The sequence below is a fragment of the Crassostrea angulata genome, chromosome 5, assembly GCF_025612915.1.
Source record: "Crassostrea angulata isolate pt1a10 chromosome 5, ASM2561291v2, whole genome shotgun sequence".
NCBI classification, from domain to species: domain Eukaryota; kingdom Metazoa; phylum Mollusca; class Bivalvia; order Ostreida; family Ostreidae; genus Magallana; species Magallana angulata.
Genome location: NC_069115.1, coordinates 42673455 through 42816289, shown reverse-complemented (window position 1 = coordinate 42816289; position 142835 = coordinate 42673455). Strand labels below are relative to the sequence as shown.

At 31.9% G+C, this 142835-nt stretch overlaps 6 protein-coding genes and 2 pseudogenes across 9 annotated transcripts; 4 read left to right on the top strand and 4 right to left on the bottom strand.

The window, feature by feature from the left end:
• Window positions 1-14539: 14539 nt before the first annotated feature.
• Window positions 14540-15277, bottom strand: LOC128185441 (riboflavin biosynthesis protein VVA0006-like). Its single transcript, XM_052855033.1, has one exon. It carries the CDS (start codon window positions 15275-15277, stop codon window positions 14540-14542), a length of 738 nt encoding a protein of 245 aa, XP_052710993.1.
• A 6005-nt stretch (window positions 15278-21282) lies between these two features.
• LOC128185440 (uncharacterized) lies at window positions 21283-31029 on the top strand. Its single transcript, XM_052855032.1, has 7 exons — window positions 21283-21312; window positions 21735-21770; window positions 22003-22056; window positions 25085-25181; window positions 26780-26933; window positions 28995-29088; window positions 30283-31029. The coding sequence occupies exons 1-7, from the start codon at window positions 21283-21285 to the stop codon at window positions 30286-30288; spliced, it is 471 nt and encodes a 156-aa protein (XP_052710992.1). The 3' UTR covers window positions 30289-31029.
• Window positions 30442-38254, top strand: LOC128185439 (high mobility group nucleosome-binding domain-containing protein 5-like; annotated as a pseudogene).
• Window positions 38255-38322: 68 nt separating this feature from the next.
• On the top strand, window positions 38323-48545 carry LOC128185438 (uncharacterized). The gene is made up of 5 exons (XM_052855030.1): window positions 38323-39346; window positions 39461-39514; window positions 39647-39700; window positions 47156-47262; window positions 48426-48545. The coding sequence occupies exons 1-5, from the start codon at window positions 38323-38325 to the stop codon at window positions 48543-48545; spliced, it is 1359 nt and encodes a 452-aa protein (XP_052710990.1).
• Window positions 48546-50459: 1914 nt separating this feature from the next.
• Window positions 50460-52465, top strand: LOC128185437 (uncharacterized; annotated as a pseudogene).
• Window positions 52466-57730: 5265 nt separating this feature from the next.
• On the bottom strand, window positions 57731-114394 carry LOC128183353 (uncharacterized). Of its 4 annotated transcripts, XM_052852332.1 has the most exons (14): window positions 100254-100466; window positions 94092-94307; window positions 92927-93140; window positions 92120-92335; window positions 89993-90208; window positions 89196-89396; window positions 76588-76803; window positions 76197-76257; window positions 75056-75268; window positions 72425-72640; window positions 63476-63512; window positions 62983-63388; window positions 62705-62883; window positions 57732-62046 (listed from the first exon to the last, which is right to left on the bottom strand). In XM_052852332.1, the coding sequence occupies exons 9-14, from the start codon at window positions 75073-75075 to the stop codon at window positions 60652-60654; spliced, it is 2253 nt and encodes a 750-aa protein (XP_052708292.1). In that variant the 5' UTR covers window positions 75076-75268; window positions 76197-76257; window positions 76588-76803; window positions 89196-89396; window positions 89993-90208; window positions 92120-92335; window positions 92927-93140; window positions 94092-94307; window positions 100254-100466; the 3' UTR covers window positions 57732-60651. The 4 variants fall into 4 exon arrangements, 3 of the variants coding, with proteins under 3 accessions (XP_052708293.1, XP_052708292.1, XP_052708291.1); XM_052852331.1 differs by lacking the exon at window positions 76197-76257; XR_008243580.1 differs by lacking the exons at window positions 57732-62046; window positions 62705-62883; window positions 62983-63388; ... (5 more) ...; window positions 89196-89396; window positions 100254-100466 and adding exons at window positions 105594-105685; window positions 106226-106387; window positions 106697-106766; window positions 106881-106965; window positions 114348-114394.
• Window positions 114395-121625: 7231 nt separating this feature from the next.
• LOC128183354 (uncharacterized) lies at window positions 121626-125358 on the bottom strand. Its single transcript, XM_052852334.1, has 3 exons — window positions 124955-125358; window positions 123838-124016; window positions 121626-123673 (listed from the first exon to the last, which is right to left on the bottom strand). Exons 1-3 carry the CDS (start codon window positions 125178-125180, stop codon window positions 122285-122287), a joined length of 1794 nt encoding a protein of 597 aa, XP_052708294.1. The 5' UTR covers window positions 125181-125358; the 3' UTR covers window positions 121626-122284.
• A 3863-nt stretch (window positions 125359-129221) lies between these two features.
• LOC128185436 (uncharacterized) lies at window positions 129222-132882 on the bottom strand. Its single transcript, XM_052855029.1, has 4 exons — window positions 132865-132882; window positions 132363-132718; window positions 132198-132264; window positions 129222-130163 (listed from the first exon to the last, which is right to left on the bottom strand). Exons 1-4 carry the CDS (start codon window positions 132880-132882, stop codon window positions 129222-129224), a joined length of 1383 nt encoding a protein of 460 aa, XP_052710989.1.
• Between the last annotated feature and the right edge of the window lie 9953 nt (window positions 132883-142835).

The following is a 142835-nucleotide window of genomic DNA, read 5'->3' as shown; positions in this document are numbered from 1 at the left end:
TTGCACCGCATATCGAATTTATGAACCAGTATGCTTTTATTTTACTATTTTATTCTAATGCAATAGTTAATATCAAAATTAAGATTTTATGCAAATTGCATGAACCTTTTGTGACACAAGTTTCATCTCCCTGTGTCTTCGATTAATAGAATAACGCCACTTGTATACGCTATTTTGTGACAACCGTCACACGTTTGAAAAAGGCAAACTGTTCAAAATTATTGAAATGACCATGTTTTCAAATGTTTATAAAAATACAGCCTTTAAGCGATAAGCGTGTGCGATCATCATTTTGACGTCATGGAAAGGTCACTTCAAAAATAAACAGCAATGTTAAAAAGTTCAGCAGGATAAAAACTTGTTTGGTCACGCGATCATATCCTGTAAAGCCTTAAAGTCTTCTTGGAAGATTTGATCACGTACCAACCAAGTTCATTTATGCATCCTGGTAAACCTGTTAACCTGCTGTTTATTACTTATATTTAATTTTACGTTTGATAATGGGAAAATACTTTATATGATTTGAAACTAAAATGACCCCCTTGAAAAGACATCGTCATTATACTGTAATTATGCTTCTTCTTTGTACAGATACATGTACACATTTGAAGTTTTTTCATAACCTTCATTTTGACCTAAGTGCCAACAATTTAGAAATATGACATCATTAATTTAACCTTTTCCCGCCATTTTTGCATAGTTAGCATGAAACGTTTTCAAGCCGTTTTTCAAAAAAAAATAAATGAGCGATTGCTTGAGCAAACAAATTATTTTCACCAAAGATGTATCTATCCAGAACTAATAATTGACAAAACGTTTTTGTTTAAAACGTCCCTCTAATTTCCCATTCAAAAAAAAAAAAATGAAAATAATTGACTAATTTTGATTGAATTCTAACACAAGTACAGCCAGTGAGTGCAAACAAATCAAAAATTTAGGTGAACGATATATTTTATTAATGTATCAACTCTTTTAAAAAATTAACACAACAATTTAGTTTTCCTGAGCAATTAAAAAAATTGCAAATATTGGGACCAAATTTGACTTATATCATATATAAGTCTTGTTCAAAATCAATGAAGGGGCATGTCACGATTATGGTCAGATTCTATTTTCATACTTTTATTGTTTATTTTGCTTTGATATGGCATTTATAGTGATCGACTAACATTTCAATGTCAGTCATGTAGTTATAAGCAAGACATAAAGTTCACAACTCTGTGTTATGTAAACATAAATGTATCTTCATACATTGGTTCAATATACAGGTGAAAGTTTTTTTTCAAGCTGATTATTCCTATCTAATTATTCTTTTTGAACACAAATATTTATTTTTAAGCTTATGTGCCATTTATGTTATGCATAAACCTGGAATTTAAAAAAAGAAATAAACAAAACGAAGACCTGAACTTTCTTTACATGACAAAGAATTGCGAGATCTGTCCCTTCTAACTCGACGACTGAAACTCAAATTTATGTTGACCATTTGAAATACCCTTCTTAAGCATTGTCAACAATTAACATGTTAGAAAAAAACATTAAACATATGATGACCAGTATTTGTTAAAATGAGCTCCAGGTAATTCTGATTATTCCCATATCAAGAATAATGAAAATACGACGATTATTATTGCATTACCTTTTTTTTCTTCTGTATTTGTAATTTAGTTAAGGTCTGTAGGGAAAACTCAAAACACCGTTCGTTGTTGACTCCTTGCAACTGTGGGCTTTTAAATAACACTACTTTGAAGTATTCACTGCTTTATGCCTTTAAATGATGTCACGTTCTTTAATGGTCCTATCACTAGTGTCTTCTTTGTAAAATTTTAAATGCGCATGACAAAAAATAAAAATAAGATTACCAAGTAGAAACAAACAGCATTTGATGTTATTTATAGATCACAAGTCATTTTGAGGTACAATGAATACTTTTGTCGATAAATAAAACAAACCATACTGTGATACATTTACAATATACGTCTATTCAATGATACTACATATCTCTTAACAACATTGTTACATAGAAAAGATAATTGCAATATTCTTAGTATTTTAAAGGGGCATGGTCACGACTTTTGTAAAAAAAAAAAAAAAAAAAAAAAAAAAAAAAGAAAGGAATATATGTTTCCGATCTTAATGTTTAGAATGCTTCACTTGGGCATTTTTAATAGACAACCACAATTTCAGTGTCAATCGTTGAGTTATAAGCAAAAAACAGAGCTTATAATTTTTTGCTACAAATTTTTTACATTTTGAATTGTGAAGTAAAAAATCCAGTTTGAACATTTAAATAAGTGTGTTAAACGTTAGGATCTGTTTATTATGCTTAAAATGAATAAGGAGATAGATAAATCAGTTTGAAAAAAGTGTTGTTGTTTTTTTTACCGGTAAATAGAATTTAGCTAAACAAAAACAAAGCACGAGCCTTGTTTACATGAGAAAGAATTTTGAGCACTGTATCTTGCTTATAACTTCTACAACTGGCTCACAAATTTCATTTGATCACTAGAAATGCATTCTTAAAGCATTGTAAATAATAAAACAGTAAAAAAGAATTCTACCAAATTCGTGAACATGCTCCCTTAAGGGATGAAATCGCTCCCAAGAAATAAATCATTTATATAGAGTTTGAAGTGCATTTGTACACGAAAAAATCATAAATTTTCATGAATCTGATAATTTGGAAACGAGCTGTTAATTTTGAAACGAGCTGATTTTCGATTACACTGTATAGAATCAACTTGCATAGATAGTTTTGATTGTAACGTGCACGCTGGTAGATTAAGGCAACTCCGAGTTAAATGACCTTTGAAATTATGATCAAGTAAAAAAATGTTTATTTTTTTGAAAATGGTGCTTAATATTAATACCAAGTGAATGCGTTCACCTAGACATTATTCTCTACTTCGGAATCGACTCGATCTGTGAAGCTTCTGTGCCATGGTATCAAGTGACAGTTAAAAATAGATTACTTTTTTACCATAACAAAAAATCAAAAAGTGTAACACTACCCCGAAGTTCATTTGTATGTATGATAATTCCATCGGCAATTAGTTCATGTTTATTAGTATTACTGATAGATTCATATTGTTAATCGCACAAAATAAATATTGACATTATTTATCGGAAACACACTCTACTTATTCACTTTCATTGAAATTACTACGTATTTTTCCTTTACAACAACAATTCACAGGATTCTAGCAGCACTTTCCAAGTTGTTAAGGTCACACACTTTCGATATTTATCAAATTCAGCTTTCATGATATTCAGGGTAGTGTTACACTTTTGCCTTTTTAGTACACACAGAAAGAGGAAAGGCCGGTCAAGCCATATAAATGTCTATCTGCTTACCTTATCACACTCGCTGATAAAACAAAATATCCATGCCTGTATTATCCAAACTGACATTCATCTAAATTGTTGGTATCTGTTTTAAACGATTGAATCAATGATACATATATAAAGGATTAAGTTTGTTCCTTTTTCACTGGAAGGGGAGAGGGGGTAGTAAAAAAATAAGCATTAGGGGCTAGTTTCAAAAATTGAAAGCAAAATGAGCGGCAATTTTCATGTTAAATTTGTTTGTTTTTTTACACAAATGGTATTTTCTACAAAAATTACAAAAAAATAGCATGGTTTTTAATTTCTAAAAGCAATATTTTTGTGGGAAAAGCCCTCAATAAGCCTTAATTGGAGCAAAATGGAATTATTGTCGTCCTGTTAAAAAAATGATCTGCTATTTATTCCTTACAATAGAATGTTTTCTTTTGACAAAAGATGATGTTTTCAAATCATATTTATCATAAAAGTTTAAGTTACATGCATACTTATGTATCGTACTAGCAGGTTTTTGCAGCAAAATAGAATTCTAAATAATACAGTTTATATAGCTCTAACTAAATAACAATCTTTCATGTCGATAGAATGAATTATAACATACTTAAACGTCAATTAAATTTGAAAACAAAAAACAGGCAAGCATGTATTCTCAACATGAACTTATTTCAGCACTGTCAAAATTTGGCAACGCAACATCCCTACCATTGATAGTTTATAATATATATTCATATTAAAGACAATTCCAACCAAGACTCATAAGGAGTTTTCTTGAAAAAAAAGTCAGTCTTAAATTGTTTGTATATTAAATAACTTAAATTCGCAATGATTGGTTTATGCATGCCCCTCTTCTCCACAATGTCGTGATCAATACACATAAATTCATTTTTGAAACAGGCTGTTAATTTTTATATACCATAAAACATTGTTAACTAATAAAGCTTTTTAACCGTATTTTTTTTTCCACAACGTTGTCGAATACATCACGAGTTTAAACAGGTATATCTAGAATAAAAATACCACAAGTTAAAATCTACCAGGGGGAAATCCACACAATTCGAGTAAAATCACAAAGATCTTCGAACCACAAACTATTTCTTTTAATCAAATTAGATATATTTATTCTGTGTGAAATAATTCATAAAAATTATTATTTAACCAGGTATAAAAAAAACCATGCGCGCTGACCCTTTGTGTAGGAAAGAGCATGCACTGATGAACCTAATTACAGTTTGATGTCACCAGGATACAAGTGCTTTATAAATATATGTATGTATAATGTGATTGCTTAAGTTAAATATTGAATCTGGAGTCTCGTATTTTGAATTGCGTTATCTCTGATCTCGAATAAGCTATCTGGGTTTTTAGATTGTCAGACAAATGCCAATATATTGAAATGAAAAATTATGAGACATACTTGTATTTCAAAATGACCTTCATCTCACACCCAGTTCCTATGAGGAGATCTTTTCTTAAATTAGAACGAATAAATAATAGTTTTTAATGTCCTTACTGAGGTTATTTAACATTTTTGCCGGTTATTGTAAACCGTATATTCATTTTTATGGTCTTTTGAAGTGGAGATGTAAACACAAGCAAACTCAAATAGCAAGCCATAAAGTAGTTTTTCCTTATCCTTAAAACCATAAAATACATCGTATAAAAGTAATAAATTTATAAATCATGAACAAAAAGCTGATAACGCATACTTTGATTAATTTTCCTTCCTTGTATATCAGATTATATCAAATCGAGTGTAATGATTCAAATTTTACATTGTCAATATGACTTCAATTCATGTAATATAGAAATACAAATATCCCCGAGTACCCAAACTCCGTCACCATAAGCAGAAAACCTCCCGCGTTTCTCTGTAAATTATTTTTTGTTGTTTTTATCATTTGCAATCACTAAATATAATCTGAAACAATATAATTTATAAAATAATTAACAAAAATATTTTTATTTTTATTCAAATAAGCCCTCTGATTACGACGTTTATCACGCGTGCTTATTATATCTTATGAACCTAACTACGTCACCAACATGCTCTATGATATGGCAGGGAATGAAGACACATTACCAATTTAGCTAAAACTCCAGTATCTTGTTATAATAAGTAAAAATGGTGCATACAATTTAAATTGTATTTAATTTCATCGAAATGAAATAATCGCCAGAATAAAAAATGAGTCCATGTAACAACAATCACAATGGCCTTTTCAGAATGTATGGATACCGTTTGATTTATGTCCTTACATATTTCAAATATTTTATATCATTAATTAATATATTACTTATCATATTATTTATTTATTACATTTTTAGAAATGTAGCATACTCTAAATAGCGATATACCGGATATATATATACCCTGTATAAGGCAAAAGTATCGGCATGAGCGATTTGACGTTATCATCAAGAGTAGTGCATAAAGGCTATTGCGGATTGAAAAAAATGTAATATGTTTTACGGTGCTACCGTTCTGGCGAGCACAGCAAAAACACAGAGAGAGAGAGAGAGAGAGAGAGAGAGAGAGAGAGAGAGAGAGAGAGAGAGAGAGAGAGAAAGAGAGAGAGAGCAGAGTTCCTGTTTGTAGGTAATTTCCCACTTTCAAATTTAATGGTTTGACTATATGCAATATCTACATCAATTGTTTAACTGTTATTTTTTTCTCTTTATTCCTTTTTATTTAGTTCAAATTGTCCTATGGTTTATTTTCTCCCTATCAAACATGTATACTTACCTGCCTATTGTACATGCATGCACAATTAGCTTAAAAATGGATCAGTATAGCAGTAAAATATGGCTCTTTCTAGTATATATTTATATAATCTATATATAAAAAAAACCCTAAAAACAAATTATATGTCAATGAGGCAGGTATCGCAGTCTATACTGAAATAACTAGTACACGCATTACAGATGTTTGATCCACCTCTAAATTTATCGCGGGACATATAGCGCGAGAGCACTGTGTGATGTCATCCATGACTTTGTTCGTCTTTGTTTACGTCTCTCAATACGAAGGTATGGAAGCATGTAACAAATCCCTTGAGTCTCGCCAAAGCATATGCGGTATTCATAACGTGTCTTCAAACCTTACGACACCGTAAATTACGAGTTAAAAGTCGGCAATTTTTGGCATAGCACCACGGGTGAAAACATTAGAGAGCATTATGGGTCGTAGACAAAAAAATTTGTTTGATGTACTGTAGGTTTAACTCGTTCTTTTTCCCGCGCACACTGGTTCTTAGAGCTCGCTATTAAATACCTTAATCAAAAATGTATTACAAGTGAAATATTTCATCTTGACCTCTCTACAAATGGCTGACCACCGTAAATGATCGAATGGGCCCGCATGTCAGAAATATCGATATTTTAGTGCACCCGTGAAAAAGTTTCAGCTGATTTCACGCTGTTGATGTTGCATAAAATGAACGAGGTTTAATTTTGTTAACTTTTGTCACATTCTTAAATTTAACCGTTGCAAATTGTTGACATTTGATTTAAGATTTTTGAAATGCAAAAAATAACGTCACATTCGTACTTGATTTCAAACGGCGAGGAGTTTCCCGAAAGTGACGGAGTTAGGGTAGTGACAGAGTTACGGGGCTATGCGATACATTCTCGGGGTTCCCTTCTTTAGTTACTATGAGCGTAAAATTGTTCTTGCATTTATATGACTTAATCAGCTTTTTCTAAGGAATGGGAAAATGTATATCTGCTGAGTTTTGTGGATACATATTATTTCTATCAGGCACGTAGTATCTTTTTTTGAAAGAGGTCTGGGAGGGAGACAAATTCATCCCAAAAAATTTCACAATCAAAACATAACAAAACTCCCCACAGAGCCCGGGGGTGGGGGGGGGGGTGGGTGGGTAGTGTACATGTACCTAAATAAAAATGATATGGTATCATTAAGTCTTAAACTGTCATACGGGTTGGTGCGTTATCACATCAACCAAAACTACCGTATTTCCATAATGGTGAAGGAATGATTTTTTTTTATTTGTACCTTATATATATATATATATATATATATATATATATATATATATATATATATATATATATATATATATATATATATATATATATATATATTAAATATTAAAAGATGATGATACAGTATGCTGTCAAAGGGAGATCACATTTAGAAAGTGAAAGTAGAACTTATGTATGCTGGCATCTCATTATATTGTGCTACTGCTACTACATGTATTATGCTTACCTATATTGGTCAACATCATAATGATAATCCAATTAAAACACAATAATGAATTCCTTTAGCTGATCTTAACTAATCCTTTTCTGCATATGGAAAACACGTACTGCGAGACATGTATGTATACAATCGAAGAGCTGGGTGAAACTAGTACCCGCTAATGAGACCTGCAGACCGGTGTTGTGTACGTAACTTCAGACAAGATCAGTCATTTGTAACATGCATGTATTTTTATGACCTATTCTTCAAATCCATTTGCACCATTTTATTAGGTAAATAACAGCTTTAAGGTGGTGCAGGACACCTGCATATTGTGATGTATACTTCCTATTGAGATAAACAATAAAGTATATTAAATATTGATCAAACATTTACCCCCCCCCCCAAATAATGTTACCTAACATTGAAGCGTTTAGAGCATTAGAGCGTTTACATGTCTGTATGAGCATTGGGGTCCAAGGTGTATTTTTTGTAATTTTACAATTGATATAAATGAATTTTCATTGGGGGGGGGGAGGGGGGTCGGGACCCCTCACTCCCACCCCTTCTCTAAATCTGTGCACACGATTATGTACATGTAGGCACACAGAAGCAAATCTAAAATCGGCAACCGCCACGAGGAGAGGGCATAATTTAATTTTTAATTTTGTTTGTAATAATTATATAGACCATTATACTTTCTATGACATGAAATGTTAAGATTATTGATTAACTGAAAATTCACTGCAAACAGTTCTACCCAAAATTGCACATAAAGTGCTGCTCATGTGTATTATCATATTGGCAGGGATCTCATCGTTCAGTTATGAAAATAATTTTTAAATGTATTACCGGAGCTTGCATGTGGCCTTCGTTTTTAATTAAACTGGTACAAAACAGTGTTATTTTGCACTTGGTGCGGGTATTACTGTATAATGACAGCATCTAGTTTCAGATTGCTGAATATCATAAATGTATGTTTTTGGGGGAAAAGTTGAGGGGTAGGAGACATTCTTTCCGTAATCGATTAAATGAAGAATTCGCCATTGACCTGTATAATTGGTAAACCCCAACACCAACCCAGGTTCCCAAAGACGAAAAATCAGATTCACTAGTGTTATCAAATTAACGTACAATCAAAACTAAGAAATTCATTTTCAGATTTTGTGATTTATACATATATAATTCTTATAATGCACTTACATGTATGACGTTGCTTACTAAGGGGTTTGAGTTCTCACATTATAATTATTTTTAATTAAGTTGAATGTCAAGAGTTAAATTTGTTATAAACACATAAACTAGTATCGAAATGAATAACTGACTTCACATTTGATATTTCTACTGCATTATGGAATTAGGCTCAAACAGAATTTTACTGTTAGCACAACAGAGAAAATTCGGACTAAATTTGTCAAATTTATTTTTCGCTGAAATATTTTTTGCAATATTGGGAATTGGGAATAGATAACCGTTTGGCATATATTACAAAAATGTTGAAATATGATTTAAAAAATTATAAAAGATACACTATCCCAAACTTTTGATCTTTGACCTCATACAAATATAAATTGTATGTCCGCAGAAAAGGTCAATATAATTATTCTAATACTGTAAATGCTCTTTTCAACTTTTTGTTAAACTAAATCAAAAATTGGTAGGGATTTGAAAACAAATAGAGGAAATTTGGACTTAGATATTTATAAAAATTTTCAATTGAAACTTACTGCATTGTATCTGTCTACTGCAACTGCCATTTCATTATTAAAAGAGTATCGCCATTTGTCATATTTTTACAATGAAGGAAATGTCAATCACAGTGTAAATTATTTTACGGATTTTACTTCAATCTTAAAAAATATTTAATGGTTAATGACTCAAAAAGTAGGTTAATGACTCAAAAAGTAGGTAATTGACTTATTTTATTGAAAGTAAATATAAACACTACAATGAAAGGTCTATAGCTCAAAATAGGTAGTTTTACATTATCATCAGTGTTTTTTTTTTCATTATGAGTTAACGAATTCTTAAGTGTCCCAATCATTGAAAAAAATGTACAGGTATCTTCATAACCCACTTTGAAAAAATATATTCAAAGTGTCGATTTAGTCCAAAATTTAACTTGTTTTGATTTTTTTCAAAGTGCATTGCCACATTCTCACCTCCGATTTGGTTGATTCTTAATTGTTGGTTTATGCATACACCTTTTGGCTAAGCATGATAAATAATAATACTCAGTTTCATTAAATTAATTCATGCAGGTATTCACATTTTTTGAAAAAAAGCTTAACGTGTTTAGTGCATCTAGGATACAGAAGTTTCATACAAATTTATCAGATTTCTTGATTGAATATTGAATTTCAAACATCATCCCTCGTATTTCGTACTTTGAACATCTAATTTTGGATGAGCGATCTTGTCATTTGTATTGTTAGGCATTTAAGGGTGTAATGCGATGTAAAACAAGTATATATATATAATATATATATATATATATATATATATATATATATATATATATATATATATATATATATATATATATATATATATATATATATATATATATATATATATATTCAATAAATCCTTTTTCTTGGTTGGTACCGGGGATGAATAAACACAAAGAATAAGTCCAATGCTTAAACAAAATGTTTCAGCATTGGACTTATTCTTTATGTGTGTATATATATAGATAGATAGATAGATAGATAGATAGATAGATAGATAGATAGATAGATAGATAGATAGATAGATAGATAGATAGATAGATATATTAATGATATCCATTTATTTCATTTTATCTTATGTTTTGATTGTGAAATTTTTTTGGATGAAATTGACCCCCTCCCAGACATCTTTCAAAAAAAGATACTACGTGCCTGAAAGAAATAATATATATCCACAAGGGCTCAGCAAATAAACATTGTTCCAAGCTGATTAAGTCATATAAATGCAATAACAATTTTACGCTCATAGTAACTAAAGAAGGGAACCCCGTGAAGGTATTAGTATTTCTATCTTGCATAAATTCAAGTAATATACAATAAATCAGTTTTCGTTAAGGATTTATTTAACTTAGGTTTTATATATATATAGGGGATATGTATGGATATGACAATCAGATTTTTGTTATAATCAGTTGAAAAAGAGATTCAACTTAAAAACAAATTTTGTTCAATATCTCGGTTTAACACAAGCATTACAAAATTATGTGAAAGTATTAAATATACCGTTAACTAAGAATTGTAATATTGGTTACCCAAATACAGTAGAAATATTTTGTAGATCTAAGAAGGGTTGTAGTGACATGTACAATCTCTTGATATCAAAGAAAAGAACTTATCCAAAATCAGGGAAAAAATGGATGTCAGAAATTTAATTAACTCAAAAACAATGGAGGAAAATTTATACTCTGCCCTTTAAGTGCACAAAGGATTCAAAATTACTGTGGCTTCAATACCAAATATTACATAGGATCTTGCCAATCAATTATCATTTACATAGAGTAGGGATAGTAAATTCTCCACTGTGTTACTTTTGTCAACAGACCCCTGAGACTATAGAACATATTTTTGTTGACTGTTATTTAGTGAAAGAAATTTGGATTGATTTGGAGAAATGGATGACAGATATCTTTGGTTTACAAACAAATTTTGACAAATATTCAATCCTTTTTGGAAAATTTGATAGTAGAGATATTCATAGGTTGGAAAATTTAATCATTCTTTTCACAAAACAATGTATTCTGCAAACTAAAATGAAAACATCAAGGCTAAATGTAGAAAACATTAAGAAATCTATAACCAGAAGACTGTTTATTGAAAAACTTTTGCTTCTGAAAAACTGTAATTATCATTTGTTTGATATTTATTGAAAAGATATATTTCAACGTTTGGAACATTCATCACCATCTTTATTCTCTCCTTAATGTCCCTGTTTCTTATTATTTTTTTGGCTCTGTATCTTTGAATTTTTCCTTTTCCTTTTTGTTTTCTATAAAGAAAACCATTTTTCACATATATATTTATACCACAACTTGTTCAAGTTATATCGTTACTATTCTGAGAAGTAATACATATATGTACATATATACTTTATATCAAAATATTGATTATATCTATCAAACAAATACTATAAATTCAATGTATATGTATACATTGCAACATATATTTATATACATGTTCATGCTATGGTATGTGAATATGTGAAAATTCAATAAAAAAAAAAAAGAAAAAAAAGAATGGAAGTAATATTTACAATGTAAAAAGTTTGAATCATTACTCTCGATTTGATATAATCTGATATACAAGGAAGGAAAATTAATCAAAGTATGCATTATCAGCTTTTTGTTCATGATTTATAAATTTATTACCTTTTTACGGTGTATTTTATGGTTTGAAGGATAAGGAAAAACTACTTTATGGCTTGCTATTTGAGTTTGATTGTGTTTACATCTCCACTTCAAAAGACCACAAAGATAGATATATGGTTCCAAATAACCGGCAAAAATAATAAATTACCTCAGCAACGACATACAGAACTATTATTTATTCGTTGTAATTTAAGAAAAGATCTCCTCATAGGAACTGGGTGTGGGATAAAGAACATTTTGAAATACAAATATGTCTCATAATTTTTCATCTCAATATATTGGCATTTGCCTGACGATCTAAAAACTCATGATCAGATAGCTTATTCGATATCAGAGATAACGCAATTCAAAATACGAGACTCCAGATTTAAAACTCAAGATTTATTATCTAACTTAGATTAATCACATTATACATACATGTATGTGTTAACCACTTGTATCCTTGTACATCAAACTGTACTTAGGTTCATCAGTGTATGCTCTTTCCTACACAAAGGGTCAGCGCGTATGGTGTTTTTTATCCCTAGTTAAAGAACAATTTGCATGAATTATTTCACACAGAATAAATATATCTAATTTGATTAGTAAAACTAGTTTGTTGTTCGAAAATCTTTGTGAATTGCTCGCCCTGTGTAGATTTCCCCCTCGTACATTTTTAACTTGTGGTGTATTTTTTAATCTAAATTTTGGTTCGTTATAGAGTATGAATATCCAGCTGAGGAAGTTATCACCAAAGTTAAATCTGTTGAGAGTTTCAAAAATAAAATTCCATTCAACAGAATCAAATGCTTTTTTAAAATCAAGAAAAAGAAGAATTTCGTTATAATTTTCATTTTCGCAAAAGTCAAATATATCATGTATGGTTCGAGCATTTATCCCGATGTATCTCCCTTTGATATAAGCAGATTGATGTTTACTTATAAGACTTTTTGAAGCCTATTTGCTAAGACAATAGCAATTATTTTATAATCCGTGTTTGTGAGACTAATAGGTCGATAATTTGCAAGATTTGATTTGTCCCCCTTTTTAAATATAAGCGTGATTAAGGAGAGTTTTTGTGAAGAAGTCATATTTTTATCATTAAAAGTTTGGAGTAGACAATTATAAAAGCGAGTTCTAAGTTCTGGCCAAAAGGTTTGATAAAATTCCCCCGGTAAACCATCAAGTCCAGGGGATTTATTCAACTTTAACATTGTAACTGCTATATCACATTCATTTATTGTAGGGAATTGTTCCAAAGATTGTTTTTCTTCATCGTAAAGAATATTTACAAAGTGTACTTTATCGAGATAGGTCTTGATATTATTTTCATGAATGCCTATAGATTGATAGAGTTCTGTATAGAAATTACATAGTTCCCCTAAAATGTCATTACTATTAGTTATGAATTCTTGTCCTTTTTTATGGATTTGATATTGTTGCTATTCTGATGTGTTGCCTCTAGCTTTAGAAAATAAGAAGAGTTAATCTCTCCTTCCTCGATCCACTTTGCGCGTGAGCACCTTTTGCTTTATTATCGATAAGATCTTTTAGTTCCTTTTCTAATTGCCGTTTTTTGTTTATATCTACTGAATTTGTGTTTGATCCATCTATTTCACTCAGTTTATTTTCAATTTCCTTAATCTTAATTTTGCAGGATTTATTTATCATTTTACTTTGATTATTGAGTATTCTTTAATTTTGCTTTTTAGAGTATCCCAGTCTGCGTGAGCATTGTTACTTGTATCAAAATTTCGTATAAGTTGTTTCATCCCATTTACAAACTGATTTTCTTTTAAAAGGGAGGTGTTCAATTTCCAATACCCGGGTCCTCTTTGGTTAGAATTGATATCAAAAGTTACTTTAATACATTTATGATCAGACATTCTCGTTCCCCCAGAGTGCGTACCAGGTATCTCCCGGAGTACAATGTTTTTTACTTGATATGCATAGGAATCTGAGACAAGAGCATAGTCGATGCGGCTTTTGGGTATGTTTTCCCCATTACACCAGGTGTATCCCATATCCCCTGGTCTCAGGTTTGACCATGTATCAATTAAACTGTTACCTGTAAGTACTTTTTTAAACGTCTTTATACTTTGATCATCATTAATTTTTTCTAGGTTGCAATTAAAATCCCCTGCTATAAAGATATTTTCACTATTTATAGAGAATTTTCGAATCCATGAATTTATTTTTTCAAAAAACGTTTTTCGATCATTTTGATTATTTGGGGCGTAAACATTTATTATTGAAAAAGTTTTGTCATCAAAAATATAGTGCAAAAAAAGTATCCTTCCATCATTTGATTTGTGAGTATCAAGAATTTCTATTTCAATATTTTTCTTAAACAAAATCGAAGTGCCTCTGCTAAATGGCGAATCAGAAAAATTGTGTATCGAGTTTCCAAACCACCTTGTATTATACTTATATTCATGTTTTTCGATAAAAAGCGTTTCCTGTAATAATATTATATCAGCATCAATGTCATTTACCCATGTGTATAATTTTGGTCTTTTTTCTAAGGAGTCTAGCCCTCTACAATTAAGTGACAAAATATTTAAAAACTCCATTGATTACATGTCTGCATTTCTGACATTTAACGTACAATATAATTACACAATAATGCAGTATTATAATTAGGATCTGTTCTTCTGGTTTCTTACCGACTGTTTCCGCTGCGGTGCATTCGGACGTCGTGATCGGCCAATGTCGGTAAGTATTTGGCCCATGATGTTTTTGCCTGGCCACGCCTTCATCTCGGTGTACATTGTGCCTTTTTTGTCGAGCCCGGATCCCCAGTAGTCGTCAAAAGCGGCTTCCACGAGTAAAGTGGATGACACAGTTGCAGATATCTTGTCTCTGAATTCAATCACTTGATCGAATTTGGCCTCTAACACCTTGCGCATAATGTCTTTGCGTTGTTGTATCCAGTGATCCGGAACGGTGACTTGGGCGCCTATGCGTTTAGCTTCGAGTGCGGTGGCGGCGTTACGGACAGACGACGCCCTTATGAGATCCCCAGATCGCATGGCCTTGCTGTACTGGAAGGCATGCTCAGCGGAGGCATGCGAAATACCAAAAATCTTGATATCACATGGGTAGAAGTTGGACATCACATCATCCTTACCACTGAAGGCAATTATATCCTTAGGGGAAGTGTCATACTTGGAACATGCTTTGTCCCCTGGGGAATGGCCTGGATTTTTGCAAACTTTGCAACATGTCTCATATTCACAATTAAACCTCAAGTGGTCATCTCCCCAGCAATTGGTACACAAAATGCTTCTCTTGGTAGTAGGTTGCCCCTTATGGAAGATTGAGCATTTAAGCCCTGCGCATTCGCTGCTTTTCGGTAGAAATTTGCCTTGTTCCATTGGTTTTATATATACAAAACGATTTCCATTTAATATTTTTGTCATTTTGAAAGTGTTAGGGTTACGGATTTTTTCATATTGAATGTCTGATGTAAGTATTGCACCTAACTTTTCCAGCATGTTTTTGATACACGTGTCATCCACATATAGCGGTATCCCACGGACCGTTATCCTCACAACATCCTCGCTGGGTTTCTCGGTCCCTGCGGAGAATGGATTGTTATCAAAAACAGCCACTCGAATAAACACTTCCGGTAGATGACGTCACCAAAGTGCGGGAAACTCCACGGATTGTTTTGGGGGGTCTTCGTCGGCCTATACTTTCTCGTCTGGAATTCCGTCCTTGCACGGGAATGGGCGTGCGGGGAACGTCCACCAGATTGCCGTTGATCCTAAACCACGTTGGGCGCCATTTTTGTAACCGTTCTTGGACGAATAAAACAAAACACCAAGGATGGATTACAAAAACATGCTCTATGAATAGAGGCATTAGGCAGGGATGTCCTGTCTCCGCTATAATATTTCTTTTTGTGACGGAAATACTATCTTTAACCATTATGGAAAACAAAGAAATTGCTGGTTTCAAAACCCAATATATGACAAAAGAAATAAAATTGATTCAACATGCAGACGACGCAACATTACCGCTTAGAGACAAACAATCACTAAAGGCTGCGCTAAAATGTATAAATAGTTTTGGTACGATATCTGGCATGTCGCTAAATATAGATAAAACAGAATGTATGCTTCTTGGTGATTTGAGAGGAACAGAAAACACAATACATGGAATTAAGATCAACTTTGATTGTACAAAAGTACTAGGTACATATATTGGACACAACAAAGAAAAAAACATTGAAAAAAATTGGGGAGATAAACTGAAAGAACTAGAGAGACTTTTTGAATCGTGGAAAAAAAGAAAATTAACTATATTATAAATATTAATGCTATTTCCAGATTGATCTACAATATATCAATATTACCATCCCCAAGTTCTGATATTATTAAGAGGGAATGCCACGAACCATCAAGCTTCATCCTTAAAATTAATTGAAACTACATTTTTTGAAAAACCAATTTTTACTCCAGTTGTGGGTCAAGTAAAACAATGCTAATATTTCAGACCATTTTTTTTGCAATATTGCGCTCCATTCCCATGGTAACCAATAGGGAAAAAAAGGGGGGTTGAAATTTGGTGAAATGTGAAATTTTCTCAAATTTAAGATGTTGCATAATGAAAAGTATGAACAAATCAATAGATATACAACTGTTTGCCTCGATTCATTAATTTTCACCATTTTCCCCATATTTTTTTCATTGACTATCAGTTTCAAACGCTATAATAACGAATTTTTTTATCTCAATTTCCCCCAATTTCAATGCTATTTTTCTTAAAGCTGCAACAACATAATTGATCAAACAGAATATATCCAGAAAGTGCCACACCTAAACAATATAAAACAAAAGAAATATTGAGAAGCCTTTGGACAGAGGCCACGGTGACAGTGATTCTCTGCATGAACTTTCTCAATTTTCTTCAAAATTGTGCCATAGAATTATCTCCCTTGAATGAGCTCTTTAATAGTAAGTGCACAAAAGATAGTACATGTTAACTTCCAGTAGCAGAAGACACTTGTCAACAAATCAATGATATGCAGTATCTTCTTTGATGTTGTTTTAGTGTTTTCATGATGTTAAAGATGGAGTGCTCTTTTTCCCAGTATTCAAGGATTATTTGTAAGTTGTCTCATTGGCACTAACACCACATCTTCCTATATCTAATAACCAAATAAACTTGTGACAAGCCTGCATCTATTGGTAACACATTGCTTGTACATAATCAAACCACAATTGGTCCAAATGGCCCCACAATATTTTGTAAAAATGTAGTTTAATTTGTGTGAAATATATAGAGAAAATCTCAAGTGACAAATACTTATAATGGCATGACAATATATGTATGTCAGTATGCATCTATAAATGATATTATAAGAAAACACTGAAAATACAACACAGTTCAATGAAAGAATAGATAGTAAACACAGGGGTTCAAAAAGGGGGGCTGGGGTTCTGGGTCCCCCCTTTGAAGGGAAGAAATTTGGTTAATTATATGAAGAATCACTGAAGCATGACTGGAGCAGCCCCCCTTATGAAAAGTTCTGCATCCCCCACTGGTAAAGAACTATTTTCATGGAAACAGTCCCTAATCAGCTCAAGTTGCAGTATATTAGGTTCAAGTTTGGAATTTGAAATTTTGCAAGTCTTCGTTTGGAATTGGTCTTTTCAGAATCTAAAGGACTCATTGTTCGTACACCAAAATAAAAATAATGTCATGAATGTTACGTCATTGGTTGCATTTTTGTTGTTTAACACGTTTTAAACCAATCACAGCGTTTGGGGTACACTTTTCGAAATATTACCTAGAATGAACTAGATTCTAAAACCATGAAGTAAAAAAAATCAACATGCATGCATGTCAAATTAATATTTGGTCAGTTTGGCATCCATAGTTAAAGTCAAATCGAAATATACACGTATTTGCATTTTTTACTTTCGAAACATAATGATAATTATGGTGCTAAATGACTGATGAGTGCTGTCCCCTGTCTTAATACCCACGCTCTACATGTACATTGACCAGATTTGAGATATATTTATCAGTCTACCAAAATAAGTATCCCTGGGGCGGGCTTTAAACCAGGTCTACCAAGTGCCGAATTGACTATTCCTTTTTAATATGGTTGTTAAGGAACTGATTTGGTTGCTTAGGCATACAACTGTATATATGGTTGCTAGGGAGAAATTATTTTTCAATTAAATCATTTGTCATTGTAAAAAGTTTGAATGCAACAAAAAACAATTTTTTGCATTTTTATTGAAAAAGGGGGGGGGGGTTGCTATGGTGTAAAACTGGTTGCTCAGGACTTTTTCAGCTATATTGTCTTTTTTTTATGCAAGTTAATTTCTTTCTATTATGACTAATCCTCTAAAAAGATCATTCTGCAAATGAATCTAGCTCTTTTATTCAAAATTTGAAAAATGAAAATTAAGCAAAAATGTGATTTTTAAACACAATTTTCCCGATATTTTTATAAAAAGGCTTCTCTATTTTATTTATGATTTTGATAAAGATGCTCTTGGTCATTTGTATGCAACATACATTTTTTGCCTATTTTGTTGCAGAGTTGAAATATTCAATTTTATGTTAGAGGGCTATTTTAGAATTTGGTTATTTTCAAAAATGTCTCAAATATTGGTTACCATAGCAACCCAATAACCAAAACTATTTTTTCTAAAGTATGTTAGTTTAGAAACTTTGTTTATGTAACATTAATCTACCTATAAATTGAAATGTGTTTAACAGTAGAAAATGCCAATAAAATATACATGAAAATCATAAAAAATGAGTTTATTTTGGTATTATAAGCCGTTTCCATGGAAACTTCTGAAATCATTAATAAAGGTGACTTTAAATTATTCATATCCAAAAAAAACGATTAGTACAATTAAGATGGTCAATTTAGAATACAAAAACGGGGGAATTTTTTTTTCAAGTTTCATAGCCAAGTTTGATGATTCGTGACATTCCCTCTTAAATCTATAAATAAATTGATTTTCAATTTTATCTGGAATAAAAAGGATCGAATAAAACGAAAAACACTTATCGGAGATGTAAAATATGGCGGAATAGGAATAGTAGATATAAAATCAAAAATCAAAGCTATTAAATCATCTTGGATATCTTATATATTAAACGGTAAAAATAACTTGCTCTATTTTCTAGAAAATTTCAAACTGAAAGATGATGACATACTTTATATATTACATACAAATAAAATAGATCTGCAAAACCACTTTCTCCTAAAAAAGCTACCGATATTTTACAGAGAGATATTTGAAGCATTTTGCTATTCCAAAACCACTAAAGAGGCAAATGCTATGTAAACCCTTGAATTTTTACAACAGCATATTTGGGGCAATAAAATGTTCATGTTTAAAAACAAAACATTTTATTTTCAAATCTGGTTTAATAAAGGTTTTAAATATGTCAAAGATATTGTTGACGAAAATGGGCTAAAACCACTGGAATTCTTTTCGAATATATTAGCCCAAAAGAACAATTTAATCTGTGAATATTTTATAATGAAAAACGTATTTCATAAACAGTTTGACCTAGGTCTGGCTAAACATACGACTGTTATTCACAGACCGCTGTTTCTATTTCATGGTAACATATATGAATCGATAGGTGATAAAAAATGTAACTTTTACTATAAGATTTTTAGAGATCACAAATTTGAAAAGCCATACTATATCAAGAAAATACTTAAGGACCTTAATATTGAAGGATCAGAATGGATAAAAAACATTTATATAAACAAAGTCGTTGACATGTTTGACAAACAAATCGCAGAATTTAACTATAAACTATTAAACAACATACTTATAAGTAGAGACTATCTCAGTAAATGGAAAAACGATTCTAGTACATGCTTGTATTGTAAGCACTCTAATGAAACAATTAAACATTTACTATATGATTGTACAAATGTCAAAAAAATATGGAATATTGTTAGCATTATCTTACATTTTGTTGTTTCATGGAAACATGTAATTGTTGGACTATATAAAGAAATCAATAACAAAGTTATCGTTTATAATAATGTTATATCGTTTGTAGCACTTAGAATTTATAAATACAAGATGTGGTGTAGAATAAATGATGATATTGAAAAACCAGAAGACATAATTTCGCACGTGAAAACGTCCACAAAAACGTTTTACTTAGCCCTGAAAAAATCAAAATATAGTAATTTTAACATAGATATGCTTAGGCTTTTATTTGAGAAGCTGTAATGTTATTTTTGAACTATGATTAACAATGTATCACAAAACTGATATGGGCTTATGTTTAATATGAGTACATGTATACATCTTCTGGATGTCTAGTCTTCATGTATCTTCTTTTTTTTCCCCTTATGCATGTATTTATTTTCCAATTATAAATTAATTTCATATTCCACGCTACTGGAGGGTTTCTGTCTCTCCAGTGGAGCTGCTATAGGGAAAAACGAAGACTCTGTAAGATGTGTGATGATATCCCCTGTGGCAGCAAACATATATACATGTATTTCATTATATGAACGTCATTATTTAATTCAAGGACGAAAATCATCCATCATATTATATTTATTTAAATGAGATAGTCTTTTCGTTATATACGTATACTTTTATATTTTCTATAAAATGTCAAACATTACATTATATGTTTTTCTTTCTGTTCTATTGTTACTATTATAAATACTTAAATGGGTCATCCTGCGAGATGATTTAGAAAAACTACTATTTCTGTGTATTATTAATATTTTTCTTTATATGCTTGTATTAATGACATAATTCAAACTGAATATATATATATATATATATATATATATATATATATATATATATATATATATATATATATATATATATATATATATATATACATATATGTTATACAGATTATGTGGACATCAAGTATTTTAGAATAACCTTTAGGCAGACCTTAAATTAAGGCAGACAAAAACGGGTCTGCCTGATTTTAAAAGCAATAATTAACGTTGGGATAATTATTAATTAACTTTGTTTATCATTTTTTTGCAATAACTAAACACAATTATTTCATGGAAATACTTTTTGTGTTTATTGTTTATTTAAGGTCACAATAAAACAACATTAAAAATGTTGAATGTATGTTTTTACAAATACGCAGCATACCCTTTAAGTGGACGATGTTCAACTTGATAAAAACCATACTTTTTAAGAGTATGTTTCATGTTTTTAAACATTTTTTATCATTTACGATAATGTTTTATCAGATCCCATGCTTTTTTCCGAAAAAAAAGTTACGATAAAAAAATCGATATATTTGCCACCGTGCCAAGTCTTCATTTGAAATATATTTTTTGTCCGAAAATGAGCCTCGGTCTTTTTCTATGGGTTGCGAAGGCTTCCGAACAAACATGGCTGCTTTGAGTTACGGCAAGAGATGCGTAAGTAGGATCAAGCTTATATAGACTAGCTTATTAAGTTTCTATGTTGATATTTTACTTTTAATCATTAAAATTCTTTTGTTGTCACACTCTGTTCATGAAATATGACGACAAAAAAAATGTTGAACGAAGGAAAACATTTCAAGGACTTGTCAAAGTTAAACAATAAAACACCAAAATGATTACTAAAAAATTGAATTAAAACAAAATATTTGCAGTTTTAAGTAAAGAGAGAACTAATTCTATGAGATGCATGCATTTCAAGACAGTAGGTTTTACATGATACATAATATGACGTCATGGTTGATTTTTGCGTCACAACAAAATAGATTTATTGTGAAATTAGCTAATCTATAGTGTTACGTTTAGGAGTTAACATCGTATTCATATTAATTTAATGCATAATATGTATACCTTTTCAGCTAAAAGCAGTCCTAGAAAACGATATAAAGAAAAAGGTAGGAACATTTATAATTCAATTCATGTAAACATGCATGCCCTAGCCTACTGTATAACTGTTGACTCATTACTGTAATATCGCAAGAGGTTGCTTGTTAAATTATAGATTATAACCGAAATCATGTAAAAAATAATTCAGTGATAATTTGGATAATTATTAAGTTTTCCTAGCAAACATATTGTTCATATGAAGGGGGGGGGGGGGGGGTAGGAACTCTTCTGTTTCTTGAGGTAAACATTTCCGGTTTACATGTTTACTCTCGTGACTCGTCTGCCACGGTCTGGGTAAATATCCTGTAATTTCTAGCATTTTATCTTGAATTTCAATAACATAACATGAAAATTTGTATATAGGTATTAATCTGTTTTACGGTGCTACCGTTCTGGCGAGGGCAGCAAGTATGTACACATACCTTGCATCATTGTCAACCTAGTGTTATTTAGGTATCAACGAACGTTAAAGAATTTTTGAGAGAGTATTGCTCTACAATAAGTATGGTTAAGGTATTAATTTTACAATAAGTATGCCAAATGTATCAATTTTAATGGTTATGGTACATACAAAGCAATCCCTTACCCCTCTCCAGAGAGGGAGAGAGACTCGGAGAGAGAGAGAGAGAGAGAGAGAGAGAGAAAGTCTGGTCCCTGTTTGTAGTTGTGTATTTTCCCACTTTTAAATTTAATGGTTTGACTTTATGCAATATCTACATAGATTTTTTAACTTTATTTTTTCTCTTTATTCCTTTTTATTTAGTTCAAAATGTCCTATTGTTTATTTCCTCCCCACTCATATAGGCCCTACTTTAATACCTGCCTACTGTACATGCATGCACAATTAGGCCTAGCTTAAAAATGGATCGATATGACAGTAAAGTATGGCTCTTGCTAGTATATATTTATATAATCTCTATATTAAAAACAAAATTAAAAACAAGTCATACAATGTCAATGAGGCAGGTATCGCAGTCTATACTGAAATACTGAAATAGCTAGTACACGCATTACAGATGTTTGAGCCACCTCTAAATTTATCATGGGAAATAGAGCGCGAGAGCACTGTGACGACATCCATGACTTTGTTCGTCTTTGTTTATGTATCTCGAAGCATGTAACAAATCTCTTGAGTCTCGCCAAACAATATGCGGTACTCAAAACGTGTCCTCAAACCTTAACACACTGTAAATTACGAGTTAAAAGTCGTCCATTTTTGGCATAGCACCACGGATGAAAACATTAGAGAGCATTAAGGGACGTAGACAAAAAATTTTGTTTGATGAGCTGTAGGTTAAGCTCGTTCTTTTTCCCGCGCACACTGGTTCTGAGAGCTCGCTTCGCTCGCCGGCCGACGAGCTGCGCTCGCTATAATAATATTATATGTATTATGTCATGGGAATTTTGAAGATTTTTGGTGGTTCGGTGTGTAGTGAATAAACAAGGCCAGTAACGTTATGTGGTCAGTAATAATATCTGGCATCACTAAGTCTTGTATCACTTCTAACAAATAAGTTCTGTAGAATAGTGTCAAGTAATGTGTGTACATTTTTTGTATTATTACAATCGGGTTCGTTATCGGGTTCGGGCTGTTCAATATTATATAGCTCTTTGGTTTGATTCGGGATACAGAAGATGGTAAGAAATGATATTGTGCATAACAGGGCATTATTTTCACAAATTTCTACCAGCGAATACTTAATGGACTTGGCGAAATTGCACAAGATAAATCAGAGACATAAATGTTACTTATGTCTCTGGATAAATTAAAGAGTATTATTTTTCTCCACTTTGTATATTTCAAGAGGCCTGGTATAACATGTCAAATATTATCATTAACCTTAAAAAATCCCAAAGAATATATGTTACATTTAAATACAGTAAAATGAAGTCTGTTTTCAATCTAGAGTAGAATATATAATTTGAATTTCCTCTGTTCTTTATCTCTTATTTTTAAAAAGAGTAAAGCTTTCATAAAATATTACAAACCGGTCAGGGATCATGTGTATTGCTTGAGCTGCAGTACTCTCAGAATGCTTTTCAACTAAATTAGATGCATATGGGCTTGTATAACTAATCACACACCAGTTCCCCAGTGAAATGTTGACAATCTTTAACCCAAGATATTTACATGAACTGACAAGACTGACTTGAAAATATGAGCCGGTCCTATGATATTGTGGTAGTTAAATCATTTTGTCAAAAAATCAATATGGAGATATTTCCAGAAATTAATGTTATTGTGAGTTTCCTCTAATTAATATATACCCCAGTGATGTTCAGCGTGTCTTTGTTTACTATGCCTAAAAATATCCCGATGTCAAAATTCAATTTCAGCACGTGCTACTGTACGTAAACAGAAATACTGCCTACCATAGAACCTGTGGTATCATATGTATTATAATTATAATAAACAATACAATTTAATAATGTATATTTACATTTGCAAATACATTTCCTTATGTGAACCTATAGAATAGCGAAAACTTTCAATTCTGTATGAACTTTTTTGTGATGTCACAATGTTCATAGCACGCGCTTATCGCTTGTTGCTTGGATTTCGGCTTCACAGGATTTGATCACGTGACAAACCAACTTCATATCCCGGTGAACTTTTATTTGTTTATTTCTTAAATATTAGTTTTAAAACTCACTAATAGTATAGATATATATTGCTTAAAGTAAATTTTTCCCTATGTTTTGATAATATTAATGAAAAACAGTGACTTGTGAACCCAGCTGTTATCTCTAGAGATTTCAGACATGCACAAAATCAAAACAAAGTTTGACAGTTTGATAAAATATGTTTTCTACTCTGTTAATTGGATGCAAGAACCATTAAAAAGCAATATTAGTGAGTAGCAGTATCGTCATTTCATTAGTTAGATAGGTCTGGAGTGAAACATTTGAATTCGAAACGAGAATCCTGCCTTCAGGTGGAAGGGATGAATATTCTGTTTTCATAATGGTGCCGGTTCTGATGTTTTTCTTGCAAATAAAATATCAAATTGTCGAAAGAGCCATGAAACAACGGCTATTTCGGACTAACTGACTACATGTAACTACAGATAACTATAACCACCCATCAAGCTTTATTGTTACCATTCTCACCATCATGATATTTTTTTAGCCCCTCTTTCAGGAATGATGCTATTAATTAAGTTCTTGAATTATTTATCATATTATAAGGAGATGAATTTGAGCAAACCTTGATATGTTATATATATATATATATATCTTCTGATTTTTCATAAAATGTACAATTTACAGTATTATTGATTGATCTTGCAATAATCTTAGTCATATAATACATACTTTTTAGAAAAAACGTTTGTCGCCTGATGCTGAGGCACAGCATTATTGTGAGGCAGGTCTTGACAAGGACGGCTTTGAAGTCAAATATATATCAGACTATAAAGGTAGTATTTTTTTTTCTTTAATACATATTTTCTTATTTATATTTGAGTAATTTATTTAATTATGTTAAGATATCGCTGATGGATATTATCATTAACAGAAAACCACTCAACTTAATATTGTACTAATTCTAAATTAAGATACTGTAGACATATTTTTTTCCACGGGGTCATAATTCCGCGGAATCAAAATATCAATTTAATGCGCGGGTAAATACTTACGCGGATTCTTTGAATGAAAAAAAAATCATTTGAATAATTATTATTAAATTTAGTTCTGAGCGATTTTCATTACCTAGAATTTGTCCAACTTCGGACTTAAATTGTAAGAACTGTTCACAGTGAACAGTAATGATCGGTTGTGCACTGGTCGGTAGTCATTAGTTAGCCGTCAAGATGTTACAACAAATATTTTAATCTTTATTAACTGTCAATTTATAGGTTCACATGTCGTTTAAATTATGAGTTGATCAGTTTTATCAATTAAAAATCAGAGCACAAAGGGATCTAAAAATTGCAGTAAAAACACAGGTCTTAGCGTGTAGTTAATTGGGTCATTGAAAGACAGACCCGCTTTGGGTTATTTGTCTTCTGACACATGCCGTTATTTCAAGCTGGGAGAAGTTTAAATTTCATGCAAGTAAATTTACAGAAAATTCAAATCTTTAGGAGATAAAATTATTTATTATGTGAATTCTCAAAACAAATTTGTTTGAGTTTGCATATATAAAAACGATAACACATCGGGTACACGTATAGGCAAGTGTTATATAATGTATTAACTTCCAGTTATCCTTATTCATGTAATGCAATTTCAAAATTTCGTTCCAAACTGCACTTTAAGTAGCCTGGGAAAAAATTCTGCGGAAAATTTGTGCCCGCATTCATAGTGTAAATTAATACCAAGCGGACAAAAGTACGTCTACAGTAATCTTAATGACACTTTCAGAATATTTCTATGATTTCCCTATGCATATAATAGCATCAATGTGAATTTCTTTTTTTAATATCTCTTACTAGTAAGGTTGTATTGGACACCTCCAAATTGTGACATACTTCGAATTTAAGTAAACAATCATATCAAGTAAAATTTTATGATTAAAATGTTAATATAGACAGGTGTCCCATACCACCTAGATTCCAGGATTCTCTCAAACACTGGTGTTTAAAATCAGAAGCATTTAATGATATATATAATATATATTATCCTCTTTTTAAAACATTTTACTGACCTTATATTGTGACATTATTCCCTATGCACAATGATTTTAACGAAAGTTCATTCTTTTTTTTAACCAAATCTTTATGTGGTTTTGAAAAATACCGTATTAATTTGATTAATAAAGAAATTTTGCATTTCATTTCAAAATTTTTAGTAATATAATGGCGTGTGACCAGTTCTCGCCACCTACCATTTTTCGCCAGTGCATTCTTACATCATTTTAATTATCAACACATAAAATTATATATGAAAAATTACGTAACAATACACTGGCGAGAAATGGTACTCGGCGATAACTATTTGTATGAAAATGTTAAACGTGACCCGTACTTGTAATGTTTTGTTGCCAATCAGGAGTTTCATTTCATCCATAAAACAGGGTTTGGCGTATTTAGTGTGGCTGAGCATGCGAAAGGGGATTTTCTATTACAATATGCTGGGGAGAAAATAACGAAGAACGAAGCAACTGAAAGGATGAAAAAGTCAACAGAAAACAAATTCTTCTTCTATTGCTACAAAGGACAGGACTTATGGTAAGAATAGTTTTGAATACTTTATTGAATCTTATGTATACTTTTGTGATGTTAATGAGATATTACATGTGCATAAATATGGGTACATGTACCAACCGATGACAAGACTTGCTGTTTATATATAATAATGTTGTGTTTACATGTACTATGCCTAAATAGTAGTCAGGGTTTGAGACAATATTAGTGCACAAGCCTATTGTTATTATTATGCCGACTGTTGAATATACGGACATGCTTTGCTATAAGTACATGTAGCTGTGACGTTCGAGTGTTGACAAGTCCCTAAAAATAATCACTGGAAAAGCAAGTGTTTGTTTCTTTTTCAAATTAATCAATTGATTTGATAGTTTATTTAATCAACAATTTGTTGTACATTAAAAAGTCAACAAAGGTTTATGTTCTTTTCAAGAAATGAGAGACGTTTGGCCTTGCCGAGAAAACTCGAAATGTTTAGCAGACGAAATCTCATTGAATTTTTTTCTTGTACATTCGTTATCAAGCGTCATTTAAAAAAGCGTTTTTGTGATTCTCATGTAGAACAATGTAGAATTTCTTTGAAAAATGTTCAATCAATTTGTTCAAAAGTTCATTAGAAACTTTAACTTTAAAATTACCGTCAATAATGAAGTGTTTTTGGAAAAACGAATAATTTTAATTGCTTGATGTCAGCCGTACATATCTAAATTTTATATAGATAAATACCGTTATTTATAATAACGGCTAATTTAGTGTAGCGGTAACGCGTTGGGCTTCAAGCTGGAATGATTTTAGCGTTGTGAGTTCGAATCCTGCTGTCGGCGCTTGAAAGATTTTTGTTGAAAACATTTGCCGTGCTCTATTACGGCATAGTATGCTTACGCTATATAAATCCTTTAATACTATGCGAAAATAGATGAGTACTGAATATATAGTGACAAACAGACAGAAGGCATAAAAATTTCTCTTAGACTATGTAATGTTTGTGAATTTGTTTTATTTGCTTCCGATTTTTGATTACGCTTTCGTGTGTGAAATCATTAAAGATGAGTGTGATATGCTTATTATACAGTCCCCTGTAAATTAATTCAACAAATAAAATGCATATTTTATTATAAAAAAACCCCATAATTACAAGCATAGGGTAATTTTATTGATAGAAGGCATACATGTTAACTCTATCGCTTTATGTTGAAGTCTACAGCTTTTTACATCTGAGTCTGTTTCCCGCTTACTGCTTTGATTTGGAGATCTACTGCTTTTCTTCAAAATACATTCGTTGTTTTGTTAGATAGCCATTTGGTCCAAAAACCCTGTCAGGTTTGAATTATTAAACTCTGGTGTAGGAATACATGAGACTATAAAAATATCTTAGTTGTTCATATTATATAAAATCTGATTATTTTCAAAGTGTTTATTGATAAGTTTCCTTGAAAAACAATGCCTCAGCATACATTACATTGAATTTTTCTATTATTTTCAAGAACTAAGTCTTGTCAGCGGTGAAGATTTGTGCTTAGGTCCAAACACTGTTTCACTTTGGGTTTGCCAGAGTAACTGCATAGGAGAGTTGATTAAAATCAACTCCCAAAAATGATAATGTGTCAAAGAAGATATCTTGATATTTTCCCTTTCATCAATTTCAATTGTATTTCTTTCACAGGTATGTGTATTTTAAGTAAAAATCATCAAAAACAGATTGAAGCAATAACTTGGGATAGAGTAAAGTTCTTTATAAATAATATTATTTGTAAAATTTCGATAACTTGGCCTATTTTTTACTGAACAAAGGCAATTGTTAAAGTCTCCAAAAAATAAAATAGCTTTAACAGTTGGATGGTAAATACATGCAAACTTTTTGGGGGGCAGGAGTTGATATTGCTAAATATGTCAAGTTTTCTATATTATAGTTGATATCCTTCTCTCTCTCTCTCTCTCTCTCTCTCTCTCTCTCTCTCTCTCTCTCTCTCTCTCTCTCTCTCAATGTCATGAACATGAACAAAAGTTGTCATTAAAAAATTCTGATGAAAATGAATTACACAAAATTATTTTACATTTTCCTGAAACTGTGTTTGCATGTTTGAGGACTTTCTGTGATGGTTTGGGGCTAACAATGTTTTCTACCTTATACATACCGGGCCGGTACATGTACATGCTAACCTACAGTGGTGAAAAAGAGGTAAATTTAGAGCCCCAAAGAGATGGCATTGTGTGTGGCCTTTTTTGTGTATATTTTAAAGCACATAGTTTTATATACTATTTATGTAAATAGAGATTCTTATTAGTTATTCTTACTGGGGCTGTAAATTTACTTTGAGATAAGCAGGGCATTTGAGTTATCCGTGTTGACATACCCGGGTTTTTTATAATCACTTATATAGTAAAAATGGGTGGGACCACAGACGTACCTCGAGATATCTGCGGTATTCTAGATATTGGTGCTTGAGATACCGAAGTTTAACTGTATCCAGAAAGTCTCTCCTTATTTCAATTTTGAAAAAAGGTTCACAATTGATAGAAAAATTTGCAAAGTATATACAAAGCAATATGTACAAAAATACAAAGCCCATTAATGTGAAGAGTGTTATTTCATGTATATAGTATAAATTACTTAAACTTAAGGTACCTTACTACAGCTAGACTTTACTTTTCAAGACACTATATTACAAGATGGCAGTTAAAGGAATATGAGCTGCAATTTTCATGATGAAAATTTTTTTAACGAAAATGTCAAAAATATCATGGTATTTAAATTTCTTTTCGCCAAATTTTTGTGAAAAGGGCCGTTACGGAGCCTTAATTGGAGCGAAATTGAATTATTGTTATCCTGTACAAAAATTGATTTGCCATATGTTCCTTAGAAGAGATATCTTTTCTCTGACAAAAATTAATGATTTTTTTTCAACCTTATTTATCATAAAAAATTAAGTTACATGCAGACTTAGCATCCTAGCAGGATTTACAGCAAAATGAAATTCTAAAAAAATACAGCTCATATTGCTTTAAATGTATTGTTATGGTATATTGTTGTTAAATATCATTTATTTATCATAATTGCTCAGCAGTTAAAACATTGGGCTTGTGAACTGCAGATCATGAGTTGGAATCTGCCTATGACTTTTGTTCATGAATACTAGTGTACTGAATTGAATTTTTAAAAATACAGTTTTTTATCCAAAATTTACCTCCTATTTGATTTCTACACTTCTTATTCATCATGCAATCTATCATAATCAAATTTACATAATCAAGTAGTGTTGTGCTGATTTGAGAAATTATTTCAAGGTGTAGTGAGCCACATTATTAATAAAGGTAAAATACAGATTTTTTTTTCTTCATTTGTTATTTATAATTGTTTATTTTTTTGTTTTAGCATTGATGCAGAGGGTGTCAGTAACAGCATTTGTCATTTTGTGAATGATGCAGACAAAACAGCCAATTCAGTAATGAAGCTTAAAGTTTTTCATGAAAAGGAGTACCTCTGTCTGTATGCTATGAAGGATATACAGCCAGGGGAAGAAATTCAATATAATTATGGGGACAAAGAGAACCTTTGGTGGAGGAGCAAGGTAAAGTATATTAACTAACATCATGGAGAAACTGAAATTATATACATGTAATTGATAAATAATAAAAATGAAAAAAAAAAAACATTAAAATTTTTTGAAGATGTTATTTAATGTTAATTGTTTTAACTTCATACCCAATGTTTAAGGTTCACATTTTTTGTATGTTTGTTGCCCTCATGTCTGTCTATCTGTCTGTAGATTCAATTTATTTTAAATATCCTGCATGGATAAATTAATTTAAATATGTGTGGATATGTTAAACAATATCACAACATGTTTGAACTAAATTAAATGTTCTGTGTTGGTTGGCATGGATGAGGGTTGAGGTATTAATTAAGGAATGAAAATTCTATGTTTTATCATCTGTATATAACTAGCAGGTTGATTTATTTCAAATGGACACCAGTTTTGTTAAAAAAACCCAGAATGATGTCAAATCTGAAAATTAGAAAAATTAATGTTATAGTGCCTAGAATATAATTTTATTTTCAATTGATTTACTCAACAGTAATTACTAAGATGGCACATAATTTTTTTTCAAAACTTTTCAGGATGTCTGCAAGTTTGGTAAATGTCATTTATAATTGCTGAAATAGTTCAAATAAATTTCATCTGATTTATTTTATTTATATATTTTCTTTTTAATGTTTTTATAGTTATTATTACCCTTGTGTATATATCAATTTAACATATTGTCTAATTTTTTGGTTTCAAATTGCATATGTGCCTTATTTAACAGTCTTTGATTGTCCTTATGTTAGTTAATAGAATAAAAACTGATAATAAGTAATGAAATAATAATGACCATATTCCTGAGTATAGGATACTTTTGGAAATTATGTTACACACCCATTCTGGCATTTAGAACTGGATTTTGTTTGAAACTTGCTGTTTCAATTAAAAGTATTTAATGTAATTGACAGAATTTGAGGATGATGACTGTGATGATATTGATGATGATCCATTTGATATCAGGAAGATTTCGGGTAAATAATATTTTAATGACAATTTTTTAGACGGATATGATCATGGTGAAGCTTCAGTGTAAATAAATTAGTCATAATCAAGTGGTGTAAGCCAGCTAGTGCACATATTGTACATGTACCTCAAATGCTACATGTTATTGGTTATTGAGAAGACAGCATTTTTTATGGTGGGCTTTATTTGAAAGATATTATTATTCTATCAAACAATGCTGCTAATGTTACACTGCATTGTTATTGCTTACATTAAATGGGATCAGTGATACATGCATGTGGTCAAATAACCATAATAATCTATCAAGAGAAACTGATTGTATTTTAGTAGAAAGTCATCGGGCTGACTGTTTAAAATAAATTCTATGTTCAATATCTCATTTGTTTGCATAAATTAAGGAAAAATTGTCATAAAAAAATTTATTTATTTTTTCCAGTTACATTTTACTTAATGCAACAAAAATACTGCATTTGTACAAATAGGAAATGCTTGGGGCACATCATGAATTATACATCGGATATTTAATGGGATGGTCTTTTAAACTGACAGGAAAGATCATTAAACAGCTAGTCTACATGCAGCTAGAATACTCACTATATATGTATATATGTGACTGAAAATCACTCGTTTGAAAACTTTTTGTTTCTTTTCATTTTGTTGCCCTCCCTTATAGTTTGGTATTTCAAAGTTAACGCCTAAGATTCAATGAGAATATTTTTGAATATGAAGCAAATTAAAAAGTTACTGCTATAATTATTGGTATACTTTTCCTTATTTTCTTTTACTTTTGTGTTAGATGTCAGCTCAGAGGAAGATTACATTTCAGATAGCTGTTCTGATTCTCTACAATCAGAGATCATACAACAATTATGCTTTAAGACAAAGAACTTCAAGGTAATAGTAAACATATAATATTACATGTACATTGCTGAGCAAATCATTCAAAATGAGTATCATATTACCTTCAAAAGTTTGATGAATGGTTTTAAGTTAAGTGTCCAGTCTTATTTAAGGACTAATCAACAATTATACCCTCCTTAGTACGGAAAATACTTAGCATAGAAAAGTACCAAGATACTCAAGAAAGAACAAAAGAATTCTTTGATGTAATAGTTCATGTTCAGATATGAATTTGTGACTTATTTAAACAGAGGAGTATTGTTTGCCAGCCCCAGTGATAGTATATATAATACTGTAAAGACGTTTGCTTAATATCTAGAATAAATATTGCAATTCAAAGGGGTGAAAATTATGCAAGTGTAAAATGGTGAAAATTATCCTATATTCATTATAATTACCTAAGCTTTAAAATTCACTTACTAGTAATTATTAAATCTCATGTGATGTTTTTTTAGCCAGCGGATTTGGGGCAACGAGAAGAGAATACTGGAGAAGTGTTCAATGAAGATGATGGGGTAAGTTAAGAAAGAATGTCTCTCGTATTCTGTCTCAGATATTTTAATATGAACTATATATATGTAAACAGTATTTGGAGGACACAAGTTAAGGTGTCTGCTTAAGAGGGGTAAAAGGAATTATTAATTATACACCTATAATCTATAATAAAAATATGTAATTAATCCTGTATCTCATACATAGTCAGAAAATGGAAGTGTAGAATGGTGAAGATTACCCTGTATTCATTATAACTACAGTACCAATCAGACCCAACCTAACACCAGAGTAAACCTCCAACTAAACACCTGGTATACATTCGAGGTTAACTTGGGGTTTACTCTGGGTTTACTTTTGAAAATTTGTGTCCAGTTTGGGTTTACCATGGATCCACTCAGTATTTACTTTGGGTTTACTCGTGTTTACTTTTATAGTCCTCTTTAAACATTGAAATGTGAAGCAGACCCATCTTTTATCTATTTATCTTACTGCCTGTAATGCCCACCTCTCGTATATTCGAAATACACATGTAGCGTCTGCCTTAGTGGTCTTTTTACAGGGGTTACTCTCTAGTTTACTCTGGGTTTACTCTAATTAACCTGGAGTTAAACCCGAAAGTAAACCGAGGGTTTAGTCTGGGTTCACTTTCTGTAAGATTGGTACTGTACCCAAGTTTGGTATATCCAACCTTTTTTTTAACTTAATGGGGTGTTTTTTGTAGCAAATGGATTTAGAGCAACGAGAAGAGAATACTGGAGAAGTGTTCAATGAAGATGATGGGGTAAGTTAAGAAAGAATGTCTCTCGTATTCTGTCTCAGATATTTTAATATGAACTATATATATGTAAACAGTATTTGGAGGACACAAGTTAAGGTGTCTGCTTAAGAGGGGTAAAAGGAATGATTAATTATACACCTATAATCTATAATAAAAATATGTAATTAATCCTGTATCTCATACATATTTAGAAAATGGAAGTGTAGAATGGTGAAGATTAACCTGTATTCATTATAACTACAGTACCAATCAGACCCAACCTAACACCAGAGTAAACCTCCAACTAAACACCTGGTATACATTCGAGGTTAACTTGGGGTTTACCCTGGATTTACTTTTGGAAATTTATGTCCAGTTTGGGTTTACCATGGATCCACTCAGTATTTACTTTGGGTTTACTCGTGTTTACTTTTATAGTCCTCTTTAAACATTGAAATGTGAAGCAGACCCATCTTTTATCTAATTATCTTACTGCCTGTAATGCCCACCTCTCGTATATTAGAAATACACATGTAGCGTCTGCCTAAGGGGTCTTTTTACAGGGGTTACTCTAGTTTACCCTGGGTTTACTCTAATTAACTTGGAGTTAAACCCGAAAGTAAACCGAGGGTTTAGTCTGGGTTCACTTTCTGTAAGATTGGTACTGTACCCAAGTTTGGTATATCCAACCTTTTTTTTAACTTAATGGGGTGTTTTTTGTAGCAAATGGATTTAGAGCAACGAGAAGAGAATACTGGAGAAGTGTTCAATGAAGATGATGGGGTAAGTTAAGAAAGAATGTCTCTCGTATTCTGTCTCAGATATTTTAATATGAACTATATATATGTAAACAGTATTTGGAGGACACAAGTTAAGGTGTCTGCTTAAGAGGGGTAAAAGGAATGATTAATTATACACCTATGATCTATAATAAAAATATGTAATTAATCCTGTATCTCATACATAGTCAGAAAATGGAAGTGTAGAATGGTGAAGATTACCCTGTATTCATTATAACTACAGTACCAATCAGACCCAACCTAACACCAGAGTAAACCTCCAACTAAACACCTGGTATACATTCGAGGTTAACTTGGGGTTTACTCTGGGTTTACTTTTGAAAATTTGTGTCCAGTTTGGGTTTACCATGGATCCACTCAGTATTTACTTTGGGTTTACTCGTGTTTACTTTTATAGTCCTCTTTAAACATTGAAATGTGAAGCAGACCCATCTTTTATCTATTTATCTTACTGCCTGTAATGCCCACCTCTCGTATATTCGAAATACACATGTAGCGTCTGCCTAAGGGGTCTTTTTACAGGGGTTACTCTCTAGTTTACTCTGGGTTTACTCTAATTAACCTGGAGTTAAACCCGAACGTAAACCGAGGGTTTAGTCTGGGTTCACTTTCTGTAAGATTGGTACTGTACCCAAGTTTGGTATATCCAACCTTTTTTTTAAATCAATGGGGTGTTTTTTGTAGCAAATGGATTTAGAGCAACGAGAAGAGAATACTGGAGAAGTGTTCAATGAAGATGATGGGGTAAGTTAAGAAAGAATGTCTCTCGTATTCTGTCTCAGATACTTTAATATGAACTATATATATGTAAACAGTATTTGGAGGACACAAGTTAAGGTGTCTGCTTAAGAGGGGTAAAAGAAATTATTAATTATACACTTTTGGAAATTTGTGTCCAGTTTGGGTTTACCATGGATCCACTCAGTATTTATTTTGGGTTTACTCGTGTTTACTTTTAAAGTCCTCTTTAAACATTAAAATGTGAAGCAGACCCATCTTTTATCTAATTATCTTACTGCCTGTAATGCCCACCTCTCGTATATTCGAAATACACATGTAGCGTCTGCCTGAGGGGTCTTTTTACAGGGGTTACTCTAGTTTTCTCTGGGTTTACTCTAATTAACCTGGAGTTAAACCCGAAAGTAAACCAAGTGTTTAGTCTGGGTTCACTTTCTGTAAGATTGGTACTGTACCCAAGTTTGGTATATCCAACCTTTTTTTTAACTTAATGGGGTGTTTTTTGTAGCAAATGGATTTAGAGCAACGAGAAGAGAATACTGGAGAAGTGTTCAATGAAGATGATGGGGTAAGTTAAGAAAGAATGTCTCTCGTATTCTGTCTCAGATATTTTAATATGAACTATATATATGTAAACAGTATTTGGAGGACACAAGTTAAGGTGTCTGCTTAAGAGGGGTAAAAGGAATGATTAATTATACACCTATAATCTATAATAAAAATATGTAATTAATCCTGTATCTCATACATAGTCAGAAAATGGAAGTGTAGAATGGTGAAGATTACCCTGTATTCATTATAACTACAGTACCAATCAGACCCAACCTAACACCAGAGTAAACCTCCAACTAAACACCTGGTATACATTCGAGGTTAACTTGGGGTTTACTCTGGGTTTACTTTTGGAAATTTGTGTCCAGTTTGGGTTTACCATGGATCCACTCAGTATTTACTTTGGGTTTACTCGTGTTTACTTTTATAGTCCTCTTTAAACATTGAAATGTGAAGCAGACCCATCTTTTATCTAATTATCTTACTGCCTGTAATGCCCACCTCTCGTATATTCGAAATACACATGTAGCGTCTGCCTAAGGGGTCTTTTTACAGGGGTTACTCTCTAGTTTACTCTGGGTTTACTCTAATTAACCTGGAGTTAAACCCGAAAGTAAACCGAGGGTTTAGTCTGGGTTCACTTTCTGTAAGATTGGTACTGTACCCAAGTTTGGTATATCCAACCTTTTTTTTAAATCAATGGGGTGTTTTTTGTAGCAAATGGATTTAGAGCAACGAGAAGAGAATACTGGAGAAGTGTTCAATGAAGATGATGGGGTAAGTTAAGAAAGAATGTCTCTCGTATTCTGTCTCAGATATTTTAATATGAACTATATATATGTAAACAGTATTTGGAGGACACAAGTTAAGGTGTCTGCTTAAGAGGGGTAAAAATAAGTTAATATCAATTTGACTGCATAAGCTGGATATTAATTTTAAAGAACACTCTATAAAACGTTTTTGTTACCATGCATTATATCAAAGTTTTTGAGGTTTTACAATGAATTTAAAATCTAAACACTTCATGACCTAAAGATGGATTTGAGGTCAAAGGTCAATGCCAGCAATTTTTACTTTTTTTAATAGGTTGTAACACTTTTGTTTCCTGTTGATATCTCAGAAAGCATTTTGTGCTTTTGCAATTAATTAAGATATCATAACTACTTCATTTTAATTTAAAGTCATATACATGTAGATTAATTTCAACTTTAAAATCACTTTCGTTATCCTAATCTTTATGTATAGCATGAATATTTTTGAATTAGTTGTAAAAAATCAGTGCTTAAAGTTAAAAGGACTATATATGATAAGGGCCTAAAATGGCCCCCTAAAATGAACATCATCCTTTTACTATCATTCTTTGTTTTCTTAATACAGATATGTATGTGATGTGTTTACATAATATTCATTTTGGTTCAAGTGCCCACAATTTAGAAATATGACATTGTAAAGACAACCTTTTCCCGCCTTTTTTGCATTTTTAGCGTAAAACAGCTTGTTTTCAAGCAGTTTTTCCTTCCGAAAACATAGAGCGCATTCATGAACAAATAAAATATTTTAATCAGAGATGTATCTAGCCAAGACTAATAAATGACAAAAAAAATTTACTTGTTCAAGCATGCGCTCTATATTTCCCATTCGTAAATATATAAGAAAAATGTCAATTGTTGGCCAATTTTGATTGAATTATAGAAATCGCGTCACTTCTGACGTCATATACTGCCAGTGAGTGCAAATAAATCACATAAATAGATGAAAAATATATTTTATATCAACTCTTCTAAAAAATTAGTTAACATTTTATTGTACCCGAAACACTTAAAAAATGGCGAATTCTGGGGGCCAAATTTAAGTCTTATCATATATAGTTCTTTATAGATTTATAAATTTTCTTTGTTTTAGAGATTTGAAGATTCAGCGTTAAAAAGTACCCGAGCTAAACCGAAAAAGGAAGTATGTAGTAGAATGTTGATGTAACAATTTTATGAAGAAAAAGACCATTAGATTAACAAATATTCTTACAGTGAAGGATCTTTTATAAAATTTAGAGAGATATTCATCTTTAAGTTTGCTTGCATTAATCATATCTATTCTATTCTTTCAGTCGAATGTGTGTGTTTTGCAGTAAAATAATTGAAGGAGGAAAGTTGAAAAGGCATATAACAAGTCACAAAAAAACACATGAGGAAGTTGCAGCCATCCTTAAAAAACCAGTTGAAGAGCAAAACAAATGGTTTGAAGAAAAACGTCATGAAGGAATATACAAATACAACATGCATCATTTGGACGATAATGATACCAAATTGATGAGGGAGAGGAAACCAAAAACGCCGGATGAGCTTCGGATGTGCTTGGCATGTAAAAAGTTTTTTTCCAACAGAACGTTTTACAAACACAAAGAAACTTGTAGCAGTCAAGCTCAGCCAGTTAAAACTAAAACACTAAGGCCTCTCGACCTTCACTATAGTGAAGAGTTTGTTTTGAATATCCTGAATAAATTTCGAGATGGTTCTATTGGAAACTTCATAAGAGAGTCCAAGATTGTTCAAACAATTGGATATAAACATTATCTTGCTAGACGATCAGAATCGAGTAAAACTACAGAGGTGAGAAGAGAAGTCATGATGGAAATGAGAGAACTCAGCAGACTGTTCTTTTGTTTCAAGTCTATTGCAGAAGAGGAGCTTTCGTTTGAAGAAATGTATGAAAGAAACCATCTGTCAACTCTAAAGGAAGCTTTCTCAAATTTATGCACAGGAGAAGAAGGAGAGAAGTATGGTTTGAAAATGAACTTAAACAGCATTTTCCAAAGAAGCATAAAGATTCTTTTGGGATATTACTCAGAAACACAGCTTGACTCCAAAGTTAAGGAATTGGAGAGGTTCAGAAAAGCGTACAATTTCAACCTTCCTGATATTGTTGGTAAAGCCAGATATCACACAGAGAAGAACTCTTTAAAGAAGGCAAGACTCCCCAAGAGCCTTCCACTTGAAGATGAAATGAGGAAATTGAAACAATTTCTCATTCAAGAAATAGATGACACCGTGGAAAACTTTTCACTTAATCGGTACACATGGCTTCGTTCATTAGTAGTCGCCCGATTAACTCTATATAATGCCAGACGAGGAGAAGAGGGTTCAAGGCTACTGCTTGAGGAATGGTATGATGCCATAAATTCAACCTGGATACCTCAGGAAGCAGTTGAAAGTGTTAAAGATGATGCAGAAAAGTACCTCATTGGCCAATATAAACTAGCATACATGGCTGGGAAAGGGAGAAAGTGTGTTCCAGTTCTGATTCCGAATGATTTGGTAGGGCCAATTGAACTGCTAATATCACACAGGCAGAAGTTTGGGATTGCAGAGACTAATAATTTTTTGTTTGCAACAAAAAGTTCAAGTTCACATTGCTCTGGATGGCATGCAGTATTCACTGTGTGTGAAGCAGTTGGCATATCCTCAGTCACAGCAACAAAAAATAGGCACAGAGTGTCAACAGTTTATGCTACCCTAGATATGTCGGAAAATGACAGAAAAATATTTTATGACCATCTAGGTCATAATGAGGCAATAAATAAGGACAACTATCAGTGTCCTCCAGGAGTGACCGAGGTCTTGCATATGGGGAAGTTTTTGAGCTCGCTAGAAGGTAAAAACATACTTCATACGAAAGTCAGTTTTTTGCATCTTACTTTTAAGTAGCATTACTATGTTAGGTATATCAATTTCGATAAATGTAAATGGAATTGCTTTTCTTTCTCAGATGGCTTACCAGTAGCGGCACCAGAAAGCCATGAGAAGAAGACAAAGACAAAAGGTAAGAATAGTCAGGATTTTAAAAATATTTTACATGCTTATTATTTGTTAATTTTAAAATTGGTAAACAATATGTGACTTTGCATGTTAAGAAATATATTGATACTAATTCTCTTGATTTTAAACTTAACAGATACTAGAACACAAAGTGCAGAAATTGTTAGTGAAGGAAAGAAGCAAAGAAAAGGTTAGTCTGTAATATACACTTTGCATGAATCCCACTACCAGAGAGAACCTCTTTCGTAGCTCACAGAGATGAAGTCTGGGGGAGCTTATGCTATACCCCCAGTTTTTTTTTTGCTTCGGCGTTCGGATCTGGTTTAAGTTATTGTTGCAGGTCCCGTATTTTAATTATTATTGATTGTGCATCTTGACATACTTACGGACATAAGACTTGTATTCTAAATTTGGGCCATGAATTTCAGATGGTGGAGGAGGTTTTTGGAGCAGGTTAAAGGTTTTGGAGCAGGTGCCCTTTGATTACTATATCCTTGTTATTGCTTGTCTTAATTTCACTAAACTTGTATGAATGGTGCATCAAATGATACTCATGCACTGGACAGGCTTGAATGCAAAAGTTTTGGATGCCAAATGAGGTTAATGTTTTTCGAGATAGTTAAAGGTTTTGGAGCAGGTTCCCTTATACCTTGTATCAAACAAAATAATACTGTATCGTATCATATTGTATTATACGATATACTATCATATTTCATACAACAATATCATATGATACATTATAAAGAGGTGTTGGCGTATTTGATAGCTTCGACTGATTTGGACACGTTAGCTCCGGGTTTGAGTCCGGTCTGTCGCTATTACTGTAACATTGTAACCTTGGGCAAGTTACTTAACTCTACTAGTGCACTCTCTCTACCCAGGGGTTAAATTGGGTACCTGGCTCATGAGACAACCTGGCTATGTGGATAAAAAGCATTAGCGCCGTAGTTTGGCAGCTCTGCTTGTAAGCTCCAAGTTGAGGATCCAGCAGTTGCATTACTTGATACAACAAATGATTACATGTTTGTGCATATTTTCTGGTCTAGATTTAATATGCTTGTAATATCCTTTATTTCTACAAATAAACCAATATGCTGATCTAATATTCTGCAAGTCTCATCAAAATTAAACTCTGTACAAATTTTTTTTATGAGTTTTATGTATAACTTGTGCATATCAATCATTACTATTAAAGTAAAAACAAAGAAAAAGCTTTGAGTTTTTAATACACTTTTTTTTAAAATTTCTATTTCCAAAGACTATCCAGCATTTGAATTTATCTTTTCAGACTCATTTCGCTGGACAGAAGCGAACACGAAAGCTGTAATAACAGATTTTAAGGAGTGGGTAAACACCGAAAAGGGAAACAGTCTACCAAGTTCGTATTTTTTTTCTTTCCATGCTTCAGTGAAAAAATTCTTTGACAAAAGCAATTTTTCTGTAAGTTTATGTTATCTACAACGTTCAGTTGAGACCTTTATTTGAGCATGTAATATGCATACAGTTATGCAAACAGGAAACTTTGCATAGTGACAGTAACTTATGGTTTTTAGCTCACCTGAGCTGAAAGCTCAAGTTAGCTTTTCTGATCAAAATTTGTCCGTTGTCTGTCGTCGGCGTTGTTGTTGTCGTTGGCGGCGTTGTCGTTGTAAACTTTCCACATTTTTTTCTTCTTCTCCCGAACCACTGGGCAGATTTCAACCAAATTTGGCACAAAGCATTACTATGTGAAGGGGATTCAAGTTTGTTCAAATGAAGGGCCACGCCCTATTTAAAGGGGAGATAATTGAGAATTATTGAAAATTTGTTGGTATTTTTCAAAAATCTTCTTCTCAAAAACTATTCGGCCAGAAAAGCTTAAACTTGTGTGGAGGCATCCTCAGGTAATATACATTCAAGTTTGTTCAAATCATGGTCCTCGGGGGTAGGGTGGGGCCACAATAGGGGGATCAATTTTTACATAGGAATATATAGAGGAAATCTTTAAAAATCTTCTTCTCAAAAACTATTAGGCCAGAAAAGCTCAAATTAAAATGGAAGCATCCTCAGGTAGTGTAGATTCAAGTTTGTAGAAATCATGGTCCCCGGGGGTAGGGCGGGGTCACAATAGGGGGATGAAGTTTTACATCGGAATATATAGAGAAAATCTTTAAAAAATCTTCTTCTCAAAAACTATTAAGCCAGAAAAATTCAAATTAAAATGGAAGCATCTTCAGGTAGTGTAGATTCAAGTTATTCAAATCATGGTCCCTAGTGGTATGGTGGGGCCACAATGGGGGGATAGATTTTTACATAGGATTATATAGAGAAAATCTTATTCTCAAAAACTATCAGTCCAGGAAAGCTCAAATTTGAGCAGAAGCATCCTCAGAGAGTGTAGATTTAAGTTTGTTCAAATCATGGTCCTCGGGGGTAGGGTGGGGCCACAATTGGGGGATAAATTTTTATACAGGAATATATAGAGAAAATCTTTTTAAAAAATCTTTTAAAAACTTTTAGGCCAGGAAAGCTCAAATTGGCGTGTAACCATCCTCAGATAATGTACATGTAGAATCAAGTTTGTTCAAATCATGGTACATTGTACCTAGGGGTAGGGCGGGGCCACGATGGGGGATCATTTTTTATATATAGAGAAAATCTATAAAAATCTTCTTTTCAAAAACTATTAGGCCAGGAAAGCCCAAATTTGAGTGGAAGTATCCCCAGATCGTATAGATTTAAGTTTGTTTAAATAGTCCAGGGGTAGGGTGAGGGCACAATGGGGGTGAATTTTTACATAGGAATATTTAGAAAAAATCTTTAAAAATATTCTGGGAAAGTTTTTGGTCCAAAACTCAGTACTTTGTTTGAAAGCACAGGCTATGCAGATTTAAGTTTGATGAAACCATGATTCCCTAGAGAAAAGTGGGGCCACGAAATAGGGGGGGGGGTATATAGGAATAGAGAAAATCTTCTTACAGGTACAACAACAAAAGGGGCTTGGTATTTACCAAAAAAAAAGATGTGGATAAAACTTAGCAGACTTTGAATTTTTTTTTGCAATATCTACTGTACTTAGTTGTCAAGATATTCTGATACTGAACTGCTAATTTGATCAGAGTTAAGGCAATTGTTGCTCAGGTGAGCGATGTGGTCCGTGGGCCTCTTGTTTTACATTACACACACTTTACATATATTATAGAATTAAATATTACATGTAGATATACTAGTATTCTTATATGACGCAATGCACTTTAAATTTCATAAAGTTATGTTTTCTTTCAGGTAAAACATGTCTGGAGGAGTACTTAAGCAGATCGACATCCCTTGCTTGCACAGTTCTGCAACTCAGAACAAAAATTATGAATGAGCAGAACAAAAGAAAAAAGAATCATTCCAATCGATTAAAAAAACTTTCTTTTTAGATTTTTTATAACAAAACTTTCAATCAAATACCTTTGTTTACTCCTTTTTAGCTAACCTGAGCTGAAGCTCATGTGAGCTTTTCAGATCACTTTTTGTATGACGTCTGTCAACTTTCACATTTTCAACTTCTTCTCTAGAACCACTGGGCTAATTTCAACCAAACTTTGCACAAAGAAACCTTTAAATGGCTTTCAAATATGCTCAAATGAAGGACTAAGTCCCATTTAAAAGGGAAATGATTTTTATTTTACATATCATATTTTAAACAAATCTTCTCGAAAACCATTTGGTTGGAAAAGCTGAAACTTGTGTCGAAGCATCCTCAGTCATGTAGATTCAAGTTTGTTTAAATCATGTTCCAAGGGGGTAGGGTTGAGCCACAATGGGATAATATATAAGTATTTACATAAGTAATATATAAAGACAACTCTTCCAAAACCTTTTTCTCAAAAACCAAAAGGTCAGACAAGCTGTAATTTGTGTTGAATTTTGATTAAATCAGGATGCTCAAGGTTAGGGAGGGGTCAAGATGGGGGGGGGGGGGGTCAAATTTTTACATAAGATTATATCGAGAAAAAATCTTTAAAAATCTTTTTCTTTTAAATTTTTTTTCTCAAAAGCCATGCTGTGACTTATGTTGAAGAATTATCAGGTAGTGCAAATTTCATCATGTTCAAATCATGATAATGATCTTGAGGGTATAATTAGGTCACAATAGGGGGGGGGGGGGGTGGTATAATTACCTAGGAAATAATTCTGATTCTCCAAAACTCAAATGTTATTTGTATTTGTTATTTGTTATTCATATGGTATTGCTTATAACCAATCATCTTGACCTTTATGATTCTCAGTTGTTCTCAACTGTGGCCCCTGAGCTACACAATGTGTTCAAAGTTTGATGTTATGAACTGTTCTTCTTGATCTTCTTGAGAAATGAAATGCTCAACATGTAGTTAATTGATGATAAAATCATCAACTTTCGAAAGAAGCTCAATGTATAGCACAATAAAATGTGTTTTAAAAATCTATTTTCCTACATTGTTCAGATATTTTCTAAATGGCCGTATAAAGCTGATTTCATCATTGATGTCGTTGCTCAAGTGAGCGATGTGGCCTATGGACCTCTTGTTTGGAAATTATCTTGGTCACTTTTCAAACCAAATTTAAATTCTGCCTGTTATTCTAACAAACATTGAAGATAGCTACATGTTTGATGTTTAAATGTTTCTTCACATAGATTTTACAAGCAAATTATTCCCCATCAAATCCCATTTCAATTTTTTGCACAACTGATGGCAATTAATAAAGTTTGCTTGATTATCATATACAATGTAGAGATCTAGAAGTTGCATTATGTCTTTGTATTACATATTGTTTTTAAATTAATTTAACTATAGGAAACAAAAATTAAACACACTTCCTTGATTGTGTTTCAGAAATATTACATAGTTGTTTTGAGGCAAAGAAGTAAAAAACCAGGCCCGTGGAGTGCATTGGTTTTTTTGTTGACATAATCTTTTAAGGAAAAACTACTGTGGTGTTAAACATCTATTAATTATTATGAGAATGTTGTGCATGTACCTGGGTTTAATTTATTCATATACCAACGATTAGAACTAATGTTTATGAATATGCATAGTTGAGTTAATATAAATGTTTTCATGTTTACATGAAATACATGTAGTTAAGTATTTACTGTTAATTAGAATATAGTGACTCCTAAAATTAATTTAAACTTACTAAACTATTAAAATGGATTAGTACAACCGTACAAAGTTTTTGGTTTTTTTAAACTCTGTAGTCCGTTAGAGTTTAAGCTGTATCTTTAAAATTTTAATACATTTAATTAAAAAAATAATTCTTATATTTTATACAATAATGGAGGTAATAATGAATTAGATTTATTTTAGTTATTGAGCATGTTATCAATATGTGTATAATTATGATACATGTACTTATATCATTGCTTCAGTTGTTTCGGTAACTGTGTTGATCTGTTTACAACATAAGTGCATATCAAATCAAAATACAATATCATGCAGTAATTTTCATGTCCAGAACAAATTAAAATGAGATATCATGTTAGTTTCATTTGTAATACTAGTTCATTTTTAATGTTCTCATCTGTTATATATATATTTCTGATCATCGGTGTTTTAATATTAAAAATATTAAAACTTGGAATCGCTTTTCTTGTCATTCATAAGAGGTTTGTTATTACATGTACCAGTGTACAATTTAAATAAAATTATTATTTTAAGTTAGAAATTATAAAGTTATTTCCTTTAAAAAATAGTAATGATGTTGTGACTTCTTCATCAAGTTTTAATGATTCTAATATTAATCAGTTAATTTAGATTTGAATAAATTTTTTACCTATGACTATATAAAATATAAATTTTTAAACAGATTTGCTGGCACAACCGCACAATATACACTTAAAAATGTGTTAAGAGATGAATACGACATTGCTTTAAAATAAATACTATACAATTAAGGTAGGAGTTAGGTTACCAAAAAATAATGTTTGTAGAATGCAATTGCTTTTGCATTTTAATTAACACTATTGAATGTATATTGAAATTACTACTATTTATATTATTGTCTGCCTGATAGGCATTTCAAATATTAATATATGTCTACCTTATATTGTATTTATATAATGTCAGCTTAAAGTCTACTACATGGTTTTGAAAAATTAGGCAGACCTCTTAAAATGTATATCTCTTTGGATGCAATATATCTTAACAACAGTCTACCAATGAACATACTTTTGTGTTTTAATAGCTTGTTGAGATGGACAATGAATAATATTGAGATTTAAAAAAAACTATATATGTCTGCCTAAGTATGGTTTTTTAGCCATGTCCGCCTATTGGTGAAAGCAGGTATATATATATATATATATATATATTATTGATATTAATTATAACTTATCGGATCCAGGGGGCCCCTGGCACCCCAGGTGACGATATACCTGAGGGTCTCTGCGGAGATGTTGCCTCGCTTGTAATGTAATTTATTGAATAAAATATATATATGTCCAAAAAAAAAAAAAAAAAAAAAAACTTGTGGTGTATTTACTATAGATATTCTTGTTTTAACTCGTGATGTATTCGGCAACGTTGTGTAAAAATAAAATACGGTTAAAAAGTTTCATTAGTTAACAATGTTTTATTGTATATAAAAATTAATATCCTGTTTCAACAATGAATTTACGTGTATTGTTTATCATACTGTGGACAAGAGGAGCATGCATAAACCAATCATTGCAAATTTAAGTTATTTAATATACAAACAATTTAAGACTCGTTTTTCCAAGAAATGACTTATGACTCTAGGTTGGAATTGTCTTCAATATGAATATATATTATGAATGATCAATGGTAGGGATGTTGCGTTGCCAGATTTTGACAGTGCTGAAATAAGTTCATGTTGAGAATACATGATTGCACGTTTTTCAAATTTGATTTAGGTTTTAGTATGTTATAATTCATTCAATCGACATGAAAGACAGTTATTTAGTTAAAGCTATATAAACTGTATTTTTTTTTAAATTCTATTTTGCTGCAAAAACTAGTACGATATATAAGTATGCATGTAACTTTTATGATAAATATGATTTGAAAACGTCATGAATTTTAGTCAAAAGAAAGATTTCTCCCCTTAAGAGTAAATAGCAGATAATTTTTTTACAGGACGACAATAATTCAGTTAAGGCTTCTAGACGGCTTTTTAGACAAAAATATGGCGTCTTAAAATTTAATTGCTTGTATACTCTGTTTATGTTTCTATGTGGTTAATAACTTCTGATTTTAATGCCATTAGTTTGTAAAAAAAAATCATTACAATTTGGTTACTTGTAATAGTTTTAAAACTTCTACATGTAGGTATTTAGAATGCTTTTGAAAATTTTGAATATATATATATATATATATATATATATATATATATATATATATATATATATATATATATATATATATATATATATATATGGAGTCAGAGAGTATGAACCTGCCATGCCGTAGTTCGCAAGCAGACGGTAAAACAGAGGTCAGAGAAAAGCGAGGCGATTGCAGCAGTTAAGGAGCAAATCAGATTGGAATGATGATGATCTTAGTTTTTTTTATTATCAATGAAAATGATTTTTATTATAGAAAATATACCTAATTAGAATATTTGAGTTGCTGTATGGAATAAATCTACAATGCCTATAAAAACCATGTGATACTTTTAGGTGAGCATGAAGAGGAGGTTGAAATAGAGAACAGAACAAGGACGTCTGATCATCAGGGGATCGAGGTTGCAATCTCTGATGAGGAGGAGGGGGGGGGGGTGGTCAAAGTCAGGCGTCATTGCTGAAACCATAACAGATTATGTGTTAATTCTTCACTTCCTCACTTTTTATATAAGTAATGAAAATATCTCTTTAGTTTATCAGTAGATTATATCTACTACTTCATGTAAGGTTTGTTTGAAAAAGTTACATGTACAATGATAAGAACTGATGAATTCCTGTCCTAAATTAAATACTGTATACACTCACCTATAAGTCGGATATTTGGGAGTAGAAAATTGAGTGAAAATCTGGGGTCCGACTTAAAGGGGAGACAAGGTTAAAATAATAATTCACAACAGATAATTAATAAATAGTCATCATAAATGCATTGAGACTGTACTCTTTAAAGAAAACAAATTTAATTTGATTGTTATTCCTAGACATAATTTAAGCAGTCAATCATTTATATCTGAAGTGATAGTAGCTATAGGTTTCATATTTCACAAAACAATACAAGCCAACACCTTAGTTTAAGGGGCTAATTATCGACCTAATCAGTCAGTTGGGGATTAAATCACTATCATCAAATTTTCAAAAGCATTTTCAATACCCAGAAGTTTTGAAACTATTACGAACTTGTGATGAGTTTTTTTTTTAATAAACTAATGGCATTAAAATCAGAAGTTATAACCACATGGCATAGAAACATAAACAGAGCAATTATGGAGTTAAATAAAGACTTTTTGAAACACAATACAGTTTTTTTATGATTAAATGTGGTAATATTATTGAGTGTTTCTGTATATCAGCTGTCCTAAAAAAAGCGACCCGACTTATAATTAAGAAAGTCAACAGCAAAACCGTCATAATAAAGCTGTAAAATGACTTGTATGCGAATAATGCTTACAGGCGAGTACATGTATATACGGTAATCAAAACTATTATGTATGCATTAGGCATAGAAACATATTTACCCTCTAACTGTACAGATGCATACTCTTTTTTTGACTCTCCAAACTTTTCAAGATTAAAGCATTTTTTGTGATGCTATATGACTGCTAGCTAAATATATACCATACATCTATGTATAGCAGGGAAACCCGTGAATTTTAATTGTGTCCATGAATGCACATTTACAGACTATCGTAACTCATTATTAAAGCATTGCATAAAAAAACGTATACGTAATGACTGCTTGTCATATAGCTATACTTATGTATAAATGTAGCAGGGAGACCATAGAGAGACTATCCGACTCCAGGAACTGTACAAGAAACGCCAGAAGGAGCGAGAGAATGAGGAGATAGAAACGAGGAGTATACACCAACCTCTCAACAAGATCAAGTGAAAGGTCAAGGTCACAGCAATGGAGTAGGCCACACTTTTCAGCTCTCCCCTATATTAGGCTGATTATGTGATATATACCATTCCAATTAACTATAAATGGATTGTGTGATGAGTATAAGGGTGACTGGTATGTGCTGTATAGTCTTGAATTAAAATTTAGTGATAAATTGGTGAAATTCTTGGAAAAACAATGAACTCTGAACATTCAGGTATGTGAATACTTTTCACCAACCTAACTGTTAATGTAAACAAAGAGATACCAGTGTGATCTGTCAGAGTCTATATCTGTGCTAATACTCAATAACTTGTTACCAAACCAGCTACAACTACTTATCTAATGATGTCAAACAATAAACCCACCACTAAAAACATCAATAAAGCTGCAGTCAAATCATCTGTAACAAATAGACCCACTGAAAGTGCTAAACTTGGTGAGGGAGCCGCAAGACCAGCGACTACACCAAACAAACCTCCATTAAAGAGGGGAAGAGTTGAGAGCTCAACCTCCGACTCCACCAACAATGATTCAACAACATCATTTGATGACCCCCAACTCAACCAACTAAGTTCCTTGCTTGATGACCTCACCAAGGATCAACGGGGCACCAAACAGGTTATCGATTTGATAATGCAGAAACCCTTCATCAAAAACTGTATGAGTGAACTCTTCATGCCCCAAATTAAATCACTTCAAAATGAGACAAAATTATTAAATGACCGGATTGACGAGATGGAACAGTATTCCCGCAGAACTTGCCTAAAATTCTCAGGAATCCCTGAAGAGGGAACCAGTGAAAATACTGACAAACTAGCAATGAATGTCATCAATCTGATACTATCCAAGGAAACATCCAAAATTGGGTTGGACCGAATAGAGAGAACCCATCGAGTCGGCCCGCGCAAGGGGAATGGGAAACCAAGAGATATCATTGTACGGTTTCTCAGTTACAGAGATCGCGCCACAGTTTTTCATCATAAGCGCAATTTTAAAAACTACAACCATAATCCGAGTACTTCATCGAGAGTCTTTATTAACGAAGCACTGACTAAACAAAGATCCAACATCCTGTTTGAAGCTCGCAAGCTTGCTCGTAGCAGACTTGTCGATAGTGTGTGGACGTATGATGGTCGCATCATTGTAAAAATGGATGAAAATCGTATAACACTTACCACAGAGGACGACCTCGAAAAGCTAAAAACGCGTTTGGAGCATCATTATGATGAACGTATCCTGACCACTTCTACCCCTGTGACTGAAAGGGACTAAGTCGTTCTTCGTGATTAACTTTGGCTACTAGAGCTGTTGCTCTGTAGCCACCCACGTGCCTTAGTCCATTTTCAGACTGGTCAAATTATTATTTAATTCGTAAAATCCTAGAAACGCTATGTACTTTCACTTAACCCACACATGTGTATTATTGATCAACGTCGTTAAGAAGGGTATCGGGTGCGTTCGCCCTATCTACATGTTCGCCTTAGTCCGTTCGCCCTACGTCCGTTCGCTCTAATTACCGTTCGCCCAAATTCTCGTTCGCCTTAAACCTCGTTCGCTCCTTGTTTATAAATAAAGTATATTATAAGTTATTTTATTAACCTTTAACTTAAAACTTGTTAACTTTTATTAATTATTCGTATATTCTATGTTTTTCATTCATCAAAAAAAGACGTAATTGGTATAATTGTTAGATTTTATTGCCGTAAATTGTCGATAACCGTCTTCTTGTTTTTATAATGATTCGCTTGGTGTTTTTTTAAACAATTAAAGAATTTGAGACTTTAATTGGGTCATTCAGAAGCTCAGCAGATGATTATCACCTATTCTATCTTTGAAGAATTTACATAACACAATCCTTTGATCTCTAAATGAGATATATACGGAGATGGAACATGAAACTGTATCAAACTACTGTCAACCATGGCAGAGGTCAACCCCCCGTGCATCTCATGTGGCAGAGAAGTAAGACCTAAACAACATGCTGTGATGCTTGTGAAGGTTGGCAGCACCGCCTATGCAATACTGGTATGTAAGAAATATAAAAGTAAATCAAAATTATTTGTGTAGGATTTATTACTTACCCCCCCCCCCCCACCAAAAAAAAAAATAGAAATAAAAAAAATAAGTGAAAAATCAATAAATAGTGAGAGGAATTATTAAGTTTTGTTAATCATAAGATACTAGTACAAGTATAAACTTATAAAGTGTTAAATCCACAATAAATCCACTGTCTTATGTTATGTTCTAATTAAATACAGTTACATATTAATAATATACTATATTTATATTTGACTAAAATTCCTTGATAAATCGATAGGATAGGTATAAAAAAAATTAACATAGAGAACTTTAATTGTAGGAAAAGTTGTATTAAAAAAATTCACTTATTTATTCTATCCATTTATCTAGCCTATTTATTGATTACATCAAATGCATAATTTGTTCACACAATTGTATTTGTTTCTTTGAACAGGTAGTGAAGGACCCTTTCAAGCGATCCGGTCAACTACTCAGCATCCACTCCTTCATCCTTCATCCTACAGGACGGACGGAGAAAACAGCTGCCATTGGCATTTGTCCTGATGTCGAGGAAGACGGAAGAGGACTACGTGGCTGTGTTACAAGCCCTTGTCGACCGTCTAGAGGAGACAAGTGTTGAGGAGTTCATGGTGGACTATGAAGTTGGTAAGTTAAATCAATGGGAAAATTTATTATAATCCAAGTTAGTATAATAAAAAATATCAATGGATGTAAAGCATTAATTTTTTCATGTTTTAAGCAAAAAACCTAATAACTAAATATATTTTTCAGGTGCTTGGTTGGCCATTCGTCGGGTTTTCCCTACCGTTGCGATCAAAGGGTGCATCTTCCACTGGACACAGGCAGTTTGGAGGCATGTCCAGTCCTTAGGCTTGGCCAGGGCGTACAAGGATCAACAGGCAGTGCACAACTACATTCGCCAACTACTCTCCTTGCCTTTCCTGCCAGCACAACAAATCCCGGAGACGTTCCACCATTTGAGAGGAAGAGCCACCACACCACAGCTTCGGGACCTGGTGGACTATATTGACCGACAGTGGTTTCGCCATCGTGTATTCAGGGTCCAGGACTGGTCAGTGTTTCGGCGGACAGTGCGGACCAACAACGACGTCGAAGGTATGTTAACAAGTCAATTATGTTTTCAAATGATAGAAATAAAGTGATGTAATTTTGATTTAAATTAAGAATCATATAATAAAATTTTAAAATAAAATAAATATTAATAAATTTAATTATTAATTAATAAATAAATTAATAATGAAAAAAACTAATGCAATTAACTAATGCACCATTATTAATAATCCCTTTTTTTTTCAGGCTGGCACAACCGACTGAATACGATGGCCAGGCACGGGGGTGTGCCATTCTACAAGTTGGTGCTGCAACTGCGACAAGAAGCTGAAGTGGTCGATGTTGCTGTACGATCTGCAGACTTGGAGAGGGAGAGTAACCGCGTATACACCGCCCTAGAGAAGAGGATCCAGAAAGCCTGGGATGAATACATGGAAGGAGCTTGGACCACCAGTCACTTTCTGCGAGCGATTTCATCGTGTTACAGCCCGTCCGTCAACACCGAGTGATTGAACTTGTGATGACTGACTGAACAGTGTTGATCAGTGTGTTGAACAGTGACTCACAGTATTAAATTATGTGTGTCATGTGTTTCATGTAGTGATTATAATTGTTGTTTTTGTGTGCTAGTTATATCTGTATTCTGTAGTGCTTGTTGTATTTATTATTTATGTATTTATTTTATGTTTATCTTGTAGTGCTTGACATATTAGATATTTGTAGTGCATGTTTGATATTCATTCAAACTATTGAATAAATTATAAATCCATATGCATTTTGTTTATATCTATTCTATAATGGGAAATAATACTTAGTGGATTTATTAGTCATTCAAACTTCATAATTATGATATGGTTATATTATGAGGTAAAATTGAAAACAATTAAAAAATAAACAGAAAATACAAACAGAGGAACATAAAATATAGTAACATTAAAAAAAATAAATAATTCAATTAACAAGTTTTCGTAACAATATAATGTCACCGTCAGTCAAATGATGATTATTATGTAGAAGTGGAAAGGGTGGTATTGTTTTCATTAATTATATATCTATCTTTCAAAATGTTTAAATTCACCAGAATACACAGAAATATATAAATAAATTAATCCTATATAAAATTAAGGCGAACGGACCCAGTGCGAACGGCGTCAAGGGCGAACGGACGTAGGGCGATTGTCTCTTGTATGCTCTAAAAAAAAAAGGGTATCATCTAATTTCAGTAAACATGTTTAACTTACTACATTAGTCGGCTGTTAGTTAGGGGAAATAGCTCTATTTATGTTCTTTACAATCTATTTCCTCCTTTTTTATTTACCTTGTATTGGATTTTCCTCATGTAACCTAATCGACATTTCTACTGTTCAGAAATGCCTTGTAGATAAGTTTTCTGTTTATTTGTCACCTCGACAATACCCATGTGTATATAAGTTATGTATTTCATTTATTTTCTACTGTAGTGGAAAATCATATTACCCATTATTGTTCTTTTATAAATCACTACTATTAGCCTATAGAAGTGATAAGATATTGCTTATACATTGCTACTTGATTATCTTTATTCACCCGAGAGTACATTACTATAAATGTAGGCCATTTCGGTCATTAGCTTACACTCTGTGCAATACGAAAGTAAAAGTAGATTTGTTTACATTTTGTGGGATGAAGGCTGTGCATAAAGGTTTATTCTACATTTTTGATTCGTATGACTAATATTCTCATGTACAGCATTTACTATGAAATACAGCCGACTCATCCAATTCCTAAAGGTACGTTATTGTCTTACGCTTTATTGGTACTTACTGTTTTACTATTAATTGGTGGGATAGAATTCAATCCTGGTCCCGTTCAAGGTTCATTATTGTCAAATGTCAAAATAGTACATAATAATGTTTGTAGTCTTAAGTCGAAGGTAGATATTATTTTTAACGAACTTTGTGATTTTGATGTAATAGGAATATCTGAGAGTCATCTAGATAGAACCATTTCTGATGAGGAAATTGAATTTGAGGGATTTCACAAGCCTGTCAGATTAGATCGTAATAGATTTGGAGGTGGAGTTATAATTTATGTTAAGAACAACTTGCAGTTTTTTAAAAGCAACGACCTGAGTAATCCAACTATTGAAATCAAATGGTTAGAAATTCATTGTGTTAATAACAAATTTTTAACTGGGGTTATGTATAGACCTCCAAATTCCAGGGCTGATGTACTTGACAACTTAGCAATATCACTAGAAAATGCTATAGACACTGGCTTACCCATATTTTTGATGGGTGATTTTAACATTGATATGTTAGCTGATGGTAACCATATATTTAAGCATATGCTCCAAAATTTTTCCCTTACAAATGTTATAACTCAACCAACTAATTATACCACCACAAGGGGTACTTGTATAGATCTAATTATTACTAACGCTGTAGAAAGAATAGAGAACATAGATGTATTAACCCCATTTTGTAGTACACACAGTCCAGTAACTCTTGAAATTCACTTTAAAACTTACAAACAAAGGGCATATAGAAGAATACTTACAGACTACGCACATGCTGACTACACCTCACTAAATAGTGATCTACTTCAGGTCAATTGGGACAGGGATGTATTTAACTCTACAAATATTAATGATGTCTATAAAAACTTCACAGATGTATTCACACAGCATGTGAACCAACACATTCCTAAAAAAGTAGTTGTCATTCGCCCTTCTGATAAACCATTCATGACCAATGCCATAAGACGTAAAATGCGCCAACGTAATAGGATCCATTATAAAGCAAAAAAAACTAATAGTGACTACCAATGGAACAAATATCGTTGCTTAAGAAATCAGGTTATTGACATGGTTCGTACTGAAAAAAACAAGTATAAACAAAAGCTTACATCACAAATACTAGATAAATCAATTCCTCCTGGTAAATGGTGGCGAATAGTGAAATCATTATCAAAGTGTAACAATAAAAAAAAAGTACCACCTCCAATAAATTCTAATGGTAAAATACATATACACCCAGTAGATAAAGCATCAGAACTTAACAAACATTTTGCAAGCATATCACATATAGAAACAACTAATGAACCCAGGCTTCCACCTCAGGGCCCAGGGCCCCCTCACAGCATAGAAAGAATTAACATCACAGCCCAAGATGTTGTTGATCAATTATCAAATCTAAATATCACCAAACCTCCAGGCCCAGACGGTATCTCACCAAAGATTCTTAAAAATATCATACCTTCAATCAAACATCCAATCGCTAAATTATTTAACCTTACACTTCAACATCAAGAATTACCTTTTATATGGAAATTGTCACATATTACACCTGTATATAAGAACAAGGGCAACCCAGAGGACCCCTCAAACTATAGACCAATTGCACTCACATGCACTTTATGTAAAATACTGGAAAAAATTCTTTTAAAAACCCTGCATAATTATATGAAGGACCACAATCTTTTATTTAAAAACCAATCAGGATTTCAGCCCTCTGATTCCACTATTAATCAGCTTACTGAAATTTATAATATTATAATATCTAACCTTGATAAAGGTAAAGATATTATGTTCATATTTTGTGATATATCAAAAGCTTTCGATAAGGTCTGGCATAAAGGTCTCATCTATAAATTACAAAAATATGGAATCAGAGGAGAAATCCTTGGATGGATAGAAAACTATATTACTGATAGAACACAAACGGTTGTCATCGAGGGCTATTCCTCAGGAATTGAAACCACTAATGCAGGAGTACCCTAGGGGTCAGTGTTAGGACCCTTCCTCTTTCTTATTTACATTAATGATATTGTTGAAAATATATGCAACCAAATAAGACTCTTTGCAGATGATACATCACTTTTTGTAATAGTTGATGATAATGATAATAATTCAGCTAAATCATTAACAGCTGATCTTGAAAAAATCAAACAGTGGTCTAATCAATGGCTGGTGGATTTTAATCCAAGCAAAACAATAAATGTTAACTTTTCCAGAAAGAAAAAAACCCATCCCCAGGTCTCTTTTGGTAACACTATAAACAATATTATCCAAAAAAATAATCATTGTCATTTAGGACTTACATTGCAATCAAATGGGGGATGGTCACATCATATATCAAATATCTACGAAAAAGCATGCCAAAGATTGAACATGCTACGCATACTCAAATATAAAATAAATAGGGAATCTTTGATTAAAATTTACTTTGCATTTATTCGCCCTGTGTTAGAGTATGGTGATGTAGTCTGGGACAATTGTACAGATGAACAAAGTAATTTATTGGAAAGTATACAGATTGAAGCTGCACGAATAATTACTGGTCTTAGACGAAACTCATCTAAACAATACCTACAAATGTATATCAGGAATTAGGCTGGGAAACACTTAAGAAACGTAGAAGTAACCATAAATTAATATTATTGTTCAAAATATTAAACAATTATACCCCTGAATACTTATCTAATATTGTTGGTGAATGTTTCCCCCCACATAATACCTACAATCTTCGAAACAATTTCATCTATCGCACACCTGTTGCAAGAACAACATCTTACTTCAATAGTTTTATACCATCTACAATTATATTATGGAACAATCTACCTCAAAATACAAAAAATATAACTACAGTTTCAGCATTTAAGAACAGCCTCAAAAATATTAATAGTAAAAAACTGTATATGCATAAATTATTTAACCATGGCAAAAGATTAGAAAATATTTGGCATTGTCAGTTGAGAAATAACAGTAGTAACTTAAATGCTGACCTTTATTCACACCACCTTATTGCTTCTCCACTATGTCAGAAGTGCTTTCTTGAAGTGGAAGACTCTAAACATTATTTCTTACACTGTCCATCATATGCCTCCCAAAGAAAATCTCTATTTGATTATATGAACGACAATTCCATACCAATCACAATTAAGAATCTACTTTTTGGAAGTGATAAACTAACATTTCAAAATAACCTACTATTATTTGATAAAATTCATTTTTACATAAAAAGTACAAACAGATTTAAGTAAATGCATAGGTAAAAATGTACACATTGTATAAAAAATGTATCAAAATGGGTACCACTGACTTTCCTTACACTCCTTTCTTTTCATTTTTATTGCTTATTTGTTCTCCCCCTCCCCCTCCCACCCCATCCCCCCAAACTTTCCATTTTTTTTCTACTCTGTTATTAATTTTTGTTTTGTTTTTATTACATGTTTTTTCTTTTCTTTCTGATTTTTTCCCTACATTACATATACTTTTTTATTTCCAACCTTAGCAATTAACCATTATTTTTCTATTTTTTTTTATTTTCATGTTCCTATCATGAGCTATTTGTTTTGTTTATTTTTTTGCACTGTACCTCCTTCCAATACTATTTACAATATTAATCTATTATACAAAATTCCATGGCAATATATATGTATATATATATATTATATATAATTATATAATTACTCATATTATACCTTGACTACAGGAGAGAACATAAATAGGCATTGTGCCTGCTGTTCAATCCAATTCAATGTATTTATATACTTGAATAAAAAATACTTATTAAATTAAGATCAAGTGACTTTCGAGTGTTCTGAAATTGACGTTATTCGACGTTGTCATTAATGTATTATGAGATGTTATTACGAATATATTTGTTAAAAGTATTACAAAAAAATTGTTCATTGTAATTTTTAAATGTGTTTTTCATATATTAAATAATGCACAGTTTATATATATATGATAATTATATTTATGTATGATTGAACTCAATGAAAACTATTTCATTTAGAAGTGAAGTCAATTGTCAAGTGATTAGTTTATTTAAAAGTATGTTTACGGTAGACTGATTTAAAAATCTAGAATGAATGATTTGGTATTATACAATACTGTTAGGGAAAGATTTTAATATGTTTCAAACAACTAAACTTCATCTCATTCATATTTTTTTTCAGTTTTTAAGCTACATAAGCAATATGAATGCAGAATATCATGTGAAAAAATCACAGGAGGGAATAGAATTATACTGTCTTCCCCTTTAGAATATTGATTGCTTTTGTAATATTACAAATGAGATAACAAAATAAGTTTGATTATAACTATAGACAGTGTTAATTAATTTCAGGACGAGCCTCCTCCAGTAATGAACCAGCGGTTGAGAATGATAGTTCATCCAGTGATTCTGAGTGATATTTTAAAATGTTTTTGAAAGTTAATTACATTTCCGATAAAGCCATTTTAATTTAATAATACCAGCTTTCGTAACAGTGGAATATAGGAATTGTATTGGTACATAATGGGATTTCCCTGCAAAATTCAAATGATGAACCAACTACATTGTATCTGTTCTTCTGTTATTGTGAATTTGATTAAATATGAATTCATGCTGTGTATTTGTACTTGTATTTGCTATTTCAGATTTTTCTGGCTGGAACAAAATAAAGTACAATAAGGAAAATATAATTTTCTTTTTTTTTTTATTGTGAATTAAACAATTAATAAACATGAAACGATTTTTATAATACATATAATATATGTAAGTAGGGCTTTATAAATATTTAAAACTCCACTAGCACACTTGTGTCAATCTCAAAACTGAATATTCAACCGGCTTTGTGCAAAGAAACTTTAGATTATTATCATTTTTCAACATATTTTTTGTCAACACAAACAATACCAGTGAATTTGTCAAATTTTAAAAAAATTTAAAAGAAAACCAAATATTCTCTTTGAAATATACTTTTTCACAGATTCAAATAATCACTCTTGCACAATTATTATAAAATTGTTTAAATTATAAAAAAGAAAAACCCAAACATATTATAGAGTTATCTTCACTTATAAATATTAAGTATTCTGACTTTAATATTCATCTATATATCAGTAAAAAGAAATCGAAATTGATTTAAGCAAGATTAATATATAATTCTTTTCAAAAGAAAATCCCCTCTTTTACCCGGATACAATTAAAAAAAAGAATAGAAATAAATCTGATACCTTGATTTATAAAATAAAGAATAAATGCAAATAGTGAAAAAACCCAAATGTAAACCAAGTACAGACCGTATAAGTCATGACATTTTTTTGTACAAAAAAAAAAGATAAATCTGAATTAAATTTCTTCATTTAACATTTTCTTTTTGAAAGAAATTACCAAATATAATGTAAATCTGTCGTGTGAACATTTTAGATTTTATCTGTACCGCTAAGCGAGCTTAACAAATAAGTGACTATTAATAGTTATCCATCAATTTATTTTAAAGAACTCTAAAAGTTACATTTCATGTGAGCATAAATATATTTTTCATCATTTCACATTTTGATAAATTGCTAACGGTAAACTGAAAGTAAACGTGTATCTTATATACCATTTCATCTACCACTCATACAAATGACAATAAAGATGTAGTATATAATATACTGTAGACGCAGAAATGTTCATTGAGGATTTAATTTTGTTATTTTCGTTGGCTGTATAAATCAACGAAATTAAATTCATGACGAATTTTTAACCGAATTTTTAAAGAATTCAAAGAGATAACGATATGTGGAAATTAAATGTCAACGAAATTTTTTTTGGCTTAAAAACAACGAAATTTTGACCTAACGAAAATATGTGCTTCTACAGTAACTATAATTAATAATAAGACTTTTACCTGTACATAAGAGCAAGCAACAAATAAACTCATGAATTGAATACATATTGTATTTAAATTTACACTTAAAACACTTCATATTCCAATTCAATTTATCATAAAATCAAAAGCATAATATAACAAAAGCTCTATACAAGAGCAGGCAACAAATTATTTTAAAAAAATTGTGAAATCAAAGACACATCTAGTAAAAACAATCAGCGAATCATATTTTATTTAAATAGTGCGGAAATTCTTATTAGCGTAACTATTAAAGAAGAGAAAATCAACAGATTGTTTGGAAGGAGAACGGAATAATCATACGGGTAATGGTCCAATTGTATACATCTCCTGTACAAGTCCTGTACAAGTCTCTGTTATACGTTTAAGCAACAAATAAACTCATGAATTGACAAACTGTATTTAAATTTACACTTTAAACACTTCATATTCCGATTAAATTTATCATAAAATCAAAATCAAAATACTACAAAAAGTTAAGGACCCCCTCTGCCGACTAAAGGTAAAGAAAAGTTCCAAATATAGCCTCTTTAAATGATTCAAAGCATTATGCATCACAAACTTCTCATGATCTTCTTGTTTTGTTTAAGCGACCAAGTCTAAAAAGAAAACCTAAAACATAAAGTAACCTCATCGTCTTTAGAAAAAAAGTTAAACATAAAGGTAATTAACCCACGTCGTCTAAAAAAAACCAAGCACACCAGAAAGGTAACCCACAAAAGTAACTCACATCGTCGACAGAAAAAACCCCATAAAGTAACCACAACAGTTGTGAATACAAAGTGCAAAGGGAAAGGCAAAGTAATAAAATAAATTGACTAAAAAAGCCACAAACAGTATACATTTGCCCATTACCATAATAATACACAAAACAATGCCTCTATGGCCTAAGAAATAGGTTCTTGGCATTCCAATGATTAAAAAAACTTGGATCCTAGTTTTGAGGTTGTAGTTCTTATCAAGGTTTTGTCGCAAGGGATTAACGACATATCTTGATTTGCAACTACTTTCCTGCTAATATTCGACAGTAGATTTGCAAGGTATACTGTCCATAATACCGTCAGTTCATTTGTTTTAAACATTATGAAAATGTTATCACTTATCTTGTTTCATGCCAACATAAAGTTTGGTTGAAAAGCAACCTGTATCAATCTCTACTACATTATGATAATTTTTGGATGGTTCGATTTATTACAACTTTTATTTTATTTTTATTTTTTTACTATTTTTGAGAAGTTTTGTATCGAATGAAAAATTACTCATAAATCAAATTTTTAATTCTATTATAATATGTTGTTCCTTGAAACCTTCTTTTTGTCCAGGTATATTAATTGTCTTTTTAAAAAACCTTCAGAAATTATTTAAAACAGTTTTTTACGTATTGAAAACCCCGGGTAAACGCATTGCCTTGATTCTTTCTTTTGATTCTGACTCTGGTTTGAAACGATTTTCCCGTCACTGACTTGATGTTTTCTCTTGTGACACGGATATTTTGCCCTAAACTATTCACATCCTGATCTACGAGTGCCATTTTTTTAATTTCTTTCAGCATCTGTACCCTTTTTAGAAATCCTGGTTGTTTATCGATTTCTTCAGACTGAATCATAAGGTCAATGTGCTCCACTGCAGTTAAAGGATCCGGTCTTAATGCAATTTCTTTTAGTCTTGTTTTACAGTCGTTCATATCATTCATCATTGCCGTAATGAGATCAAATAATTCATCAACATCATATGTCAATTCTTCAATGTATTTTTCGTGCGTAAGTGTTTGTCCCTGAGCAGCTTCATATCTTTGTTTCATTTCAGCATAGGTCTTTTTAACAGTTTCGGTAACGTATTTGAAAATATATGGGGTGTTTTTGTGATCTGACCATATACATTTCCCGGAACATATTCTACAGCAACCTGTTCTTTTATCCATTGCCCAGCATCTACTTTTTTCATCATCATCGGCTATACCGCAGTTTTCGTGACAAGTGACATTGCATTGAATACAATTTGTTACATGCTGACCTTTAGGAAGATCTATTTGTTCCTGCTTTATTTCATCAACTTCGTACTCAAAATTTTGGTTATCTCTTATTTCATTTTTATATCTTGTAAAAATATCCAACTGTTGCTGCAGTTCAGATAATTTGGACAAGCCTGCCGAAACCTGTGGTCGAATATTTGAGATTACAGTTTTTAGTTGCTCTCGTTCGTCCAGTACGTTTTTTGTTTGACAAAGACTTCTTGTTTCCAATTGTTGTATTTGTCTGAAAAATCTTTCAAAACTACTACATCCCATTTCCCAAAACGTTGGAGACAATGTATTGTGTGTAAGGCCTTTGTTTTCAGCAAAAAGAGCTGAATTGTTGAAGTTAAATGTCAATCCAAAAGGAAGTTTAGATTCCTTCAGTGAAGCAATTACGGGAGGCTTTCCCCCATCAGCAAAAGTGATCAGTGTACAAATATTTGACTCAATATCTTTTCCAAACAAGGACATAATTGAGCTAAATATATACTTTTGAACGACTGTGAGACGTGCGTCTGGTGCCTTGACAATAAAACATACAGCGTCAATAAACATAACACCTTGGTCACCTTGTGCAGAAAACAAATGTCGAATCTGATCGATGATAGCATGATCGCGTTCTATTCCTCTTGTGTCACCAAATCCTGGTGTGTCTATAATGTTGAGGGTGTAGTTTAGTCGACTGCCTTCTGTTGGATATATTTTATAAACCGTTATCCATTCTGTCTGTGAGATGGCCTGTCAAAGTAGTTTATCACAGTTTGAGAACTAGTACACAATTTCAATGAAAAACTATCCTGAGTAGTAGATAAAAAGGCATCTGACAGGCATATAAAAAATAATGTACTAGTAATGTAAATAAATGAACCTTTAGTACATTTTGTAGAGGAAAATACATTCTAAATTATTAAGATACATTTTTTATCCATTTATTTAACTTCGTATCAAAAATGATGCTTTGTCGACTTTAAAATGTAAAATCACATTTATAACAAATATTAGCCGGGTATATTTTGCTTTTTTTTTTACAAAGAGAGAACCACTGTGTTATAGCTATAATATTGAGAAGTTTAATACTCCTGATTAACGTATAATGTCATTTAAAAAGTACATCTTGCCAAAAAAAATCTTAATGGATAAATATCTATAACAAACCAAATCACAGCAAATTCCTTTTGTTTTAACATGCGGATGCAATGCTTTAAGTTATTTTGTAGACTATTGCTATTTGTTTGATTTAATCAAGTATATAAACTTTATGTTCACATTTTATCACAATTGTTTTCGCTTCAATAAAGTAATAGTTTTATTTCTTGCAATAATTCATTTGATTTCAATATATTACAAATGCTATTTTGTATAAATGTTGACAAATCTATCTTCTAAAATTAAGTACCTGGTTGTGGGATTTCTTTTCTTCCTCTTCTAAAGTGACTATCCTGAATCGAAATGGGTCATCAAAACTTACACCCATTATATAGTTGACAATGCCATCCACTAAAGTACTTTTTCCTGAACCTGTTGCTCCAACTAACATTATGGTTTTTTCCTCACAAAAGTCTTTCAATGGTTGTCCTGTAAAATGCGTGTGCTTGTGTAATATCTTGAGTTTCTATTACAAAATATGACATTTTTGAAAAAGGAATAATTATATGAGAAAATTGGTACACCTACCAAGCGTTAACTGTCTTGTTCGCGCGCTTGAATTTCTTGCGTTTTTATTTTCTTGTATCGGAAGTAAATATTTTGGAGGACAATCCGTGTTGTTCTGCAATAAAGAAAACTCCAAAAATGTTGTTCCTAAAGACTTTCTTGTTTCAATGTCTTCATTAGCTTGACCATATGGACCCTCTTGCTCTCCAAATATTCCACGGACTTGAAATATGTATTTTGTATGCGCCATCAATCCAGAAATGTTGACGTTATTTTCGTCTGAATCTGTATCTGTGAATTTCCATTTTAAGTTGCCGTTCTTGGCTTTGAACCGAATCTGATAATGGTCTGCTGGTTGATTCGATTTGTTCCAAAAGAGACGCACTGAATCCGATTTGATTTCTTCTGCATAAGGTTTTCCAGGAGACTGTAAAAAGTAAAATAATCAATCAATGCTTTTAAAAAGAATAATATAATATATAATAAAATTCATGCTTAATAATTAATTTGTCACCTTGTCATCGATTTTTTTCAGGTTTTCTGCACTATTTCTAAAAACAAAACAAAGATGTATTAAAAAACTAGAGACGAGCTCGTTGCAAGCAACGATTAGGTTTTCCGTCGTAGCTGCGTCATACTTGTGACGTATTACAAAAAATTGATAGCTGACCATAGTACAATATTAGATGTGTAAACACTGAGAAACAAAGTATTATATATCTGTGACTGCGTAGATTTTACAGTGATAGAGAATTCGTCTGGATCTGCATCGGTCGTGTGCAGTACGAACCGGGTGAGGGAATGTTGGCGTAAAGTGTATAAGGTTGTGGCGCACTGTGGGCCGTAAGCTAAAACGAAGGGTAGGTTTGCCGTATTCCCGAAGGTCCACCAGTACACAGTTCCAGAGAAATAAACAGGCAATTGATGCAAGATTCCACATTATTGGACGAGACTCAACGATGGCAACATTATAACAATTTAACAGACAGACATGTTACAAACAATTCGGATATGGCCAGTAGTGGCCTCCGGACTCAAGACTCTGGGAGAGTCGGACGTGGCCGGGGCTGGCCGCCGTATTCCAGACTGCACATTGACAATTGTACATAACTATTTATAAGAATCTTAACAATGAGTATAAATTGACAGGTAATGATATAAGTAAGCTGAGTGAAAGGTTCACAGATATAAAATAATTAAATAAACTCAGTGAGTCTTTAATGTCCAAGAAATGAAAATCTGATAATTGCACAATGATGTTTTAAGAGATTAACAGTCCTTGAGACATGACACTCTGTCTCTTTGAAATCACATATAAAGTCTGAAAAGTGTCAATCACTAAATAAAAAAGTAACTTTGTAAGATATGAACTGTGAGAAAAAATTACGATTTTTACAAGTAAAGTCAACAAAAAAAAAATATAATTAAACAGTGCAATTTGCACGATGATGCTACATGTTTATAAGCAAATACAGATCTTAACACATTGTCTCTAGTTTGATTCGCCGCATTTTATTCACAGAGTGGGACTGTTGTTATGCCCGGTACGAAGGTAAAAAGACCATTGGCAAACGTTTTACACGCATTTTTATCAAACGCAAGCGCCAATGAAACTCTTAGTATATATGCGGAGATCCTGGAAATTTTACAAGGGGTTTTGAAGAATAATTTTGTATTTCGAGGAGGGGGAACATGCGCGGATCAGAAAATTTTTCCGGGGTGGGGGTTGAAAAGTCAGACGGTTATTTGACTTTGCCAAGGGATGTCTGAGGCATATTTGGTAAGTTTATAATGTACACGTAATTGAAAGAAATTTCGCTGGGGGGGGGGGGGGGGGTCTGGAACCCTTCCCCTTCTAGATCCGCGCACGGAGAAGACCAATGCCGGTAATTTTACTATAATTTTAACAATTTTTATTTAAATATTCATGTTCATAATTATCAAAAAACCAATATAACCTGTCAAAGCAGTTAAAACTTAAGATACGAACCATTTAGTCTCGGTGAGTATTGCGTCCGCGTACGAAAATAATGGCAATTTTCAAGAAATTCGGATGGACGATCTGTGTCCTAGGTCGTCCATCCGATTCTTTTTCTGACTAAAAGCTACAGACCTGCAGTTAGAGATTGTCAAACTCTTATTGATTATGTCAATTTGTTTGTCTCAAAGAATCATTTTTTAAATCAATAAAGTTTTACCTTAAAAAAAAAGAAAGAAATCGGGCACAATTTTCAATGCTAGCATTTTACAATTTTATGGTCTAATAAAATTTCAAGAAACAACTCTTCATTGCTTTATCCGAAATATTGCATGAAAAAAAAATTTACATCGCATTTTTTAAATTACCAAAGGATATTCAAAATGAACTTGGATTAACCGCTAACAAACAGGCATAAAGAGAGACTGAGAACCAATTTCTTCTCTTTTTTTTTTACATCAAAAGAAATTCAAAAATAAATCAAAATATATTTTTTCTTTGTATGCGTTATTGAAAATGTAGATCAGCAAGGGGTTCTTTGTTGTGCAAGCACCTACTTACATATATAATGTAACAGATTGTTACACGGGTCTACAACGATGACAAATATCGAAAAGGCAATATTGTGGGTGAAGGATGAATGTGTAGTTTGTTTTTTAAGGTTATTTTTGATAGATGTAATTATATTTATCTGGATCGGTTATGTTTGTTAGTTTGTTTTGTTTATTAAAGAGGAGTAATTTCCTAGCACGTAGCATCGTTTTTGAAAGTGGGGGGGGGGGGGGGGGGGGCAAACTCATCCAACAAATCTTGACAAGCAAAAAAAGAATTTTTTTTAATGAATTTTTTAAAATTTTCAAAATTTCACTCATAATATCATGATTTTCATACCATTTTTTTACATGCTACAAAAAAAGGGGGGGGGGGGCAACTCCATGACAATTCAATTTTTTATGTAAATTTTAAAAAAAATAGTTGCTGCGAGAAAAAGTGGGGAGAGGACATCTTTATGTCATATAACATGTGAAACTGATTTCATTCCACCCACAAGCTTGAAATAATGAAATAATTTTAATGAAAACAATATAAATAGACGTCATAAATCCCATATCAAACGACATATTACCACTTGATTCTGCGCGTCTTTTTAATGAATTTATAAACAGCGGCAAATTCTAAAATGTATTTTTAAAGGTAATGTTAGCTGCAAGTATGTAGACCTTGTATGAAAAATTTCGGATGGTAGTCAATTTTTCCGGGATACAGACCGAGCGGTACATATGCAGTTAGGTAACTAAGAATGATTCCAATAAAATACTTTGTTGAGTAATGCAAGCTTTAAAGAAAGTAATACTTATATTTCTTTAAAATATAACACCTAAATACTTTGTCTTAATTCGCTATTTGTAGAACAAGCAGAACCAGTATCAGTCTGACCGGCCTCACCATATACATTGTTGGAATACAATTGTCCTAGCATCGCATTGCTCTGCATGTACACAATTTCTTATAAAAATTAAACACTTAAAGTGTTCATCTATATGGCTACACATAACGTACACACGTGATTCAAAATAACCAACACGGAAAACGGTAAAGAATTCAGTCATTGATTCTACATTTTATAGAACTTGTAAAAAAACTCATTGCGGGTCTGAATGTTTGTTGATATGTCAATCTATCAATATACAGTTTGTTAATTATTTTCGATTGCTAAGACTACAGCGTATTTGATGAACATTGAACATTTTTTCCATGCCACTTTTTTCCATGGAAGATAGCGAATGTATACAAGTATAAAGCATTTATAAAATTTATTTAATTACCTCTTTAGAATTGTGTATGGAAAAAATAATTTATAAGTTGCTGCTGAAGGTTGTTTGGTATTTTCGTTTGTAGATGTTTTGCAAGTAAAAAACCTGAAACGCGGGGCAAGTCATAATTAATATCCCTGATAACCGTAACTTAAAACTAGCGGCTTTGGATTCAAATATTATCGTATACGAATATTTAGTTCACTTTTTAAAATCAACTCCACGATGATAATTATATTATATCCATCGCAAATCAGTATTGTTTTTTTTGCTTTAAAAGAATTGTTCTATCGGGAGCAATCCCGCGTTCGTTTAAATTGCCAGTGTACATTTGTCATGTCAGTAATACACATTGTGCTTTATAAGACTGTCGTGTAAACGTATTGTAGAAAAGTTGAGTTTAATTACCATGCATTGGAACCATTTTATTAACACATCTCCCAGTACTGAAACAATTCAAAATGTCTCTGTTACAGTAACACAGTGGGGCGACGCGTTAAACGTGTACGTCCAGCTCTACAAGCACATGCACTATCGTCTAGGCGACGGCCTGAATACAGCTAGCGACTCTCCTATCGATCGGTTACCTGAGTCTCGTAATGCATCTAAATATAGACAGGGGCACAGTTATGAAACAAACAACAAAAATAAGGTCAAAGAGGTTCATCTATATGAAATGAAAATGTACATATGAATAAAAACATTTGGGAATTTTATGTGGAATTATTTTTGCGCACTACTTGTATCAGTTGGTGCATTACAAGAAGCCCTTTCATAACCTCATAAACGTGCGCACCCCCACAAAAATGGACCGAACTGACAACAATTGTTTCTGCAAATACTGACTATAAATTACGAAAACATTAAATTGAATACTATAGAAGGATTCAAAATTAATTTCTTTACAACTTTGCTTCAATAATGCATTAGAAATTTTTATTCCTTTTTAAGTTATTGACAAGAAACTTTGGACGCCTCTAACTCCCTAATTATAAGGGCCAGCCCTTTATTCGGCATACCGAATGAAAGGTCTGAGTAAGACCAAGAACTTTTAAAATACATGTTATAACAAATTTTTATCAGGTAGAAAACTAACACGGAAAATACGCGAATTTTTTTGATTTTTTTTCTTACCTTTGTTTCAACATCTATACCACCCCTTATATTTGCATTTAAATAATAAATAAAATATATCTCGCACAAATTCAATGTATTAGCTTCCAAACGAGCCCATCTTTGAGACTCTGCCAGTCATCGTTAAAGCTAAACCCCCTGGACAAAAGAAGTCGTTAAATTTTACAAAAAGGGGAATAACTCAAAACCGGATAGGGATTTTCCTCAACTAAAATATGCAACGACAACATCACGCGGATTGTTATCAGTCCTGAAAATTTCAAAACAATCGGTGAACAAACGAGCGAGATATTAAGGATCAAAGTTGGCGTCTAGAAGAAAAAAAAAATAATAAGAAATTTGAAAATTTTTCAGAATAATAGTAAGGTTTTCCGCTCCCAGCGGAAAACCTTAACTATCAAATTACAAGTATTTTACTTTGTTAACGTAAATTCATTGCTAGGTAAACAAACTTGTGTAACAATATTCCTTGCCATTGTTGATTGAGCGTTTAAATACAACATTTTATATAAGTATCTCTTATCGTAAAAACGTTTCACAAAAATGAGAATATTGACTTAAGAAATGTTAATCTAGCGTCATACTCATGAGTTTAAAATTTAATTTCTTAATAATTTATGATTTTGAAAATCAAATCTCAATTACGTTCAAGCCTAATTTGCTGCACAACTTTTCGTACAAGATTAGGAACCTAACATGTTTTGTCAAAAATGCATTTTAAATCTCCCCAGTTACAAAAAAATCGTGTTCGGTTTGCTTTTTAAAAAGAAATTGTTACATTTCCTGCAAATTTTATAAAATAAACATTTTTTATACAAAAAGAAATTGAGAAAATAAAATGGTACGCAAAAAGTTGACCTCCGTTTAAATGAAAGACAGGTGTTAATTGCGATGTAAAGGGACGAATTCACAGCTACTCACTGTGGGTACCAAAAACTTTTTGGATGACGACACATACACATGGGTTTGTGTTTGACTTATGGAATATGTTTTACATTAAACTATTAGTTAACGACATTTAGATATATATTAAATAGTTTGTCCGCATGATCATTAACATGTTCGTTGAAACTGAAAACAAATTTAATCATGTTTTCTATCATTTATGATTTTTCAGAGAAGGTACTATCTGATGCAATGCACGTCTTCCTTATGGAAAGAGTATAAGAGTGCATTGTTCATGCCATATATAAATCAATATTTATCAATTGTGCGCAATATTACACATCAGGGATGGGGTAATGGAAAAAAGTATTTGTAATTGAGTGTAATTAATTAAATTTTTCAAAGTAATTGAAAGTAATTTGTAATTGAGTCTGTCTTCAATTACAAGTAATTGAATGTATTTAAATACATTCCAAAAATATTGTGTATTTTCAATTACTTTTCAATTACATCTCAATTACTTTTTTTCCACGTTTAGAATATAAAAAAGTGTCTTATAATGATAAATAGATTTTATACATGTTTTGCAAAAATGTCTCATGGTTCAAAGTTAGCAAACAACTGTTAAACTATGACGAGGATCTATTGTGTGGAATCGTTTATATCCCCCCTGAATGTAGTAGATTTTCTTCACCTGACTGTTTTACTGAATTAGAAAAGGAGCTTATCAATATTGCAAAAGATTCTAAGTATGTATGTTTACTCGGTGATTTTAATGCACTTGTTGGTTGTTTACATGATTATGTTATATCTGATGATTTTTTAACGCAATTAAATATGTGTGAAGATATTTATAATACTGATATAGCAGTCCGCTCACAAGCTTTTCAAATGCTGAAAATACCACTGGAACGAAAAGTGCAAGATTTTCACGTAAACAATTTCGGATATAAGGTTATAGATTTTTGCAAAAATAATGAACTCTATATTGTAAATAGACGTATTGGCAATGATAAGTATACAGGTGGTACTACATGTAAGAGCAGTAGCACGGTCGACTACGTTTTATCTAGTGTACACATGTTTGCTTTTTTCCAGGATTTTGACATTGTAGAATTTAATAATTTATATTCCGATGTTCACAATCCAATTTCTTTTACTATTTCAAGTTGTAATAACACACAAACACCGTCGAATGATATCACAGGTAAAACTCAGCCGAGCGTAAAATTATGGTCCCAGGATAAAGCTAAGGACTTTTGCCATAACATTAATACCGCGGCCGTCAATGATATTGACCTCATTTTAGATGACCTAGCCAGAGGAACGCGTGATTTCAATCAAGACAATATTTCTGATATAACTATTGATATTTGTAATGTTTTCTCTAACGCTGCTAAGGAAACATTTGGTGTCGTTTATCCACATTCCAAACATGTAAGATGCAATAAACCATGGTTTAATCAGGAATGCAGATCCGCACGAAAAAAGTTCCTCTCAGCCACAAAGAATTATTCTAAATGTAAATCTGCCGAAAACAAAGAAACTCTAAAATCAGCCAATAAAAATTATAAAAACATAATGGATAAGTGTCTTAAAAACCATAAGTCGGAGCTAACAAAAAAATTAGTGAACTTGCATTCCAATAATCTAAAAGATTATTGGAAAATCCTTAATGCAGGTAGTAAAAACAACTCGAGTGCTGTAGATATTAATGACATGTTCGAGTTTCTGAAAGGTATGAATGAGTGCGAAGTCGATAACAATAATGAAAATTTACCAGAAGTGGCCGTTACGGATACATATGACTTTCTGAACCTCCCTATTAGCGACGAAGAAATTTTAGAAGCGGTAAAGAAACTTAAAAACAATAAATCACCAGGACATGATTTAGTGATTAATGAACACATTTCCACAACAGTTACAATATTTTTACCAGTTTATAGGAAACTATTTAATCTGATTTAAATTCAGAACAGCAAATCACCGTTTACCGATTGAAACCGGTAGATGGTATGGAATTCCTGTAAATGACAGAAGCTGCACACTCTGTAATAGTGGTAAATTTGCGGACGAATACCATTTTATTCTTGAGTGTAAATTTTTCTTAACTTTACATAAGCAATTCCTACGTACCAAGTATTTTAAAAAACCAAGTATATTAAAATTTAGGGAACTGCTGATGACAACGAACATCAAAACATTGAAAAAATTCAGTTCTTTTATATTGAATATCCAAGAGCAAGTCTGCTGTCCAGCCTAAACTATATTAGCATTTATATTATTATTATTACTATCCGCGTATTGAACACCAATGAAACATTGTATTAAATTTTTATATGATGATCTATTTTTTTCTACCACTTTTTGTATTATTACTTATTTTTTTTCTCTTACTTACTTATGCTTACTAACACATGTAATACTATGTTGTATTATAATTTATATATAATTTATTAGACCCTTGACATCACAATTTAATGCAATATGTTATTGTACCTCAAGTACCATTGTATGATAATTGTTTGAGAGAATAAATTGAATTGAAATTGAATTGAATTGTTGCATGGACTTTTGTTTATACAATAATTAAATGTCCCATAATGTTTAATATGTTTTTAAAGCATAACACACTGCCCAGGGCAATAGATAAAGAGGTGTGAACTCCTCTAATACCCAAGGACCCCCATTGATTTTAGACTTAAGGGAGTCAACATATCTCATTCTTGTGAATTATAGCAATTATTATTTATATGCTGTACTGCCAAAAGTTGTACTTTCTGAATAAACATAGATTTAATATGTGAATAAAAATTAATTCACTATAGAGAAAATATTATTCTGAACCAAAAAAGAACGCAATGGTACTTAATGAATTTAATGTTAAAAAAAAAATTTCTAGAAATTTTCAAGAAATCTGATCTGAACTGAGCTATACAACCTTTAAAAACATAACCGTACATAAAGCTCTGTATATCTTAATGCTGTTAATATATGTATATGTTCTCAAGATTTAAAAAAATAAAACTAATAAAGTATTTGAAATGTAATTAACTACATTTATCAAAGTAATTGAGAGTAATTAATTACATTTTAAAAAATCAATGTAATTGTAATTGCAAGTAATTGATAAAATTCTCAATGTATTTGAAAGTAATTAATTACTTTTCAAAGTAATTGACCCCAACTCTGTTACACATGTCATATATATATATATATATATATATATATATATATATATATATATATATATATATATATATATATATATATATTTTATCTACACGATTTCTTTACAATAAAGTGTGTTATTGGTCAAAATTCTTTACTTTTGGTTTGAAGCTCTTTGCACGTTGAAAAATTTATCCATGTCATCACATAATTTATGATTTCGGCATAACTTGTGACGAGTATGCTGGGCAGAACAATCTTTACATAATGGTTCAGGTACATTGCAAGTTTTGCAGAAAAGCGTAGCCTTTTTTATTAAGTCTCCATTGCGACAAGGATTGCAATAAATATCCAGGTGGTCCATTTGGTTTCAATAATTTTGAATAGTTTCTTATTCATTCTAACTAAAAAACTAATTTGTCTTTAAAAAAAGCAAAATGTACAATGGATAAAAATGACACATTGAATTATGGCAACTTACTTTTTGCGCATTGATACTTGACTGTTAATGAATTCTTCTAATGTGTCACATAATTCATGATCCCTGCATAATTTATGACGTTTATGCTGTTGTGCACATTTGTCGCATAATGGTTCAAGATCTTCACAAGTCTTGCAAAAATGGGTTGCCTTGGTGTTCAGGTTTTCAAAAAGGCAAGGATCACATAAAATTTCACTTAGTTTGGATTGGCTTTCACTGAAACAAAAAAAATGTTATCCAATCAATTATATTTATAAAATGTAACATTCCTTAAAGAAAAAACCGTTTTACTCATCAATGAAAGTATTTTCCTGTACCAAAAAAGCAAAAAATGATCTCCGATCATCACCCATGTCCGATAAACTGGTATCTTATATTTAACTTTATATTGACAAATTTAATTAGTCCTCTAGTGTTATTATTACGATCAACGAAATGCTTGGCATAGTGGATCCAAAGAGATCTACTGCATCAAGGTAAATGGGTTCGATCCACCGATCCACCGTGCTCCTTTAGTAGCTCAATTTGTATATTAATCCATTATATATATATATATATATATATATATATATATATATATATATATATATATATATATATATATCAAAAAACTTTAAAACACTGTTTCAAAATATTTCGACCGTGTTACCGGTCTTCATTAGTCGGTGTTTATTGTCTATAGCAACACAACGTAGAACATATACTATGACGTCACAATATGAATACAGTCTGCCATTAAATGACCCCCAGGACAAAATTGAAAATTCGGAAACCTTATTGCGCATCTATAGGGTACCCTAAAACATATTCCAAGAGATGATTTGTCTACTGTTGAAATTGTAGGAGGAGTTCGAGGAAGAAGGTTTTTTGTGAAAAAAAACCATCATTTTTTACCAATTATTTGGCTCCACGAACGAACAGAGAATTTTTGAAACCTTTTTACAAAACAACATGATACCCCAAATCAAACTCCAAGAGTTCAGTCTGCTGGTTTATAAGATGTAAGAGAAGTTTGAGAAAGTAAAACGTGAAAGACGGACGGACGGAACAGGGTAACAACAATATACCCGAACTTTCTTTAGAAAGTGCGGGTATAAAGACATTTTTATATGATGAAAAAAATACTCTGAGGCTGAGGATTGGAGAACCTTAAACCTTCAATATGATTATGGTGTTGAGATTTAATAGTAAATATTAATAGCAAAACACCGAAATAATTATTATTCAAAATTTATCGTTTACTTAAATCCCTTTTTTAATGCTGCTTACTATAACTTAAAATAAGCAGAAAATAACAGTAATGTAATATGATAGATAAATTAGTATAAAATCAACTAGGCAAAAGATGTTCACCTTTTGATTGAAAAATAAGTTTTTCAATTTAATTCAGTGTATTTAAGTTTTAAATAGTTTACTGTAAACCAACCTTTTTTCGCGCGCGATAAATTTTCGCAATGTTCGCTAAAGCTTTGTTGTCGCAAAAATTTCTCATGGCAATCTACTAGTAGTCTTTGTTAAAGGTCTATAATAACAACATAGATTTAGATAAAGCTTGGTAGCGAAAATCAATTGCAGCGAACCAGCATATTGAGAAATAAATTCATTACGAATAACAGTTTGCTTACAGTATATATGATTGAAAGTCCCAGGCAGATTCGAAATCCAGACCTGTAGTTCACAATCCCAAAACTTTAACCTCTGAGCTATTATGATATAGAACTAAATAAGTTGATACAAACACTCACAAAACATTTAATCGCCATTTTGTAACCATGTCTTAAAAAGTATTAGTATTGATGTAGTGAGGCTCCATAAAGAATATTATTACTTATTAGGTTAGTTACTGACTCACTACGGAAATATATTGGGTTGATCAATCTCATAGATGGCGAGGCGAAGCCGAGCCTTCTATAAGATTGATCAACCCAATATATTTCCGTAGTGAGTCAGTAACTAACCTAATAAGTGTTTTGTTTTCTCGAGGACTATCAAGCGACATATTTATTCACAAATAGCGATGATCTACGCAAAGCCATGTACAAGATGCCTACCATCTCGTCCAATTTAACTCATTTAAACTCTTCAAAATTTTCAATCTCACCTTTCAAATACTCTTTCAAAATCTTTGCTTCACCCATGTTTACTTACAATGATTTGTTGCTATTCAATATTTAAATGTTTTCTCCCTTTCCTCTGCAGAGATTTGAGCAAATTTCGACGCTGCCATTTTGTTCTGCTCCAGACAAAACAATGTGACGTCAATATTCTAAGGGCAACTACTCTAATTTTAAAGAATTACAAAGGGCAACTACTCCAAATACTTTAAGAACTTGCGGCATGCAGTTTATGTATAAAATACTATGAAATGTATAATGAGTAAAAATGAGCAAGCGAAGCGTCGACCAATGACGGCCATATTGCCTAATATTATTTCTCACAGAACAAATATAGAGATATATGAGGCAATCACGTGCTTTGGTTAAACCAATGAAAATGTGACATTTCAGTCCAAGGGAAAACAAATATATATATATATATATATATATATATATATATATATATATATATATATATATATATATATATATATATATATATATTTATATATATATATTAGTCACAAACACTTACTTTTGATTTGATTCTTTCATATCGAGGAATTCTTCGATGCCATTACATATCTCATGGCCTCTGCATAATTTATGAAGTACGTGCTGTTGAGCACAATTTTCGCACAAGGGTTCTAAATCTTCACATGTCTTGCAGAAATGGGTTGCCTTGGTGTTTAGGTTTCCAAAACGACAGGGCTCACACCAAACCTCAGTTCTTTTGTATTGGTTCTCTCTATGAAGAAAAATATTTTCTCGACGTCAAATATGAATACAAAGAGCTGGCCTCATTGGACAGGAAAGTTCATAAGATTTTTAAACTTTAAAGTAGATCCAGTTTTCTGTGACGTCACACTTTTTTGTAAAACTTTGAATTCTTTAAAAATTGTGCAAGATAGTTTTATTTATTTCATGTGAATATAATCACATGGATGTAATTAGAATTATTGGTAGGTTAAAGATATTTTCGCACTTAATTTTATACTAAATTTCCAAATTTTTATATATTTTATCTATGCAAAGGGGAAATAACTCTTTTTCTGACTTTTCTCTCAGTTGTATGTCTAAATGCTATAGTTTTTCTTATTCCAACGATTAATTTTGAAATAATTTTGTAATTTTAGTTTTCTGATAAAGTTGACATTAAAATTAAACAAGAAAAACAAATTTCTGCCTACAAGATTTTACTTTTAACAGAAAAAAATACATTTTTCTAATGCTAAAATATACTTTAGTTTGTGTTTATCTGGCATCTCAAAAAGTGTGATGACATGTAAATTTTTTCTAACAATTGATGACATTTAAGTCTATTAAGTCGAAATCAGTTCGGTTTTTCAACTTTCCTCAGAGAATTTTACGAGTATGGAGCTACCTTAAGAAGGATACATTTGTTTTAATCGATAAGCATTTGTTACAAAACCTTTTATGCTTTTTATTAAATATTTTTAATTTATCATATATAAAATTAGTACTTAAAATTTTGATTTCAAATTTTTAATAGCAATCTGTGACACCCCTCCAACTTAACGTCTTTTGGGTTGAGTGTCATGGTCACGATTTTGGTCAATTCTTAAAATTATTTACAATGCCTCAATAATGCATTTCTAATATCTACTTGAATTCGATTGCTAGCAGTAGAGTTTTAAATAAAATAAAGAGCTCACACTTCTTTGTTAAGTTTACAGGCTCACACTTTTCAGGCTTGTTTAGATTTGTTAAATATACCTAAAAAAAAAATTAACTTGTTTTTCTATCTGCTTATTCGTTTTGACCTTAAAAATACATTTTTTAACGTTTGTCATATTCATACTTAGTTCTAAACTTCGGGTTTATTGACAACAATAGAATTGTCAACAAAAACATGACCTGAGTTTTACATAACAAAGAATTTCTATTACATGTCGATTGCTGACACTCAAATTTGGTTAACTATTAGAAAATGTCTACCCAAAGCATTGTAAACACCAGAATTGGAAAAATAAATTTTGAACAAAAATTATGAGCAATGCTGCTTTGAGAATAAAATTTAAAAAGATAAAGTTAAAAAACACATACTTTTTATCTAATGCTTCTTTCATATCAAGGAATTCTTCGATGCCATTACAAATCTCATGGCCTCTGCATAATTTATGACGTACATGCTGTTGAGCACAATTTTCGCACAATGGTTCTAGATCTTCACATGTCTTGCAGAAATGAGTTGCCTTGGTGTTTAAGTCCCCAAAACGACAGGATTCGCACCAAACCTCGGTTTCTTTGCTTTGGCTTTTTCTATAAAAAAAAAAAATTGTGGAAAAACATAAGAGATTGAAAGTCGTTTGTTTTTAGGAACATTAGTGGTCACAAAAAATATATATAGAATGTGCAATCGGATTTTATTTTTGCTCTTTTCTGTTTTTTGTTTGTTTGTTTGGTAGTTTTTTTTTGCCTTGTGCAATATAAACTAAAAATGTCCCTGGTCGTTGAACACAACAATCAAAAATATAATGTAAAATATATATTAAACCCCCTGCCTAGCGATCTTTTGATATTATATAACTTAAACAAACAAACAAACTGTGTTCCCTTTGTTGAATACAGACCAAAACTTTCTCACCTTGTGATATATAAAAAAGATTTTTGGTTTTGAAACAGTCGTTTTCTGAGCAGTATGAGTAATCAACGCTTTTTTACTTGATTACCTTTAATTTTTTTTCATTTAACTTTGTTAATACAAAACATGTACTTTTTATGCATTTATTTACAACTAGCGACATATTTGCAACTATCAAGAGTCTCGCGTGGGGCTATTTTAAAGATCATTTTATATATCTTTTTTTCTTATTCTATTGAAACATTAACACAATATCCTTAAAAAAAACTAGAAAACTGACCAGTCAGGAAGGGCCCCGCTATGACAATTAATATAGAGAAGTGAAAAAAACTTTGAATTCCATCCTCTTTTTATTAACAATGATGAAAAATAAATGCCCGGCATAAGATGTAAAGAACTGCAATATATATAAGGTGGTAAAAAAAATATGAAAATTATAAGTAAGAACTGTATTTTTAAAATTTCAAGATAATTCCTGAATGTCCAAAAACTCAAAATAGTAACCTTGTATCTGCATAAAACAGGGATAACCTCATGTCTTGTAAAAAAAAAACTAAATCAAATGTGTATTTAAAAAAGATTTAAACAGGTGTTTTATAAAATGCAAGCCTTCAGTGAATGCAAATACATTGTATCACCCAGGGTTGACCTCAACTTCAAAACAAACATCAGTTGCAGACAAAGGTGTTCATTAATCTTCATATGACAGATAGAGATAAGCCTCTAAATTTTCTGCAGCAGGCAAGATAATTAATCCCAGGGGATTAATTGTTCTGCTCTCTCATCCTTTTCTTCTAAATTTACAATAAGATTTTTTTTTCAGAAATGACAGAATGGGGTTATTATCTGATTACCTGTTAAAATTAACAGCATAAAGGCAGAAAAAAATAAAATTAATAATTAAAAAATAAAATAGTGAAAAAGGATATCTTAATATATATTTTGATTTTAGAATTCAATAAAATTATCATAAATCATTGTGTACGGTATTTTAACCAAAATAAAGTATGAATATTATATATTTTAAATCCATATTTCAAAGAATGTACACAATACTACACATCATTCAAAATTGACCTTAACTTCAATACAAAGTTCATTTTGAAGACACAGGCAGTGCAGTAATTAATCTCAATGATTTTCTTCCTGTGGAAGGTTAATTAATCCCAAAGGACAAATATTGCACAGCCTTCCAAATACTGTATACAATGGTAACATTCTCAGCAGTTATCTCTCTTTGCCCATTATCATTATGCATAGTTAAGGAATTTACCCCACCACCCCAGCTCCAAACCAGAAGACATAGAGAACCAAACTTAGCATCAAAATATGTATTTCTGCCTACTGAACTAACATACCAAATTTGAACTTGATTGGGCAACCATGAAAAAAGTTATTAGAAAAAAAAAGAAAATTTGTGGACGGAAGAGTGACAGACGGACGGACAGAAGGACGGACGGACAGAGTGATTACTATAGGGCACCCGCAAATCCTTGCGGGGCCCTAATAAGGAATGTTTTATTTTACTTCTTCACGTATAAGATAATAATGCCAATGATGTTATTCTAACATATACCGTGTCCACAATGACGTTTAAATCAGGTAATTATTTTTTTTATATCCCATTCAGTTTTAAACATGACAATTCAAAATTTTCAGATTTATGTCAGCAAAGAACACATTCATTTGCTTAAACCAGTAGCAATGATTTTAGATGATTTTTTTAAAATTTGAACTTAATTATTTCACAACAATTGACAAGTAAGTTCTTATTTTTAATGCCTCTCGTTGATACGGATGCTTTATGCGATGTGGTTCTAATGTGGGAGGATAAAGCAAATTTTTCAATTTTTTTTCAAAACGTGCATGATATTCTCTAAAGTAAATGTAAACATGGCGGTAAAAAAGTTACTCATCCTGTTAGTGCACATACGTCCTTTTACAACTAATTTCTTTGAAGATGATACATTTAATTTCGAAAAATGCCTTTGTTGTAAGAAATGCAAGTAATATAAAACAATTACGAAGTTGTGTCGATATTAAATGTAGCCCTACAGCTTGAACAGGATCAGATTATAGAATATTGCCAGTTATTTATTTAAAAAAAACGTAGCAGTGCTTGTTGTCAATTGTCTAACTGACCCATCCACAATTTTTGACTAATATATAAACCTTCCTACTGTATTGTTGGCATAAAATGTCACCAATGCAAACGTTCTTTGCAAAGAACGAACTGCATCTACTTAGCAGTACTTCTCCCACAATGGTACCGGTATCATTTCTTATAGATGTTCTTTCTGGAAAGGCAAATGCAAATCTTTGCTGGACATGATTTTTTTACGTGGCACCCGTTTCAAGTCACACAGAATGAATGATTCTTGTCCTCAAACAAAGCGTGATTATACTAAAGTATAGTTACGGGTTGTGCTTTCAGTTCAGTATATTTTTCGTCATAACTAAGTAAAATACAAAATGCACAATCCTGTATAAAAATAAAGATAAAAATGTGATTGTACAAGAAGATAATTTTTTAAAAAAGAAAAAGTATGCCCACCGATGGAATCGAACCAGAGTACAACAAAAAGATCTGAGTCATTCTTTGGACCAAAGTATAACTCCGGGAATCACGTTTTTAGCTCACCTGAGCTGAAAGCTCAAGTGAGCTATTCTGATCACATTTTGTCCGTCGTCCGTCTGTCTGTAAACTTTTCACATTTTGAACTTCTTCTCTAAAACCACTTAACCAAGTTCAACCAAATTTGGCCCAAAGCATTCTTATAGAAAGGCAAATATAAACAAGTGGGTATTGTTTTTTTACACAAAAAAACACATGTCTCCCCTTTTCCCCAAGGATTGTAATATGGGGCAAATTTAATTAGTGAAAAACAATGAAGTCAGCTATATGTTAGATATCATCCATATATGATAAAATTTAGAAAATGAATTAACTTGAGACACAAGATTGGTCAAGGTCAAAAAATATGGAGGCGTGCACTCCTTCTCAATACTATCTACCTATGTTCCAAGTTTGAAGCCTTAATGTCAAAAGGTATCCAAGTTACCACCCAGACAAAATTTAATTATTTTCTCTTAATTTGACCTTGAGTAAAAGAAGGTCAAGGTCAAATATTAATCAATAGTACACCTCAGTGTATTATTATTGTTCTTTGTGTAAAGTTTGAAGTCCTTCTGTCAAAGAATATTTAGGAGGTGAACAATGAAGTTTTTTTCTAATTTGACCTTAAATATAAATTTTAGGTCAAGGTCAAAAATTTTTGGTAAGGTTCAATTGGACTATATACCATCTATGTATGTAACAAGTTAAAAGATTGTATGATTAAGGAGTCTTGTGTTATGGTCCGGACTATATTTTTTATAAAACGCTTGACCTTGAAAAAGAAAATAGGTCAAGGTCAAAAACTTTGGCGGCGTGCACTTCTTCTCAATACCATCTACCTACGTTCCAAGTTTGAAGTCTTAATGTCAAAAGGTATCCAAGTTACCACCCAGACAAAATTTAATTATTTTTTCTCAAGTTGACCTGGAGTAAAACAAGGTCAAGAGGTCAAATATTTATCAATAGTACACCTCAGTGTATTATAATTGTTCGTTGTGTAAAGTTTGAAGTCTTTCTGTGAAAGAATATTTAGGGGGTGAACAATAAAGTTTTTTCTGATTTGACCTTGAAATGAAATTTTAAGGTCAAGGTCAAATTTTTAGTAAGGTTCAACTGGACTATATACCATCTATCCATGAAACAAGTTAAAAGCTTGTATGTTCAAGGAGTCTTGTGTTATAGTCCAAACTCTATTTTTTATAAAACGCTTGACCTTGAAAAAGAAAATAGGTCAAGGTCAAAAACTTTGGTGGCGTGTACTCCTTCTCAATACCATCTACCTATGTTCCAAGTTTGAAGTCATTCTGTCAAAGAATATTTAGGAGGTGAACAATGAAATTTTTTTCTAATTTGACCTTAAATAAAATTTTTAGGTCAAGGTCAACACATTTTGGTAAGGTTCAATTGGACTATATACCATCTATGTATGATACAAGTTAAAAGATTGTATGATTAAGGAGTCTTGTGTTATGGTCCGGACTATATTTTTTATAAAACGCTTGACCTTGAAAAAGAAAATAGGTCAAGGTCAAAAACTTTGATGGCGTGCACTTCTTCTCAATACCATCTACCTACGTTCCAAGTTTGAAGTCTTAATGTCAAAAGGTATCCCAAGTTACCACCCAGACAAAATTTAATTATTTTTTCTCAAGTTGACCTGGAGTAAAACAAGGTCAAGGTCAAATATTTATCAATAGTACACCTCAGTGTATTATAATTGTTCGTTGTGTAAAGTTTGAAGTCCTTCTGTCAAAGAATATTTAGGAGGTGAACAATAAAGTTTTTTCTGATTTGACCTTGAAATGAAATTTAAGGTCAAAGTCAAAATTTTTAGTAAGGTTCAACTGGACTATATACAATCTATCTATGAAACAAGTTAAAAGCTTGTATGTTTAAGGAGTCTTGTGTTATAGTCCAAACTCTATTTTCTATAAAACGCTTGACCTTGAAAAAGAAAATAGGTCAAGGTCAAAAACTTTGATGGCGAGCACTCCTTCTCAATACTATCTACCTATGTTCCAAGTTTGAAGTCTTAATGTCAAAGGGTATTTAAGTTACGGCCTGGACAAATTTGGATGAAGAAGAATAAGAAGAACTAGACACGATCTCGTTGCGAGCAACGAGGAGGTCTTCCGTCTGATTTTAGAATTTGAGATATATGTTCGATCTTGATTTTGCTATTTAATAGCTAAACATGATTTAGAATAGAAAAACGGAGTCTACATTCTAAGGGCCAGATACTATTTTGTTTCAGGGATAAGAGCTTTGTTCAACAAGTGTTTAGAAATTCGTCACCGTTCTTGAGATATCTGAGAAAAAAAGTGTTAGGGTCTTGTCCCTTACCTCCTTATTGGAGTCGCTGAACCAAATTTTGAAGGTTGCATTTTGTATAGTACATTATTTTGAGCATCTTTTCTTCTACACTGCATTTCAAAATATTTTCCTTTTTGAGATATAGCTGGTCATAGTTTATGGACTCTTGACCCCTAAAAAATCATTACATTACTTGGATACAAAACTGTAAGATAAACATATCTGCTTCTATAGCCTTTCATTAAATTTCCCTCTGTAAAGAGCTACAGATGAAAAGTTTTAAAGTCTTTTAGTTCCTTAATTTTAGGGGGCAGCCCCTTTTTTGATATCATATAAAAGGTCATTTAAATCCAACACATTTTGTTCAACAACTGTTTAAAAATTCGTTACCGTTCTTGAGATATATGGGAAAGAACGTTTAAGGGGCTGATCCCTTAACTCCATATAGGGGCCGTTTTACGAAATTTTGAAAATTGCATATAATTTAGTACATCATTCTGAGTATCTTTTCCTCTTTGCTGCATTTCAAAATATTTTTCCTTTCTGAGAAATTGGTGATCAAAATTCTATAATTCTGGCCCCTAAAAACCCCTAATTATGTAACAGATGATAAAATCATTACATTGCTTGGATACATAACTGTAAGATAAACATATTTGCTTCTATAACAAAATATCCCTCAGATAAGGGTTACAGATAAAAAACTTTAGAGTCCTTTGGTCCCCTAATTATAGGGGCCAGCCCCTTTTTCTTGATATCAAATAAAAGGTCATTTAAATCCCAACCCATTTCGTGTAACAACTGTTTAGAAATTCGTTACCGTTCTTGAGATATATGGGAAAGAACATTTTAGGGGCCGATCCCTTAACCCCTTATAGGGGCCGTTTAACGAAATTTTGAAAATTGCATATAATTTAATACATCATTCTGAGCATCTTTTCTTCTTCACTGCATTTCAAAATATTTTTCCTTTTTGAGATATATTTGATCAAAATTCTGGACTTTTGGCCCCTAAAAACCCCTAATTACGTAACACATGATATAATCATTACATTGCTTGGATACATAACTGTAAAATAAACATATTTGCTTCTATAACTGTTCACAAAATATCCCTCAGTAAAGGGCTACAGATGAAAGAATTTAGAGCCCTATTGGTCCCCTAATTTTATGGGCCAGCCCCTTTTTCTTGATATCAAGTGAAAGGTCTTCTAAATATAAACTTTTTTTGCATTACATGTGTTAACAAAATATTTTTCAGAAAAGAGATAAACTAAGAAAACCATGAAACTTTTTTTAGTCTCAATTTTCAGGACCAGGCGAGCTTTAACGCCGTTTGAGCATGACAAATATGAATGCCAAATAGCACATGTACAATCACTTGTCTACAATCCCGAAAAGTTTGAACTCAATATCTTTTACCGTTTAGGAGGAGATCCCTGGACAAGCCGACCCTCTGAAAATCGCTAAAACGTCATTATCTCAAGATCGGAAGTGGCGTCATCAAAATAAAAAAATATGTATTTAGTTCAAATTAATATCTATCGGATCTGAAAGTTTCATGAAAATCGATTGAGCCATCTCTGAGAAATCGCCTGCACAAAAATACGTAAGAAAAAAACCCCAAGAATAATAATAGGGAAAAAGAAACAAAGCAATAACAATAAGGTCTTCCGTTGGAAACGGAAGACCTTAATAAGAAGAAGAAGAAGAAAAAGAAAGTCGACAAAAACAATATGTCTCCCCTTTGAAAGGGGAGACATAATTGCAAAAATGAAAGACAGATCTTCATTCAAAGCGGAGAAAACATCGAAACTGTAGAAAAAGGGGGTGCATTTTTAAAAATCTTCTTCTCAAGACCTACTGAGTCAAATTCAATGTAATTTAGCATAAGTAATCCTTATGGAAAGGAAAATATAAATTGCAAAAATTATGGGCTAATTCTGTTTCAAATCTGAGTTATTACGAATAAGAAAGAAAAGACGTGTTTCAAGCAATTTATAGCATCCATGGGTCTTGGTAAAATGGGTAGGCATGGCCGGGCCAGGGCAAAACAAAAGAATGACAGTTATTGATCTGCCAATCTCATTAAAATTTCAAGATATTTACTGACCAGTATATTTGTATTAGCTGTAAATATTGCTGCAAAATAATGCGTTATTGGAATTGACGATTGCCGATCTGCCCCGGCTTTTATTTTGCCCCGGTCCTGGTTTGCTTACCCATTTTACCAAGACTCGTATTCCATAATTCTAAACGAGGTTCTTTGTTTAAAGCAGCCATGACACTATATGATAAACGGGTCGATCTGACAATGATGAATTTGTTTGTTGTGCAACAGTTCGTGTACGAAGGAAATCTTTGAAACATGCAAAATACATTGGTGCCGATTTTGTAAAGTAAATTGAGGCTAAATATTTCAATGCGTTGACAGTTTTCACATATGAAGGTGGTGTTAGCTTGTTGTGATTTTCGTTTCGTTTTCATTTATGCTATGCGTTAACCTGGGAACTGTCGCTTGTATTTCCTGATTTTTACGTATCAAATCAAACAGATACTTCGGTAAATCAAACAGTTTACTGTTTACCTGCGCAAATTAAGCAACATCTGATGTATTAAGAAAGAACTAAAATGCAATTCAATCAGGCTATCGGTAATTCGGTATCATCTTTTGCGTAATGGTAGAATAATGCAATATGTTTTGTTGAGATGCTCGGCATTTTCTCGAGTTTATTCAGTTTAAATAGAGTTTAATATCGCTGACGAAAATATGTAGGTATATACATGTATATGATTCATTTTGAAAAATAAATTTTGTTCTTTATTTAATTGTTATAGTGTATGTTTCTTGTGTTTAATTGTTTACAATTTCTATTTACTTACCATATTTGAGTGTTAAGCTTCGAATTATAAGCAAGAGACAGAGATTTGCTCACAATTCTATGTTTGCACACATATTTGAGGCCATTCATTTTTTCCGTTTTAAATGCCGGATAGGAAATACCAAGTTAAAAATCTTAAGCTGAATGTAATAAACTCATGTGAACAAAATATGACTCAAAACTAGCAAAATTTTGAGCTCATCTTGCTTATAATTCTACGATTGACGCTGAAATTTTGGTTAATTATTAGAAATTCTATATGGATTAGAGTATGTTAAATACTTGTACACAAAAAATTAAAGAATGATATGCTGTATATAACTACTCTCTGGTGCCCCCTCTTTATACAATGAATAATGTGAAATGTGAGTAAATAAAAACGACATCGTTAAAACAGTTTCCATAGTTCTGACACATTTCTGTTGCGGGGATGAAAGAATTATCGCTATTCCTAAGAGAATATTACAGCGGAAAATTATCCTGGTTTGTAGCCATTTGTTATTTTTTAATAAAAATGAAAATAATGGATGGGCCATAGTAAATTCGAGTGATGTGCCTGTCAATACGGTAACATTGATTTTTATAGATCTTAAACATGTCACGTGACAACATTTTTCATTCCAGTGTATTCATCAATCAAGTGTGAGTAAAGTTATAAAAGTCACGAGTTTACGCGAGGTAAACAACAGTCATTTAATTATGATGGAGAAGACAAATTAAATTGTTGAATATTTTTAATTTGAGAAATTGAGCGCATTGAGGTGCAATTTTCTTCTTCGCATATACACATGTAGGATTTTTTTGATAAAATACAATAACTATTATATTAAAAAAAAATACAATAACTAGTAAGTAGTTGAGGAAGAAAATGTACCTATATGATCACATATATTTTGATCGCTTTATTAAGTGGGGGAGGGGGGCAGAACGAAAATACAGGGAATTAGAAGTTATATAACAGTGTACCCCAACCAAATATTTAGTTCTATATCTTGCGTAGGATTTTCTTATTCTGTGTAAATACAGTATTTCATGAAGATACAATGTCAAAGATTACGTGTATGCAAAAATAAGAGTAAAATTCGAATACTTTACAATATTTATTTTTTTGTTATTCCGAGGGCCATATGACACAATATCTTTTGAACGCCCATTGTTGCTCAGGTGAGCGATGTGGCCCGATGGGCCTCTTGTTCATAATTTAGAATCTACACTATCTCAGGTTACATGCATAGTTATCTCTCAAATTGAAGTATTGTAAATCTTGAGAGGAGGAATCTTAAACATTTTCCCCTTATTTCTTTGTTTGAATTTGAATCAATTGGAGCTCAAATTTTGGATCGATGATTATGATTTAATATTTCAGATTTGTACTATTTCTTCAAGCTTTGCTGTAAATATTGACATTTCTTGTACCCAATTTTCACGGTTTCACAATTCTCCCATTTTTAATAAAAGTGGTGACCTTTATTTTGAAATTAAGTTTCCATTTTCCATTAGGATGCTTTGAACTAAGTTTAGTTCGTGTTGGTTCTCTGGTTTTATAGAAGAAATTTAAAAAAAAGGTGAAAAGTTTACAGACGGACGGACAGATAGATATACAAACGAGAGACAACAGGTGGTTAAAAAAGCTCAGTGAAAACTTTGGTTTAGGTGAGCTAAAAATGACACAGAGAATTATATGGCAAACGAAAAAAAGTGGTAGCTAATAAATATTAAGAGTTACCAGTCTCTGAATTGTATGAAAAAGGTCGTAATGAAAAAAGGATAGATATGGAATTAGTTCTTAAAATCCCTATCTCAGCTGTATTTTTAAAAAAAAAATTTGCTTAAAGATGTGCAATTTGCAAATTATTAGTTTTTCTTTTTATAAGCGACGTTAAGTAATTCTTCAGCATAAATAAGGTTAAACCTTCATATTGGAATTGAAGACATTTCTGTACAAAACTAGATATGAAGTTATATTTATCCATATTTTTTTTTTTTTCAGCAAAAAGTATTTTAAACAATAAGCGATATAAAATTTATTTTTCTATCGGAAATATCTGTAGTAAAATCTCAATTTTTCGATCAAATGACAAAAAAAGGTAATATTTATAAACTTCTGTTTGATTTGTATTTGAATGACGAGCTATTAAGATGCTTCGGCCGAAGCAAATTTACATAAATATCGTTCGGTACCAACATTTATTATTTCTCTTCGTTATATGATTTGTTTAGAAATAATATATTGTTAGAAAATTACCTTTATAACCTTAATATCCACATTTGTGTTAATGTTTATGTATGTAAATGAATTTATGTGATAGAAATATCGAAATACAGATTTTATGTATCATGAACACGGGCTTAAAGGGTCTTTTGTGGTTTTTACACTTTTCCCGCTAAGAGCGTTTTAAGGCTATTGGCCGGATATTATAATTATATAAAAGCTCTTCACACAAGAAACTGTTTTTCTTAATCAAAGTTGCAACAAAACAGAGTTGCAAATGCGCTTCAGGTACTATTCTGCTGTAGTAATAATGTAGGGTTTACCGGCATTTTCAAAAGAGCATATAAGAGCTGTATTTGTCAATTTATCAACTATTTTGTTTACAGTTGTGCGATTTGCAAACTTTGAGGTGGAATGCTACACCAAAATTTTATTTCAACGGTCATTAAAATATCTTTCTGAAAAAAAAAATCGTTGCTCAAAGATATATGCTTGCAATTATTTAAAACAATTTTTTGTATTGTTTTTGAGATTTCAAAAAATATTTTTACAAACTTCAATACCTGAAGTCTAAAGTTGTTTTAAAAACACAAAATAACAACGTTATTAACAAATATCGATGTTGATATCAACGATTTGTTTATATGAGGGAGATATGCTCTGACAAAGGTAGATAAATTAATTAGTGTATAAATTTATATTACTGTCTGGCACGCGATTGGAAAAACCATTAAAATAACTAAAATCAGTTCAAGATAAAATATTTCGCAATTTTGATCATTGACCTTATATAATGTTAATGTCAAAATAATACAGACAACAAAAACAGATTTAGGCAATCAATGGTTTTGGAGCTCCTAATAGTAAGTTTTTTTGTAAAACTCGATCTAAAATGAGTACAAATTTTGGAAACTGATAGAGGAAATTCGGACTAAATTAAACTAAAAATGAGCTTAAAACGATTCATTCAACTTTGAAATTAGGAAAGCTACTCGTATTTTATCATTTCCCAACCTAAAAACTGTTTTATTATTTCTAATCATTACAAAATAAAGAAAACCTTGGAAACGGAGGACAATTTTGACAAATTTTGACAATTTTTTCAAAAAACAATCATAGATCACTAGCAGAAAAAGTAGGTCATTGACCTAGTTATTTGAAAGAGAAAAATTGCATCACAATAGTGTGACTACAATGTACAATAAGTAGTTTTTCGTTTCTATAGGTGAAAATATTTTGCCACCTGAGTAAACGTAATCCTTAAGAGAGAGACATTTGGCGAAAATAACTGCATGATATTAGTATCTGATAAATGTTGTCCAGAATAGTCAATACATATACTTTTTTCAATAAAAATATATTTGTCTTTTTTTTTTAAAGAAAGAAGTGTTTTATAAATAAAATTATATGTATGGCAATTGATTTAATAAAAATTGAATCAAAATAGGTCAAATATATGAAAATAAGAAATATTGTTATTTTTCAAAATTAATATATAATTATTGGTTATATTATATATATATATATATATATATATATATATATATATATATATATATAATATAATGATTAAGGAATCATTTTTTTTGTATTATGAGGTGATAATTTCGGTCGGGGTGTGATCCAGTCCAATAAAGCCCGATTTCTAATATGAGTTGTCTTTGTGCACTAGTACAAAAATAAATAATAACGAAATCACGAGATGCGAGAGCTTTAATAAACTTCCAAAATAAATTCGCCAGAAGGCAAAATTAGCCAGCTTAAATGTGATTTTTTTTATGAGATTGATTATTTCTTTCAAAGATGCCATCGTTTAAGCAGTGGCTAAATACGGTAAGACTAAAACCCCATCAATGTTGTCCCTGGTCTGTCCGATCTCGAGAATGCTTTAAAACCTCGTGAGGCAGCAATATTTCAAGCTGCTAACGATGCAGTTTCAACACTTAATATTTGTAGAAGCGATCCTGCTGCAACACAGTATATGATATATATTTTTTATGTTATCAAGAAACGAGTATACAGATAAGGTAGAAAAAAAGCACTTACTTTTTTTTATCAAGCAGTTCCTCAATGACGTCGCATATTTCATGATCTCTGCATAATTTATGACGTATGTGTAGTTGCGCACAAGAGTTGCATAATGGTTCTGGATCTTCACAGGTCTTGCAGAAATGTGTTGCCCTGATGTTCAAATTTCCAAAAAGACAAGACTCACACAAAACCTCTAATTGCTTGTATTGGTTTTCTCTAAAAAAAAAAACGATTTTTTTTTTTACCAATGATCTGTTTTTAAATTAGTATTTGAATCTGCATCTCTTGCCAAAAACGTTCAGCTTTTGGCTATAATAATTGTTATGTCATAACCTTGTGTACTGACTACAGACATAAATGGCAATGGCATTTGTAGGTCGGAAAATAAAATAAAGAAAATATTGTAATTGGTTATTAATTTCTTTCATTATGATAAACATCTATAAAATTTATGAAGGTAGAAAGATTTATGACAAGAGAAAGCAATATCTTTAACATCAGTGTATCTTTAAGGAAAAGGATTTACACATCACGCAGGTGTATTAACACTTCGATTTAACCCTTTGCACATCTAAAACTCGTGGTCGACTTGTAATATTCATTTGGTGGTTTTAAATTATGCGCATATTCTGTTTGTAAATAATGCATTGATAATTGCTTTGCGATCGAGTAATAAAACATTATAAGATGTACATGTAGGTACACACAGGTTGGACCTCAACAGCAAAACACTTTATATTGTTAAAAATTATGCTGTTAATATAGGGAAAATAAGAAATAAGTTGAATATGGTTCAACCTACAAATACTTACTTCTCCTTTACTGCCACTTTTATATCATGTAATTCTTCAATGACGTCACATAGTTCATGATTTCTGCATAAGTTATGACGAAGGTGCTGTTGTGCACATTTGTTGCACAATGGTTCTGGATCTTCGCATGTCTTGCAAAAATGCGTTGCCTTGGATTTAATGTTTTCAAAAACACAGGAATCACAAAAGAATTCACTTTGTTTTGATTCATTTTCTCTGAAAAATATATCAAAAAGTATCTTTTAAGTCACTGATTTGTAAAACAAAATGTTAAAATACGAAAATGATCGGATATAATTCAGCTTTCTTGGGTCCCACGTATACCTTTTAAAGTTTTTTTGTAACTTCCTTTTAAATTTTTTTTTGTATCTCATAACGCTTAAACTGAACACTTCCGATTTCCACTTTATAATAGAATTTGATATTTTAATGTATATTGCACAGTTGCAACAATTACGGTCGTAAAAGTCTCCAAGTATATCATTGATTAACCTCTCAGATTTGAATCTTTTAAATTTTCATGCATTCAAGTTTTTCAATCATTCGAATGTTAAATGGAATTAATCCTGTTGGAAACAAGAGATGTTTGTGAAACACTTATGCCCCCCTCCCTTGGACAAATCCACAAATAAAATGAACGTAAACTGCAAATAACTAGAATTTTTCTACGTCCAAGGGCCATAACTCTGTCGAAAATTGCTCGATAGTACCCAATATCGAACTTGACCTAGATATTATCATGATAAACCTGTATACCAAATTTCATTTCTATATGTTCATCCTCTGCGAAGATAATGAACGGAAACTGCAAACGACTAAAATTTTCTACGTCCAACGGCCATAACTCTGTCGAAAAATGCTCGATCGTACCCAATATCGAACTTGACCTGGATATTATCATGATAAACCTGTATACCAAATTTTATTTCTATATGTTCATCCTCCGCGAAGAAAATGAACGGAAACTGCAAAAGACTACAATTTTTCTACGTCCAAGGGCCATAACTCTGTTGGAAATTGCTCGATCGTACCCAATATCAAACTTGACCTAGATATTATCATGATAAACCTGTATACAAAATTTCATTTCAATATGTTCATCCTCTGCGAAGAAAATGAACGGAAACTGTTGGTGGACCGACCGACAGACCGACAGACAGCAGCACAGCAATATGCCCTCCCTTCTTCGAAGGGGGGCATAATAATGTCTTAGATACTAATGTAAGCATTTATTCACACTAAATTGCAAACTCTAGAATGTGTTTCTTGCAGTCAATCTTTTATTTCACTATCTCATATAAAAAAGCAAACAAAAAAGTTGTTTTATAAACGATACTCTGATCCATAAAATAAAAAGTTGGTGTAGCATTCCATCTCAAAGGTAACCTTATTTCTAATAACTCAGTATTTCTAAATGACATTTCTTGAATTTGACAATAGATTATTTCCTATATGAAGATAAAGTTTTTATTGCTAAGTTTTAAGACTACTTTTTGGCAAAAAATAGGGATAAAATTGTATCTAACTAACAGAATGACCCCTAATTCTAGTATGTAGGATGGAGCTTTTTACGTTGGGGAATTACGTTGAATTATTTTATCTTGATGCTGACCAATCATGGATTGTTGGTTTTTTGCTTAATTGTAGGGTTGTAATTTCCTAGATGCGTTGGTTTTCAGTTTTAATAGGGAAAATAACTCTTTTTAAATTTGTTTTGATTTCTAACATGAGTTATCTTTGTGCACCAGTACAAAAACAAGTAATTACGAAATCACGAGATGCGAGAGCTTTAATAAACTTCCAAAATAAATTCGCCAGAAGGCAAAATTAGCTAGCTTAAGTGTGATTTTTTTTCTGAGACTGATTATTTCTTTCAAATATGCCATCGTTTAAGCAGTGGCTAAATACGGGTAGGCCTAAAACCCCATTATCAATGTTGTCCCTGGCCTGTTCGACCCCGAGCATCCTTTAGAACCTCGTGAGGCAGCAATATTTCAAGCTGCCAACGATGCAGTTGAAACAATTAATATACGAAGAAGCAATCCTGCTGCAACACAGTATATGATATATAATTTTTATGTTATTAAGAGACGAATATATCGATACGGTAAAAAAAAACCCACATACTTTTGAATTATTGCTATTTTTTTGTCAAGCAGTTCCTCAATGACGTCGCATATTTCATGATCTCTGCATAATTTATGACGTATGTGTAGTTGCGCACAAGAGTTGCATAATGGTTCTGGATCTTCACAGGTCTTGCAGAAATGTGTTGCCCTGATGTTCAAATTTCCAAAAAGACAAGACTCACACAAAACCTCTAATTGCTTGTATTGGTTTTCTCTAAAAAACAAAAAGTCGATTTTTTTTACCAATGATCTGCTTTTAAATTAGTATTTGAATCTGCATCTCTTGCCAAAAAAGTTCAGCATTTGACTAATAACTGTTATGTCATAACCTTGTGTACTGACTACAGACATAAATGGCAATGGCATTTGTAGGTCGGAAAATAAGATAAAGAAAATATTGTTATGTTATTAATTTCTTTCATTATGATAAACAAGAATAATATTTATGAAGGTAGAAAATTTATGACGGAAGAAAGCAATATCTTTAACATCAGTGTATCTTCAAAGAAAAGGATTTACACATCACGCAGATGTATAAACACCTCGATTTAACCCTTTGCACATCTAAAACTCGTGGTCGACTTGTAATATTCATTTTGGGGTTTTAAATTAAGCGCATATTCTGTTTGTAAATAATGCATTGATAATTGCATTGCGATCGAGTAATAAAACATTATAAGATGTACATGTAGGTACACACAGGTGGGTCCTCAACAGCAAAACACTTTATATTTTTAAAAACTCTGCTGTTAATATAGGGAAAATAAGAAATAAGTTGAATATGGTTCAACCTACAAATACATACTTCTCCTTTACTGCTACTTTTATATCATGTAATTGTTCAATGACGTCACATATTATATGATTTCTGCAAGTTATGACGAAGGTGCTGTTGTGCACATTTGTTGCACAATGGTTCTGGATCTTCGCATGTCTTGCAAAAATGCGTTGCCTTGGATTTTATGTTTTCAAAAACACAGGAATCACAAAAGAATTCACTTTGTTTTGATTCATTTTCTCTGAAGAATATATCAAAAAGTATCTTTTAAGTCACTGATTTGCAAAACAAAATGTTAAAATACGAAAATGATCAGATATAATTCAGCTTTCTTGGGTCCCACGTATACCTTTTAAAGTTTTTTGTAACTTCCTTTTAAATTTTTTTTTGTATCTCATAACGCTTAAACTGAACACTTCCGATTTCCACTTTATAATAGAATTTGATATTTTAATGTATATTGCACAGTTGCAACAATTACGGTCGTAAAAGTCTCCAAGTATATCATTGATTAACCTCTCAGATTTGAATCTTTTAAACTTTCATGCATTCAAGTTTTTCAATCATTCGAATGTTAAATTGTACAACAAAATCTATCCTATTTCTAGGACTTATACAAAAGTTACATATCGTGTATACAATGCAGAAATTAAAGTGTACCAAATGAAAGGAAAATACCATATAAGTGCATAACGATTTTACAGGTTATCTGGGTTTGTTTTTTTTTTTAGATAAAACTACAACCAACCTAATTTTTTCCCTCATTTAAACATTGAAAGGTCTTTTTTAAGAGATGGTATATACCAAGTTTGACAAAAATTTGCAGTGTTAATTTGGAGAAGTTGTCAATTTTAAAAGTGTATAAGGAGATTGATAGACAAAACAGCCAGACGTACAACGCTGAAAATACGAACAGTTAAGCTAAAACGAACGTTAAATTTCAAGCTTTTTGTTATGATATCTAAAATATCTCAAATTTACCTTTCCTTATTTTGCCGACACAAACCGTCATGAAAATTGAGTGATTAAGCTTACAAATTTTACCACACGCCTTTTGTTTTTCATGCAGTTTTAAAAAGTTTTTATGAAAGATAAGACAAACCATTGCATTGGCAAATACCCCGGCACTGTGTTTGACATTACCTTTTTTTTTTTTTTTTTTTTTACAAAATACGATACCTTTAATACTTACTTGGGCTTAAAAGGTACTCTTGTGATGGAGAGTTCAGCCATGTTGTCACATAATTCATGATTTCTGCATAATTTGTGACGAGTATGCTGGACACCACAGTCTGCACATAATGGTTCTGGTACATCGCACGTTTTGCAGAAAAGCGTAGCTTTTGATTTTAGGTCACCATGGAGACAGGGGTCGCAGAATATCTCTTCTTTTTTAAGTTGGTCTTCGCTGAAATTAAAGCAATTGGTTTTTTTATAATCAAAGTTAATAAGCACAAGTTCTTTAATTACACTAATTTATTATCAATTTAATACACATTATTTTTTAAAATCACGTATTACAGGTTTTAACGGTTCATATTGGGTTTAAGATTACATTAAGGGTGTTGTTTACTCAGGGTTTGAGTTCTCGAATTCGGATTGTTATGAAGTTCAATGTCATGAGTAAAATTTGTTCTAAACACAAAAAGTATCTGTGAAATGAATTATTATTGACATAACATTCGATATTTCTACTATATTATGGAATTATGCCAAAACAAAAATAGACTTTTAGCCAAACAGAGGAAATTCGGACTAAATTTTGCAGATTTTGTTTTCTGCTTAAACATTTTTGGAAGTACTCTAATATTTAAAGTTAAGATGTTATATTTTAGTCTATATAATTTTGCATATTTTCTGGTAGTTTTACCTCTTTTATTCATTATAATAACTGTATGGCATGAATTTAAAAAATATTGAAATATGCTTAAAAACGAGAAAAGACACCATAACTCAAAATTTTGATCATTGACCTCATATAAATTATATGCCAACAGAATAAGATCGATATAAGTAGTTTAATACTATAAATGTTTTTGTATTATCATCATTCAATTTTTTGTAAAATTGGATCAAAAATGGGTAGGAATTTGAAAAGTGATAGAGGAAATTCGGACTGGGATATTTATGAAAATTGTGAAGGAAAACTTAATGCTTTGTATGTATTTAGTGTCACTGCCATTCATAAATTTTATTTCATTTTCAAAAGTGTTGAGCAATTTGTATTATTTTCACAATTAAGAAAATCTCAATCATAGTGTAAAATTTTAAGTGATTTTCCTTTAATTTTCCAAAAATATACAAAGGCCATTAACTCAAAAAGTAGGTCATTGACCTACTATTTTGAAAATGAAAAATAACACTACAATAAAAGGTCTATAACACACAGTAGTTGGTTTTTCATTATCATCAGTGGAATTTTTTTTCATCCTGAGTAAACGTCATCCTTAACTTTAGGTGTTTCCCAAATGACGTCATACACTTCATAATGACAGCTTGATTTATCAAAAGAGTCCAGTTTTACATGAAGTGCTTTGGTATCTGTGTTTGTCTTTTAAACATACAATGTCTTAGATTTAAAATATCCATAAAAACAGGCAGTGCATGAAATCTCACTTTGAGAGCATTGTTTTCTTTTAAAGAAAAATTAAACAAAAGGCCAACATGTTACCTGAGTACTATAGTCCATACACAGACATGTCTAGGACTCTCATAAATGCATTTAATCAAGTTTCATTATGGAGTTGAAAAAATAAAATATTGTAATGACGATCATTTCTCCGGCTGAAATCTTTCAAAAAGGACTATGAAAGCTTAAATGTTGGCGGAAAACCACGACCTGATATTAAAAATGTGCAGGGCTCTGATAAGAAATGATTGAATTCCCCATATTTCATAACTTTCAAGATAAGTTTATGTGTATGTTTTCACAGTTAACTAAAACAACCTTCATTCCTCATCCAAGGGGGTGGGGGGGGGGAGAAACTCTCCCAATTTAAATAGGGCCATTAAATGACAAAACAAATATCATTAATATCCCTTCCCATATTCCAGATTTTCAAAATTCAACCACTGTTAATGCATCCTCATCTCGCAGCTATACCAAAACCATTTTATATGTACCGCTAAAATTCGTTATTTTAGCTAGCCAATTATTACTTTACCATTACCATGTCTATTATTAATTTAAAAAGTTTAAAAACTGTGTAGGCTTTTTTGTTTGATTTTTTGTGTATTTTAAAATAATTAACATACTTGTTTACCTCTTGTAACCAACAACGTCTAAATTACACTATTATATTTCTAGTGATTGATTACTAAACATAAACAAGCAAGGAAACATAAATACGTAAATAACAAGTTAGGGAAGATAACTCCTTTTTATTGTTTCACTCCTCCCCCCTTTTTGAACTCTTTCAAACTCCAACACTTTCACAATATCTTAACTTTGATAGACAGATTCACTCTTTCTCTTTCCTGTATATGTGAATTTAATCTTTTCTTTCATTGAAATTCCAGTGCCGAAAAAGATAATAAGACATATACACCCCCACTGTCCCCCAGCCATAACCAACGCCTTGAAGGTGAAATGAAATATAACTAGAAAACGGACCAGTCAGGAAGGGCCCCGCTATGACAATTAATATAGAGAAGTGAAAAAAACTTTGAATTCTATCCTCTTTATATTAACAATGATGAAAAATAAATGCCCGGCATAAGATGTAAAGAACTGCAATATATAGGATCTCATGATTTGTAGTTGGATATGATTTTCATCCAACAATTAAAGTGTTTTTTCTTGAGCCTTAGTGAGGGGATAAAACACACAAGTTGGATAAAAATCATTTTATACTACAAAGCATATGAGATTCTATATATCCCATGTTTTATACACCACAACCAATTTGATTACATTTTAAAAAAAAATATGAAAATTATAAGTAACAACTGTATTTTAAAATTTCAAGATAATTCCTGAATGTCCAAAAACTCTAAATAGTAACCTTGTATCTGCATAAAACAGGGATAACCTCATGTCTTATAGAAAACTAAATTAAATGTGTATTTTAAAAAGATTTATACAGGTGTTTTATAAAATGCAAGCCTTCAGTGAATGCAAATACATTGTATCACCCAGGGTTGACCTCAACTTCAAAACAAACATTAGTTGCAGACAAAGGTATTCATTAATCTTCATATGACAGATAGGGATAAGCCTCTAAATTTTCTGCAGCAGGCAAGATAATTAATCCCAGGGGATTAATTGTTCTGCTCTCTCATCCTTTTCTTCTAAATTTACAATAAGATTTTTTTTCCAGAAATGACAGAATGGGGTTATTATCTGATTAACTGTTAAAATTAACAGCATTAAGGCAGAAAAAAAATTAAAAAATAAAATAGTGAAAAAGGATATCTTAATATATATCTTGATTTTAGAATTCAATAAAATTATCATAAATCATTGTGTACGGTATTTTAACCAAAATAAATTATGAATATTATATTTTAAATCCATATTTCAAAGAATGTACACAATACTACACATCATTCAAAATTGACTTAACTTCAAAACAAAGTTCATTTGCAGACACAGGCAGTGCAGTAATTAATCTCAATGAGACAGATAAATATAAAGCTTTGGATTTTCTTCCTGTGGAAGGTTAATTAATTCCAAAGGACAAATATTGCACAGCCTTCCAAGTATACAATGGTAACATCTCAGCAGTTATCTCTCTTTGCCCACTCATTCTTATGCATACTTAAGGAATCTACCCAACCACCCCAGCTTCAAACCAGAAGACATAGAGAACCAAACTTAGCATCAAAATATGTATTTCTGCCTACTGAACTACCATACCAAATTTGAACTTGATTGGGCAACCATAAAAAAGTTTTTAAGAAAAAAAACCAGAATATTTTTGGGCGGAAGAGTGAAAGACGGACAGACAGACGGACGGACAAACAGAGTGATTACTATAGAGCACCCGCAAATCCTTGCGGGGCCCTAATTAAAGATGACATCTTCATGTATTTCTTCTAAATATGCAGTCAGTTTGTTTTCTATGTCAGTAAACATATTTGTGATCGGCTTCGGTCGAACACAGTTGTGTCCATATGAGGCATCCGTTTTACTTTTTGGACACGCATTGCGCGTCGCACTACTTTATTTACTCTGCAGGGACAGCTTCCTGTAAATCTATATGAATTATGAATATTATATAACATACTAAACAAAAACATTATTTCAATGCATTTGCCTTGTGTTTAGAGCATTTATTTAGTAACGAAGTAATTCAAATAACTTTTTTCCTTTACATGCGTAAGAATTTTAAGGTGGCTCACTACACCTTGAAATATTTTCTCAAATCAGCAGAAAATTGCTTGATTATAATAGATATCATAATGGATAAGAAGTATTTAAGTCAAATAGGCAAAAGAATGTGCAATTTTGGATGAAAAATTACTTTTTCGAAAATTTAATTCAGTAAACATATACAAAAGCTCCAGGCGGATTCGAACTCATGATCTGCAGTTCAGAAGCCCATTACCTTAACCACGGCAGCTGAGCTACGACGATATACAACCGAATCGAAAGATATAATAATTTAACAAAACAGTTAAATCGCCATCTTGTGACGTAGTGCCTTAAAAAGTATAAGTCTGGGTGTAGTGAGGTACCTTAATCGGAAAAACACTTCGCCTACTAAGACAGAACTTTATTCATTTCTTGCTATTTTAGAAACAAACAATACGGTGCGATATACCGTACATCAGTTTTTTCCGCGTCATGTTTTTTCGCGATTCAGAACCTAGAACGGTATATAAAATTTACGCGAAACAAATTTTCACTGTTTCAAAGTCATGGTGAACTTATAATTCAAGATTGTTTAAAGCTGTGAAGTAAGGGGGTAATTATTTTCAGAGACGCAAACAGTCAAAGATAAATAGATCATGTACCGTTACATATACCAGTAGCTTAAGTATGATTATTAGACATCGGTTTACGCAATTAAAGCGACCGTTTTAATTAGCTTGTCAATGTATTATTGAATAAACTACGAGGCTTACATACCTATTATCTGCCGCTTGTCCTCCGATCCTGCAATTTCTACTCTATAAACCTACTGAACACTGTTCATACCTGTTTACTGCATAAGGAAAGAAAGAATTGTCATAAGAACAAGACTTTGTATCAAATTTACGCTGATATATTTTCCGCGATTCAGAAATCGTCGCGAACAAAGCGGAAATTGGATACACGCGGAACCTGATATACGGTATATTATTTATAAAATTTTTTGCATGTGATATTTTGCATTACCTTAACATGAAAATGACCAATGGTATCATATGGCGATCATTCCTTTTAAAATGAATACTTGTTTTAACATGATATATATTTATTCTATATAACCATTTTGGGCACATCCTTCAGCAAGAACCCCTGTCTCTTACATAATATGACTGTTTTGGTCTCGCCTTTAATTCGACATCCCTGCCTTAAGGGACATAGAATATATAATTTTGGTTGAGGGCTTTATTTTTCTTTCTTAAATAATATGCAGTCATTTTTATTCAGTATCAGCAGAAATAAAGAAAAATATGTTTTAACATTGAATGCATTAAAACTATATATCCTTGGGTCAAAGCCCCTACCTCTAAAAACAGGCAATCCATAATTTTGGTAGAGGGCTTTCTAGACTATAAAATTTGGAATTCAGTTTTTCTGACAGTTTATGAGAGTAGAGAAGATTTTTAAACATTATATGCATCAACACTCTATGGCTATATTGGCCCGCCCTAGGGCCTGAACCTCTGACCGAGGGGTCATGAATTTCACAATTTAGGTAAAGAAGTTCGTGAAAATCATAACTGTGCATTTAGTCCCCCCCCCCCCCCCCACATGTGTAGAGGTAAAGATGAAGATTTTCTAAAATTTCACACATTTTACTATATGGCCATTTTGTCCCCACCCTAGGGCCTGAACCCCTGACTCATGAGCCATGAATTTCACAAATTTGGTAGAGGGCTAAATGGACATCATAACCATGCATTTTTGAAAATTTGCTTTTTTTTTTACACATTCAAATTCCTCTCACCATAGAAATGCTTCACACAAAAAATGGTACATATAGCAATTGACTTAAAAATGTAAAATTGTTGACGAACGACGCACGACGACGGACAAAGACCAATTGCCATAGGTCACCTAAGTGACTCAGGTGACATAAAAAGTAATACTACATGTGCTTAAACTACATGTATTTGAGTGGAATATGTATATACATGTGACATTGCCAAACAGCTCTCACGTTTAATTTCAAATCAAGACTAGACAATAACAAGCACATACGTTTTGTCTGAAGTGATATTTGGGATTTCTTGGAGGCCAACACACATTTCAGGGTGACTGCTCATTAAATAAGGTAATTTGTTCTGTTGTGGAATATTTTCATATGATGTTTCAGCCATATGATTACTTCTGCAAAACGTGATATCGTCACTTTGTTTATTTCCATGTAGACATTCCTGTGGTTCAGATAAAACCTCTTTCCTTAAACCAAATTCAAAAGACTTATTTGCACTATTAACCCTGACGTATTAACCTTGAATATAAAGTAATATTTTATATTCATATTGCATAACAACATACAAGAACTTCGCAGAACTAAAAGTATATACTATTATTACATTTGTCTAAAACCATTTTGTACTAGTTATATTTTCAATGTATACGGTCAATTCTACTAGATCCGCCTGAAAAATATTTTTATGAACTCTGCAGCAATAAAGATTAGTAGAGTATTTATATATTTATGTATATTTATGTCTTTGTGTACATACTTTTCAAACAAAATAACATATAGGAGTTCATATTTATTGCTTTTGGCAGCGTTTTTGGCCAGTTTCGGGCGGAGACAAGATAGTTCAAGAAATGTTTACATCTTTAAATGCACAAGATGGTCGCACATCCTCCTTAACTGTATTCCACCAGTACATGTATCTCAAACGATTGTGTAGTGAGCGACCAGCGCGCTAGGTTTCGTTTGTCTTCGAAGGCAAGTATATGACCGAGTGGTTAGCGCGATGGCCTCTCACTGCTCACTGAGAATGGGTTTAAGAGGTCGTGAGTTCAAGCCCCGGTCGGGGCTTAGGTTGAAGTCCAATTAAATGAATTATTCTGTGCTATATATATATATATAATATATATATATATATATATATAGTTAAATCCAAAAAATATCGCAGTGTCCGGTTTTATATATAGAAAATTTGAAAAACGAAAGACAACACAGAGTAAAACGTTAGCGCTTTCATTCAATCTTCAGACGTTTTTAAAATAACAATTACGTTACTTGGTGACGTCTACAATACAATGACGTCATAGTTAAAGTTAACGTAGTAGAGGGATATTTCCGCGTAATCTATAGGGTAATTCAATGAAATATATACACAATACATAAAAAAGTTAAATTATAGCAGTCTGTTGAGGCAAGGTTTTAAAGTTTGAATAAAATGTTTTTCTTTTTCTCTTCTTTCCGTTGCACTCTCTGTAAAAAGTTTATAAAATGGAAACACTTTAAATTGCCCGCCTCCGCATACATCGATGTGCTCGCTGAGTTTTATTTTCCGGTACTCTGGGTCTTTAATTTGCTGTTTATGCACCCGGATTCTTGTTCTTAATGTTGTCCCAGTTTCGCCGATATAAAATTTGTTGCAACCATCACATATAATGGTATATATTAAATTTTTGGAATGACATGACATGTCCGAATTTATGTGGAATTGTTTTCCTCTGAAGTCAACCGAGCTGCCTTGTTTTAAAAACGGACACGTGCCGCATCGTATGTCTCCACATTTAGATACCGTTTTTATTGACGTATTAATTGTAGATGGACAGAGTATTCTCTTAAGGTTCTTTGGTTGCCTTTTACTGTTAGTAAACTTGAGTTTGGTTAAAACGCGAGCCATATCTTCATCTGTTTTGAGAACTCCGTTGAGATGATTGACCACTGGAGCTATATTCGGGTTCCTAGGGTTATGGGTAGTAACAAGCGGTAATATTTTGGTTTCCTTGTTGTTCTGTAAGATTGGATTAATAAGATCCTGTCTATCTATTCCTTTGGCCTTCATTATTCCGTCGTTGATAAGGTTGATAGGGTAATGCTGGTCAGTTAAAAATTGTTTTAATTCGTTGAGACGCTGATTTCTTGTTTCCTCATCACTGACTATAGTACATATTCTCCTGGCAAGGTTGTAAGGGATGAAAAAGGTTGTAAGGGTTGAAAAATATTCTTAATGATCTAGATCCAGATATTAAATTCACATTAGAAAAAAGTTCCACAAAAATTCCGTTTTTAGATGTTCTAGTCAAAAAGGAGAACGATAAAATTTCTACAGATATCTTCTACAAGAGTACAGATACTCATCAATATTTGCATTTTGGATCGTCCCATCCACGACATATAAAGAGGGCCATCCCTTACAACCTTGCCAGGAGAATATGTACTATAGTCAGTGATGAGGAAACAAGAAATCAGCGTCTCAACGAATTAAAACAATTTTTAACTGACCAGCATTACCCTATCAACCTTATCAACGACGGAATAATGAAGGCCAAAGGAATAGATAGACAGGATCTTATTAATCCAATCTTACAGAACAACAAGGAAACCAAAATATTACCGCTTGTTACTACCCATAACCCTAGGAACCCGAATATAGCTCCAGTGGTCAATCATCTCAACGGAGTTCTCAAAACAGATGAAGATATGGCTCGCGTTTTAACCAAACTCAAGTTTACTAACAGTAAAAGGCAACCAAAGAACCTTAAGAGAATACTCTGTCCATCTACAATTAATACGTCAATAAAAACGGTATCTAAATGTGGAGACATACGATGCGGCACGTGTCCGTTTTTAAAACAAGGCAGCTCGGTTGACTTCAGAGGAAAACAATTCCACATAAATTCGGACATGTCATGTCATTCCAAAAATTTAATATATACCATTATATGTGATGGTTGCAACAAATTTTATATCGGCGAAACTGGGACAACATTAAGAACAAGAATCCGGGTGCATAAACAGCAAATTAAAGACCCAGAGTACCGGAAAATAAAACTCAGCGAGCACATCGATGTATGCGGAGGCGGGCAATTTAAAGTGTTTCCATTTTATAAACTTTTTACAGAGAGTGCAACGGAAAGAAGAGAAAAAGAAAAACATTTTATTCAAACTTTAAAACCTTGCCTCAACAGACTGCTATAATTTAACTTTTTTATGTATTGTGTATATATTTCATTGAATTACCCTATAGATTACGCGGAAATATCCCTCTACTACGTTAACTTTAACTATGACGTCATTGTATTGTAGACGTCACCAAGTAACGTAATTGTTATTTTAAAAACGTCTGAAGATTGAATGAAAGCGCTAACGTTTTACTCTGTGTTGTCTTTCGTTTTTCAAATTTTCTATATATATATATATATATATATATATATATATATATATATATATATATATACACGTAACACCTACGACTGGCACATCAAATGCCAGTTTGTTTTACGTTGCACCTGCAATCGCTTCAATGCGATTTTTAACGCTACGAGCAGCCACGGGAGCCACGACTGGAAAAATGCATAGCGCATGCACGATCACCATACACGTAAGGTCAGTTGTGACTGCATAAGGTTTTGTTGTTTTCTCTTTGTGAAAAAATGGGGTATTGTAAAGATTCTGTAAACGTTTAAGTACTTTAAAGCGTATGTACACGTTCTTTAAAACGAAAATTCCAACATATTTTGTTGATATACTCTGGCTGTATTTCACACCATCATTAAAACTAAAGAAATCTTTAAAATGACCAGTTCAATGACAGGCGGAAAACGTTTTATATAGAACAGAAAATTTACCACCTGTTTGAAATCTATTGTATGAGTATATTGTGATCAAATAGGAGTGCTCATATCAAGATGGATCTGATCACACTTGATTGTATTTCATATTTTAGGAATGATTCCTTATTACGTATATTTATATGATGTTCAATAATTGTTTGATTAACTAGAGATGTTTGTAAAACACTTATGCCCCCTTCCCTTGGAAACATCTGCAAAAAATATGATCGAAAACTACAAATAATTGAAATTTTTTGAAGTCCAAGCCACATTACTCTGACAAAAAATGCTTGATCCTACCCAAAATTAAACTGGACCTAGATGTCATTATGATAAACCTGTATACCAAATTTCATTACAATACGTGCCTCCTTTTTGAAAAAAAAAATGAACGGAAACTCCATATAATTCGAATTTTTCTATATCCAAGGGCTATAACTCTGTCGAAAATTGCTCGATCATATCAAAACTCGAACTTGTCTTAGGTATCATTATGATAAATCTGTATACTAAATTTCGTTTCAATATGTGCATCCTCTGCGAAGAAAATGAACAAAACTGTAAATAATTGGTTTTTTTATGCCCAAGGGCCATAACTCTGTCGAAAATTGCTCCGTCGTACTTAACATCGAACTTGACCTAGATATTTTCATGATAAACCTGTATACTAAATTTCATTTCAATATGTTCATCCTTTGCAAAGAAAATGAACGGAAGCTGCAATTAACTGGAATTTTTTTTTTACGTACAAGGGCCATAACTCTGTCGAAAACTGCTCCGTCGTACCCAATATCAAACTTGACTTAGGTGTTATCATGGTAAACCTCTATACCAACTTTCATTTCCATATATTTACATTCACTTTCTTTCCTCCCATTAAATTGCATTGATAGATTTGAGTGATATTTATGCATAACACAGAAGACCCAATCACCAAATCTGGTGCGTATGAATACATTCAGTCTTCCTTCAGAACATGACTGACTCTCCTCCCGACTTCAAACCGGATCACGACATGATAATATACTTGGGCTGATTAATATTTCATGGATGTAAATATATTTTAAAGATTTAAATGAATTCAATTGATTAATTTCTTAGTATACCAAAAATAAACTCATCTAATTACAGAATGAAAAATAAAATTGTGTTATTAGAATTTAAAAGGCTGTGCACTATTTTTGTCAGCATAATTGGGCTGTTCCAATGTTTCTTCCGTTAATTGCGCATTACTCGTTGTATAAGGCCGAAATTTTTTTAAATAAATCATATCTCCGGAAAAAGAACAAATGTTAAAAAACGTAAATATAAGCATTGAATCATTATTTTTTGAAAGATGTGGTCTCATAACTGCAACGGTGTGTGCAAACAAACTGAATCACGCGCTAGCGCGCGTGATTCAATTTGCATGCACACACCGTTGCAGTTATGAGACTACATCTTTCAAAAAATAATGATTCAATGCTTAAATGTTCATCCTCTGCAAAGTAAATGAACGGATGCTGTTGGTGGACCGACCAACCGACCGACAACAGCAACAAAGCAATATGCCCTCACTTCTACGAAAGGGGGCATACATATTTAGACAGTTATTGATGAAATGTTTGGAATCTACATTTACAAAAGCGATTTGGAATACAAGTGTTAACATCGACAAAGACACTGAAAAAATGTATCATTTTCATCTTTAGATTAAATCTGTTTATAATACATTTATCATGAGTTATCACCAGTTTCATAAAGAAGTTGATTTTATCAGTGCATCTGTTTTTAAGAAAGATTACTTGCCTATTTTCTTTTACGTCAGCAGAATTGTTATTCTCAATGCAGGTATCAGCATTGCAACTTTCTTCGTCGGGGATAATTGTGTTGCTCATGTGCTTGAGAATAAATTAAAAATGACATTTTATGTAAAATCAACTTATTTATAAATTTAGCTAAATCAATGTTTTACAATAAATGTGCATTTAGGTGGTATCAAAAAGGACATTTTATGTGAAATTCCATTTATTTATAAAGTTAGCTATATCAACGTTTTACAAATAATATGCATTTAGGTGGTATGGGACATTTGTCGATATATTGATGTGGATGTACATTGCAATTAAAATACTTTCACCGGTTTAGAATTTTAAAATTTTACAATATTTGACCCCAAAAAAATGTTTGGAAAGGTAAAAATAATAAAAGTCCCTGCTGGATTCGAACTCTTGACCTATAGCTACAGATCCATTGCGAAGGCTCTAACCCAATGCGAAGGCTCTAACCCATTGCTCGGCGCTGTAAGGTAACAATTTTGGGAAAGAAAAAAAAATATACTTGATGTTATTGTTCATTTCCATAGGAAATGCGTCACAATATTAAGGTGGCCCATACCACCCGAATCAATGAAAAAAACAATGAGCATTAGTGGAACATACAGATGGGTCGTTGAAATCAGAATCTTGTATTGGCTCACTAACAGTATCTTCACTTTTCCCAATAGTCGCCTCATTGTATTGTTGGTAAAAAACAGCATTAGTTGACGATTCTTCTGGAATTTCTAAAGGGTTATTCTCATCAGGGGACAAGCTTTTTACTACCTGCAAGGCATAATCATTTAAATTTTTTTTTCATATTACAAGAAACTTAAAACAAAAAGCCGAACGAGATTTTATTTCGCGGTTTATATTACCGAGTAATAATTTTCACGATAAGTCTCGGTGAAGGTAATCGTTAGATTTTGGTAATTTCAATAATCTCTAACTATCTAAGTGCAACAAATAATAATCAATATACAGTTTAATGTTTCCAGTTAAAATTATATTTTGTAATAGCAAAAAGCTTAGATGAGTCTAGAGTTTAATTCATTTCTTCTCTATATAATCTTTTTACATGTTGAATTTACTTACCTCTTTATCCTCAGTAGAGAAATGGGGATAATATGCAGATGTTTCATTTTCTTTCGTTTCGTCATCCAAGCTAAAGCAAACTTAGAGGATTACTTTTACATATTTTAAATACCTACTAACATAGATTATCTTTATTTTAGGAATGAAATTGGGATGAATTGAAAATAAAATACGCGAAACTTACGCAATAGTTTCCTCTTTGGAGTCCACCATTATTAGATCTTATAAGCTTTGCATGCATAAAATGGTTCATCTGTTTATTTTGTAAACTGCAATATACATGTATAAGCGGTATTTCCATCAAAAAATCATTTTAAGAATAACATTTCTATAAGAATATACAGTACAATCTATGGATCCTGGCACACATAGTCACATTCATTTTCTTTTCTTTATGATACAAATAGCGTAAAAAGCAAAAATGGTTCCTTAATTTTGGTTGTAAAAGGTATCCATTACCATAACAAATGGTTTAAAGCTGACATTAATTCATAAAAGCATTTGACTGCCATATTAGTTTCGATCGCCCATCTACTGCCACTGTAGTATATTTTCCAGCTGAGAAAGTTACAGTCGGTTGCTTTTCGAGGCATTCAGGTTGTAGGACTTTTAAATGCATGAACTACACATTGTAGTAAAATGTTTGTGATTAAGAGTAAAGGAAACTACAATCAATAAAACACAAAATATATTTATTCTTTGAAAAAATTTCCAAGTTATCCGTATTATTTTGCACAGATAGTGCTGCCTTACTTTGCATGGACATCGAACATCATACAGACGTTTGCATCTTTTTGGAAACACCGGCGGCATTACATCAAACACAGCAGATGAATGATATAAACCAATAAGAAAGGAACATCGTTTCCATCGGTTTCTAAGAAACGGTCCGTTTCTAAAATCCATGCGATAATAGAAATTGCTCGATCTGCCACAGTGTGTGGTTTGCGCATGTGCGATGTTATAACATACATTACAATTATCAAGGATTTTTTTTAAGTATCTGTGCCTGGATTTCAGCCTATATCTTGTTTCGTCTTAATTCATTGGATATTCCTTGCCTGTGCGATGGTTGTCATAATATTTTTATTCAAAACGCGTTTCTACAAGTCTTGATCGTTTCGTCCAGTGCAACGTGTTCGAGTGTATGAAATACCTACATTTTGTAAATGCAGTGAAGCATAAATATCTAGGCCTTATGTATGGGGTGTGTAGCGATGAGCAGAAGAATACAAATCGACAACTAATATGGCGGTAGTCGGAAATAAAAGTGAAATAATGTGTATCTATGAATTCTTGTTTTCCCTTGGACTGAAATGTCACATTTTCATTGGTTTAAACGTAGCACGTGATTGCCTCATATATCTCTATATTTGTTCTGTGAGGATTAATATTAGGCAATATGGCCGTCATTGGTCAACGCTTCGCTTACTCATTTCGACATTTCATAGTATTTAATACATAAACCGCATGCCGTAAGTTCTTTAGGGATTTGGATTAGTTGCCCTTTGAAATTCTTTAAAATTAGAGTAGTTGCCCTTAGAATATTGACGTCACATTGTTTTGTCTAGAGCAGAACAAAATGGCAGCGTCGAAATTTGCTCAAATCTCTGCAGAGAAAAGGGAGAAAACATTTAAAATTGAATAGCAACAAAACATTGTAGGTAAACATGGGTAAGCAAAGATTTTTAAAGAGTATTTGAAAGGTGAGATTGAAAATTTTGAAGAGTTTAAATGAGTTAAATTGGACGAGATGTTAGGCATCTTGTACATGGCTGTGCCATGATCATCGCTATTTGTGAATAAATATGTCGCTTAATAGTCCTCGGGAAAACAAAACACTTATTAGGTTAGTTACTGACTCACTACGGAAATATATTGGGTTGATCAATCTCATAGACGGCTCGGCTTCGCCTCGCCATCTATGAGATTGATCAACCCAATATATTTCCGTAGTGAGTCAGTAACTAACCTAATAAGTAATAATGTCAGCTTTAACATGAAACAATGGCAAATTCTACCCACTCAGTGTCCCATTAGTTTACGCAGTTAGATATAAAAACAACATTCTTTCCTATGATGTTAATTTAAAGTTTATATAAAATGTTGGATTACTTGTATGGAATTACCATGGAATATTGAAAAACGCGGAAAATTTTCAAAGTGTTCGACGTACAAGCTTGGTTCTCGTTTCTAAATAACCTAACGCACATTTGGTTTCGATTAATGCTTTTACAAACAAATATCATAAAGTAAATTGACACCCTTCAAAAGATAATTTAACAAGAGAAAAGCTGTAAATGTGACAGCAAACGGGTTTTCTCTTGTGTGAAGAGTATCCATAATCCATGTAACTGTCAACCCTGAATTGATAGACGCAATCCATCCAGAGAAATGGAATACCCTATATACATGTACAATATTCTGCGTGAAAATGACTAAGTTCAATTAACAGCTGATATTTTTTTTGACATAAATTATCAAAATCCAAATCAAAGTAATATGCAAAGCTCTGATATATGTACAGATGATCTGCAAAACCACAACTTCGAAGGATTTATCCGTACAATAGGGGTATCCTTTTGGCAGCCGCCCGCCTGCCATTTACATCATTTCAATATCCGGATATTCGTGATCTTGATCGTGAAGTAATTCAGAAATTCAGATGTATTATATGATTGTCAAAAGTCAGATCATCATATACTTAAATGCCAAGATACATCCAATTGTATACATTACGTTGAATCTCATTGCAACTTTATGAAACACGCATTACTGCTTGCAATATTTGAATTACATTTGTCACTCAATTGTTATATTTTATATTGGTTGATTTTAATTCTATTACTTTCAAATCAATCATACTGATCATGACAAGCAAACATGACGCCCATAGGCCACATTGCTCACCAAAGCAGCAGATGTTGTACCCCTATCGAAGTTTTTAATATGACAATACATAAATATACAATGTACAAAAATATTATATATGATAAATACGATTTGTAGCATCGCGGTTCTTGGAAAGAATTTTAAACATTTTTCTCGTGCATTTATATGCTAAACTTTGAACCCATACTGGGCCACAGTATTGTGTAGGGGTCATGAATTGAAGAGAGAGAATCAAAACTGTTGATGATGCTTACATTGTAATATCACAAAATGAAATCTTGTAGTTATTGAGAAAAAGATTTTAAAACTTTTTCGCTTCATATTTCTATATTTAACTTTTAACCCTCCTGTGGCCCCAGTTTTGGCCTTTGAACAATTTAGAGTCTTCGCATTCCGACAATACTTACATAGCAATATCACAAATTGTAGCAATAAAGCTCTTTAGAAAAACATTTTGAAAAACATTCCCTATATTTCTGTGTTGAACTTATAGCCCCTCTTGATGAGACCCACGTATTGAACCGGGGTCATAATTTACCATTTTAGAGTATTTAGTATATATATTTTAGATGTAAATATTGATATTCTTTATGCAGTGGTTCTTAAAAAGACGGGTTTTTAAGACCCCCCACCATTCTTTACATTCTTTCCGGATAATCCCCATTATAAAAACGAACCTCGTAAGTTGTTAAAACTTATGTTCGAACCATTTATATAATATGTTTATGCAATAAAATATGTTCAAACCAAAATCGACTCTGCCCTTAATTCAAACGAAAAAAAACAACCCTTAGATTGGTTACGGTATATATATAATGACACCCCTTCCTCCAAGTTTTATACATAAAAAAATTAAGAAACGGACAGGTGGTGGATCAAATAAACTCACTTAAAACCTTCGCTTTGGTTGAAGTGAATTACAAAATGATAAGCAAATGATATCAATAATATCATGTAGCATTTTAAGGCTAAAGTCAAACTTTTATTTTATGCCATTGATCGTAATGTGAACGTGTTAATGTGCTTATAACGGACTAGTTTAAATGTCTTGAGCACCGAGAGCCTGAGCCGTAAAACATGCTACAAATTGATATGGATTAAAAATATATAGACTTAAGGAGGCCGATTTGGTTTTTTTTGCGGAAAAACTACAATAGCATAATTCTTTATTTTTTAACCATATGTAATTTAAACCAACTCTAGTTTATTTGCGAAGGTTCATGAAAATCGACCGTCTGGTTCTTTTTAGGGACCATCTCAAAATAGATGTACATTTACTATAGGAATATATATATAGGAAACTGTCATTTTCCGCACATCAAAGCAGTTTTTAAAAAATACTACAATAGCTTTTTTTCTCAAATTGTTATATATGATTAGTAATATCATTTCCTACCTTATATGTAAACAAGTGAAAAGCTGTCAATGTGACAGCAAACCGGGTTTTCTTTTATGAAAACTGTATCCATAATCCATGTCAACCCTTATCCAGTGAAATGGAGTACCCTACATGTATATGCAACATTTTGCCAAAAAATGACTAAGTTCAAAAGCTAGTATTTTTTTCATAAATTATCGGAAATCAAAATCCTAGCAATATGCACACCTCTGATATACGTACAATTGATCTGCAAAAGAACAACTTCCTATCTTGAGAACTGTAGGAGGAGTTATCCGTACAATGAGGGTACCCTATATGCAATATTTTGCCAAAAAATGACTAAGTTCAAAAGCTGGTATTTTTTCGATAAATTATCGGAAATCAAAATCCTAGCAATATGCACACCTCTGATATATGTACAATTGATCTGCAAAAGAACAACTTCCTATCTTGAGAACTGTAGGAGGAGTTATCCGTACAATGAGGGTACCCTATATGCAATATTTTGCCAAAAAATAACTAAGTTGAAAAGCTGGTATTTTTTCGATAAATTATCGGAAATCAAAATCCTAGCAATATGCACACCTCTGATATATGTACAATTGATCTGCAAAAGAACAACTTCCTATCTTGAGAACTGTAGGAGGAGTTATCCGTACAATGAGGGTACCCTATATGCAATATTTTGCCAAAAAATGACTAAGTTCAAAAGCTGGTATTTTTTTGATAAATTATCGGAAATCAAAATCCTAGCAATATGCACACCTCTGATATATGTACAATTGATCTGCAAAAGAACAACTTCCTATTTTGAAAACTGTAGGAGGAGTTATCCGTACAATGAGGGTACCCTATATGCAATATTTTGCCAAAAAATGACTAAGTTCAAAAGCTGGTATTTTTTCGATAAATTATCGGAAATCAAAATCCTAGCAATATGCACACCTCTGATATATGTACAATTGATCTGCAAAAGAACAACTTCCTATCTTGAGAACTGTAGGAGGAGTTATCCGTACAATGAGGGTACCCTATATGCAATATTTTGCCAAAAAATGACTAAGTTCAAAAGCTGGTATTTTTTTGATAAATTATCGGAAATCAAAATCCTAGCAATATGCACACCTCTGATATATGTACAATTGATCTGCAAAAGAACAACTTCCTATTTTGAAAACTGTAGGAGGAGTTATCCGTACAATGAGGGTACCCTTTTGGCAGCCGCCCGCCCGCCCGCCATCCGCCCGCCATTTTCACCATTTTAATAACCGGATTTTTCCGTTGGAAAACCCGGTTAAAAACACAAAATTCTACCGTCTGGTTTTTAGTGGGGGCCATCTCAAAATATTAAAATGCACCAAATTTTGCTATATATTTGGATCATCACGAATGATGATTGGTATAGTGGATTCATTCCAAAAATGAGGAAAATGTCCTCAAGGATAGCATCATTCTGTATATAAAATTTCAACAGCGTACAATTTTTACTTTTTCTTTTATGTTATTTCCTATAACGTACTCCTACAAAGCTTCATTTTATCATAACGTCATAAAAGCGCAATGGCAATGCTCCCCTACCGCACAACGTAAAAATCGTGTTAAAATAAAAATTTCCTTTAACAATCTAAATATTTTTACCTGTATTTTGTTTATTGTGTTCAATTTTATAAAATATCGAAAAAAATTCATAAGAAGTATTAATCAACTGTATTATATTAGAATGCGCAAAAACATGCGCAATGCAAACTAAAGTCGGCCTCCTTAAAGATAGTTAAAATCCTTACAATTTTTTTTCCATTAGTATCTCTCTTTCATAGGTGTTATATATATATATATATATATATATATATATATATATATATATATATATATATATATATATATATATATATATATATAACACGAAAATGATTTTTAAAAAGTCTTTGGAATAAAAGCTTTATCCATAGTTACATGAAAATTGTTACGTGAGCAGATGATTCTTTAATTACAATTTCTCTTCAATAATTCATAAGGAGTATTGAGAACGTGCTTTCAAAACGTATTCGTTTAATGTGAAATGAAGCAACTCATCAGACATGGCCTGTGGATAATGACTCTTAATGTTAGGTGGCCGCCTTATTGGCTAACAGCTTCCAAGTAAAAACGGAAATGACTAATTGACCGCAGGGGGAGCGCGGTTAAATACGGGATACGCGTTGACGGTACTGTGAAAATGGTACTTTTATTAACGTATTTACTACAGGAAATAATGCTTAATGAGTTATTACCTTAAAATTTAAATACAGCTGTATCAAATTATAAGAATGTGTGTACGCAAAGTACATGTACATATAGGCCCAAAGCAGCATTTTGTAATGGATCCAATTCATTATGGACATGAAGTTCAATATACACTGAATAGCTGCTTATGCAATATTATGACATTAACAAAGACTTTATAGTACAATAGTATGTCCTAAGTTATTGATTCCATCACCTTTTGATGATTTTTAATAAAAATACACATACTCGAGAAAGAAATGCTGTTGAAATCGATAAAAAGGAAAATGTCCAAGATGTCTTCAATGACAAATTATCATTTTTCACTCATAAAAGTTCACAGGCCGGAACGAAAACAAATTTCTTACGGAGATTTATAATGGGAAATGTGTACACCTTTTCTCCATGCGGAAGTACTCGGGACACCTCGAACAATTTTTCAACATTATCATCCTAGCTTATCAATGGCTGATGCAATGCAAAATCCCCGTAGATTTTCTATTTTGGGATGTGTATTGAAACCTGAAACGGTAGACGGGGCGTTTCAAAACAGATAATTTGGACATTTTTCATATTAGTTGATAAACGTAGTTTGAACTCAAAGGTATTTTGAATTATCAGAATATCAAGCGAAAAGAGGTGGAAGCAAAAACTCGGGACAGAGTATAGTTTTATAACTAAATGTATTATATACAACTGTAGACATATAAAAACTATAAACATATATATACAAAACCACGTGCTTTCATATCAACTAATGATGCAAACGTAGTCGACCTGCATACTCAAAACCATGTGATTAGAACATTCAAAGCTGTTAAACAAAAAAATTATTGCAACTAGATCTTGATTGACGAAGGGGTGTTTAAACACCGACAAAAAGCTCGTAAGTTCAAACGCAAGTTCAAAATCACTGGAATAATGGAGAGTGGGACGTCGGTTAATTACTGCAGTAAGGTTCTAATCGATAACAATCAAACTCAAATTTAACTCTTCAAATTCATACGTGAACAATAATACACTTTATACAGTACTTCTTATGCTAAGACATCAGATACGAAATAAAATCAATGAAACTTCTGTGTATTTATCTAATTTGAATACTTATCATATTACCTTTGTCAGGTTGGCAACAGACATTCCATATGCATTGACGCAATATGACGTGTCATTTCTTTAATGCGCATGTCTATTTTTTTTCTTGGTAATTAAATCAAAAGTGAAACTTCGAGCAAGCATTTTTTAAAAACAACGTTGCATTTCTAATAAAGTAGGAAAGGCCAGAAGGCTCATAATGCCAATTCGGTGTGTTTTTTATGTTAATTTTTTTTTACTCAGGTCATCTTTCAAATGGAAAAGGATCCATTCCCAGGATATATGTGTAATTTATATCCTATGTTCAGCTTTATAAGCTTTACCACCAAACTGTTTATTTAACAGCTTTAACGTTATACGCTTAATTTTGACAGCATCGTTGGATACCCACGGGTGATCGCGTTTTTAAAAGACGCGATCACCCGTGGGTATCCGACAATTGTTTTGACAGCAGCGCCGATTAAAGCAATAACCCCCCAGAATGTTCAGAGGTCTCATTCGGTGTGTTTATTGATTTTAATTTTTTTTTTTAAATGTTATTGTCACGGGCACTTTTAAATTGGACATGACTGCTATTAGCAATCCTTCTTTTTGGGAGACTAATTATGGATACTATTTATTCAATAGACCATTTTTTTATTAAATAAAATCGACATAAAAAAGAAAAATGAAATATTTGACTTAGAATATATTAATAGGGAAAATATGCATCGTTCAGATCATCTTACAAATATAAAAAGGAAAAGGATCCATGCCCTAGGTATCTGTGTATTTTATTTTCTATGCTAGTTTACATGTAGGCCTATATCACCAAACTGTTTATTTTGCAGCGTTCAATTTTGACAGCTACCCCAAATACAGCAACATCCTCCTCACTGAAAGAGTAACCTAAACAAAGTGTTAAACAATCAATGACAGTTATAATGAAAAGTCTTTCTTATCAGTCAGCACATCTAAAAAGTCTGTCTTTATCAATCAGTGCAGATATACAAGGAAAAAAGTTTGATCTTTACAAGTAGTTCTACACACCATATCAATGTTAATTCAAATTTTTGAACGCTTCAAAGCTACATTTTTTATTGCTATAAATCCAATATATATTATGTACATGCGTTAAGTCCTATATTGATCTTCTGATAAACAGGGGTGATCTAGTTGTAACTTATCAATGTGATTAATCGGACAGCCTTATGACCAGGAAGTTGAAATACTGAAAATGCAGTTTCCTTCATAAAATTTAATTTTTTCAGTGTCTTTGCCTGTTATAACGCTACGAATCGATTTTGTACTATACAACCCAATGAATTTAAATGACGTGTTGTTTGGGCGCAAGCGGGGTTTGTATAATTGATATTCTAAAGTTTAATCGTACTCTTTGCTGAAAATTATATAAATATAAGTGATATAAGAAATTATTCTTTGAATATTATAAGGGTATAATTTCGGTCGAGGTGTGATCAAATCTACATGTAGTATCATAAAGCCCTTCGGACTTTATTGGATTATCTCACAATACTCAAAAAATGATTTCTTATTCCTTAATTAGATAATCATAAATCGAATGTCGTGTACAGTCTTCTGCTTTGACACATCATTTGTTCGCTTAAATTTTGCTCATTAAGCGTTTGCTTAACTTGCGCCCTTCAAGCATTCTCAGTTTAAACGCTCTTTATTCATTGTTCATGATGCGTTTCGCGTTCTCTCAATTTATTGTTCTGATTTCGCTCACCGTTTAGGGTCTTATTAATTCTCCACTGTCCTACGGAACTTCGAATTGAAATTATTAATCTATAGAAAGTGAGCAAAACTTCAGTCACAACTGGTCGTTTGTGCTTCTACGGGTGGTCTACGGGTTTTGATGAAAATCTTGCGAGACAGGCAAGACCATTTTGGAAGGATGTACTCTTCCCGTAAGCATGCATGGTGGCTGTTGGCATACATGTTAACCTCCAGTGATGAAAAATAGGTAGATTTTAAACCGAAAAGCGGTAGCTTCGCGCGCGGCCTTTTTAGTGTATATTTCAAAGCACAGATTTTTAGCTACAACATATGAAGTGAGGGTTTCTGATTAGATATTAACGATTTCAACTAAAATATAAAAAACTTTTGAGATTTAATAATATCAACACAAACAATGAAAATGTTTGCATGCATTTACCATTATATTGATTAACGGTAAGCTATTCTTTTTTTTTTAGGAAAAATATTTGAGTGCAGAGACTTTAACGATTCCCTTTGTTCAGAAAAATAGCTTAAGTTTCCAAAATTTAACATATAAGAGAAGCAAGAACTATAAGGAATTCGTATATTCTTTTTCAATATCAAAACGATGTTGACTTGCTTATTACAAATCATGCAGCATTAAACTGCAAGTCAAGTTTACTGTTATGGTCAGCTCAAAAGATATATTCAGTCATCGTTAAAGCCACGTGTGGAATTGCAAAGCTTCTTTTTCCTTTGCGAGGATACTATCGACATGTCTTGTAACTAATGTAATCACGGAAAGTGGCTTCTTTCATCGTTCAATGTAAAACACGTGCTTGAAAACTTGTCATTCAAGCGACTTAATAAAGCGTTTATGTGCCTCCGATTCAAAGTCGCGCGCTAATTTCAAACCCGACGAGATTTTTTTTTACCACAATGGCTTCCAAAATGGCTATCTATCAAAACAAGGAACGTATTTTGAAGAAAAGCGGTAGATTTTTAAATAAAATCGGTAGGCGGGAGACAGAGCTAAAAAGCGGTAGACTTCCGCGAAAATCGGTAGAGTTAACATGTATGCTGTTGGACATGCACAACAATCACCACGGTTCCCTTGCGAGATCTGAAATTAAACGCACAAGTAGTTGTGCTACACCCAAGGAGCCCGTAATGCGTACACGAACTGACAAATCAAACAAGATGTATATATTAAAAAAATAAATCACAAAAAATTTATTTAAAATAAACCATCAGGTAAAAGGCATTGACAGTATTACCTTAATTGTTTTTTTTTAACGTTTATTCATACACATTTTATTTAAAAAATGATATTTTGTTAAAATTATTTTTTTTACATAGACTTTTACCTAGATTTCAGAGCAAATTTACATCGTTATTTAAATATCTTATGGTATTAGATACGCTTAGATACGAGAGAAAAAACAATGTTTTGAGAAAATTCTCAATTTGTTTCACCGGTTCGACTTTATCTTTACAAAAGTGCAGCAATATTATAACAAAACAGTCTTCTTTTTCTTTGATCAGAGTTCTTTTTTCATTTAGATATTTACTTGGTGACACCAGATTCATAATGAATCCAATTTCAGTTTACATCTAACGATAAACAAATCTCTATTTAATGGGAAAACTAATAAGTGTCCATGCAAGTATTGTGAGGCAGAGTAAGACGTCAAGACGATTGACTTGCAAGTGGCCTACGACGTGGATGCTGGCACTGCTGTTCGCAAGGCGAGTATGCGTTTGTTGCATGACAATCGGAAGACGCAAGAACAGTTCCTACGGGTATCGCAAGTTGAGAGTGGCAATCTGTATTCCTACATGTTCGTACGTTAAACCCGCGATTATAACGTAAAACGTTCGTTTGTCACACGTTGCAAAGAATTTAATATATCTTGAATTACAAAAACCTAAAGACGCCTCTTATATACTCTAGATCTTGACCTTAACTCTACTGTAATTTTCTTATTCATTCTAATGCCAAATTAAAAAAAAAACTATTTTAAAGATAAAATCTACGCATTAAAATTGAGTTGGTCATTATAATAAGTAAAATAAATTTGCTTTGTAAAATCTTTAAAACCTATTTCTCTCTCTCTGTGGTCATAATCAGTAAACTAACCATTCGATCGATCATTAAATTTTTAATTTATGAATTGTTAAGCTATAAACAATAATTCATTTAAGGAAAAATCCATAAGATATAACTTTAAAGTTTGAATATTTTCCTCTATTTTCATACAGAGCTCTTCTTCTTAAGAAAATTTATATAGTCTAAAAATGAGGATGACCATCCAGCCCTCTTACTATTTGACTTCTATGTCACTCATTTTGTTAATTTTTCCCCCCAGTTAATTCATCTGTTTATCATCATACTTTTACATAAAATGTTTCCCTCCATTTCCTATGGAAATTAATTATAATTCATACACTTGATATTAACTAGCACGATACACAAAATATACGCAATCCAGCGCGTGAATAAGCTGACGGCGGAAAATATAATTATGCTTTCTTTTGACTTGTAAAAACTGTTTTCGATGAATGGTTTAGCTTTTTAAATGTCAAATTTAATTCAAAAAGGTAAAATCTATATTCATTACATCGTTTGTATTTTTTTTATTGATCGAAGCTAAAGCTACATTGAAAACACGAACTCCCCGGACTTGCACCGACTGACCTCAGGTTTCAAAGTAGACTTTAGTTTCCATGGCAATCTTCACCTTTATGGGACATCGGCTGTTTACATGCCGGCAATTTACATACATTGTACTGGTATCCCGCGAACGAGATTTTATCATTTGAGAAAAGATTATATCAAGGAGTGATAAATGGAACTTGTTTGAAAAAATCTTCTTGAGTTAGGTTTTAGGTTTAAAAATATCAGTCCAAGATCAATATTTCTTATTAAAAAAAGAAATACTATGAATAAATCAATCATTTGTTTTAAAAAAGAATTTATTAATAGATGAAGAAATCCTGATACTTAAATTGCATGTATCAATAATAAAAAGTTTATATTACATTCGTTGATTATTGTATATTAACCGTATTTCATATTGTTGAATTTTTCCAATGGTTTAAAAAAGGAAAGGAAGTAAAGATATTTTTTATTTTAAAGTTATTATTAAACAATCAAACGTGATAAATACAATATTTTTTTTCTACATGTGCAAAACAATTTCAAGTAATGTTGTCTGACCCTCAGTAATGTTGGAAAATATTGTTCATACAATTGAAAAAAAAATCAGTTCTAATATATGTAACATCAAATCTGCTAATGATTTTATCTAAATACAAATAACGGACAAATGTGGATACATGTACATGTAACAAATTTATATAATTAATATTAATATATATACATTTCTATTCTTGCTGTTTAGAACATTATTAGACTAAATATTCAGTTAAAAAAATTGATATGTCATTATTATGCCTTCTGTCAGTTTGTCACGATATATCCAATACTCATCTATTTTCGCATAGTACTAAAGGATTTTTACAGCGTAAGCATACTATGCCGAAATAGAGCACGGCAAATGTTTTCAACGAAAATCTTTCAGTCGCCGACAGCGGGATTCGAACTCACGACGCTAAAATCATTCGTGCTTGAAGCCCAACGCGTTACCGCTACGCTATATTAGCCGTTATTATAAACTCTGGTATTTATAGATATAAAACGTAGATATATACGACTGACATCAAGCAATTACGATTATTCATTTTTCCAAAAACACTTCATTATTGACGGTAATTTTAAAGTTAAAGTTTCTTATAAACTTTTTAACAAATTGTTTGAACATTTTTCAAAGAAATTTTACATGAGAATCACAAAAACGCTTTTTTAAATGACGCTTGATAAAGAACGTACAAGAAAAAAATTCAATGAGATTTCGTCTGCTAAACATTTCGAGTTTTCTCGGTAAGGCCAAGCGAGACGTTTTCTTGAAAAGAACATAAACCTTTGTTGACTTTTTATTGTACAACAACTTGTTGATTAAATAAACAATCAAATCAATTGATTAATTTGAAGAAAAAAACTAAAAAGCTAGCTTTTCCAGTGATAATTTATAGGGACTTTTCAACACTCGAACGCCACAGCTACTTAAATATAGCAAAGCACGTCAGTATATTCAACAGTCGGCATAATAATAACAATAGTGTTGTGTTGTGCATGTACTATGCCTAAATAGTAGTCAGGGTTTGATACATAGTGCACTCGCCTCCGGCTCGTGCACTATGTATCAAACCCTGACTACTATTTAGGCATAGTACATGCACAACACAACACTATTATATAAATAGTGTTAAGATATGAATCCTTTTATAAACTTGTTTAACTAATCGTCTACAGTTTATGAGCCCTAGAGAGAAATTAGAAAATAAGCAGAGCGGACCATTGTGAGATGATGTAAAAACTCGATGCATCTTTTGGTTCTGTAATCTTCAGTCGGATTGTTTATCATCACCCTGAACTATTATCTGTTTCCATACGTTATATATACATTCAAATACAAATTGTTAATAATATTCAAGCTTTCTATGATCAGTTTGTTGATTTAAAAGAAATGGAAAATAGAAACCTCGCTAGCTAGCTCAAACGCATGTTACAAATCATTGATAAGAACAAATAATCTTTAACAAGCAATGCACAATGGTTATAATCAGTATTCATGGAATATACTTTATGCGTTTAGTATTAAGGAAACTTTCAATAGAACGTATTAAGTGAAATATATACAACTATCAATGTCACTGCTAGCACATAGCGAAGTGCATCTGGTTTGCAAACATTGAATACATTTATTTTTAACTTAACATTTACAGTTAAAAGATGATACGAGAGCATACATGAAAATTTTTGGAAAACTCATAAGAAACGTAGTTCCCGAATGCAAAAACCTAATAAACTACACTTCGGTTAACACGTAGCCCGTATTACCTCGTCAAAGTTATGTGATACATCAAAAATGATAAGTTGTCGGGCATCCATTTGATGTGTCGAGTACTGTCTCAAATTTTCCAAAATCGTTAATTTTTGTAGTCTGTTTATGTAAAAATTTGCATTAGTCGAGACAATTCTACGCATGATAAAAACAAAAGCGCGAATGAAAGATATCTATTCTAAATTGACTAAAGGGATGAAGTATGCGAAGCCACTCAAAATTCTTAAATGTCACTTATGCCACAACAGATGTATAAATGCAAAATTTGATATATTAAACCAAGAATCATCAAATATAAAACATTGCATCATTTGACAGTGCATTATGAAAGTCAATTACTAATGAAATATGTGTAGATAAACAGGTTGTGTCAATTTCTAGCAAACCTGATATACAGCTTTAAAACTTGTAAAAATGCGTTGTATTACATGAAAAAAAGTTATTGAACAGGTGTGAAACTTTAAATATCTTAAAAACTACAAAATCTGCACTTTTTTAATAATATAATCTATAAATCATTTTTAAAAATAATAAATTTTAAATACTTAAATTTAAATTGAAAGTTTTTAGAAAAAAAAAATGATGAACAAAACTTCCAAAATGAGAAAAATACCATAAAATTTTACAGGCTACAACTTACACATATCTGAATAATTATTTAAAAAGACCTTTATTTGATACATGATTTATAAGAAAATGATAAATGATGACCAAAACAAAAAAAAATACACAAAAATAAAAAACATAAAAACAAAAATAACAAAACATAAAAAAAGACAAAAAAACCCTAAAACATAGGAAAACACAAAAATAGCAGATATTTAGCTATTATTCTGTGGGTAATAGTATAATTATTTCCATTTTATTACTTATGTTTATTTGATTATGTTTGTTTGTATAATAATGTATTTTTTATTTTTTTGAATGCCGTAAATTCCTAATTAAACGCGAGGAATTAATATCCGCGTAAAATCGCGAGGAGCACATCTCGCGGATTATAAAATCGCTCTTTGATTTTTCGGAGAGATGTAAACTATTAGTAAATATGATGAAAAATCGGTGTTCGCGATTTTATATTCTCGCAATTTGATGCAAAAAGATAGAATCGCGGAATTAAGTTCTCGAGTAAAATAAGGAATCTACAGTATTACAATCAAAAAATATTTTTTTGTCTAGTTGTCTGTTTTCTATATAATAAAATCCCATTGAAATTAAATATCAGTTAAACATGAAGTATTATTGTATTCCAACGTGTATGCTGGGGGAAAAACTGTATAATAAAGTTTTCGTCTACATAAAAAAAGATTTAAGGTATCCAAGTCCACGTTGCATAATACCAGCCTTTCTTTTGTTAGGGGCACGTCCAGAACCAGTAAAAGCTTTTCCAACTGCTGATGTTACATCATCTTTTGTTGATTTAAGATTGAGATCAAAGTTTTCGACCTGCTCATCAACAAGAGCCATTCGCCTAAATTCATGTAACATTTTTATTCGTCGTTTATAGCCTGGTTGCCTTTCTGTTTCTTCAGCTTGAATCATAAGGTCTAAATGTTCAACTGCATTAAGAGGATCGGGTCTTAAAGCTATTTCCTTAAGCCTTCGTTTGCATTTTTTCATTTCTTCCATCATCATCTGGACATTTTCAAAGAGGTAATCAACATCGTAGGTAAGCTCCTCGATATAAGTTTCATGCGTCATCTTCGACCCCTTAGCTTTCTCATACTTTTCCTTCATTTCAGCATACGTTTTCTTTACTTTTTCTACTGAATACTTAAATATGTATGGCGTATTTTTATGATCTGACCAGATACATTTTCCAATACATATTCTACACATGCCATTTGTCATTGCCCAGCATCCCGCCTTTTCAGCATCATCTGCTATTCCGCAATTCTCATGACATGTGACATTACACTGAAGACAGTTTGTTACATGTTGTCCACGTGGTAAATCCACTAGGGATTGTTTGGTTTCTTCTACTTCGTATTCAAAATCTTTATTGTTTTCGATGTCATCTTTGTGTTTTTTAAATATCTCTAACTGTTCTCGAAGTTCCCCAAGTTTTGATAATCCAGCTTTTACTTGTGGAAGGATGCTAGAAATTACAGTTTTTAGTTGTTCTCTTTCTTTCAAGACATCTTTTGTTTGGGAAAGACTTTTGGTTTCAAAATGACTAAGTTGGTTGAAAAAGTTTTGGAAACTATTACATCCCATCTCCCAAAACATAGGCGACAGTGACGTAGAGGTAAGATTTTTGTTTTCTGCAAATAAGGCTGAGTTGTTGAATTGAAAGGTAGAGCCAAATGGGAGATTTGCCTCTTTTAAAGAGGCAAGAACAGGGGGTTCAGCGCCATCAGCAAAGGTGATAAGTGTGCATATATTTGATTCAATGTCCTTTCCAAAAAGGGACATGATTGAACTAAATATATATTTCTGAGAAACCGTAAGACGTGCGTCAGGTGCCTTAACAATAAAACAAACAGCATCTACAAATAATACTCCTTTTTCCCCTTGTGACGAAAACAGATACCGGATTTGATCAATGATACCCTGATCTCGTTCTATACCTCTTGTATCTCCGAATCCAGGTGTGTCTATGATGTTAAGAGTAAAGTTCAATCGACTTCCTTTTTGAGGCGCAATTTTGTAGACTGTGATCCACTCGGTTTGAGATATTGCCTATAGGTACCAAATGCAAAGCACGATTATTATTTTGCGAAGAAATCATTATTTTTTTTTAAATCAAAAACATTTAAAATAGTATAACATGAAACAATAGTGTGTATACAGCTAGTCACATTTGATGATTAGATAGGAATTTGCAGTTTTTATTACTACACAACCTGATTATGAGTCTTTCTTTCCTCCTCCTCCAGCTGTACAAGCGTGAATCTGAATGGATCATCAAAACTCACACCCATTACGTAGTTAACAAAACCATCAACCAGTGTACTTTTTCCTGAACCAGTTGCACCAACTAACATAATTGTTTTTTCCTCTTCTGATCCTTGTTTTGGATTTCCTGTAATATTACATTCTTATAAGATATAACATTTATAGGTTTAGGTTCAAGGATTTTTTTTAAAAAATTGTGATAGATAGATAGATAGATAGATAGATATATATATAAACGAAGCCAATAACCACGTCGCTAACTTGTGCACTTTTGTTTGCAATTGTGAATTACACTGTGTCATCACTGAACTTCATTAGAAAAGCTGACCTCAGTCATCTTTTCATAACAAGATAATAAAATGTATATGTGTAAGGTTGGGGAAGGCATAACTACCGTGCCCATCTGAACATGTTTTGTTAAAATTGCTTTATACCATAGTAAGTTTTCAATATATACATGTAATACCTTTCTTAAACGAGTAAGAAAGCCAAGATTCCAAGAGCTTTTTTCTACTTAGGTCATTGCACATCGAAGGCCACTAATTGAACACAAATTGTAAAGAGAAAAATTGAAGATTTAACCATCGTTAAACTTTGGTACCTAACTGTGCTCCCATCATGACTCTAGGGGCAATAAACAAACCTAAATCATCCGTAGATAACATATTTCTACATTATCCTTCTTTTTTAAAAAAATATGTTTTGAAAATCCTTTTTTTCATTCTGGGGTAAGCCATCGAAACAAACAAATTAGATTTAAAATTTATAAGGATGCATTACATAGGTTTCTTTACTTTTGGATTAGTGGTTCGTAAAAACATTTTCTTCAGACTTTGCCGAATATTTAAGTTTTGTTCCGTAATTCCCCTCGTGTTCCTTCATTTGAAAAAAATCTATTTCAATCATTTACATGTACATATACGTTTAGGCAAGTTTATTAAAATTGACCCAAACTAAATCAAAATGTGAATTAAGGTAACAACGAAGAAAATGAGCAACTATTTAAAGAAAGTGCATTTAAGCTTTAGGGTTAGTAGAGCCAACCAATAGTGATAATGGACTTACCAAGAATAAGTTTTCTTGTTTTTGCAACATAATTTCTCGATTGTTTCAATTCTTGGGCAAAAAGTTGATATTTTGGCGGGTTCATATCATTAATACGGACTGAAAACTTCAGTAGATAAGTCGCTAGAGATTCGTTTGTTTTCACTGCATCATTTGCAGGTCCATAATGTCCTTCCTGATCATTACATACTCCTCGAACTTGAAATATATACGTTGTATCTGCCATTAAACCATTAATGGTTAATTGATTTTGATCAGCATCTGTAACGACAAATTTCCATTTTTCTTGACCACCCTTGCTTTTAAAGCGAATTTGGTAGTAATCAACTTTTTCTTCAGATTTTGTCCAGAACAGCACAACCGAGTCAGGTTTAATTTCCAAAGCTTTGGGTTTACCTGGCGTCTAAAAAACAAAAAAGATATCTAAATACGTTATCTTTAAACCTGTCTATGATATTTAAAATTGCAGTTGGTCGCCTTCACTGGGTTGCTAACTATATAATAAATGTAGATATAAATGCACTAGATTATTTTCAAATTATATTGCTAGAGTAAATAAAGGCTATTAAAATAAAAAAAATTGGAACATTCTCTTGGTCATTCAGTTTTAATAAAACAACGATACGGTTTTGCTGATAACAATTTCAAAGATGAAAAGGTGAAGCATTTGCCATTTATTGAAAAGGTTCAATACACCTTTTAAAACAAAGCAAATTTAACATTTCGATTTTTATCTACCATTACGACTCTAAATGATTAAGTTGATTTAACTCTTAATTTTACTAGAGTATACTACAGGAATAAATATTAGGGGTGCTAAGTTTGTTTAAAAATATACACCAATGCTATTTTAATTTCTATGATATTTACATCACTTTAATAGAATGCGATCCTTTAAGATATATTATTTGTATATGATTTTGCTTAAGAGGCAATAATACCATAATTCAGGTTTGAGTTTTAAAAAGAATTTAAAAACATTTCAAATTTTGTTTTAATCATACAAAATAGCAAGGCTTGAAAAGAATATCGATTTTGAACGCCAAACAATCGTAATTATCTAGATTTACCTTTAAATATTTTTCTTCTGGACATTTCGGACAACTATCACTAAAATAAAAAAAATGTATCCATGGTATAACTCTTTTAAGATCCAAATGAACAACAAAGTATATGTACATGATGACAATTGATAGAAGTGTAAGACAAATTAATGAATAAAGGACTGGTCAATTCTGATAAGGGGAAAACCCCTAGAACAATGTACATAAATATGCATCGATGAGGCATGAAATGTCATCTCATATGCAAGCTTGTTAATTATATAAAATGCTTTTACAAATTAAAGCCTTTAACGAGAGATACATCACAACATTTGAGGCTTTTATACATGTGAAATATTCCGAATTTTGAAAATGACTGAAACATCATATTTACAGTACAAAAATAAATGCACCCTTTATTCTTAATAGCATACTTTTAAGATAGTTCTTATTAAGCATGACTGTGTAACATAACATGCGATTCAATTGTATGATATCATGACCATTAACTTTTTACGAATAATATAAACATATAAACATATCATGGTTACACCAACAAGCTGCAATGACCTAATGTAAACTTCTTTCTGCATATATATATATATATATATATATATATATATATATATATATATATATATATATATATATATATATATATATCAGGATTGGGGTAATGCTAAATGTAATGGTAATGCATTGCAATGCATTACATGTTTTCAAAGTAATGCTAGTAATGTGTAATGCCTCAAAATTAGCATTACAAGTAATGCTAATGTAATGCATTACTTTCCAAAATCTAGTGTAATGCTGGCATTACATGGCATTACTTTGCATTACTATGCATATTTATGCATGTTCACTTTTAAAAATGTGATGAATAAATGAATATTTGAAATTGAATTTGATTAAATTTATTTTTAAAGAAGAAAGAAATAATTCTAATTAAGAAAAAAATGTTTTAATTGTACATGTTTTATTAAAAAAGGTTTTTTAAAATTCATTTTTGAATTGTTTATATTACTAAAGATAACAGCACAATTTCATAACATTTTTAAGAGTGTTGTTATTAAGAGTTTTTAATCATTTAAACAATTTACTCCAATTAGTTTGTACTTCAATAAGAAATGTGTCAACAACACACTATGCCCCCAGGATAATCTAAGTATCAAAACAATCTATTGTTATAAGAAGTGCTAAACACCCCAATCCCCTTCCCTTCGCTATGTCACAATAGAATAGGAGACAGACATGCACCTTTAAAAGCAAAATGAATGCACTGTCCATCCACGATGAAAATCAATATCACTTCCAATATTATAACCCATTTGAAAATAATCTTACTTATTTGTTCTCTTTCTCTTTGTCTCTCTCTCTCTCTCTCTTGTATATTAATTACACTGTACATTAGTTTGGACTGATAGAAAATACAAGATTTATGTATTTAATCTATTATTGCACTTAATATATCCTAAGATAAAGATCGTCAAACAGTATTTTCCAGCCCAAGCTTTGACTGCTCCTGCAAAACATTTATTTAGTATAGCCCGGAAGATGGATGCATTTAAAAGATGAACCCTTTGAAACTTGGATTATAAAGTGCAACAGCAATCTTTTGTCTTAAAGTGTCCTCCGTAAAAAGAAATACGATTAAAATATATTAAGAAATATAACTGGGAAAAATTATCTGTTTATAAATTAATAAAATTAAGATTTGTGTAATCTGGGGATATATCTATATTTAGCTTTTAAAAACCGCGTTTTTGTTACGCATGTTATCCTGTGTCTCTCTTTCATATATGATAGTGTATCATGCCAAATGTCTATAAATATCATTTTACTTATGTAATATGTTGTTCATATTGCCACAATATGATTATATATTGAGCAAATAAAGAATGACTTTTGTTTATTCATTGAATTTGAACCTGATACTGAGCATGAAGCTGTAGATATGTTAAAGAGTGTTGTATATTTGAAACATTTGCAAACACTCTTTATTAGCTTTACTTTAAATAAAAAAGTAATGGTAATGGTAATGCATTACTTTACTCATGTAATGGTAATGTAATGCATTACTTCAAGAAAATCAAGTAATGGTAATGGTAATTTAATGCCCAATTTCATGAAGTAATGGTAATGTAATGCATTACTTTACAATGTAATTCGCCCCACCCCTGATATATATATATATATATATATATATATATATATATATATATATATATATATATATATATATATATATATATATATATATATATATATATAATTGTTTTAAAGTTTTTATTGAATGTTGGCATATATCTGTCCCCTACATGCAAAATCATGTAAACATAATTTTCATACGTTTTGACATTTATATATTGCATTTTGATAAAATTTACTTTGCACGTTGACATAAACATCCTGTCTGTAGATAAATTAACACATAGGTTTTCATAGATAAGTTGCATGCCGAAATAAGTCTACATAATAATATCGCATGTTTACATAAATAAATCGTATGTCTACATAATACATGTAATATGATTATGTAGCATATTGACACAAAAAAAGCTGTTTGTCAATTTTATAATGTTGCTTCTTGCATGCTTGATGTCATAGAATGGTGTTAGTAAGTAGGTTATTTAAAATTAGAATACATATTTTCTAAAGATATTGGTAACTCGTGTGTCACATAATAATCTTAATCTAGGCATGATTATCTTGCATCTTGACATATATTTTGGTTGCACATGTTCATAATTTTTCTTGCATGTATGAAAAAGAGATACATGTATGCCATCATTTCCTTGGTTACGCTTAACAATTAACTGTTTATATTGCAAAATATTTAAATCATGTAACTCGTGCCATGGGGTGTTAAAAGAACGTTGAACATATAAAATCTTCTGTAGAAAACTGTATTTCTTCTGTGTATGCCTTTATTTGAATGTTGTAATGATTATTAAAACATACTAAGAAACTATTTTAGTAATATCACATTAATACATTGTGTTAAATATTGTAAATATTTTGTAGAAGAAGGAAGGCTGATGACTTAAGGTTAATGGATTTTATTAGGCGTACTATTTGGTTTTTTTAAATCATTCAAAATATAGTGATTCTTTTCATGACAGTAGAACCAAAATTAGATTTTTTTAAACTACTTATACTCTTGATTTGCAAGAAAGCATGTTACTACGAATAACTTTAATCAAACTACTAACATTAATCTAACATTACCTTTCAGCATGTTTAAGAATAACTTTTTTTTCGTATCCTGGCATGTTGGAAATGGTATCACTTAAGCGATGGCCTCGTCCTGCTCTTTGCTTAATGTGTTGGTTTGCACATACATGACACATTGGCTCAGGTTCCTTACAATTTAGGCAAAAGTGTGTAGCAGCATTTTCTGTGCTTTCAAACTCGCATGGTTCGCATGGAATATATTTTATAAGCTCTTGAGTACCAAATTTGTGTAAATCTCGACAAATTTCATGGTCTTGATTTTTGCGTTTACGTTTTCGAATGTGTCGCCTGGCACATCTGTCACACATTGGTTCTGGATCTTGACATTTCAAGCAAAAACTTGTTGCATCATTATTCTTGTTATCGATTGCACAAGTTGTGCATTTAAGTGCTTTATCTTTAGGTGAACTTACTTCTTGCACTTTGTTAACTCTCTTTTCATTCATTAAACTTTCAATGTCATAACACAGAATGTGGTTTTGAAATTGAAGCAGATGCTCTTTAGAACATTTGTCACATAGAGGTGACTCAGAACTACATAAAAGGCAATAAGCAGTTGCAGGAAAACGTGCTTCATTTTCATCTACACATCTGCTGCATACAGGTACATGCATATCCTTAATTATTAATGCATGGGATAAAATATCAATCCACTCATGATCCAGTAACCCATTTGCCTGATGATCTACTCGACAATCATCACAGTAGTCCGAATTGCAGGACTGACAGTGAAAGGAGGCATTCAAATTGCAAGTAAGACATTGAAACTTGTTACCCAAAAAGTCTTCAATTGGTATTACATTATGGTCTTCAGATTGGTGTGCAGAGAAGCAGTCGGTGCACAGTCTCATCTTGCATGAATTGCATATATACTTGACAAAGTGTTCTTCTTCATGGCATTGGAAGCATATTTCCTTTGCAAATATCGTTCTCTAAGAAATTAAATTGATATTTCTAGTATAAATGAACATCATACCGCAAAATATTATTACATTATCTTGTAAGTAATACGCCAAACAATTCTTAAAACGAAAGGTGCAGATTACCGTGTTAATGCAAATTATACATTTACTAATTCAAAAAACAAAATAAAATGAATCTGAATTCCATGGCAAATCTGACTTAATAAGTATTTAGCTTAAATTATAATAATAATGTACAATATCTTTATTACAAGCATTTAAAATGGTCAAATGAAATTTATTCATTACTTAATTGAATCAAGACTCGACATTTCTTTATTTCGATTTTCGACTGGCTAAGCGTGGAGTTAATAGACTATCAGTCTTGAGAAAAGGTGTGAATTGCCGCGGGCGAGAATAACGAGGACACGACATGCGGGGTGCGATTAGCAGACCGGAAAATTGACTTCACTTCGAGATAACCCAGGTAAAATTTGTTATTGGGACCGTAAACATACTTCGACATAAGCGGGGTATTCGAGATAACCGTATTCGAGATATCAGTAGTTTTTTAAATCATATATATAGGGAAAACGGCCGGGACCGGCGGCCGACTTCGACATAACCGGGGTATTCGAGATATCCCATGTTCGAGATACCGATATTTACCTGTATATTTAGAGACATGTCGCTTAATATAAAATAATAGTGTGTTCTAAGGTGAACAAAGTATTTTGGTATTAGAATTTTTGAAAAGACTGGAGGAATGGGTGTTAGGCTTCTACCAACATTTCACTGCCAACAGCAGTATTCGAATTGTTGTGTCATATAGTTAATCACAATATGAAAATAAAAAATGACCATAAAAGTTTGCTGGTAGTAAAGCTATTGAATTTCCTTTGGTTAGAATATACTCAATGACATCCTATGAACAACATGTACATCTAGTCTCAGAGGAGAAATTGAAATTAAAAACTAGACAATATTGAGATAGTGACCATCTCAAAGGGCCCCGCTTACACAGTAGACAATATAATGAAAAGATTTTCAGCATTTTTTTACCTGGCATAGAACGTCAAATTCAATCTCATTACCACTCATATACTGGTATTTTTTGTTCAATCTGAACAGATTAGCCAAATGAGAAATAATCAATGGTCTAAAACTTATTATGAAGGGATCTGCTATGGCCTTCACATTGACTTGGTTCAAGGTTACTGAACGCAATTAACCAGAACGTTCTGTTGAAATAAAGTATTTGCCAAAAAGTACTAGGTGGAGAGTAGATATATCCTCTTAAAAAGTTTTTGTTTGATCTGATATGTTCTTGACACTTAATCTACAAACATTATATAAAATCACTGCATACCCTTTAATAAAAGGCACTATGTAAGTAAAGTATGAGCCAGATTAGAGAAAAGATACAGAAGATATGCTCCGGACAAGGCTTTTTCATATAATTCTGGTATGACATTTTCCTTTGACCTTAAAAATGGTTCAAAGTGACTACACACCCGTTATTCATAAGCTCTGTTTATTTGATTTATGAGCAAAATAGGGCTAAGTTGAAAGTATATATGCTTTTGAAAAAAGGATTTTTGCACAATCCGATATGACCTTGACCTACAAACTTTAATCAAGGTCACTACATACCCTATGACCATAGACACTATGTGAGTGAAGTATGGGCTAGATTGGACCAAGGGGAGAAAAGATATGCTCTGGACAAGGATTTTGTTTTTATTTCTGCTATGACCTTAACATTAGACCAAAAAACATGATTCAAGATCACTGAACACCCTTTAACCAAAGGCACGAAGTGTAAGCCAGATTGGGCCAAGGGGGAAAAGATATGCTCCGGGCAATCCATCTAGGACGGACAGACGGACGGTTAAAGGACGGAAAGACGTACGGGCAGACGGACGGACGGATGGACGGACGGACTGATCTCTATAGTGCGCCCGCGGAGCGGGGCACTCACAAAACAACAGACGACAATAGACGGCGTGTGATAATAAATGGCAACATAAGTCACCAAAGTTAATCGAAAAAAATGTGTTTTACCTTAGGTGAACTTGTTAAGTTTGCTTCTATTTGCTTATCATTAATGTCTTCAGAAATATCTTTAGATCTGTCAAAAGAATGTCAATATCAACAAAATGAACAGGTGTTTGCAAACACGAAGACATGATTAATATGTATAATGTTTAAGAAAAAATACATTTTTACCTTTCGCATGTTGTCATCAAATTCAAATCATTACATATTTCATGATTTGCAAATTCTTCGTTTGAACAATGTCTCTTAGAGCAGGGTAGGCAAAGAACTTCAGGATGTTCGCAATCTAGGCAAAAGCCATAACCAGGGATTGAGGAGTCTAGACAAAGGTCGCAAATCATTTTGTCATCTTGAAGTCTTGCTATCTTATGATGTTTTGTGGATTCGTCGAGCTTATGGTTGTTTCCACACTCATTGCAGAGAAATTTTTTCTCTGCCTTGCAAATGAGTGTTGCAATTTTTTCAATATCTGATTCAATACATAACGTACATTTGATGTTTTCATCCTTCGAAAATCGATCAACTTCCTACAAAATTTGTATTAGTTTGTGATTATGTTTGATTTTTTTTTTTATTAAATTGAAGTTAATACAAAGTGATATCAAAATAAAAACATTCTTTTTAACCCAATTTAAAATGTACTCTGTACAGCTACTCAAAAAACCCCACACACATCATCATTAAAAATCATATTGTACTAGTTTACTTTTCCATTAAAGTAACTGCAAATAAAAATATATAGGGTATTAATTCACATGCATAGTTTTGGACAAACGTAGTATTTAAAATAAATATATACAATATTAACTGAAAACTTCAGTATTGCTTACATTGCATTTGTCACTTTCGTCCAAATCTTCATTTTCAGATACGGCAATATCAAACCTGGAAAAGAATTTTAATCAAGTAAAAACATTATTTTATAAAAATCAATTTACATCAAAGTTGCTAATATAAAGAATTATTTGTCAAAAAAAATGGCGTGCTTTGCACACACATTTAAAACGCAGGGAATTTTGTTGATTACATATCATCCAATAAGTTTTCAATGTAATGACACAAAAATCTGACGGCATTGAATAATTGCTTGTGATGTAGTATTTCCTAACGTAATTAAGAACACACGGACTTCGCTACATATATTAACTACACTCGTTGTACTCGTTTGTAATGGTTATATGCCATTTAAAATGTCATTCTACGAGCATTAATTTCTTTCTAAGAAATTGGTAATTTGTCTCGATATAAATACATTCTTGGAAAGTATAAATATATTACATCGGCAAAAAAACCCCCTGAAAACTAAAGGTACTATGAGCAACCTAAAAATGTACAATCGCTAATAAAAAATGAACGTAACCTCAAGTATTTCTCTAATGCAAAGTATGCAGGATCCTGTTGCAAGAGGGGCGCACAATTTATCTAATAGCATGTCTATGCATATAGCTGCTTGACTTTCTTCATATTACAGGCACGGAAAACAGACCCTGGTGAGTAACGTACAGTGCACTGGATATGTATTCTTGGGGATTTTTTTCTATATAAAGTAAAACTTTGTGGTTTGACCTATTTCAAAATATAACTTGGCCAGCATTCATAAAACTAACATGTGTTGTTGAATCAGATTTTAAATTCGTTTTAACAGGAGCTTGGACTTGACAAACGTACGTGACAAACTTCGATTTGATGAAGGCGGGGTCTACTCATGGTTAACTGTCTAGTCATTGTCTAATAGATATGAATATATTGAACGCAATGACACTCGCCCGACTTCACACAGAGATGTATACTTATCTGAAACATCATCTATTTCACACAGCAGAGAAGATCTTTCCTGTTTTGACAGTCTATGAATATTAATAAGCATCTTTTAACGAATTAGAAGAAAAGAGATCAATATCTGACAGCTTGTTTTGATAAGCAAACTAGATAGTAACATCCCACAGAAAGTCCAAGCTCTTGTTAAAACGGTTTTACAAAGGAGAGAAAGTTTAAGTACTCCATTTTTGTTTCTAACGATAACTTTAAATGCCTTTTGTATTTGTATTCTTTTTCTCCTTTTAAACGTATTTTTCTACCGTAGAGATTTTTGGTAAATCAATATAGACAGTTAAAAGATATTACATAGTAAATTAATATAATAATGTTGCCTATGAGTGTTGCCTACATATATTTATATACGGTGCGTATTGATACAGATGGTTTGTTAGTGTTGACTTTTTTAGCGTTGTGACAGTGCTCGACGAGCATTTTTTTTCAACGTGAATATTTCATTTGATATTTCATTTGATATCACATGAATGACTCAATATTTTATCCCCGAAGAAGTATATAAGATTCCACAAGCCAACAATTATTGTTTTGTCATAGGTACAAAGTTTAATAAAAACTTAATTTGTCCGTAAGTCTATTGTTGTCATCATGAAGTGCTGATTTTTAAGATATGTAATTGTGTTCTTAAAATCACAGTTCTGCATCAAAGCAAAACTATAATAAATTCTACTTTCAGGAACACAATTACTCAATTTGAATTTTATTATTATTATATTTAATTTCAAATACAGAAAAAATAAGGTCTTTAGACCTTAAATTTGACGTTGTAATGCAACATTACATTTGTTTTGAAAAAAAATATTACATTATACAATATTTACAACTGTACATATATCGAATATGATTCCCTCTATTTCTTACGGACACTTAATGTTATTTTATAACTCTATAGAACAGCTGTGTAAACTGACAGGACTGAAATCTACAAGCCCCTTTATCGATTGGTCGAAACCTACAGCGACTTAAGAAAAATCACGAACAGCAGGAAATAGTCATCATTATGCCTGGTCTCATAGACTGTTTCTTTTAGCTAACGTACAAATGTATATTAACAGTAATTTAGTGAATTTTACTACTTATAATCAATTAATTAATTTGTAAAAGGAAAAATGGGGGTTATGAAGGTAGCAATTGTTGAAGAAAAAATTCATAACCCGCTAACGCTGGTTATGTATTTTCTGTAATATCGCCACTTTCATATCCCGCATGAATCACCAAAGAAAGCATTTTATTGTTTGAAGAATACAAACGATGACATATTTCTATCAAACCTCTCATCTCGACTAGTTGATGCCACACGGTTAAGATCACATTGTAGGTAGTCCAATGAATTGGTGTCCGTGTTCAAAGTTGATCCAGGTTCGTCCATACTTATTTTTTTTAACTTGTTCAACAATTTGTCATCCTGCAAAGACAGTTTAACAAATAACTTAAATTAAAAAAAAATACTCCATTTTTCGCTACGAAGTCGACACACATCATGTTTTATTTTTCAAATTGTAGAAGGGTTTTTCCACTAAATTTATACAATCAGCGAATCAAATTTCTTTGGAAACGTTTAGTTGATACCTGTAATGACCAACTCCGGTATATTAATATATGAACTGAATAATCATTCCATATACTGCTCGAATGTACACTATTTGAACTTCAGTGCAAAGAACTACGGACCAGAAAATATTTCTTGAAGGTATCTTTGACTGGTTTCAATAAAAGATCTAAATAGCAAAAGAGTTTTCGTATTGAATTTGGAATGCTGCCAAAAAAAATGCTGTTTAAAAGAAATACTGCTACCCTGCAACAAATTCAAAAAGCATTGACGTAATAAGCTTGACATTTTAAAATCGTTGCATTTTCTGAAATCAGTTTTTTAAATCGATTAAATAGATTGTACATTACTTATGCATGTCTCAATTCTTTAAACACCGACTGAACCGGGGTGACGAACGAGGTTCATATAGAATTAATATATTGATTTTTTTTTTCAAAGCTTTAAATTTCAGAATTTATACGCAATTTGTGTACCCTTTGTAGGAAAATCGCTGACGTTGCATTTTGTTTAGATACTAACGAATGAAAAACAGCTTTAAATCTTTAAACTAATATCAAAATTAAACACCTAACGCATGTACTGTCTATTTGACATCAAATACATTTATAGTTTCACGGTCTGTATTGTAGACGACCACTTGCAAACATAATAAAAGATGACGAAGGTTGGCATATCAATCCGGGTTATGTTTTCTAATTATGAAGAGTGTAACAAAAACACCTAAAATAGATATATATTATTATTGAAAAAAGACATTAGGTTAAATATCGTATTAGTTTAATTATTCATTGCTAAAAATAATTTTTTTTCTATACTAAATTCTTTTCTGAACATTGAAAAAAAACATGAATAAAAATTTAAGGTACATCTGAATCTAATGGCTAATTTCTTGACAACATCCTTATATGCTTCTAGAGCGGTTACATTAAGAGGTTTAAGCAACGTAAAAAAGAAAAAGTGAGTGAATGTTTGTGATTTTTAATCATTTTTAATCATTTTCTTTCTATTTTTTTTTTACATTTAAAATTATTTTATTCAACATCCAGTTATGCATACTTAACTAAAAGGGATATAACAGAACCCCCCCCCCCCAAAAAAAAAAACAACAAAAAACACAACAAAAAAACAAACACCCACTCCCCACATAAAAAACAAATAAAAAGATAAATCCCCAAAATCAAAATATATGTACATGTATAGAGAGGCAAATGATCTGTCGTCATTTAGCAATTGTTTAAGTAACTCTGTAACACACAAAACAGTACAGTCCGTGGGGGGAAAAAAGGATGCAACCAATTAATACAGCTTTTGAACAATTAAAAGCAAAGTTTTTAGAAAAATGAACTTGAATGCTCTTACTGTCACAATGTCCTTTTTTTGATCCGTTGTGCTGTCTACCGTAAGGTGTTTTCAGAAACTGTACTTAACACTTTCACCTATTATCGGTATTTAAACCGGTATGATGATTAGAGCGTGCATGCTTTAGTTTATTTCCCGGTATGGAAAGCGAAAATAGAAAAAAAAACGAAACATCATGTAATAATGATTGCACCATGCAGGCAAACACGTATATTTATGCAATTGTTAGTACATGTATATATTCATTTCTTTCCCCTTCTTTTGTAATAGTGGAAATAGAAGGAATTTTTTTCATAGACCATCGTAATTAGCAAAAGTATTAAAAGCTTAAACAAATATCACTCGTCCCTAGTGAAGGGCTTACGATTCATTTTTTTTCTTTCAAACACTTGGCGGATTTAGTACGAGTTTGTTCTAAGCTTTCCGGAAACGCCCATTATTCGTTTATAAAACTGTACTTGTTAATACATTTAGTCTTCTTGCTCGTTGTCGAACTTCAACACTTTCAGTTGGATACAGGGGTTACAGTCACTACGTCCAGTAAAGTACAGATACGTGTAACTGACGACACAAAACTGATCGTTAATTCGCCAAGGATTGGAGAGTAGAGGAGCATGTGCAGATCGTGCACCCTTGGAGAGTAAACACGTCCGCAAGCAAATTTTAATATGTTCCATGTATATATGTATTAACTAGTAAGTAGACATATATGTTGTAACCGACAAATTATTAAAAACCGTTAAAATAAACTGAAATATTTTACAATTCATTAATGTTTACCAAAAGCATTGATTCATATAGGATATATATATAATATTCAATCTAGTCATGTTGCTGAAGGCCGATCGACATGTCAATTAGCTGTCTAGACCCTCATCAGGTAGGTTTTTGATTTAATTGTTATTCACGGTAGTGAAAGAGCTTGCCGAATAATGATGATTCGTGAAGTCATCCAGAGCTAAGACAAATGCATGAATTGCTAAATAATGTTATGCTATGAGAGTTCTAATTGATGCTATTAGGTATATGTGATATGCTATGAGACTTCTAATGAAATGCCTAAAGTATGAAATGTTGCGTTATGCCGTGCAAGGCTTTTTCAATTAACCACACCATTGTACATGTACAGGATAGATTCACAAAATAATCTGAATAAAATGTCTTAATATAACAACTAATTCGCGCATCAAACACCTATTCTTTTCTTTTTTTATCTTTTATTAAAATCATTCTTCATCAAAACATACATATTTTGATACTCGTATCGCATAAATATATCTTCTGTGTAATAAGCATAGTTTTACATGCATGAAAAAAAAATACTATTGTTATACATATTAAATCTATTGTACAATAATTATAATAATTAGTATTCATCATAAGCATACATCGTATTACTGTATCACATATCATATATCAAAAATATGGTACTTCATATACTGTTTTGAAATTATAGAAAGTTTCCAACATTTTTATAAAAATCGTTTTTATTTCTACCAATACTGGTGATAATTACATTGTGGAGAAAAAGAGTATTTTTAAGCTTGTGCCTTAGGTCTTGCTCACACATTCTTTCTTTCTAAATTCTACATTTCATTTATATTTATATATTGTAAAACTAATGAAAGACAAAAAGTTATTCAAAAAAGAAGTTTTCTCGCTAATTTCATTGTAAAAACCTAGTACAACAATTTTCCATGTGACATCAAATTTTAAGTACATGCTTATTCTCTCCCAGAAATGTTTGACAACTTTGCAATCATACAAAAGGTGTTTTATATCCTCGTTAACATTGCACACTTCGCACAATGGAGAGACAGTTTTGTTCCATTTACTGACACATACATTATTGTTCAATATACCATGAAGGAGTTTGTAATTAAATTCTGAGATTCTTTTTTCATATATTTCTTTGATTTTTGCAATATACACATTTTCCCATAGACATAATGTGTCGTTAAAAACTTTTCTCCATCTATTTTCGTATATTGGTTTTTGAAACTTTTTATCAATAAACAATGAATAGTAAAAATTACTTTTAACATTGTTAACTGAATTAACGGTATTGTTTAGAAATAAAAAAGATACACAATGTTTGATTTTGACGTATTTTGAATAGCTGCAGTCAAAATTTTCTTTATAAGCTTTAAATGCTTTTCTAAGCATGATATATTCACATAAGATATTGTTTTTTCTAACCAGTTTTTGTGTAAAGTACATCATATCATAAAACTCTCCATTTTCATCAAAAATATCTTTAACATACAAAATTCCACTTTTTATCCAATTTTCAAAACATAGTGGTTTATTTTCATACTGGAAAAGGTTATTGTTCCATATAAATTGACTCAGGAATTCGTCTCTATTTAGCGTATTCACATTTTTTTGTTTTTTACATCTGTTAAAAGCTGAAAATACATTTCCGTAAAAAACAGGAAGTTTCAGCATTTTGAAAAATGATGATTCCAAAAAGTTGTATTCTGTTGTTTTTAAAATATCAGAGATAGTAAGTTTATATTGTCTCATAACTGCACTAAGTGCTCTATGTATAACACTGTTTTCATTTAATATTCTACTTATCCATGACGCTTTAGCAGCATGAAATGTGCTTTCAATATCAATAACACCTATTCCACCTTGTTCAATATTGCCAATTAGAGTATTTCTTTTAATTCGGTCTCGCTTTTTCCAAATAAAGTTATATATAAGTTTAGAAGCAGCTTTAAAAAGTCACTTTTAGGGTTTTCTAAAATATTGGCATTTTATAATATTTTTGATATTGCTAGGGTATTGACTACAGTGCATTTACCAAATATGGTTAAATTTCGTCTTTTCCAGACACTTAGTATTTTTTCTAGTTTTTCTAGTTTACTTATCCATTTTTTTTCATAGCATACAGTTTTATCATGTCCCAGGTAAATACCGAGCGATTTTATACAGGTCTTTGTTATTTTTATTCCATGTATATGAGAATCGTTGGAATACGTATCGATAAATGAACCAGTTAACAGACACTCTGTTTTTTCTAAGTTAAGTTTAGGTCCAGCAACCTTACAAAATTCGGTAATTGTTTCTATTGCTTTTCTCAAAGAGTTTAGCATGTTTGTACAGTCGTCCGCATGTTGAACAATTTTAAAAATTAAATCATTGCAAGTATCATTTTTATTCAGAGTTAAACCCTTAATATCATTATCATTTTTAATTTTAATTGCTAATATTTCGATTACAAATATAAATAAGAGAGCGGATACAGGACATCCCTGTCGAATTCCTCTATGCATTCTGCATGATTTCGATATCCAACCATTGTTTTTAATTTTAAAGACTGGGTCATTATACAATGTTTTTATCATTCCTATGAATTCATCTCCGAAGTTAAACTTTTCTAACGTTTTAAACATAAAATTATATTCTACTGAATCAAAGGCCTTTTCAAAATCAACAAAGAGTAATATTCCATCTAAGTCGTTGTGCATGTAATATTCAAAAACATCAAGTATTAGTCTAGCATTTTCTCCAATATTACGTCCTTTTATATATGCACTTTGCTCACGTCCTATCAATCTACTTGCTATTTTTTGTAAACGATTAGCTAATACGTGTGCAAATATCTTATAATCTGTGTTTGTTAAGCTAAGGGGTCTGTAGTTTTTGGGATTAGTTTTTTCTCCTTTTTTGAAAATTAAAGTCATTATCGCGTTTCTTTGTGAAAAAGGCAATATTCCATTTTCTATACTCTTGATTAGAGATTCATAATAGATATGTTTTATATGATCCCAAAAGGCTTTATAGAATTCTGCCGGTAAACCGTCTTGTCCGGGAGATTTATTATTTTTCATATTTTCAACTGCAGTTTTACATTCATTTAATGTTGGTATTTCATCACACATTTCCTTTTCGTTATCACTGATTTTTCCACAATTAATACTATCGAGATAATTTTGAATATCAACAATATCAATATCATTGCTTGTATACAGTTTATCATAAAAATTCATAAGAACATCTATTATTTCTGTTGTCGTCGTATATTCTATTCCATTTTCATCTTTTATTTTGTTTATCGTATTATTTGTTTGTTGTCTTTTTTCTAGATTTAGAAAGTAAGAGGTACTTTTTTCCCCTTTTTTTAACCAAACAGATCTAGAGCGAACATAAGCTCCACTACATTTTTCCGCATAATAATCATCTATTTCTTTCGCTAATAAACGTTTATAGTTCATATTTATTTCAAAGTATTGCTGAGACTCTATTTTTCCTATTTGCTTTTCAATGAAGTTTATACGATTTTTTTTACTTTTAGCCAAGTTCTTAGAAAAGTTTATACAAAAGTTTTTTATTCGTATTTTAAGGTGTTCCCATTTACTTACAGGGTCTTGTATTTCTGTTGTATATTCTCGAATATATTGTTTTAGTTGTTTGCAAAAATTTTCATTGTTAAGCAATGAGGTATTTAGTTTCCAATATCCTACGCCGCTAGGATTTTCAGAGGTACATAATTTAAAAGTTATCCCCATGTGATCTGTTAATCTATTATTTTCTACTTTGGGAGCTTTTCTTATCATAATATTGTTAAGTATGGAACATAAACTATCTGAAAGGAAAACATAGTCTATTCTACTTTTTGGGACATTATCTCCATCACACCAAGTTAAACCTTGTTCGGATTTTTTCCAAAATATAGCCAACTATCTTTTAGACTAAGAGTTTTTAAAATTTTCTTTAGAATATTAACAGTTTTATCACTTAATTCGCTGTTAATTTGGCAATTAAAATCACCACATAGTACAACATTATCTAAGTTTAGAGAATTTTTATTAATCCAAGAAATTAATCGTTTGAAAAAATCAGCCCTATCTTTTTCGTTGTTTGGGGCATAAATATTCACCAAAGTTACCACTTTTTCATTATATCTTATATTGACTAATAATCTTCTACCGTCTAGTGATTTATGGTAATTGATAATTTCTATATTGCTATTTTTCCTGAGTAAAATTGACACTCCTCTGTTGTAAACTGATTCTGAATAGCAATTAATTATTTCACCAAACCATCGTGAATTATATATACATTCTTGATTTTCTACAAAATGAGTTTCTTGTAAAAATATTACATCATATTTCACATCCCTTAGCCAATCAAAAAGAATTGTTCGTTTTTTGTACGTATTTAAACCTCGAACATGTAATGAGAAAAAAGTTAATGTCGTATCGTTCATAGGTTTATGAGAGTTACATTGCTGACTTACTATTGATTGTCACCCTTGTCGCACTTGTCGTTCTTTTTCCTCTGCCTTCGAAGATCTTTTAGAAAGTCTTCAATGTTCGGTTGACCCTCGGCCGATGCTCCTTTCCGGGGTAAGGAAGAACTCCTGAGCTTCCGGGTGTGTTTGTTAGCCAGCTTTTGGTATAAGAGTCCAAGTTTGTTTTTTCCAGGCCATTTGTTGATTTTTGTGTATAGGGTGGCCTCTTTGTCCAGACCAGTCCCCCAGAACATGTCGAAGGTTACCTCGGCAAATGTGATGCAACCATCGAGTTTGTCACATTAAAATTCATCATTGTATATATTTAGTTTCGTATTTTAACTTAACCACATATCCCGTGGTGAGCCCCTTAGTATTTTAGTCTTACGTATTTGTAAATACCCATATTGAACCTCAGTTCACCGGGCTTTAAACCCACCAGTCCGTGCAGTATCAGTTTGGACGCGGCAGTCCAGAGGGAAGGACGCACTTATACTTCTCTCGTGCATACCATCCAGTCACTATGTATTTTGTTAATTGAAATAGCTGTGTGCTAACTCTGAAGTGAACCTGGTACTGGCTTTTTCTGAGGTGAAGTTTATTAATTGTCAATTTTATCGTCATTTTGTTCATTACTGTTCTAAAACACCCAGTCATG

Coding starts and splice junctions, on each gene's coding strand:
- LOC128185436 (XM_052855029.1), bottom strand. Junction 132,265..132,362: donor TTGATGACAACATGCGAAAG/GTAAAAATGTAT, acceptor TTCTTTTGACAG/ATCTAAAGATATTTCTGAAG. Junction 130,164..132,197: donor ACTTAACAAGTTCACCTAAG/GTAAAACACATT, acceptor TTAATTTCTTAG/AGAACGATATTTGCAAAGGA.
- LOC128183354 (XM_052852334.1), bottom strand. CDS start 125,180: ATGGCAGATACAACGTATATATTTCAAGTTCGAGGAGTATGTAATGAT. Junction 124,017..124,954: donor AACAAGAAAACTTATTCTTG/GTAAGTCCATTA, acceptor GTAATATTACAG/GAAATCCAAAACAAGGATCA. Junction 123,674..123,837: donor AAAGAAAGACTCATAATCAG/GTTGTGTAGTAA, acceptor TGGTACCTATAG/GCAATATCTCAAACCGAGTG.
- LOC128185441 (XM_052855033.1), bottom strand. CDS start 15,277: ATGGAACAAGGCAAATTTCTACCGAAAAGCAGCGAATGCGCAGGGCTT.
- LOC128185438 (XM_052855030.1), top strand. CDS start 38,323: ATGGAAATGAGAGAACTCAGCAGACTGTTCTTTTGTTTCAAGTCTATT. Junction 39,515..39,646: donor GAAGAAGACAAAGACAAAAG/GTAAGAATAGTC, acceptor TAAACTTAACAG/ATACTAGAACACAAAGTGCA. Junction 39,701..47,155: donor AGGAAAGAAGCAAAGAAAAG/GTTAGTCTGTAA, acceptor TGATACTTTTAG/GTGAGCATGAAGAGGAGGTT.
- LOC128183353 (XM_052852331.1), bottom strand. CDS start 76,610: ATGAAAGAAGCATTAGATAAAAA. Junction 72,641..75,055: donor ATGAAAGAATCAAATCAAAA/GTAAGTGTTTGT, acceptor TTTTTGTTTCAG/TGAAAGCCAATCCAAACTAA. Junction 62,884..62,982: donor AACAAGACAGTTAACGCTTG/GTAGGTGTACCA, acceptor CGCATTTTACAG/GACAACCATTGAAAGACTTT.
- LOC128185440 (XM_052855032.1), top strand. CDS start 21,283: ATGGCTGCTTTGAGTTACGGCAAGAGATGC. Junction 21,313..21,734: donor TGAGTTACGGCAAGAGATGC/GTAAGTAGGATC, acceptor ATACCTTTTCAG/CTAAAAGCAGTCCTAGAAAA. Junction 26,934..28,994: donor TACAAAGGACAGGACTTATG/GTAAGAATAGTT, acceptor TGCATGTTTGAG/GACTTTCTGTGATGGTTTGG.